This window comes from Cervus elaphus, chromosome 16 (genome assembly GCF_910594005.1).
Source record: "Cervus elaphus chromosome 16, mCerEla1.1, whole genome shotgun sequence".
NCBI classification, from domain to species: Eukaryota; Metazoa; Chordata; class Mammalia; order Artiodactyla; family Cervidae; genus Cervus; species Cervus elaphus.
In genome coordinates this window covers 31446726-31590904 of record NC_057830.1, presented here as the reverse complement: position 1 = coordinate 31590904, position 144179 = coordinate 31446726, and the positions used below count along the sequence as shown (strand labels likewise).

The 144179-nt window shown below is 40.1% G+C and overlaps 2 protein-coding genes across 9 annotated transcripts; both read right to left on the bottom strand.

Annotated features, from left to right (window-relative positions):
* Positions 1-52964: 52964 nt before the first annotated feature.
* ISCA1 (iron-sulfur cluster assembly 1) lies at positions 52965-65425 on the bottom strand. 2 transcript variants are annotated; one of them, XM_043927812.1, is made up of 5 exons: positions 65221-65353; positions 61652-61756; positions 58614-58667; positions 55907-56012; positions 52965-54801 (listed from the first exon to the last, which is right to left on the bottom strand). In XM_043927812.1, exons 2-5 carry the CDS (start codon positions 61670-61672, stop codon positions 54653-54655), a joined length of 330 nt encoding a protein of 109 aa, XP_043783747.1. In that variant the 5' UTR covers positions 61673-61756; positions 65221-65353; the 3' UTR covers positions 52965-54652. The 2 variants fall into 2 exon arrangements, with proteins under 2 accessions (XP_043783747.1, XP_043783746.1); XM_043927811.1 differs by lacking the exon at positions 61652-61756 and having other exon boundaries at positions 65221-65425.
* A 5619-nt stretch (positions 65426-71044) lies between these two features.
* TUT7 (terminal uridylyl transferase 7) lies at positions 71045-129175 on the bottom strand. 7 transcript variants are annotated; one of them, XM_043927291.1, is made up of 29 exons: positions 129052-129175; positions 127341-127891; positions 123227-123408; positions 122744-122860; positions 122075-122252; positions 120266-120354; positions 118454-118505; positions 117406-117475; positions 116491-116617; positions 115058-115177; positions 108009-108161; positions 105087-105267; positions 102579-103675; positions 102080-102230; positions 100790-100876; positions 100091-100191; positions 98274-98331; positions 94002-94105; positions 93285-93374; positions 92374-92487; positions 92121-92198; positions 91332-91509; positions 88761-88808; positions 88584-88675; positions 87267-87382; positions 85685-86010; positions 82430-82506; positions 82026-82089; positions 71045-72052 (listed from the first exon to the last, which is right to left on the bottom strand). In XM_043927291.1, the coding sequence occupies exons 2-29, from the start codon at positions 127858-127860 to the stop codon at positions 71985-71987; spliced, it is 4638 nt and encodes a 1545-aa protein (XP_043783226.1). In that variant the 5' UTR covers positions 127861-127891; positions 129052-129175; the 3' UTR covers positions 71045-71984. The 7 variants fall into 7 exon arrangements, with proteins under 7 accessions (XP_043783226.1, XP_043783229.1, XP_043783227.1 ...); XM_043927294.1 differs by having other exon boundaries at positions 82430-82491; XM_043927292.1 differs by having other exon boundaries at positions 128941-129083.
* Positions 129176-144179: the final 15004 nt, after the last annotated feature.

Sequence of the window (144179 nt, the reverse complement as noted above, 5' to 3'; positions counted from 1 at the left end):
CTTTTGATGATAGCCATTCTGACTGGTGTGAGATGATATCTCAATGTGGTTTTGATTTGCAATTCTCTAATAACTAGCAATGTTGAGCATCTTTTTATGTCCCTGGTGGCCATTTGAATGACTTTTTGGGAAGAATGTGTATTTAGATCCTCTGCCCACTTTTTGGTTGGTTGCTTGTTTTTTCAATATTGAATGTATGAACTCTTTGGGTTTTTATGTGGTAAATCCTTGGTTAGGTATAGGGTTATTTCATATAGTTATTTTAAATTAACTTTTAATTTTGGAGTAGTTTTAGATTTATTGAAAAGTTGTAAGGATAGCACAAAGTGTTCTCATAAGCGCCTCATCTCCTTTCCCCTGTTATTAGCATCTTATGTTCCTGTGGTGCATTTATCAAAACTAAATAGCCAATGTTGATATATTATTATAACTAGACTGCACACTTTATTTAGATTTCATTACATACTTATAGCATTCTTTTTCTGTTCTAGGATCACATTTAGTATACATTACTTTTGGTCATCATGACTCCCTAGGCTCCTCTTGGCTGTGACAGTTTCTCAGACTTTTCCTGTTCTAATGACCTTGACAGTTTTGTGGGGGATTGGTCAGGTGTTTTGTAGAATATCTCTCCATTTGAGTTTGTTGATGCTTTTCTCATGGTTATACGATGGTTATAACTTTTTGGAAAGAACACCACAGAGGCGAAATGCCCTTCTCATGGCCAATCCTACCGAGGGCATGTGCTCCCAATATAATGCATCACTTGATCACCTACCTGGCTGAGGTCATGTTTTCAAGTCTTTCCATAGCAAAGTTACTCTTTGTTCTCTCCCCTTTTCCAAAGTGTATCCTTTGGAAATGAGTCATTAAGGGGAGCCCACACTCAAGGGACAGGGCTTCCCTGATAACTCAACCGGTAAAGAAACACCTGCAATTCGGGAGACCTCGGTTCGATTCCTGGGTCAGGAAGATCCTCTGGAGAAGGAACAGGCTACCCACTCCAGTATTCTTGGGCTTCCCTCGTGGCTCAGCCGGTAAATAATCCGCCTGCAATGTGGGAGACCTGGGTTTGATCCCTGTGTTGGGAAAAATCCCCTGGAGGGGGGCAACCCACTCCAGTATTCTCGCCTGGAGAATCCCCATGGACAGAGGAGCCTGGAGGGCTTCCGTCCATAGGGTCGCAAAGAGTCGGACACGACTGAGCGACTAAGCACCGTGCAGCACACTCAAGGGGCAGAGACGTGAGCCCTACCACTGTGAGGGCAGAATTTCCTTTTTAAAAAAATAGGTTTTATTTTTAAGATTTATTTACTTATTTATATTTTTGGCTGTGATGGGTCTTCATTGCTGCTTGTGGGCTTTCTATGGTTGTTGCAAGCGAGGGCTACTCTCTAGTTGTAGTGCTCCGGCTTCTCACTGTGGTAACTTCTCTTATTTCAGAGCACGGGCGCTAGAGCCTGCGGGCTTCAGTAGTTGTGGTGCGGGCTTAGTGGCTCCATGGCATGTGGGATTCTCCCAGACCGGGAATGGAACCCATGTCCCTTGACAGGTGGATTCTTAACCACTCTTTCACCAGGGAAGCCCCAAGGACAGGGTTTCTACAAAAATTATTTGGAGTTTTGCTGCACAGGGGATTTGTCTACCCTCCCATTTATTTATTCAATCACCTATCTATGCCAATATGGATTCAAGGACATTTGTTTTGTACTTTGGGTTTTAATCCATACTATGTTGCTTTTTTTTTTTTTTTAAGCTTTGGCCATTGGGAGCTCTTTCTGTTGGTTCCTATGTCTCTTTGACATGCCCACATTGGTTTGATTTTTGAGCACTTTCCTTTTGGCATTGCAAGGTACTCCAGGCTCATCTTCTGTATTTCCTGCCCTGGCCCCAGAACCAGCCATTTCTCAGAGTCTTAGATTCCTTTCATTGGAGAATGGGTTTAGAAACCAAGATTTGTGCACTGGGTGTTCCTGTTGGTACTGAGGTGTCAGGGTCTTAGACCTCTCACTGGACAGAGCTAGGTAATACATGTACAGGTACTAGCCCACATTTTTTGTTGTTGTTCAGTCACTAAGTCTTCTCCGACTCTTTGTGCTGCAGCACACCAGGCTTTCCTGTCCTTCACTATCTCCTGGAGTTTGCTCAGACTCATGTCCATCGAGTCGGTGATGCCATCCAACCATCTCATCCTCTGTCACCCTCTTCTCTTTTTACCTTCAATTTTCCCCAGCATTGGGGTCTTCTCCAATGAGTTGGCTCTTCAGCCCACAGTTACCTAATTATTTCTGTATCTAGCCATTTGTATATACAAGGCTGAATATGAGTTCATAGTGATGTCTGCCTGTAATCCAATACCACATGGTTCATTCTATCTTCATAAGAGTGATTTTTAACAAATGAAAGGATGAAAGTGAGAGGGGAAAACAGAGGCGGTCAGTGCAGACTTAGATAATACTGAACTAGAGAAGAATATATTCAGTTAATCACAGAACTGAAAGTAACCTTGGAGAATATGTCACCCAACTTGTTCACGTAACTATGAGAAAACTGACCCAAAGATGTGAATAGTTCAGGGTCCAGAGCCAGTTAGCAGCAGAGGAAAATCTGTTGACCCTGAAGACAGTCCCTTTTACACTATCTTTTGCTCACTGTCTAATTGGCTAGGCACTTTTCTTTGGAGGGCCAAAGACTGAGGAACTGCAGAAAGGTTTCACACATTGGTGACAACCTCAGTTTTTATCATGTGCAAGGACTGACCCACAAGTGATCCATGTGATGCAGACAGTCTCTTCCCTGGAGAAGTTCTGAGCTTGTGAATTAATACTAAAATAATGAGTTTAAAGAGCTAAAATAATGAGTTTAAAGAGCTCTGGGCACATTGAAGGGTAACGGGTTATTTGTGCTATGCCAGCAGGTTGGGCTGAATTTGACAGGGTAGGATTTTGCAGATAAAATCCAGACCCAGGGAAACTGGGGGATTCCCCGAGGGTAAGTTGTGGAAAAAGCAGATCGCACGTATCTTGTACCTGACATAGCCTCTCTTTCCCTACAAGGTGAGAGCTCGCTGGTGCCCTCAACTAGTGTCTTGGTAATTTTTGCTTTGCCCTGCATTTTGCAAGCAAAAAAAAAAAGCATTTCCATTTTCCTTTTCTCTTTCCAAGATGAGTTCCTTGGCATGATGGCCAAATGAGATGTTTTCGGGGCCTCCTCACTGATTGGGTCCCCAAGCTCTCTTGTCATGCTCCCAACTTAACCTGGGGTTCTGGGAAACGGGAAGTCCTGGGAAAGAAGTCAGGCTTTTGGGAGCAAAATGTTCTAGGAAGATGTGTAGAGTTACTTCTTGGGAGACCCCTTATGGGAGTTGGCTGGTGGGACTTACCGTCTTAGAGTGGGTGGAAGAGCTAAGCTGCCCCAGTCATGCACTGGCTGTTGTTGCTGCTAAGTCGCTTCAGTCGTGTCCGACTCTGTGCGACCCCATAGACGGCAGCCCACCAGGCTCCTCCGTCCCTGGGATTCTCCAGGCAAGAACACTGGAGTGGGTTGCCACTTCCTTCTCCAATGCATGAAAGTGAAAAGTGAAAGTGAAGTTGCTCAGTCATCTCCGACTCTTAGCGACCCCATGGACTGCAGCCCACCAGGCTCCTCCATCCATGGGATTTTCCAGGCAAGAGGACTGGAGTGGGTTGCCACTGCCTTCTCCGGTCACTCACTGGGCCAGTTTCCAACTCAAATTTAGGTTCTCATCATCAGCCACTAGGTGGCAATAGCATGCAGGGGAATGTATCCAACTTCCAACCATCAGATTATTCTTTTCACAGATGTGGAAACTTTAAGCATCTTTTTAAAAATGTTAAAGTTGAACGAACTTGTTTGAAGCAGAGGCATTCATAGCATCATAAAATCATTAAAACATAAGCTCAATATGTGTTAAAAGACCTATTTTTTTCCAAAACATTATTTACTTATAACATCATACATAAATCAGTGAGACAATATTAAACATATGAGATTGATAGCATGAACGCTTTCAATATTCTGATCATTAATTTTTTATTTGTTGGGATTCATTTTCATATTTCTGTACTATTATAAAGAATATAAATGGACAGTTAAAATGTGTCTATTTAAATACCTGAATATATTTTAGGGAAAAATAGATTGTTAGCAATTCCTTAATGCTCTTTTTCCTCTGTACATCTGGTTGAAGATGGCTACTGGAACTTCTCGATTTATTGCTGTTCTGGTCAAAAGAATCATGCAGACTGAACTGGAATGTCAGCCCAGTATGGAAGCTCTGGTGGAGAAAACCTGACTGGCTTGTTACAAATCAGGTGCCTACCCTCAGTCCAAACAACTGAGCCCAGGGCTCCTCCGGTGCAAATATGGCTGCAGTGAGAGGGTTGATGGGAACCGAGCAAATATCTACAATTGGATCATCATGGATATACATTTATATTTATTTAACCGGTCTCCTACTAAAGATTGATTTTAACTTTCTGATTTTGTTCAACAGCAATCATTCTATTATCACATTGTCTTTGTTACTCTTCCTAAAATTCTGTTGAAAAACATTCCTAGAAGTAAGATTTCTGGGATAACAAGAATTTTCATTCTTTTGCTTTTAAAACTTTCACTTGGAAATAATTTCAAACTTACATAAAAGTTGCATGAATAAAAAGGACAAAGGAAAAGTTGCATGAATAAGAAGAGTATGAAGAACACTTGTATACTCTTCATTCAGATGCACCTAATGTTAACATTTTACTCTTAAATATTCAGTGTATATTTTCTAAAAATGCAGAGACTCTCTTATATAACTACAGTAAATTTACCTTTGGTAAAATACTTTCATTGAATCTCTTGCCTATATTCCAGTCTCCGATATTAACTCACTTGTAGACTCACTTATTGCATCAATAACTCAGATGTTGACTCATTTATGCCTATAAAGTTTTAAAAGCATTTTCTCCAGTACAGGATCTGTGTTAGGATCATGCATTATATTTAGTTGTCATATCTCTTTAGCCCCCTTTAGTCTGAAACATTTCCACAGTCTTTCAGTGTATTTACAACCTTAACATTTCAAAAGAATAGAAGTTATCCTAACCCTTTAAGAGAGCAGCATGCTTCTCATGGATCTGTTTGGTGTTTCTTCATGATTAGATTTAGATTATGCATTCTTGTGTCCTTTTCAGGGCATCACATCTAGAGGCACACCATGTCCATCTGTCCTTCACTGTGATGCTAATTTTGATCATCTGGTGAAAGTCTTCTCTTATTTCTCCATTGTGTAGTGACTACTACTATTTTCCCTTGTAATTACTGAGCAAATTGTGTGGAGACATTCAAATATCCAGCTCCTCATCAAAATTTCTCCCTCAATGTAGTGTTAATATGATTCTTACCCAAACCAGTGATTATAATGATGGCTGCAGAATGATAATTCAGCACCAGCACTATGTCCCCATTGTTCAGTTGGCAACCAGCATTCTACTGTAAGGAAGAGCTCCCTTTTTTGTCATTTGTTAATAATGGATACAGATTCCTCAGTTTCTATTTTTTCCCCTAATGGTTTGTGATTCATTACCGTACTCAATTATTTGAGTCCTCAGGTTGTCCCAGACTTGGCCAGTGAAAGACGCTTTGAGTAGGCTGCCTCCATCATTTTTTAGGGTGCTTTCCTACTTTCTGGCATGATAAGATATTCCAGACTCATCATGTATCCATCCATCCACCCTACCCCAGACCTGGAATTTGTTATTTTACCAAGGAGCCCTGCTCCTTTTTTTTTGTTTATATTACAGAATATCTGAGTGCTAGGTATACTCACTGATACTGGGATGTTTTTATTGCTTGGCTCTGCAAGAGTCAGAACCAGGAAATATATGTGTGTATGGTATATATACATATAATATACATGCAAACATACTTACCTACATGACTATGCACATGTGCGAGTGTCATGCATATGGTCACTTCTCCTTATTTTCCATAGTTATGTTCTATACAGTTGCCACAAACATTGAATTAGAAAATACTAAACCATTGCTAAGAGGGCAAATACAGGGTTGTGCTAAGTTGTGCTTAGTCACTCAGTCGTGTCCAACTCTTTGCGACCCCACGGACTGTAGCCCATCAGGCTCCTCCGTCCATGGGGATTTTCCAGGCAAGAATACTAAAGTGGCTTGCCATGCCCTCCTCTAGGGGATCTTCCCAACCCAGGGATCGAACCCAGGCAAATTCTTTACTGTCTGAGCTACCAGTGACTACAGCTTGTTGAAATCGCACCGAGAGCCTAACCACACGCTTCAGATGACAGTATCCACAATAAGTGAACTCTAACTGTGCAAAGTACAAAATCGGCTGCTGCTTGTTCAGTCTGCAGTGACTCTGCAAACAACAGACCTGCCCTGTTTCATGATCGATCCCCTTTTAGAACCAGCCTGGTATGTATCTATTTTCCAGGCCACATGTACTGCACTGTGTAAGTGTGTTCCTGCAAGCCTCTGGTCACATTTTTGTCAACTGATCAATACATAACTTTGTTTTATATGTGTTTATTTAAAGACACCTTATTTAGTATATATTGTTGACTCATTGACATCAAATTCATGGCCAATAGCATGGTATTTCCATGCCTCAGCTAGGTTTGTCTTATAAATATATTTCTCCATAAATCATGTCACAGCTTCCTTGTGCTTGGGAACATTAAACAGCTCTTCAGCACTGCACTTGGGGGCCGTGTTAACAGCAACATCACCAACAGAAAGCATCAAAAATGGGGAAGATGTGGCACTGAATAGACTGCAAAACGGGCATTTGCTTGCAGAATGAGAGCTGCAACAGGAACAAGCATGAGAACGCTGCTTCCTCCTACCTCAGGTGGGAACGTGAGTGTCAGGTGACTCAAATTTTTTGCCACTCTGCACATGTCTGCGAATGACCCCAGACTGGCACATGTATTGACTTTAGTGAGTAGAAGAACCCTCCAGTAATGAGGATTAACAACATAGTTTGGAAATCATGAGACCCCATAGATACTTCCGATTCCAGTCTGTACCCCTAAGATTCTTTCTGACCCTCCAGAAGCCCCCTTTGTATCCGTAGGTCCTCCCTTCCACAGCAGGAATCCTGGCTGCCAAAGTATTAACACATTTGCAACTTTACTCAACCTTAAAATATATCTAAAATAGTTTTAGGACTCCCCTGGAGGCTCACTGGTGAAGAATCCAACTGCTAATGCAAGAGACACAGCTTTGATGACTGGTCCAGGGAGATCCCACATGTTATGGAGCAACCAAGCCCATGTGCCAAAACTACTGAGCCTGTGCTCTGGAGCTGGAATCTGCAGCTACTCAGCGCATACCCCTAGAGCCTGTGCTCCGCAACAAGAGAACTCACTGCAATGAGAAGCCCAAATACTGCAACGAAGAGTATCCCCGGCTCGGCGCAACTGGAGAAAAGCCCAGAAGCAATGAAGACCAAGCACAGCCAATAAATAAATAAAATTATATATATGTGTATATGTATATATAATAGCTTCAGAATTGTTTCTAATATACCACTGCAAAAACAGATCTACTCAGAAGAACCACTCTGCCAACTCTGTCTTTCTATGTTGGGTTACTTCTTTCTCTTTCTCTCCTTCAGGAGTTACGTTCATTTGATAAACTATTGGGTTTATTTTTTTCCCCCAGGTTCCTTTAGTTTATACATTTTCCTCTCTCATCTTTGTTAATTTTGTTTCGTGAACACAAGGAACATTAATATGTTTCTGAAAGTCAGAACTATACAAAGAAGGAGAGAGTGCTGTTACTCCCCTTCATATCCCTCAGCTCTTACCTCTTGAAGGCAATCAACTTTATTATTAGTGACTGAACAACAGCAGCAAAATGCCTGGGTGCTATGTTTTTGGCAGGGTGGTAGGAGGCAGCGTCTAAATAAGGTCACCACATCTTAAGTCTAAAGCCTCCTGAATGACGTTGTTCTAACAGCCCTGAGGCTGTTTAGCACAATAGGTTTTGTTGTCTTCCTTTTCTTCCTTTCTGGTTTCTATTCACGTGTGTTCCAAATGCTTTCATCAATGTCACCAGAAGGCCTGGTTCATTACCATTCTATGCCTCTAAGACATGATGAATAGTTTGCTTTTCCAAGATCACAATGTCTATTTCCATTTTCAGAGACAGTAACCTGATTATTTGTTTTGTTTTTGGACCTGATGAGAGACCCCACTTCCTTTTAAAGTGACCTTTTTTTCCTTAGTAATCATTTCTTAATAGAAGGCACATGAATTCAAAACTATTATGCTTACTTTCATCATCAGATTGTATCATTTGACAATAATTTCCCCTTGATATTTGCAGATTATTACATTTTGATTATCTCACAATCCTGATTGTGTTACATATTCTTTTAATGAAACTCCATGTGTATCTGCAGCCCCTAATCTTATTTTGTCATATGATTCAGGCTGATGTTATTACCATTCTAGAAGCAGATACAAATTAGAGGGAAATTAGGAACAAAATTGGTACAACAGGTTCTCAGTTTCATGATGCATTAAATTCAGAGGCAATTGATCACTAGTGGGAGAAGATCAAGGGAGGGCAATTATAAGTGAGGGCCCTGGAAGAGATAGGATTTTATCTTTAATGTCCAGAATAAAGGAAAGCATTTGTTCACTACTCTGAATAAGGATTGACTTCATGGGCCTCATTTTCACTAGTGAAGTTTATTGACTATTCGTGAATTGATTTTAAAGAGTTTACTTTTAAAGTAGTCTGGCACATAGGACCTAGTATTTGACACTACAGAGTTAGTGGTCACATTTGAAACTTCCTAGGGGAGGTCTAGTTCCATACAGATACTTTCATTTATTCAACAAAATAGCTAGGATTATTTTATTCATCCCACAAATACTGAGTATTTATCATGTGTCAACAAGTGTTCTAGGCACTGGAGACATGAGAGTAAACGGAATGACAAGATTCCTGCTGGGAAATACAGACTAATAAGTATCAAAATGTGAAAAAACATTATATAAAGTTGTAGTAATCATATAGTTGTATGATTATACATAATATACTAAGCAGAGATGGTGTGTGAGTGAGGGATAGGGTGGAGAGTCCTAAGTTGGGGCTTTGGAAACGAAGAGGAAGCAGCCATGTAAAATTCAGGGGGATGCATTCTGGGCAGAGAGGGCTCAGTATCAACATTCGAAGGCAGGAAGGGGCTTAGTGAGTTGGAAGGACTAAATGAAGGCAATGTGGCTAGATGGCAGTGGCTGAGGGGCGCTGGGCCTGAGACGAGGTCACAGGGTGTGGAGGCATCAGAAAACTAGAGCTCTGTGGGCTCTTAGCTAGACCCCTCTCACCAACTTGATGGACATGTGTTTGAGTAAACTCGGGAGTTTGTGATGGACAGAGAGGCCTGGCGTGCTGCGATTCATGGGCTTGCAAAGAGTCAGACACGACTGAGCGACTGAACCGAACTGAACCGAACTGCGCTATACCCCTCACTGTTGACGCCGCCGAGCACTTGCCCTGTAACCATCCATCCCCACTTCTTCCATTTCCAACAGAACTACAATTTTGTTTGGGGCTGCATTGTATCCAATTAAAAATGTTTCATTTCCAAGAATCCCTTGCAGCTAGAGGTGGTCACATTACATGGTTCTGATTAATAGTCTGTATCTAGGATTCTTATAGAAACAGCTTCCCTTCCTGTGCAAAGAAGGAAACTTCTAGAAGATAGTTTTAATTTTTTCCTGTTCTTCTGCTTGAAACATTGATGCAACGCCCATGGGTATAGCAGCCCTCTTGAAACCACCTGAATGAAAACCACAGTTAAAGATTGAGATAAGGGAAGCACAGGAGTCTAAGAGACTGATGATATCTTAGTTCTGCTGACCTCTGTCCATCTCATCAGATGCGATGAACAAAACTTTATTCTTTTAGGGTGCTGGCATGTAAGCATTCTCTTACTTGTAGCCAAACACAATCCTCAATCAAAAAATACAGCATAGGAAAAAACAATGGTCTAGGGAAATAGGAGAAATTTTGGCAAAAATAAATCCAGTGATGATGGTAACCCCAAAAAGAAGGCAAGCTAGTCTTCCACAATTGCTACATGCCATCCTGAACTTTGCTCCCAAATATGACAGAAGCCAAAACCAAGAGGAAATTTCTCAATACGACTGCTACTATTAATACTATTGTTAACACTATTCACAACACAGAGCAAAGGTACACACTCACGGCATAGCTAGCTCACGTTTCCTAAGTGTTGACTGTATGCCAGGCCCTCCTGTAAGCACTTTACGTTGAACTGAACATTTAAGCTTCAGAATGGCCTTTATGATTATTATCTGTATTTCACAAATGAAGACATTAATATCTAGAGAGCTTACGTGGCTCACCAAAGTTCAAAGAGCCAGTATTTCAACCTGAGCGGTCTTAGCACAGAACTGCGTATTAATTACATTTTACAGAAATCTTACAAGTCTGATGTATTACCTTTTTTTTTAACTTTGGTAAAGGGTCTGCTCAAATCTTTTCTTATTTCTAAAAATTGGGTTGCTCATCTACTTAATTATTGCCTATGTGCTCTTCAAAGTTAAGGCACTGACAGCTGAACACCCCAGAGAGACAGAATCGAAGGTAACAATGGATTGGCATCTTCAAAGACCAGAAAGAGAATCACTTCTAACCTAGAAGTCTACATTCAGGGAAAATATCCTTTAAATGTAAAAGGAAAGTAGAGATTTTTTGGACAAACAAAAAAAAAAAAAAAGAGAAAATGCACAGCTAGCATACCCACTTTATTTTTTATTTTTTTCAATTATTTTTATTAGTTGGAGGCTAATTACTTCGCAACATTGCAGTGGGTTTTGTCATACATTGACATGAATCAGCCATGGAGTTACATGTATTCCCCATCCCGATCCCCCCTCCCACCTCCCCCCCAACCCGATTCCTCTGGGTCCTCCCAGTGCACCAGGCCTGAGCACTTGTCTCATGCATCCCACCTGGGCCTGTGGTCTGTTTCACCATAGATAATATACATGCTGTTCTCTCGAAACATCCCACCCTCGCCTTCTCCCACAGAGTCCAAAAGTCTGTTCTGTACATCTGTGTCTCTTTTTCTGTTTGGCATATAGGGTTATCATTACCATCTTTCTAAATTCCATATACATGTGTTAGTATGCTGTAATGATCTTTATCTTTCTGGCTTACTTCACTCTGTATAATGGGCTCCAGTTTCATCCATCTCATTAGAACTGATTCAAATGAATTCTTTTTAATGGCTGAGTAATATTCCATGGTGTATATGTACCACAGCTTCCTTATCCATTCGTCTGCTAGCATACCCTCTTTAAAGAAAATATTAGATTGTCCTCAAGGCACAAGGAAAATTAAACAAGATGGAAGGCTGGAGATGCAGAAAGAAATGAAGAACAATATGAAAGGTGAATATGTAGGTAAATCTAAATGCACATTAGCTGTACAAAACTTTGTAAAATAAAATCTTGTAGAGATGGACACATGTGTGACACACACACGTGTGTGTGTATAGTCACCAAGATCTGGGCCAGAGGCACTCTTCCATGGGCCTTGCACTCTGGTCTTCTTCCTGCCATGCCTTAAGGTAAGGAATCCATAGGGTACATGCCCACCTGGAGCTTATGTCTCTCTACTTAGAGCACAGTTTGGGTGCCCGGGACCTCAAAATTCCCCCCACACATGGATCTGATCCTCCTTCCAGGTGTGTGTGGTGTGGGCCCTATTCTCCCTGGCTCCATCCTCCCAGGAACAGACCACATTTCCAGTGCACACCTGAGGACCTAGGAGTGAATACGCGGAGGCTGTTTGTAGCAGGAAGTCACAGAGCTGATAGTCCGTACACACACGTGTGAGGCCTCCCAGTGTTGGAGGTAGAAGTGGGACGAGGAGCTGGGGGTGGGAGGAGGAGGAGTGTAACTGTGGACCAGGAACCAGAAGCTAGCTCCTCTGTGCCATAATATTCTAGCAGGGAACGCTGAGGAGTCCTGAATTCGAATTCAGAATTATGAATTCCATCTGGTTTTCTAGATTGGCATTACTGATAAATGTAGGAAAATAGCATATATTTTGCTCAACAATTTGTTGACATGATTTATTTTTTAAATGATCTAGATACATAGGGTATGGGTTTCCATGTGTACTCATTCAAATCTTAAAAATGTTATGGAGTGGGCATTTCCCTACAGAATTAAAATACATGAAAACAAAAGCACATAAGTTGGGATGGAGGTAAACGGAGTTAGAGGATCCTAAAGTGATAACATGTGTGAGACATGAAAGAAGTAATGTTCATTAGTTCTAAGTTAAAGATGTTTGCTGTCATATCTAGGATATCCACTGAAAAAAATAGGAAGATACTATATCATAAAAGGAAATAGAGGAAGAGAAACGAGTAATAAAAAATATTTACCCAACCCAAAAGTAGACAAGAAAGTCAAGAAAAAGTCATATAGTTTAGGTGGGAAAAGTGGAGGGCAAATAATAAGATGTAAAACTGTGTATGTTGTTGTTGATTAGTTGATAAGTCGTGTCCAACTCCTTGTGACACCATGGACTGCAGCAGGCCAGGCTCCTCTGTTACATTGTTCATGGGGTTCTCGTGGCAAGAATATGGGAGTGGATTGCATTTTCTCCTCCAGTGGACCACATTTTGTCAGAACTCTTCACTGTGACCCGTCTGCTTGGGTGGCCCTGCATAGTATGGTTCATGGCTTGAGTTACTCAAGTCCCTACACCACGACAAAGCTGGAATCCATGAAGCGAAAACTGTGTATATCAACACTTAAATAGATGTGAATTGAATAACTACCTCAATTAAAAGCCAGAGATTGTCAGTCTGGATAAAAAAATTCAGCAGTGACCTGCTGCTTACAAGAGACATAATCTAATTTTGAGAATACACAAAGGTTAACTGTAAAAGGATGGGAAGAGATATACCATTGAAACATTTAGTAATAGAAAGTTGTTATAGCTATCACAATATCAGACAAAGTCAATTTTATTTATTTATTTTATCATTTCATTTTTATTTTTAAATTTAAATTTTTTTTTAAGTATTCTGAATGTTGAGCTTTTTTTTTTTTTTTTTTTATTATTTTTTTTTTCCAGTGGGTTTTGTCATACATTGATATGAATCAGCCATGGTAAAATTTATTTTTATTGGAGTATGGTTGATTTACAGTGTTTTGTTACTTTCAGACAACATAAATTTTAAGGTAAGAAGCATGATTAAAGATAAAGAGTATTATTTGTCATTAAAGTTTGGTTTATCAAGAAGATAAAACATTTATACATTATATGCCCTGAATAGCACAGTCTTACATATGAAGAAAAAATTTAATAGAACTAAAAATAAAAGCAAAATCCTATTTAATCAAAATGGAAAACTTAAGTGTATCCCTCCTCTCAGTAACTGATAAGCAATATCAGTAGACCTACTGAATGACATGATTAACAAATTTGACATAACTGATATAAATAAAAACCTATACCCAACAATTATGGGATATACATTCTGCTCAAGTACACATGAAACCTTATCAAAATTAACTATGTGCTAGCCCATAAAGCACATTTCACAACAAGCAAATCATACAAATCATGTTCTCTGACTGCAGTGGAGTTAAGCTAGAAATCAATAACAAAATGATAATGGAAAATATCCATATATTTAAGGACTAAAATTATAATTCTGAATAGTTATTTAAAAGCAATACACTTAAAAAAAATAAACGAAAGCCATACACATGAATAACCTTAAATAATTCAAAGATATCATATTGGAAATTAGAAACTATCCTTTTTTTTTCTAACTTATGCTTAAATAGTTGATTTTCAGCTTTTCTTCTTTTCTAATGTGTGCATTTAGGTCTATAATTTTCCCTCTAAGCATACCTTTCAGCTGCTGTACAACTTTTTTGGATATCTTATCAAACGTAAATAGCAATCCTAGTGGATTGTTGACTTAAATATGAAAGATAAAAACATAAAGTTTTGACAAAATAACATAGCTGCATGATCTTTGTATAAGCAAAGAATTCTTCAATAGGATTAGCTGCAGAGGAAAAGATTAATCAACTGAATATATTAGAATTAGGAAATTATTTATCAAAAGGTATCATTAAGAAAATCAAAAAGCAATCCACCTAATTGGTGAAGATATTTGAAATACATATAACAAAGAACTCATAATCAGAATATATAAAGATTTCCTACAAATCAATTAGGAATAAAGGACAACACAGTCATGAAACAGACATGAAATTTGAACAGCAACTTACAGAAGAACATATCTAACTGGCCAAAAAACATATGAAAAGATGTTCACAGAGTATACTAATATAATGAAAATACAATAATAAAAATACAATGAGCTATCACTGTATCTACTTGAATGACTAAAGTTTAAAGGATCAACAATAAAGTTGTATAGAGCAATGAGAATCCTCATAATCTGCTGGTAGAACAGTAAATTGATACAACCAGTTTGCAGAAATGTTTGGCATTATCTACTGAACTTGAATGTATTCAGGCCCTGTAATTCAGCAATATGCATACAATATGCACCCAAGAGAAATACAGGCACATTCATATCAAAAGGTAGGAATATGACTGTTGATAGCAAGTTTTGCATGACAAATTTCCCACATCACAATGACCTCTGATCAAGGCACGAAATCTGTCAATTTATAGTGTTGCTTTGTACCCCTCTGCCCGCAATGTGGGAGACCTGAGTTCGGTCCCTGGGTTGGGAAGATCCCCTGGAGAAGGGAAAGGCTACCCACTCCAGTATTCTGGCCTGGAGAATTCCATGGACTATGGCCGTTCAGTTCAGTTCAGTCACTCAGTTGTGTCTGGTTCTTTGCGACCCCATGAACCACAGCACGCCAGGCCTCCCTGTCTATCACCAACTCCCAGAGTTCACCCAAACCCAAGTCCATTGAGTCGGTGATGCCATCCAACCATCTCATCCTCTGCTGTCCCCTTCTCCTCCTGCCCTCAATCTTTCCTAGCATCAGGGTCTTTTCAAATAAGTCAGTTCTTCGCATCAGGTGGCCAAAGTATTGGAGTTTCAGCTTCAACATCAGTCCTATCAGTGAACAGGACTGATCTCCTTTAGGATGGACTGGTTGGATCTCCTTGCAGTCCAAGACTCTCAAGAGTCTTCTCCAACACCACAGTTCGAAAGCATCAATTCTTCGGTGCCCAGTTTTCTTTATAGTCCAACTCTCATATCGGCTGTTCATGGGGGAGCAAAGAGTTGGACACTACTAAGCGATTTTCACTTTCAATTTTGTACCCATAGTTCCAAGAACTTTCAGGGTAATTTGTACCAGCTTATCAGCATTGTTTTTTCATAAGAGTGTTCTTGATGATTGACACCTGTTTTGATGAGACTACCAGAATCTGCTTACAGAAGAGGGATATGTCTACCTGACCAACAAAATGCAAACAGGAATGTCTGAGACTCCATTTCGCCCTCACTGACTGTAGTGTTCCAGCACACATTGCTTCTAGATAGCAGAGAAACAGTGTGCCCAGTATAGTCCTTATAGAGGCAGGCAAAAAAAAAAAAAAAAAAAAAAAGCAAAAAACAGAGAAGATGGCTAGAGCCTGGGTCTGCTCTCTCTGGACCCCTTGCTGTTGTCCGTGATGCTTTTGCTATATTGAATCCCTTTCCTGCGATAAACTCTAGACTGGCAAAAATTCTCATTTTGGGTCCTGTGCATTTTCTCTAACAATCAAAACCTGTTTAAATGCCACTATTATTGCAACCCACTCCAGTATTCTTGCCTGGAGAATCCCACGGACAGAGGAGCCTAGAATGTTACAGTCCATGGGGTCACAAAACGTTGGACACAACTGAGCAACTAAGCACATTATTGCAATAGCATTTTTGTCAGAGCCCCAAACTGCAAATGACCCAGCATGGATAAAGAAGTTAGGCTATATTCATCCAACTGAGCACTAAACAACAAAAAATATTAATAAATCCTGTTACATACAAAACATGTAAGAAGCTGTTCCCTTCTCCAGGGGAACCTCCCAACCCAGGGATCGAACCCAGGTCTCCCACATTGCAAGTGGATTCTTTACCAGCTGAGCCTCAGGGAAGCCCAAGAATACTGGAGTGGGTAACCTATCCCTTCTCCAGTGGATCTTCCCCATCCAGGATTTGAACTGGGGTCTTCTGCATTGCAGGTGGATTCTTTACCTGCTGAGCTACCAGGGAAGCCCATTACACACACAACATGGGTGAACCTTACAAGCATAATACTAAAAGAAGCCAGATACAAGAAAATCCATAACGTATGTTTACCTTTGTATAAACTAGCGCAAAAACAAGCAAAGCTAATCCACGGTAAATATTGGTTGACTTTGGAGGGAAGGAGTGGGATAATGATAAGAAGAGAGCAAGAGACGGCTTGCTGACAGTGTTCTATAACCTAGGTGGTGTTTGCATGGGTGTGTTCAGTTTGTTATTATTCATCAAGGTTTGGATTTTCTGTGTGATAGTATACTTCAGAAAACACATTTGTTGAAAAACAAAACAAACATTGATAAGTCTACATTGCTATTTAAAAAGGGAGAAAAAGACGGGGAATTCTCTTGTGGTCAGTGATTGGGACTCTGCACCTTAACTGCCAAGGACGCAGGTTCGATTCCTGGTTGGGGAACTAAGATCCCATAAGCCATGCAGTGTGACCAAAAAAGAAAAAGAGAGAGAGAAACATTTCTTTGGTCAACTTAGGAGGTAACTAGAACATCATCTCTTTAATCCGGATATCGGCAGCTAAAGGGGAAATCTTAAGCAATGAATCACCTCTCGTGCAATTTTTCAGTGTAACTAAATAGCCCTAATTGATGGGGGGGAAAGTTTTTCTTACAAATTATTCCCAATTAATAAATTTAGAATAAATGATAGAATTAGAAAATCAGCAAATGAGTAAACTGTAATGACATAATCTAGTCAAAGATTTTTGTATTAGTTATCTCTTGTTGTGTAACACATTACCCCCAAAATGTAGCAACTTAATACAACCATTTTTTTATGTCACAGTTTCCATGGGTCCGGAATCTGAGTGTGGTTTAACTGGATGCCCCTGACTCAGGCTTTCCCATGAGGCTGCAGTCAAGGATTCAGCTGGGACTGCAGTAGTCTCAACCCTTGGTAAGCGGAGGATGTGCTTCCAAGCTCACTCTTGCGGCTGTTGGCACAGCTCAGGTCCCTGCTGGCAGATGTCCGGAGATGTCAGTTATTTGCCACAGGGACCTCTTCATAAAGCATCTCAGAATATAACAGCTGGTTTTCCCAGGAGCTAGCAAGTGAGTGAGAGCAAGAGAGAGAATTCAAGATAATGTGCACAGTTTCTTGAAACAATGTCAAAGTGACATACCATCACCTCTGCTGGGTTCTGTTAATAGAAACAGTCATAAGTCCAGCCTACACTCAAGGCGAGGGTGTAAATTTACGCAAGGATGTAAATACCAAAGAGCTGGGGATCACTGGGAGCCTCATAGAGGATGCCTACCATTGTCATCAGTGGATGGAAACCACTGGATGAAAGGCTGATGGGGAACTTCATCATCAGAGGCACCACCACCTGAATTCACTCCTCAATCTATTATAAAGGGGACAATCAGCTATTGTTTGCCTTCTGTTGTGAAGCAATCTGAAGTACACAACATCATCTCATGAAGTATCCTTTGCAAAAAGAGTTGAGTCTAAATCTAATCAAGCCTTCAGCAAACATTCAATTTGCAACAAATATGGATGACAGAAGAAAAAGTAGATAACATCATGAGGATAAAAATCTAGATTAAGGGACCTTCTATAGGAGAATGGATCTATTTATTCAGTAAGTCAACTGCATGGGGGAAAAAATGAAATCCTCTATATTAAAAGAACCTTAAGAGAAGTAACGGAGAATGCAATGGCAACCCATTCCAGTACTCTCGCCTGGAAAATCCCATGGACGGAGGGGCCTGGTGGGCTGCAGTCCATGGGGTCGCTAAGAGTCGGACACGACTGAGCAACTTCACTTTCACTTTTCACTTTCATGCATTGGAGAAGGAAATGGCAACCCACTCCAGTGTTCTTGCCTGGAGAATCCCAGGGACGGGGGAGCCTGGTGGTCTGCTATCTATGGGGTCGCACAGAGTCAGACGCAACTGAAGCGACTTAGCAGCAGCAGCAGCAGCAAAGAAATAAAAACCGGTCTTCTCTTGTGGCTCAGCTGGTAAAGAGAAGCAAAAACCAAATGCGATATTTAACCTTGCTTGGATACTGATCGAAACAAGTCGACTAGAAAGTATTAAGTTTGTGACAATAGGGGGACATTGAACATAGACAGGATCAAGGAATTTTTGTTCATTTTTGGGAATGATAATGGCATTGTGACTGTGAAAGAAAATGTCTACATTTTTTCTGAGTTGCAAGCCAGAAGGTATAAGGATGAGGCCATAAAACATGAGGCCTAAGGTTTGCTTCAAAATAGTTCAGTAGACACAGCAAACACAACAGAAGGAATAGATGAGACAAGTGTGATAAAATCTTGATGAATATTGAATCTCATAAATAATGGGTGTATACAGGTTCATTATATAATTTTATTTATTTTTATGAATGTTTAAACACTTTCATAATAAATGTGGGAAGAAAAGATGTCAGGAATAGATGGTTTTATAGTTGAACTCTAGTTAGATTTTAAAGAATAAATTTCTATTATTATTTAGGTATCTATGACCTCAAAAAAAGGATGAAAATTCCCTAATTCATATTGTGAAGGTAGCATAACTTAAAAAATATCTTTGGAACTGTTAGGGGAAGCACACTGACTAAAACCCCCCACCCTGGCCAGGCACCATAGTAACCATTTGCATGAGTTGTTTTACGACAGGAGGTTCTGGTAAAGAAGGAACTAATAAGCCTTCACCAGGGAAGAGTTCGGGAAAGGTCAAAATGAGACACCACATGTCCGACCACCTCCCAGAATCCTCTCTGGCATCCATCTTGGCTGAACAAGGTGTGCACCACCAGGAAGGGCTCTGAGTAAGAATGATTGGCTAAAGACAACCTGGAAACTAATCCCATCACCATAAAACCGAGACTTCGAGCCACGTGACAGAGCAGTTCTCCTGGGTTCCCTTACCCCGCTGCTCTCTGCCCGGGCACCCTTTCCCAATAAAATCTCTTGCTTTGTCAGCAGATGTGTCTCCTTGGACAATTCATTTCCGAGTGTTAGACAAGAGCCCAGTTTCGGACCCTGGAAGGGGTCTCCCTTGCTGCAACAGAACTGTCACATGCATGAAGAAAAGTTTACAGTTATAGTGTACAGCTTGAGGAATTTTTGCACACTGAACTTAGTCACAAAGGAAAAAACAAAATATTATGGGTAGCCCAGAAACCAGACAGTACTCCTGATGAAGACCCCCTCTATTTTGAACTTAGGTTAACTAATAAGAACCTACCGTATAGCACAGGGAACTTAGTACTCCGTAAAGGTGTACATGAGAAAAGAACCTTAAAAAAGAGTGAATATATGTATATGTATAAACGGATTCACTTTGCTCTACACCTGAAACTAACACAACATTGTCAATCAACTAAACTCCAACAAATTTATTTAAATAGTGTAAAAATGAAAACTATAGAATAATTTTGTCTTCCCCGATGACTCAGCAGTAAAGAATCTGCCTGCCAATGCAGGAGGTGCAGGTTCAACCTGTGGGTCAGGAAGATCCCCTGGAGAAGGAAATGGCAATCCAGTCCAGTATTCTTGCCTGGGAAATCCCATGGATGGGGGAGCCTGGTGGGCTACAGTCAGTGGTGTCACAAAAAAAGAATTGGACTTAGTGACCAAACAACAATACAAATTTCACCTACATACAGGCACATTTTCTAAGTAATACAATAGGAAATAGAATCCAAAAGTATATTTTAATATCCATATACTCATATACAAATATCATTAAAAATTGCTCACTATTATTTCTTATACTCCCCTCTGAGTTCTTGCTAAAGTACATATTCTACTAGTAGTTTTTCAGTAAGAGATTGGGGATAGTAAGTGATCTTAGCTCTCATACGTATTAAAATGTATTTATTTTTATCCCTACTCTTTAAAAAGAGTGTATCTGGTTAGATAATTCCAGATTTACTGTTTTTCCTCAGGATTCTGTGTATATGACACCATCACCTTCTGACATCTTCTATTAATGAAAGTTCCACTATTGATCTGTCATTTCTTTGTATGTTATCCCTCTTCTCTCTTTTGCAGATAATATTTTCCTTTCTGGATTAATGCTCTAATTTTGCTACAGTGTTTCTAGTATAGATTTATTTTTATTTTCTTGCTAATCACTCAGTGAGATTTTTCAATTCAAAATTTCACATGCTTCTTCATTTCTGGAAAATGATGTCATTTATTTTCAAGCATCATTTCTTTTCAAGCAACATCTCCCTATGTTCTTCTGCAACTTACATTGGATATATTTCTGAACTTCTAACTCTACACTCTATTACTTTTAACTTCTTTCATAGCCTTCTCCTTTATCTTACTGTGCCATGAAGCTTCTCTCTAGGGCTATCTTCCAACTCATTAATCCTCTCTCTTTAAATTATCTAGTATGCCACTGAGATAATTTATTGAGGGTTATCACTATTATGATTTTATTTTCAAAGACAATATTTTTTCCCAAGATTTCCAATTTGTTCTTTTTCAAATTTTGTTCTTGCTTCATAAATGCTAGGTCCTTCCTCATGTTTTCGAGCAGTTAGCGTGTTATTTTTTAAGTCTTCAGAATGATCTCTATAACTTCAGTTGTCAGTTCTTCTATTTGCTGAATTTACTATTTTTATGATAATGGACTTCTTCATATGCCTAAAATATTTTAAGAGCTATTCTTGCTTGGGAGTTTACCTTCATATGCACTCTTCTTTTCATACGATTTAAATTACCTCAGCCCTGGTCCAGATGGGTTTCACCAGTCCAAACCAGGCATTATATTAGCAGACCAGTTTAGATCTTTTACTCCATAATAATGGTTTAATATTGAACCTTACATGCATATTTTATAGACTCAGTTCCCATTTTCCATGGGGCTGCTGCTTCTTTGCTTTTCATGTATAAATTCACTGCTCTCAAAAGGAAGATCTCTATCCAAGATGTTTTAATGAACTACATATTTCATTTAAGGAGGCGATAGTGTTTTTGGGTAATCAACTTGAGGATAAATGACCAGAGACTTATGAACTAGAGGTGGGGAAAGAGGATGCGGCAGCTGCTGGCTCCCCACAAATCTCTTCTCGCTGTCATTCTTAATGTCTACAAGCTCATTCAAAACGCAGCGCTTCCACTTCACAAGCCCCTTGTAAAATTTCCATTCCAGATCCCTTAGATCCATGAATTGTTTTGCTGAAAAGAATCATATTTTCAAAGAATCACACAATGGTCTTATTTAACCCTCAGTTACTTAGAGATACTTCATGAACAGAATGAACCTCTGATGAATTCAAGTCCCCGTCTCCCTTGTGTTTCTGAACTTTCTGAAGAAAGCTGTTTCTGAAGTTTTGTAAACTAAGGGGGAACCTATACTGTTCATCTCATCTAAAGCCGTCCTCCACGTGGGGAATAGAGAGGGCCTGGCTAGGGCTGGAGTGGACCCTGCGGGGCCGTCACAGGTAGAGCTGTCTCCTCTGGTGTGAATCGAGAGACCAGAGTACAGAGGTCTACAGGGCATAGAAAAGGACCCTAATGTGTGGTTAAGGTGAGTGGAAAGACTGATCGAAGTACACTTGTTAGTATCATTTCTCCCAAGACACTAGTGTGAGCCCTGAATGTAAAAGGGCAGTGGTTTAGATAGAATCTGGTTGTTTTCCCTTTACTTTCGGGACCTGCCAGCTTAGGGCATCATTAGTAGTTTCAGCCTCTTCATGGAGGCAATGAACCAGGGAAAACTCAAGCCAACATCTACTACGCAGTCCCCTCCTCAGCAGCCATTGCCCTTTCCCTTCCCTTCAATTCTTTCCATGGCTAGTAAGGATGTGTTCATGGCTAAAAACAAAAAGAACAATAAAAAAGCAAGATCTTAGGCAGGGGCTTGGGTGTAAAACCTGAGGCCAAAGAGCAAATAAGAGTGTAAGGAATATCAGGAGAACAGGAGAAAACGGGTCAAGCAAACAAGCAGGCAGGCTGGTCTGTTTCTCATGGGTGACTCTAGCATCTTCCCTGTGTGGTGATATTTGAGCAGGTCACCTATGGCCGAGATACTGCCCCTGCCCCAGTCAGGCCCCCATCCCTGGGAAAGGTTTGAGTTTCCCCAGGTCTGCGAGATAGGAAGTCTGTATAAAAAAAAAAAAAAAAAAAAAAAGGACGTCTGTATAAATATTCTACACATGCCTGAAGTAGGAGACAGGGGCCAGGGGCTGTTCTTTGATTCAGATCTGGCCATAGTGTTCAATAGCCTGTCCTAGGGCCCAGTTGCCAAGGTTGAGGGAATTTGACAAGATCTAAGCAGGCCTTTAATAGCAGGAAGGGCAGGGATATTTGGTGAGGTCATTCAGTTCAGTTCAGTCACTCAGTCGTGTCTGACTCTTTGCGACCCCATGAACCGCAGCACACCAGGCCTCTCTGTCCATCACCAGTTCCTGGAGTCCACCCAAAACTCATGTCCATTGAGTTGGTGATGCCATCCAACCATCTCATCCTCTGTCATCCCCTTCTCCTCCTGCCCTCAATCTTTCTTAGCATCGGGGTCTTTTCAAATGAGTCAGCTCTTCGTATCAGGTGGCCAGTGTATTGGAGTTTCAGCTTCAACATCAGTCCTTCCAATGAACACCCAGGACTGATCTCCTTTAGGATGGACTGGTTGGATCTCCTTGCAGTCCAAGGGTCTCTCAAGAGGTGAGGTTATAGAATGCATGATATTGATTAGTGAAGAGCTTTATGTCGTGATCTATGGTAGACACTATGGGTTGGTTCACTCTATACCGAGTATAATCCTTTTCAACCTTCCTCTCCTCAGAAAGTGGGAAGCTAGGATCTCTATTGACCAGCTTTCCTTGCAGTAATGGGTGGCTATTGGACACAATTCTGGCCAAGAATATGTGGGGAGAGGTCACCTGAGAAGGGATGTTCTGAGGAAGCATTGCTTTCCTATTAAAAGAGGACAGAAGCAGCCAGTGTGGCTCTTTCTCTTAGCTCCGTTTCCTCCCTGAAATGTATCCATAGCACCTGGAGGTATATACAATTTTAGCCATGAAGACAAAAAGCACACACAAAAAGATGGGGAGTGTGGGTTCTTGACAACACCAGAAAGCATTGCTCTTGCCCTTGTCTGCCTCCAGATGGAAAAATAAAAAAAAACTCATTTGATTTTTTTGTTATTTTTCATAAAACACATGTCCAGTCTACATAGTCCTATAGGATTTATCCAGAGCCAGAGCAAGAGAAGCTCCTGTGATAAGAGAAGAAGAAAATGTCAGCTCCCACACCCTTTTCCTCCCCCGGTTCTTGGAGCTAGTAAGGATGTGTTCTATAATATTCATTGGTATATGAGGAGTCCTAAAGCTCTCCTGGACTGAGAAAGATTTAGGGACTGGCTGACTGATACAATAATAGCAATACCAAGCAATATAGAACAGCAAAAGATGAACTGTTACAATTAAACCTAAGTAATTACCGGATATTCCTCATATGGATGCCTACTTGGCTTCATGTGTATTCCTTGAATAGACAGGCCATGTCTCAGAGATTCTGCCTCCAAGATCTCAGGAAATGAATTCATGGAGGCAGAAGAGAGATTTTAACATAGAGTCTGAAAGGGCAGATGAGAGAACTCCAGAGGAAAAGACAACTAGGCCCCTATGGGTGGCAAAGCTGTAAATGTTTCAGACCTATCAAACATTCAAAGCCTTCAGCACTTCTTTAGTAGGCATTTTGCAAATTCTTCTTATTGATTCTCAACACTTTCTATGCTTTTTAGTCTCTGGGCATACCTCACTTATGTACTTTTGTGGACTATCTACATTCCTACAGTTTTCCTAATTCCTACTCTGCCTGGTCTCCATAGCATACTAAGTGTGACTCTGCAAAGGAATTTGAGACCTGAATTAGGCTCTGTCAAGACATCAATGCAGGGAATTACAGCGAAGATTCTTCCAGCATCTTGGACCACACATGATCAGAGTACTCAATACATTTCTTTAAATATATTCCTTCAGACACTACTTTTAATAGAACAATGGAAGTGCCAAAATATTTGCTGGTTTTCAGTCAAGAACTTACTTCAGAGGGTCTCAAATATTTTATCATTGATTTAACATATTTTTATAGCTACAGAGAATAATAAGATATTACTTTCTTTGCTTACATAACGAAAATGGAAATCTTCAGAAGACACCCTATCCTTGCTAAAAGTAACCATTGTATGTTTTATAACATTTTAAACTTTCTCTGTGTGGTCTTTGGCTTTATATGGGTACATCCCTATTCAAAACTCAGATACGGCTCACTTAGAGTTCATTCACTCAGAGCTCCCTCACACTCTCCACTAAAAAAAAAGGAGGAAAGGAAGGAAGGAAGAAAAAGAAGAAGGAAGAAAGAAAAAAGAAAGAAGAAAAAAAATCAGATATGAAGTTTCTTTCTGTTGTTTGTGTCCTGTTGATAGCCCTGATAGAGATACAATAATAACGAAAGGATAAACATTTGTGAAAAAAATATTTTTAAAACCCTCCAATTGCAGTTGAGGTAAAATACTTAAGAAACAAAAGCCATTGCTCCATAGATACTTGACTTATTCCTCAACCTGGAAATGATGGAGTCCAGGTTTAACTGGCTCACTTTATAAATGTTTAAATGCTGAGCCTCAGTAGTGTTAGGGGAAGCACACTGATTGAAACCGCCCACCCTGGCCAGGCACCGTAGTAACCAATTGCATGAGTTGTTCTATGGCAGGAGATCCTGATAAGGAATACGGAACTAATAGGCCACCACCAGCCGGAAGAGTTCGGGAAAGATCGAGAGGAGACACTACCTGTCCGTCCACTTCCCAGAATCCCTCTTGCTAGCATCCATCTTGGCTGAGCGATGCGTGCGCCACCAGGAAAGACTCTGAATTAAAATGATTGGCCAAAGACTACCCGGAAACAAATCCCATCACCATAAAACCCAAGACTGCGAGCCACGTGGCAGAGCAGTTCTCCTGGGTTCCCTTACCTACTGCTCTCCACCCTGGTGCCCTTTCCCAATAAAATCTCTTGCTTTGTCAGCATGTGTCTCCTCGGACAATTCATTTCCGAGTGTTAGACAAGAGCCCAGTTTCGGGCCCTGGAAGGGGTCCCCCTTCCTGCAACAGTAGGGGGTCTGTCAGGGGTGAATCTGAGACATGGCCCTCAGAGTTTGATTCCCTGCTATTTCCCCCATCCCTGTGGGCAGCGGGTGCATCAACCCTGAACCTCAGAACTGCGTGACTCCCTTGGATCAAGGACTCTAGGAACCAAGGTGCAATTTGCAGTCAGAGTCCACTCATTTTCTTCCACATGGCTTCATCTGTTTAGATTACCTGGATCGATGAGGAAGTATGTAGGGGCTTTATCTTCAAAGATAAACTTCTCTGGCGAGACACAGGGAATGCCCAGTCTGCACAGTATCTTGGTGCTCTGAATCTTCTTCCGTATGGTGACCACTGACACGGATTTGGACTGATTGATGAGAATCTCGTAAGGAAAAGTGTGCACGGGAGGAGGGATCCCATACTCAGAGATTCTCTGCTGGGATTTGGAGAGTCTCTCCAAGGGGGAGAGGGACCTGGGAAGCAAGCTGCGGTGCAGAAGCTCAGTCATAGACTCTGGCCGCTCTTCTCTTTTCACCACCTTGCACGTGAAAACAGGTAAGGAGTCATCTGCTCTCCCGTCAGTCCCCCCGGTTCCATTCAGGAAATGCTTTTGACTGAGCATTCTCTGTGCTTCACCAGGTGAAATACAGTGTATTTTCAGGAGATTCAATTTCTTGTTCTCCTTATTAAAATTCTCAACAAATGCATATAATTCTGGCAGCTGTAGAAAAAAAAAGTGGGGAACCAGGAGATTTGATCAAAATGTCATTGTCTGGTAGACTCAAAAATCCTAGAACAAATAGGGCAACAATCCTACAAACAGAAACATCTATCTTTGAAAGATAACTTTGCCTAACCAACTAAACAAAATCAATCGTGGGTCGAATTTGTTGAATTCAGAAGATTGACAGAGGGTCGAATCATAGATCGAGTCCCAAAAGGGTATTATTTTGACACATTGTTAAATCCTATGAACTCAAACGAGCCCATTAGACGTGGATTCTAATGTCTTTAAGATCTTTCCTACTTTAAAATTCTATGAGTGATTAGGGAGAGAGACTGCTGTGGGCGTTGGTGACCTCTGTTTTGAGTAAGGCTATATTTCTTTCTCTTTCCTGCCAGCTCAACAGTAAAGAATCTGGCTGTAATGAAGAAGATGGGGTTTGATCCCCGGGTTGGGAAGATCCCCTGGAGAGGGAAATGGCAACCCATTCCAGTTTTCTTGCCTGAGAAATCCCATGGACAGAGGAGCTTGGCGGGCTACATTCCATGGATTCGCAAAACAGTCAGACACGACTGAGCAACTCAAGAACAACAACATATTTCTTTTGAAGGAAGAAAGGGAGCCGAGCTAATCTAAATATCAAAACCTCACCCTGGTGTCCCAAGGGCTCGAATGTTCAGGAATGCCAAGCAAAGGAAGCTGTAATTGTCCTTATTCACTGAATATTTTACCAAAGCACATGGGTTTGTGGAGTGTTTGACAATGGTTGTTGGCAGAAAAGACAGTAAGAGTTCTTTCAGAGTACCCTTCTTCATCTAAAATCCTGTATTGAAAAAATAAAGTTCCTAGAGTATCCTGCCTACTAATCCTGTTATTCCTAACAGGCTTCTGAGGCCTTTGGAAGGCCAGCAAGGCTGAAGTGAGAGCCTGCTCTTGGGCAGCCGAGTTTCTCTCCAGTCCTGGTCGACTCTCTTGCAAGAGCAGCAGATGGGAAGGAGGCTAAAGCTGGCACAGGGCTGTTTCATAGGCATTGCCATCACCGTGAAGACGCGTGAGCACCCCTGCAGGCAAGCGCCGCATGCTGCTGTGACAATAAAGCGTAAGTCACTGGAGTGAGATTTTTGTGTTCTCGGTGGCCCATCGCTGGGAAAACAGGAGTTGGGATTTGAACAATTCTTGAATGTCAAGTGTCCTGTACTCTCAAGTACTTACCGAGCATGTCAGAGAGTCATCTTCCTCACCATCTTTACTCAGATCCATGTCTCTATTGAAGGACATTGTTCCTCGACTTGAATCTCTGATTCCTAAAAGATCAAAATAATGGAAGACCAAAAGAAAGATGAAAAATCAGATAAACTACAAAGAGAGAAAGGTAACACTTTTAAGTCTTCAGAAGTTTGTAAGACACCTTTAAATTTTATACCATTTACATATTTCTTTTGTTGTCTCCTTACTCTGTCAGTCAAATTAATGATGTTTCAGCCAAATCTTTTTTATGAAACACCTCAAATTTTTATGTGACATGTATTTTTAGGCATTTAATACTAGTTCAAAGAATTCTATATGGATTGTTTGATTTTCTTAGGTCTATATTTTTTTTTTATCAACTTCAGTTCCTCTGAATATTAACTCACCTACCTCCTTATTCAGAAAAAGTATTTTTTATTCAGGAAAAAAAGGCTAACAATAATGAAAACAGCAATAATTAATGTTTTGAAATAATTTGCTTTGGGCCCCATATAGAGGAGGCACTTTACAGATGGGATTTTGTTTAACCCCTTCTTGAGAGACTAAAAATGGCCACAGAACATTTACAGTTAGCCTCATGGATAAGAGGTGTGGTGCCTAAGTATGCTCAGGGCTTCTCTAGTGGCTCAGACAGTAAAGAAGCTGCCTGCAGTGTGGGAGACCTGGGTTCAATCCCTGAGTTGGGAAGGTCCCCTGGAGGAGGGCATGGCAACCCATTCCAGTATTCTTGCCTGTAGTTTCCCCATGAACAAGGAGCTTGGTGGGCTATAGGCCATGGGGTCGCGAAGAGTCAGACATCATTGAGTGACTAAGGACAGCACAACTCTGCTCAACATTTGACTGTGGGCTGGCCTTATGCTTGGCTCTGACTGGAACACAAGCCAAGGCACTGAGGAGCTTTGCAGTTTCATTGCACACTCTGGGAGGCCTGAGCCACCCCGTAAGGGGATACAGCTACCCTTCTGGAGAAACCGTGTGGAGTCAAGACCCAGCACCAGCCCCTGGACATGTAAATGGGGCCATCTTGAATCATGATGGCCCCAGATGACCTCAGCTGTACCAGAAACTCGAGATGAATTCAGATGGAGAAGAACCATCAGCTGAGTCAGCCAACTCCAGAATCATGGCACGTAATCAATTACAGTTGTTTCTAGATGCTGCGTTTTGAGTGGATTGTTACAAAGCAATAAATACGAGATAAACTCCATGGTAGTTAAATTCTTGGTTTGAATTATTCCAGTGAACCTCAGTTGGTAGGTAGGGTATGTGAGAAAACATCTTCTTGGGCACACTTGTATGCTAACCTGTGGGTACGATAACTGGGAGGAGTGTCAGAGACGAGTCCAGAATGCTCATTTGGTATTTGGGGATGAAGTAAAAACAGTTAGGTGCTTCCTCCTTCCCAAGCAAAGTGGGAAAATTCAGGATGAAGGTATATACTTGAATATACATTTATTTGAATATATACTCATTTTGGGATATTTATTATTTGAAGATATCTACGTATATCTATTGGAAAAGACCCTGATGCTGGGAGGGATTGGGGGCAGGAGGAGAAGGGGACGACAGAGGATGAGATGGCTGGATGGCATCACCGACTCGATTGACATGAGTTTGAGTAAACTCCGGGAGTTTGTGATGGACAGGGAGGTCTGGCATGCTGCGATTCATGGGGTTGCAAAGAGTCGGACACGACTGAGCGACTGAACTGAACTGAACTGAACTGCATGTATATCGAAGATATAGATTTATATCTTAATATATTATTGTCACTACTAAGTCCACTATATTTATAACTATATCTATACCTAAAGATATATATGAAGTGAAGTGAAGTCGCTCAGTCATGTCTGACTCTTTGCGACCCCATGGACTGTAGCCTACCAGGATCCTCAGTCCATGGGATTTTCCAGGCAAGAATACTGGAGTGGGGTGCCATTTCCTTCTCCAGGGGATCTTCCTGACCCAGGGATCGAACCTGGGTCTCCCTCATTGTAGGCAGACACTTTACCATCTGAGCTACCAGGGAAGTCCCAGATATATATATATGTAAAACATAGGAAACACCAGGGAATCCATGGCAGTCCGGCGGTCAGGATTCCTTACCTTCACTGCTGACGCCCCAGGTTCAATCCCTGGTCAGGAAACTAAGATCCTGCAAGATGTACAGCAGGGCCAGATAGAATGCCTCCCCGCCCCCAAACAAGAAACAAAGCTGATGTAACACAACATGCCTACCCACTTTCCTACCTTTGGGACCCACTTTCCTACCTTTGGGCAGAGGCTTCACATACTTGTCAAACCCCAACCTGCTGAAATAAGCCTTGATCGTGCTTTCCTTTTGATAGGGAAAGCTAAGAAAACTATTTCTGGAAAGAAAACTATTTCTCAAACTTGCTTCACCTGAAACCTCTGGAGTTTCGTGGTCAGCCATGACTTGCCTTTCAGGGCAGTCGTCCACCATGGGAGGGCTGCCTTCTCCCATTACCAATAGGCAAAACATTCTCTCTCTCTCTTTTTTTAAATTTTATTTTTAATTGGAAGATGGTTACTTTACAATATTATGATGGCTTCTGCCATATATCAACATGAATCAGTCATAGGTATACATATGCCCCCTCCCTCTTAAACCTCCCTCCCATCTCATTCTTCATCCCATCCCTCTGGGTTATCGCAGAGTACCAGCTTTGGATTCCCGGCATCACACAGCAAATTCCCACTGGCTATCTATTTTACGTATGGTAATGTATATGTCTTAATACTACTCTCTCAAGTCATTCATTCCCACCTCAGCCTCCCCCACTGTGGCTGTGTCTGTTCTTTACATCTGTGTCTCTTTTGCTGCCTGCAAATATGATCGTCAGTACCATGGTTCTAGACTCCATATATACGTGTTAGTATTCGATATTTGTCTTTCTCTTTCTGACTTACTTCAGTCTGTATGATAGGCTCTAGGTTCATCTGCCTCATTAGAACGAACTCAAATGCATTCTTTTTTTTATAGCTGAGTAATATTTCACTGTGCATATGTACCACAGCTTCGTTACCCACTCACCTGCAGATGGACATCTACATTACTGCCACATCCTTGTTGTTGTTCAGTCATCAGTTGTGTCCAGCTCTTTGTGACCCCACGGACTGCAGCACTCCAGGCTTCCCTGTCCTCCACCATCTCCTGGAATTTATTCAAACTCATGTCCATTGAGCTGGTGATGCCATCCAACCATCTCACCCTCTGTCGTCCCCTTCTCCTCCTGCCTTCAATCTTTCCCAGCATGGGTGTCTTTTCCAATGAGTTGGCTTGTCCCTTCAGGTGGCCAAACTATTGGTGCTTCAGCTTCAGCATCAGTCCTTCCAATGAACATTCAGGGTTGATTTCTGTTAAGATTGACTGGTTTGACCTCCTTGCTGTCCCAGGGACTCTCAAGAGTCTTCTCCAACACCACAGTTCAAAAGCATCAGTTTTTTGGCACTCAGCCTTATTTATGGCCCAACTCTCACATCCGTACATAACTACTGGAAAAACCAAAGCTTTAACTATACGGACCTTTGTCAGCAAAGTAATGTCTCTGTTTTTTAATATGCTAAGCTCATCATAGCTTATCTTCTTCTTTTCTTTTATTTCATGGCTGCAGCTACCATCCACAGTGATTTTGGAGCCCCTCAAAATAAAGTCTGTCATTGTTTCCATTGTTTCCCCATCTATTTGCCAAGAATGATGGGACCAGGATATTAGTTTTTTGAATGTTGAGTTTCAAGCCAGCTTTTTCACTCTCCTGTTTTACCTTCATCAAGAGGCTCTTTAGTTCTTCACTTTCTGCCATTAGGGTGCTGTCACCTACATATCTGAGGCTATTGATATTTCTCCTGGCAATCTTGATTCCAGCCTGAAATTCATCCAGCCCAGCATTTAGCATGTTGTATTCTGCATGTAAGTTAAATAAGCAGGGTGACAATATACAGCCTTGATGCACTCCTTTTCTGATTTTGAACCATTTTATTGTTTCCTGTATGGTTCTAACTATTGCTTCTTGATCTGCATACAGATTTCTCAGGAGACAGGTAAGGTAGTCTGGTATTCCCATCTCTTTAAGGATTTTCCACAGTTTGTTGTGATCCACACAGTCAGAGGCTTTAGCATAGTCAATGAAGAAAGTAGACGTTTTTCTGGAACTCTGTTGCTTTTTCTATGATCCAACGAATGTTGGCAATTTGATCTCTGGCTTCTTTGCCTTTTCTAAATCTGGCTTGTATGTCTGGAAGTTCTTGGTTCACATACTGTTGAAGCCTAGCTCGGAGAATTTTGAGCATTACTTTGCTAGCATGTGAAAAATTGGAATTGTGCTGCAGTTTGAACATTCTTTGGCATTGCCCTTCTTTGGGATTGAAATGAAAATTGACCTTTTCCAGTCCTGTGGCCACTGCTGAGTCTTCCAAATTTGCTGACATATTGAATGCAGCACTTTCACAGCATCATCTTGTAGGGTTTGAAATAGCTTGGCTAGAATTTCATCACCTCCACTAGTTTTGTTCATAGTGATGCTTCCTAAGGCCCACTTGACTTCACACTCCAGGATGTCTGGCTATAGGTGAGTGATCACACCATCGTGGTTATCTGGGTCATTAAGATCTTTTTTGTATAGTTCTTCTGTGTATTCTTGCCATCTCTTCTTAATACCTTCTGCTTCTGCTAGGTTCATACCATTTCTGTCCTTTATTGTGCCCATCTTTGCATGAAATATTCCCTTGGTATCTCTAATTTTCTTGAAAAGGTATCTAGTCTTTCCCATTCTATTGTTTTCCTCTGTTTCTTTGCATTGATTGCTGAGGAAGGCTTTATCTCTCCTTGCTCTTCTTTGGAACTCTGCATTCAAATGGGTTTATCTTTGCTTTTCTCCTTTGCCTTTCACTTCTCTTCTTTTCTATTTGTAAGGCCTCCTCAGACAACCATTTTGCTATTTTGTATTTCTTTTTCTGGGGTGGTCTGGAACACCTCCTCCTGTATGATGTTACAAACCTCCATCCATAGTTCTTCAGGCACTCTATCAGAACTAAAGCCTTGAATGTATTTGTCATTTCCACTGTATAATCATTAGGGATTTGATTTAGTCATACTTGAATGGTCTAGTGGTTTTCCCTATGTTCTTCCATTTAAGTCCTAATTTTGCAACAAGGAGTTCATGATCTGAGCTAGTCAGCTCTCGTTCTTATTTTTTCTGACTGTATAGATCTTCTTCATCTTCAGCTACAAAGAATATAATCAATCTGATTTTGGTATTGACCATCTGGTGATGTCCATGAGCAGAGTTGTCTCTTGTGTTGTTGGAAGAGGGTGTTTGCTATGACCAACACAATGTTCTAGCTATTGTAAATAGCTAGCCATGTCCTAGCTATTTTAAATAGTTCTGCGATGAACACTGGGGTACATGTGTCTTTTTCAATTATGATTTCCTCAGGGTATGTGCCCAGTAATGGGATTTCTGGATCGTATGGTAGTTTATTCCTAGGTTTTTGAGAAATCTCCATAATGGTCTCCATAGTTGCTGTATCAATTTTCATTCCCACCAACAGTGCAAGAGAATTCCCTTTTAATCATACCCTCTCCAGCATTTATTGCTTGTAGAGTTTTTGATGATGGCCATTCTGATGGATGTGAGATGATACCTCCTTGTGATTTTTTTTAATTAATTTTTTTTATTGAAGGATAATTGCTTTACAGAATTTTGCTGTTTTCTGTCAAACCTCAACATGAATCAGCAATAGGTATGCATATATCCCCTCCCCTCATTGTGATTTTTATTTCATTTCTCTAATGATGAGCAATATTGAACATCTTTTCCTGTGTTTATTAGCCATCTGTATGTCTTCTTTGGAGAAATGTCTATTTAGGTCTTCTGCCCACTTTTTGATTGCGTCGTTTGTTTTTCTGGTATTGAGCTGCATGAGCTGTTTGTGTATTTTGTAGATTAATCCTTTGTCTGTGGTTTCATTTGCTATTATTTTCTCCCATTCTGTGGGTTGTCTTTTCACCTTGCTTATAATTTTCTTCTTTGTGCAAAAGTTTTTAAGTTTAATTAGGTTTCATTTGTTTTTTTTTGCTTATATTTCTATTACTCTAGGAGGTGGGTCATAGAGGATCTTGCTGTGATTTATGTCAAAGAGTGTTCTGCCTATGTTTTCCTTTAAGAGTTTTATAGTTTCTGGCCTTACACTTAGGCCTTTAATCCATTTTGAGTTTTTTTTGTGTATGTTGTTAAGAAGTGTTCTAATATCATTCCTTTACACATAGTTGCCCAATTTTCCCAGTACCACTTACTGAAGACTGTCTTTTTTTTTTTTTTTTTTTGTCTCTTCTCCATTGTATATTTTTGCCTCCTCTGTCAAAGATAAGGTGCCCATAGGTCCGTGGATTTATCTCCAGGCTTCTTGGATTGGAAGAATCAATGCTGTGAAAATGACTATTTTACCCAAAGCAATCTATAGGTTCAGTACAATTCCTATTAAACTATGAATGGTATTTTTCGTGGAATTAGAACAAATAGTTTGACAGCTTGTATGGAAACACAAAAGACCCTACATAGCTAAAGCAATCTTATGAAGACTGGAGAAGGAGGAATCAACCATCCTGACTTCAGGATATACTACAAAGCTATAGTCACCAAGACAGTGTGGTACTGGCACAAAGACAGAAACATAGACCAGTGGAACAAGAAATTCTCTTGCTGAACCTACTGTTGAGGATCTTGCTCTCTCATTGTAGGGTCAGGACTCAGAACACTAGAACAGAATATTAGCCAATGATGCTTTTATCTAGTTTAATGCTGACTTCATAACATACTCAGACTATGAGCCAAGTCAGTGCATACACTTGGGTTAGCCCTGTAATGTAACCCCCCTGGACTGAATTCCTAGAAAAGCCATGAAAATATAGGCAATGCCCTGTTACAGATTCATGCAACTGGAGGGAGCCCTTGTCAGGATTCTCTAGCACTTCTATTTATCATCTGTTATTCCCAGAAATTCCTATAGTTGATTCTGATTTTACCAAGATCAAGGGCATCTCACACGAATTCCTCTCCATCTGCCATCATACCCAACTTCTCTCTGCTCATCTAATGGTAACTTTATCCATTCCACATTGGTATATTTTATCCTCCCCATAACTCTTGAGCTCTTTCCCCTTCTTCCCTCCCCTTCAAAGGGGAAATAACTTCTCTTTCTCCTTCTTGTTTCTCTACTGTTCTCTTATCTTCAATCTCATTAACCCCAAGGGGTCCTTTCTTTTTTTTTACAGACATGTAAAATCTCTTCCATTTGGGAAAAAATACAATTTCTCTTGACTCTGATCCTACCTCCAACCTTTAAATTTTCTCTCTCCTTTGCCTCTCTGTACTTGCTATTTATAATATTCTCATTATCTAATCTTCAGAATTTAGCTTTCACCCTGACTAATGAAACCAAATTGAATTCTTGAAGGCAGTAGTGACTTCCTCATCATCAGTGTTAATGTTGTTTTTAAAGTCCTCATTTCATACATCTCAACTCTTAACTACCCCTTTGCTCTGAAATTGATTTTTAAAACTCTCCTGGTGATCCAGTGGCTAAGACTCTATGCTCCCAATGCAGGGAACCCGGGTTTAATCCCTGATCAGGGAAGTAGATCTCACATGCCGCAACTAAATATCCTGCATGTTGCAACTAAGGGCCATTACAGCCAAATAAATAAATTAATTAAAATCTTCCCTATTTTTCCTAAACTCATTTTAATGATCTCAGTGTAAAATTTCTAATAAGAAACCTGACTGATTTCAGATTTGGACTATTGCAGTCATCTTCTGGTTTCCTTGCCCTTATTTTTTATTTTTACTTTTTTATAACCTATCCTAAATTTACTATTTGCATGTAATCTCTTTATAATGACCATGTTAATGTGTGTCTTTAACAATATTACTTCACCATATTCACACAATTAAGCATTCCTTTTTGCGCAGGGATCCTGACTGTACTATTGTGCCACCAGGTGGCGTTTATTGGAAGTTTGCCTCTAATACTCCTTACAACTTTTTCTTTCAATCTCTCTCTCTCCTCCCCTCTTTCCTTCCTTCCTTCCCTCCTCTCTTGACTGATTTTTTTTGGCTTTAATTTATGGTATGCCTTAATTCAGCAAATACTTTACAATGTATCAGGTACTGGACTAGGCCTTAGGAAAGACAAATGAAGGACTGTGTGTGCAAATAATAAGGAAAGATTTCTAAGACATTTACAAATATTTATTAATTACCGTTATGCCCCAGGCACTGTTTAAGTCCTTGATATACATTGGCAAACAAACAAACAAAAAGTTTCTGCTTTTGTGAGCTTTACATACAGGGGAGACACACAGAAAATCGTATATATAATAAATGAATTAATAAATGGGAAAGCCATAAGTGCTACAAAGGAAACAAAATAGATCAGGGTCAAGGGGATTGGGAGTGCCACGGGCTGGGTGTAACTTTAATAGGGTCATCAAGGGAGATAATTGAGGTACCATTTGAGCAAAGACTTGTAGGGGGTGTGAATCCTTAGGGTAACTGTGGGGAGAAACTTCCAGACAGAGCAACCAGGGCAGAGGCCATATGCTTCTGCCTGGAAAAAGAGCAGGTTGCAAGACAAACAGGAGAGTGAGGAAGTGAGGGGAAGAAGGCAGAGAGGAGACCATGTGTCCTCATGGTCTTGGAAGCTGGCTTTTCTCAGAGGGAAGCCAGGAGCCATTGCAGGTTCTGTGACAGCTTCTGACTTACATTTTTTAAAGAACACTCTGGCAGTCATGCGGAGAGACAAACTGTTAAAATGTTTTATCCATATAACGCTAATTGTCCAATGTGATTCTACACATTTAAAAAAGCTGGATGTGAGTTTTATGTAGGAGAGAAAATATATTTGTATATTAAGTGAATATATCAACACACACATAGATGTCAGTTCATAGCAAATCATCTGGAAGGACAAAATTTCAACAGAAGGAAGTGAGTAGGAAGGGGATGAAAGGCAAGCTTTTGCTCTTATTATCATCTTGCATTTTGCTTGAATTTCTTTTTTTAATTGTAAGCACGTGTCTCTCTTGTAATGTCAAAATAATACCGTTAGAGATGTGACTGACTTCCTGTTTGAGGAGAAAGTGATATAATGGGAAAGATCACCCCATGACTGTCTTCTTGTATATAGTTACTTATGTACCCAGTCATGTGACAGGCCATTGAGAGCAATGAAGCACTGAAGCAATATCTGAAACAATTCCTACTCTAAGAATATTTTTTGAGGAACTTCTCTGGTGGTCCAGTGGCTAAGAATTGCCTTGCAGTGCAGATGACATGGTTTTGATTCTTGGTCGGGGATCTAAGATCCCATATGCCACAGGACAACTAAGTCTGCCTGTGGCAACTACTGAGTCTGCACAATGAAGATCTTGCTGACACAGCTAAGATCTGACACAGCTGAGACCTCACACAACTAAGACCAGAGGCAAATAAGACCTTATGCAATTAAGATGCAACATGGCCCAGTGGCTGTCAAGACTAGCCTCATGGCCTGTGTTTGCAGGAAACTGGACATGGCTGTTGCCGTTGCCATCTATTCTCCTAGGTACATGTATTATGAGTAGTACTGGTGAGTTTAGTTGCTTATGAAGTATTTTCTAACTCTGCACCTCTCCAATAGAGTAGCCGACAGCTCTGGGTGTGAGTGCTTGAAATGTAACTAGTCCAAACTGAGATGTTCTCTTGTATGAACAAAAGAACCAAAAAACCTCACTCATGAGTCGTATGTTGGTCACATGCTGAAAGTACATTATTTTAGATGTACTGGGTTAAATAAAATATGCTAAAATTAATTTTGGTTGTATCTTTAAAAAAAAATTTCCCTGGCCACGCCACATAGCATGTGGGCTCTTAGTATCCCAACCAGGAATTGAACCCATGCACCCTGCATTGGAAGCCTGAAGTCTTAACCATTTGATCACCAGGGATTTCCAATCTTGGCTGCTTCTCTCACTTTTTCTAATGTGGCTACTAGAAAATTTAAGCTCACAAAAGTGACTGTCATTCTTATTCTATCGGTACTGATCTAAAACATGATGTTGATCTGGCAATGAGCACAGGCAGGTGCTGTCAGGCAAACTAAAATGGAGGTAGTCTTGTTCAGGCTTCAGAAGTAGGATAGCTGGCCTCTGACCGACTTCTGACCTTGCCGGGATCCTGCCTGGACTACATGCCTGGCTGCAAGCACACCAATTGTTACCAGCAAGTTAAGTGGCATTTAAGAAAAGAAAGGGAGTGGGTCTTGGCGTTTCTTAAGCCACTGGGTACCTGGCCCGTTCCCCAGGGTCTAAGGAATCTTATGATTCACAAGCAGAAACAAACAGCATTGTAAATTTAAAGAAAAACCAGAGCGGCCTGTTTGCAGTCTGGGATTATAAATGGGAGCCCCCAAAGCTGCAATCTGAAGTCTTACTCATGGGGTTGCCACACAGCCTGGGACCCTTTCCCAGTTGGGACTCCAGATTGCTGTCCTTCGGGACTTCCCAGCGCTGCGAAATGTGAATACCTGGGTGTCTATTTTAGTCAATAGCCCACTCCCTGAAATGGCTTTTCACGGAGTTTTCAGTGACAAAGAGAACAAAGAATTGCTGTAGCCTTGTTCTTGGTGTATACGTACAACATATATATCAACACTTCACAGTTGCAGCTGGAAATGCTTTGTCACATGGTATAGTGTTAATATTTGTATAGTAAGATCTTGGATAAAACTTTTGTCAATAGTTCATTTTGTTTCTTTCTGAGCATAACATGGGATTAACTTGTAAGTTTATAAATTCTCAACAGAAATGTAAGAAGGTACTCTGTGTTTACCAATGAAATTAATCAATTTTGTCCTGAAAGCATTGTTTGTACTTGTTCTGGGGAAAACTCCATTGGTTGATTAGAATAGTGTCATTGTGTTTGCTTGTTGAATGACTCACAAACTTCAGTGGTATCCTCCAAGTGGGAATTATAACTGCATGGAGGGCTTGTAGAGTGAATTTTGATCTAATCAAATTCAGTTTTCAGGTATTTATTGTGGCACCTCTTATTCAGTTTCAGTTTCAACCACTTTGGTAAAATCATCACACCTGCAGATTTGCTTGACTCAGTAAATCCTGACTGACACTCCACATTACCTGTGTGTTTGTAAGATTATTCTGATCTATAGGACAGATGCTACTGTTTCCATCACTATTTTATGCTTCAGTGAACACTTTTGAGGCACTGCTCCTTTTAAAAGAATGAATTGGAGTGGAATATAACCCAATAGCAATAACAAAGGTTGCAAATTTGCTAAAGATAAACAAGCCAATGGTGTGAAACCAGGATGAATCTTGATAACTGAATGTTATGTGACAAGCTGGTTAATGGAGTCCTTGTGAGAAATGCTTCACATTGAAAGAAGCAATGATTACTGAGAACAAAATGGATTTCTGTGAAATCATGACAATCTTACTTCTCCAGTTCATGAGGTGTGATGATGACTGTTTCACTGCTTTTTCCTCTGAAGCCCCCAAAGGCCCTGTGGTCTGCGGAGAGATCTCTGTGTTCCCTGCTGTGGGGACACTTCAAGCAAGGGAGCCTCCCTGGAGGCAGGCAAGAGCCCACAGAGACCTGAGGATTCTTTAGACACATCGGCTCCGACCTGATCTCTCATCAAGATGCCTAACCGACCTTCCTGTGTGCTTTCTTTGGATTCCTCAGCCCTGGAGTCTGTCTGTCCGTCTGTCCCCAGGAACGACTTTCCTGGTGTAGTGACTGGCCCAGGGTCAGTGCTCAATAATCATAGGTCTTCTGCTCGGGTTATCTGGAGACTTGATTGATGAGGTAATCAGCACGCTTGCTTGATGACGGAACACACTTTGCTCCTCTGGGTTATGTTACACAACCAGAGTAGGGAGTGTGGCGCAACCAGATTCTGCACCTCTGAGGAGGAAGTGAGTCTGCAGCATCAGTCAAGAGCAGAGCGTGGGGTGAGGACGGTGACCTCATGGAAGGCATTTTGCAGCCCTGGCTGGTGCTGATGCTGAGACAGTGCATCAGTCTTGAGAAGATATTAGACGCTTTCTGATGGGTAGATTTTATGACTGTAAAATGACCTTATTATTGAAATTCTTGCACTTCCCTCATAGCTCAGTCAGTAAAGAATCTGTCTGCAATGCAGGAGACCCGGGTTCGATTCCTGGGTTGGGAAGATCCCCAGGAGAAAGAAATGGCAACCCACTCCCATATTCTTGCCTGGAGAATCCCACAGACAGAGGAGCCTGGCAGGCTACAATCCATGCGGTCACAAGGGTCCGACACGACTTAGGAACTAAACCACCACCACCATTGAAATTCTTGTAGGAAAAAGAAACATTATAGTAGAGAATGAAAGTCAGTTCCCCCAATGGAATAACAACTAATTAATTTTTAAAAATGAAACGAAAGATTATTTAGATTCTATAATGCTTTACAATTTTCAAAAGTTTCACATAAATGATTTCATGTAATTCCATAATAACCCTTTTATTTTCCTTCTTACCCCACCTTGTCTGTCCCCTCTTGCCTCTCCCCATTGGTAATTACTAGTTCATTCTCTGAATCTATGAGTCTGTTTCTTGTTTTATTTACTTTTTATTTACTGTTTTTTTTTTGCCACTTGGCATGCGAGATCTTAGTTTCCAGGCCAGGGATTGAACCCGTGCCTGCTGCAGTGAAAAAAGCACAGAATCTTAACACCTGGATCACCAGGGAATTCTCTGACTGGTTTGTTGTATTTTTTTTAGCGAAATAACTGCTTTTTAAAAACTTGAATTTTTGGGGGGAATGCAATTATATTGCTAATTTAATACAAAGCTTCTTTTTTCCTTTAAGATTTTTTACGTGGATCATTTTAAAGCCTTTATTGAATTTTTACAATATGAATTCTTTTTACTGTTTTGGTTTCTAACTGTGAGACATGTGGGATCTTAGCTTCCCGACCAGGGATCGAACCCACACCCCCTGCATTGAAAAGCGAAATCTCAACCACTGGACCGCCACGGAAGTCCCAAGTCTTCTTTATCTTGTCTATAATCAATAAGCCTGGTGTTTTATGAGCAGTTTTAGTTTACAATGGATTGGACAGTCCAGAGTATTCACACATGCCTCTCTCCATCATACAGTTTCTCCTATCATTGACACCTTGCGTTAGTGGGATGCATTCATTGAAACTGATGAACCAATAGTATACATTATTATTACTTCAGTTCATAATTTCCATCAGCGTTCATTCTGTGCTGACTGTATCCTACGGGTGTTGACAAATGTATGAAGACACGAACCCACTATTGTGTATCATACAGAACAGTTTCCCTGCCCTAAAAACCCCATGCTTCATCTTTTTAACCTTCTAAAAGCCACGCTGGGTTAGCCTTCCTGAAAGAGAACTGTGATGCAGACTTGCTCTTGCTGCAATCAGCGCTGTCAGCGGCTTCCCTGTGACCCGCAAAGTACAAGCTTGCAGCGCTCGGACATCTCACCCTCCAGCCTCACTTGCATCCGCCACTGCTCCTCTCTCAGGGCCTTCGACTCCTGCCGCTGCTCTTTGACCTTCCCCACACGCGCCCCTCACCTCCCCACTCCCTGCCTGTTTATGTCGTTTTTCTCTCCACATGAAGGCCCGGGCCTTTCCCTCAGAGCTGCCTTCTCTCAAAGCCCAGCGCAGGAGCCCTCCCGCGATAGACTCTGTTCCCTTGAGAGAGCCATCTCCCGCTTCTCAGAGCCTCCCTGACGCCGTCCCTGTCTCCTCAATGGCATTTACAGGTTGACCTCACATTACTGCACTTGCCAGATCCTGCATTTTTTACAAATTGAAGGTTTGTGGCAACCTTGCGTTGTCAGATGATGGCTAGTATTAATATTTTAGCAATAAGTTAGTTTTTAATGAAGGTATGTACATTTGTTTACATATAATGCTATTGCACACCTAATAGACTACAGTATATTGTAAGCATAACTTTCATAGGCACTAGGAAACCAAAAACATGTGTCTCTCTTCATTGCAAGATTCGATTTCTTGCTGGAATCCAGAACCCAACCCAGCACGTCTCCGAGGTCTGCCTGCATCATTTTCCATCTCGTTTAGTTGGACTTGTTTTATTTCCCCCAGTGCAGCATGGTGGGTAAGAGAATGTGCTCTGAAACCGAGACCTTTCTTGCTGGCCTCTGACCTCAGTATTGGGTGTACACATACATAATGTGGGGACAGTTTGCATGGTGTGAACCACCTGGAGTTATGTGAGGATAGAATGAGTTCATCCACGTGGCGTTGACAAGACAGCCTGGCCCCCAGGAAGAGCTTGCAGATCATTAGCTGTTTGTTACTCCTCCGGTCTTCCTCCCACCACCCTCCGCCTGGAGGGCAAGCTCCTGGGGAGCCCAGGGCCTGTCACATTCATCTCTGTGTCCTCCACGTGGCAAGACTCAGGAAAGCCTGAGAACAAGGGCTCAGTAGAAGCTTAATGGTTACATAGCCGAAGCCCTGACGTCCCACACCAAAACAAGTGTAAAAAACAAACCGACAAGACAGACTCTGATGCTTAAAGCATCAGAACCAGCCCTGCCCTGCCCGAGCCCATTAGAGAGAACGTGGCCATGAACATCTTTGCTGTGATGCTTACAGTTGAGTTTGTTGTGGCCCTGGGTCTCAGGGGATGGGGCGGGAGGCAGCTTCAGTGCTTCAGGAAAGGGCGATGGATGATGCCAGTGTTTTCAGAAATGGGAAATAATCAGTACCTGGTGTAGGCTCCAGGGGAAACCTCTGCGTGCTTCTGGTCCCCTTGGTGGAGGCGGCAGCTCTTGACCAAAGGCTGGAATCCCAAAGGCAGGAGCTGGGCTCCCAAAGATGGAAACGCAAAGAAGAGAGACACCGTTCTACTTGGCAACCTAAAGGAGGAGGGACAGCTTCTTTGGTGTATCTTGTAATTGCATCCATCATTGCACCTACAAATGTTTCTATTCTGCTTCCTCTGATACCAAAGAACAGCCAGGCAGCAATAGTGGGGCTTCCTGCCCCACCTCTTCTTCAGGGAACTGGCAAAGAGACTAAACAGGATTTGGGGCCAGTCTGGAAAGACTGCCCCGGGGTCAGCACCCTTAACCTGTGTGCTATTCACAATAGCACGGTGCACTTGCGGGTGCTCCGACACTGAGACATTAAAGCAGCACATAGGAAGGAAGGAAGGATGCTGGGGTAGGGGAGAGTGGGGTGGATCAGAGGGGACAATTCCATCCGAGGGAATGGCTGAGGAGAGCCGCCTGTGCTGACTGTTTCCAGCGCTGCGGGCGGTCCCCAGGGAACTGGGCCTGCTCGGGACCTTCACTGGCTGGCTGAACATTGGCCTTGAGGACTGACAGGCCTGTTGGGGCAGGGGGAGGAGGTGACATCTGGCAGCTTCGGATGGGAGCCCGCATGACTGGTTCATTTATTCCCATCATTCAGTTTGGGCCCAAGAGACAGCTTGTCCCTGTGAGCTGGTTCTGGAAAACAGGAGAGACATTTCCCTGCCTTTTTTTTTTTTTTTTTTTTTGATCTCTTCGTTCAGATTTTCATCTCTACTGAGGCTGTAATGCTCAAGGCTGCATTTGGGGAGAGGGAGGAGGAGGGATGCCAAGCATGGTCAGAGCAGAGCAGTCTGAGGGCATGGGTGGGGAAGGCAGGGTGTGCAGAGATCGAGAGAGGGCTCCAAGGGAGGAGGGAGACGGTGTGGGCTCAGGCCTCACCCCTGGGGCCGGCTTCCCACGACCTCCTGGAGGCCTGAAAGTCCTGACCTGACTCGTAGCCATGGACGCAGCTGCCATCTGTCCCCAGTCCTGCTCTTTTCCGCCCCTCTCTCCACCTCCCACTTCACCCACCCCCTCCTTGACAAGCCCAGACTGGCTTCATGTTCCTTCCTCTGTGTTCTCACTTACCACTTGCTTTACAGTTCTCTGTTTAGGTGGCCAACTCAATCATGAATCTGTGTGCCTGGGGCCAGGGGCAGGGCCTCATTCACCCTGTGACCCCATGCCCAGCCCTGCACCTGGCACATGCCAGAGCCGAGGAAGTGCTGAGCAGATGAGTGTGGCCGCCCATTGTGACATATGGACAGCCTCAAGGTCACAGAAACAGCTGTGTGACACTGTCAGGGGATCATCTTCTTGCTTGAGGGTAATGGGTGGAGGATGGAAAGCTTGTTTTTTTAAAGTGAGCTTTAAATAACTGAATTGTGAATATAATTTCTAGTTGGTCAAGTTTTTCCTTCTGTAGATATAGGCAAAGTGCAAACGAGGTGTCAAAACAGTTAAATAATAGGAGACAGACCCTTGCTCCCTGCATCTGCCTAGATGGTTGGGTTGGTTGTACTAGCTGAAGATGTGAGCCAAGATGCTGTGCCCTGGACTCTGCTCTCGCCCTGACATGGCTCCTTGCTCAGGAGATGGTTACAGTCATCACCAAAAACTCCCCAAAGACCATTTCCTTAGAAAGGAACCTAATGGAGTATGATCAGTGTTTTCCCCCAGACACAGAATCGGTAGAATAAGGACTTCCCTGGTGGTCCATTGGTTAAGCATCTGCCTCGCAATGCAGGGGACTCAGGTTCAATTCCTGGTCCGGGAACTAATAGCCCACATGTCGCAGGGTAACTAAGCCTCTGTGCCACGACTAAAGAGAAGACTGCGCATTGTAACAAAATGCTCATGTGCTGCAATGAAGGATCCCGTGTGCCGCAACTAAGCCGACACAGCCGAAAAAGAAAAACAGAACCAGTAGGATACACACACATGCAGGGTTGGCTCTTATTATGCTTGGGCTTTGTGTCCACAGATTCAACCAACAGCAGATCAAAAATATTAGAAAAAAATTCCAGAAAGTTTCAAAATGCAAAACTTGAATATGATCTGTGCTGACATCTATTTACATAGTCTCTACATTGTATTTACAACTATTCACATAATATTTATACTGTGCTAGATATTACAAGTAATCTCCAGATGATTTAAAATATACAGGAGGGTGCAAGTAGGTTTTCTATATGGAACTTGAACATTTGAGGATTTTTGTATACGCGGAGGGTCCTGGAATCAACTCCCCACTGATACAGACAGAGGTGTATAGAAAAGATGATTTATTATGCAGAATTGCCTCACACAGTCATGGAGGCCAAGAATCTTTGATCTGCAAGTTAGAGATTCGGGAAACCTAGTGGTGTGATTCAGTCTGAGGCCAAGGGCCTGAGAACTAGAGGAGCTGATGGTGTAAATCCCCGTCCCAGAACAGGAGATGAAGTGAGATATCCCAGCTCAACAGTGAGGCAGGAAAAAAGGTGGACAAAATGTTCCTTCTGGTGTCTTTTATTTTATTTGGGCCCTCACTGGATTGGGCGATGCCCACCCACATTGGGGAGGCAGATCTATTGATTCTGAAACACCCTACCAGACATGTCCAGAAAAGATGTTTAATCTCAGCACCTCCTGGCCAGTCAATTTGACACAAAGAACTGTCCATCACCATTGGGTAATTAAGTAGTCTGGCTAATTGGGAGTCATCAGCTTTTAAAAATTGTGGTGAAATAAATATAAAATTTACTATTTTAACCATTTTTTAAGTCTAGTGGCATTTAAGTACATTCATATTGTGCAGCCATCATGATTATCCACCTCCAGAACTTTTTCATCTTCCCAAACTGAAACGGACCCCAATAAACAGTAATTCCCTGTTCTTCACTCCCCTAGCCTCTACTTTCTGCTCCTATGAGTTTAATTCCTCTAGGTACCTCATACAAGTAAACCATACAATATTTACTCTTTTGTGACAGGTTTATTTTGCTTAGCATGGGGTCTTCAAGGTTCATCCATGTTGTAGCGTGAATCAGAAGTTCCTTACTTTTTAAGGCTGAATAATATTCCATTGTTACTGAATTCGGATTTGGCTAATTCTAGGTACCAGTCAGGGCAATCAGGCTTCAGGTTCATTTTTACCTGTGGGGATGCAGAGGTAGCATTGTTGGTGGTGTTAATGGTGACCAGGAATGACAGCAGATGAGGTGCAGTGAGACAGGCGTGGTCTCTACAGCGACTCCAGTGGATTTTATGTGCCTAAACTTACTGACTTTTTCTAATACAGACTTGATATTGTGGAGGCTGTCTTCCCCTAAGAGGAAAAATATCTGAATTTTTGTGGTATTTTTAAGATACAGAGAAGTTTGCTATATTGAGAGTAAAAGATAACTCCCTAAAATAATCTAGGTTTTATCTCCTATAATGCCAAGTTGTGTTGTTCAGTTGCCAAGTCGAGTCTGACTCTTTGTGACCCAGTGGGCTGCAGCACACCAGGCTACCCTGTCCCTCACCATCTCCTGGAGTTTGCCCGAGTTCATGTCCATTGAGTCAGTGCGTTGTCCTCCAGTCTTCCCCAGTGGCATATTGGATACCTTCTGACCTGGGGCGCTCATATCGGTGTCATATCTTTTTGCCTTTTGATACATTTCATGGGGTTCTCAAGGCTAGTACACTGGAGTGGCTTCCATCCCTTCCTCCAGTGGATCACGTTTTGTCAGAACTCTCCACTGTGACCATTCTGTCTTGGGTGGCCCCACACGGCATGGCTCATAGCTTCTTTGAGTTACACAAGCCCCTTCATGAAAAGGCCTGATCCATGACGGGGAATGCCAAGCTGCTTTGTTTTAAATAAATGCTTGGACGTGGGCTATCTCCTCTCCGCCGCTCGCCGCATCAGCACCACGCAGCCACCCCTCATCGCTTTCACGGTAATCCAAGTCTATGCCCCACCAGTGCTGAAGAAGCTGAAGTTGAACAGTTCTATGAAGACCTACAAGACCTTTTACAACTAACACCCAAAAAAGATGTCCTTTTCATTATAGGGGACTGGAATGTAAAAGTAGAAAGTCAAGAAAAACCTGGAGTAACAGGCAAATTTGTCCTTGGAGTACGGAATGAAGCAGAGCAAAGGCTAATAGAGTTTTGCGAAGAGAACACCCTGGTCATTGCAAACACCCTCTTTCAACAACACAAGAGAAGACTCTCCACATGGACATCACCAGATGGTCAACACTGAAATCAGACTGATCATATTCTTTGCAGCCAAAGATGCAGAAGCTCTATACAGTCAGCAAAAACAAGACAGGAGCTGACTGTGGCTCAGATCATGAATTCCTTATTGCCAAATTCAGACTTAAACTGAAGAAAGTAGGGAAAACCTCTAGACCATTCAGGTATGACCTAAATCAAATCCCTTATGATTATACAGTGGAAGTGAGAAATAGATTCAAGGGATTAGATCTGATAGAGTGCTTGATGAACTATGGATGGAGGTTTGTGACATTGTATAGGAGACAGGGAGCAATACCATCCCCAAGAAAAAAGAAATGCAAAGAAGCAAAATGGCTGTCTGAGGAGGCCTTACAAATAGTTGTGAAAAGAAGAGAAGCAAAAAGCAAAGGAGAAAAGCAAAGATATACCCATTTGAACGCAGAGTTCCAAAGAATAGCAAGGAGAGATACGAAAGCCTTCCTCAGCGATCAATGCAAAGAAATAGAGGAACACAATAGAATGGGAAAGACTAGAGATCTCTTCAAGAAAATCAGAGATACCAAGGGCACATTTCATGCAAAGATGGGCACAATAAAGGACAGAAACGGTATGGACCTAGCAGAAGCAGAAGATATTAAGAAGAGGTGGCAAGAATACACAAGAACTATACAAAAAAAGATCTTCATGACCCAGATAATCATGACGGTGTGATCACTCACCTAGAGCCAGACTTCCTGGAATGTGAAGTCAAGTGGGCCTTAGGAAGCATCACTACAAACAAAGCTAGTGGAGGTGATGGAATTCCAGTTGAGCTATTTCAGATCCTAAGATGATGCTGTGAAAGTGCTGCACTCAATATGCCAGCAAATATGGAAAACTCAGCAGTGGCCACAGGACTGGAAAAGGTCAGTGTTCATTCCAATTCCAAAGAAAGGCAATGCCAAAGAATGCTCAAACTGCCGCACAATTGCACTCATCTCACACACTAACAAAGTAATGCTCAAAATTCTCCAAGCCAGGCTTCAACAGTAGGTGAATCGTGAGCTTCCAGATGTTCAAGCTGGATTTAGAAAAAGCAGAGGAACCAGAGATCAGATTGCCAACATCTGTTGGATCATCAAAAAAGCGAGATTTCCAGAAAGACATCTACTTTTGCTTTATTGACTATGTCAAAGCCTTTGACTGTGTGGATCACCATAAACTGTGGAAAATTCTGAAAGAGATGGGAATAGCAGACCATCTCACCTGCCTCCTGAGAAGTCTGTGTGCAGGTCAAGAAGCAACAATTAGAACTAGACATGGAACAACAGACTGGTTCCAAATCGCAAAAGGAGTACAAGGCTGTATGTTGTCACGCTGCTTATTTACTTATATGCAGAATACATCATGAGAAATGCTGGACTGGATGAAGCACTAGTTGGAATCAAGATTGCCGGGAGAAACATCAGTAACCTCAGATATGCAGATGATACCACACTTATGGCAGAAAGTGAAGAACTAAAGAGCCTCTTGATGAAAGTGAAAGAGGAGAGTGAAAAAGTTGACTTAAAGCTCAACATTCAGAAAACTGAGATCATGACACCTGGTCCCATCACTTCATGGCAAATAGATGGGGAGACAGTGGAAACAGTGGCTGACTTTATTTGTTTGGGCTCCAAAATCACTGTGGATTGTGACTGCAGCCATGAAATTAAAAGATGCTAACTCCATGGAAGAAAAGCTATGACCAACCTAGACAGCATATTAAAAAGCAGAGACATTACTTTGCCAACAAATATCTGTCTAGTCAAGGCTATGGTTTTTCCAGTAGTCATGTATGGATGGGAGAGTTGGACTCTAAAGAAGCTGAGCACTGAAGAACTGATGAAGTGTGGTGTTGGAGAAGACTCTTGAGAGTCTTGTGGACAGCAAGGAGATCAAACCAGTCCAACCTAAAGGAGCTCAGTCCTGAATATTCATTGGAAGGACTGATGCTGAAGCTGAAACTCCAATACTTTGGCTATATGATGCAAAGAACTGACTCATTGGAAAAGTCAGTCAATCTTTCCCTGATGCCGGGAAAGATTGAAGGCAGAGGAGAAGGGGATGAGAGGGGATGACAGAGGATGAGATGGTTGGATGGCATAATCGACTCAATGGACAGGAGCATGAGCAAGCTCTAGGAGTTGGTGATGAACACGGAGACCTGGTGTGCTGCAGTGCATGGGGTCGCAGAGTTGGACACTACTGAGTGACTGAACTGAACTGATAACCCCCTAATTGGAGGTTATAGTTCCATAAACTCTTTCTTTGACTGATAATCCATGGGCTTACCTTGTGGCTCTGTTGGTAAAGAATATGCCTGCACAAAAATATACAATGGAAAAAAGACAATTTCTTTAACAAGTGGTGCTGGGAAAACTGGTCAACCACTTGTAAATGAATGAAACTAGAACACTTTCTAACAGCATACACAAAAACAAACTCAAAATGGATTAAAGATCTAAATTAAGACCAGAAACTATAAACTCCTAGAGGAAAACATAGGCAAAACACTGACATAAATCACAGCAAGATCCTCTATGCCTCACCTCCCAGAGTAAAGGAAATAAAAGCAAAAATAAACAAATGGGACTTAATTAAATTTAAAGCTTTTGCACAATGAAGGAAACTATAAACAAGGTGAAAAGTCAGCCTTCAGAATGGGAGAAAATATAATAGCAAATGAAGCAAGAGACAAAGAATTAATCTCAAAAATATACAAGCAGCTCATACAGCTCAATACCAGAAAAATAAAGGACCCAATCAAAAAATGGGCCAAAGAACTAAACAGACGTTTCTCCAAAGACATACAGATGGCTAACAAACACATGAAAAGATGCTCAACATCACTCATTATCAGAGAAATGCAAATGAAAACCACAATGAGGTACCATTACATGCCAGTCAGAATGGCTGCTATCCAAAAGTCTACAAGCAAAAAATGCTGGAGAGGGTGTGGAGAAAAGGGAACCCTCTTACACTGTTGGTGGGAATGCAAACTAGTACAACCATTATGGAGAGTAGTATGGAGATTCCTTAAAAAACTGGAAATAGAACTGCCATGTGACCCAGCAATCCCACTCCTGGGCATACACACCGAGGAAACCAGAATTGAAAGAGACACATGTACCCCAATGTTCATCCCAGCACTGTTTACAATAGCCAGGACACGGAAGCAACCTAGATGTCCATCAGCAGACGAATGGATAAGCAAATTGTGGTACATATACACCATGGAATATTACTCAGCCATTAAAAAGAACACATTTGAATTAGTTCTAGTGAGGTGGATGAAACTGGAGCCCATTATACAGAGTGAAGTAAGTCAGAAAGAAAAACACCAATACAGTATATTAATGTATATATATGGAATTTAGAAAGATGGTAATGATGACCCTACATGTGATGGAAGAGACACAGATAAAAAGAACAGAATTTTGGACTCTGTGGGAGAAGGCAAGGGTAGGATGATTTGAGAGAATAGCATTGAAACATGTATATTACCATATGTGAAATAGATGGTTTGATGCATGTTCAATGTATCCATTGAACAGTCCAAGTCCAATGCATGAAACAGGGCACTCAGGGATGAGATGGGAAAGGAGGTGGGAGGGGGGTTCGGGCTGGGGGACACATGTACACCTATGACTGATTCATGTCAATGTATGGCAAAAACCAGTACAGTATTGTAAAGTAATTAGCCTCCAATTAAATAAATAAATGGAAAAAAAAAAGAATCCACCTGCAATGCAGAAGACCTGGGTCTGATCCCTGGGTTGGGAAAATCCCCTGGAGAAGGGAAAGGCTACCCACTCCAGTATTCTGGCCTGGAGAATTCCATGGACTGTATAGTACATGGGGTCACTAAGAGTTGGGCATGACTGAGCCAATTTCAGTTTTTCACTTTTCCATGGGTGAGAGGGGCTAGGACTGTAATGCACTGAGCATGCACTCTAAGCTGATGCTGCTTGCCTGCAGTTAGCTCAGCAACTCACCCCAATTCTGAGCTTGTTCTAGAGAAGAGAAACGGCTGAGAGAAGTCCCTTAACCTGTGCTAGGTCTGAAAACTACAAAATGACAGACCCCAGGATCCAATCTAGGTGTATCTCACCCCTGACCTATGTGCACACCAGCCTCCCACAAATAGCACAAACTAAGCGTATCGCGTTTGTGTTGATTCCCCCTAGAAGCCGTCTCTCTGGCCCGAGGTGTATCTGTTTGAGGCACAAATGTGATGCTGGTAGTTAAAGATGATAAAGAGCTTTGCAGGCAGTGAGTGTCCTTACAGCTGTTAGATGGCAGGGGAATTACCAGGCGCTTAACATCACAGGCTTCTGCGTTTCTAGATCTCAGCCTCCAAAACAAGAAAGCCTGGTTTTTCAAGATATGTCTTGCTGAGTGAAATCTAGGAAGTCCTGGAAACTTAAGGGACATCTGATCTTGCAGGGATTTTTCCAACCCTATTCTACCCTTTCCTCTTCGAGGGGGAAAAAAAAAACGCCATTCTTATGGGTTCAGAGACAGAAGGCAGGGCCCACCCATCATTTCTTCAATGAAATTCCTCAAGGGGTATTTTAGTCACAGTGGCCTGAGCCCCACAGTTAACCTCCTGTTAGGGAAGACTGACTGGGCTTCTAAACCTGATCTTCTAACCATGATCATCCATCGGCTCTGCCTCCCCGTGAATCTCCCTCCATAGCAGCTGACGGCCTATGTGTCACACAGGGTGCTACCAAGTGACCACACAGGACGCCCGGGGGCTGAAGCAGAGCTGGGATGAACAGGATGCAGAACAGACCGGACATGATATGGCTATGAGTTATTCTGCCAAATAACCATGTGCTTGGTGCTAAGTGAGTATCAAAGAAAATGACAGTGCTCCTGTCTTCAAGAACCTTTCACTATCGTGCAAGCAACAAACCAAAACCCAGACACCAGCACAAACATTGCTAATGTGATTGGCCAAAAGTCACAAAACAATAGCCTGTTGGGGTTGGTGTTAGTGGAGTCCCTCCCATTTCACCTAAGCCTTCTCATGCTGGCCCCGCCCTCAGATCCCCTTTGGGGTTTTGCAGTAGCTTCCTCCTGTCTGCCCTCCTCTTGTAGCCTTCTCCAGCTCCACGGGGCAGCCAGGCGGACACTTCACAATGTAGTCGTTTTCATGACCCCCTTGGGAAAGCCTACGCAGCTCCTGACACCCAGAGAATCTAGAGCCAGTCCCAGTTCCTGGGCCCACCTGCCGTCTCTGCACCTCGTGCCTGTCTTCTAAGTGCTCAGTTTCCTCGCGTGCTTTTAACCCTCCTTACTTTTGTTCATTCTCTTCCCTCTTTCCCCTCTAAGCTCAGCTCAGGTGTCATAACCTCTTAGATACCTTTTTAGAAGTGCACCCGCAATCTCGGTTCTTATCACGTGTGAAAAAGTGGAAGTGTTAGTTGCTCTGTCATGTCTTTGCGACCCCATGGACGACAGCCTGCCAGGCTCCTCTGTCCATGGAATTCTACAGCAATACTGGAGTGGAAAAAAAAATTACTGGAGTGGGCTGCTATTCCCTTCTCTAGGGATCTTCCTGACCTCGAACCCAGGTCACCTGCATTGCGGACAGATTCTTTACTGTCTGAGCCATCCTTAGATACCTTTTTAGAAGTGCATCTGCAATCTCAGTTATCATGTGTAGCGTGACCTAACGGTGGGGATCATGGGGTTGGAGTCAGATGCTGTGGCTCGTTGTCCTGACTCGACTACTTACCCTGTGACCTCAGGTCAACTGTCAATATTTTATCCATGCTACACTTCAGTTTCTCATTTATGAAAAAGACAGTCATCAGACTTACTTTACTGGGCTGCTGTGAAGAGTATGCTAATCAGAACAGTTCCTGGCATGAAGCAAGTATGGAATATCAGCCTTTACCTACTATTTTACTTACTTATTCATTGGTGTCTGCCACATTTGTCAGTGCTGAGATCTTTGAGGTCAGAGCCTGTCTCTGGTTATCTGTGAAGTTTCAGGGATGGGAGAGACCAGGTGCTTACAAATATGCCTGAAGGTATAGTAGAAGATGAACATAAAGCTCAAGTGACAGAGCTGGAAAAAGCATTCCCTATCAGGATAATGCCACCTGAGAAAGTAAAGAACAAATCTGCGTGGGAGGCTGTAGGCCGCAGTTTGGATGAAGCGAATGACCATAACTTATAATGAGAAGGGGAGAAAGGCAATGCAGAAGAGAGAGGATGAGGATGAGGACTCTGGAGCCCAGAGCAATCTGAAATGGTCTGTCAGTAGGCTGCACAGGGAACCCAGCTACTGAAAGAGTGGATGCAACAGAGTTGGGTGGGGAAAATCCTGGCAGCGGGGAGACTGGTTAGAAAAATATGGCATTACTTACTAGTGGCAACAATGGCTCTACTCCCAAATCCTGCTGTCTTAAAAGAAAAGGCAACTTTATGATCAAAAGAGGCTACTTTTCGTTTTTTTTTATTGGCAATTCAATCTCTACATATATACAGTATTGCATAAATTATAAGTGGGTTGACAATTATAGTAACAATACAAATTCATAAGCATTTACATAAAGCGGCTGCTCTAGGTTTTGGTGCATTTTGTGCCAGGTACCTTAGTAAATATAACAAACATACAGGAACGCAGCTACTTCAATTCATAAGAACAGGCTTTCAAAAGCAGCAAATATGTCATCTCATAGAACACTTAAGTCAAATCCAGGAAAATCAATAACTAAAGGACAAAAGGAACACTGTTTAAGAAAGGGTGGCGATAAAAATGTTAGGTTAAAATATTAGGCTTAAACTTTTAGCAACTGGACTTAGGATCCAGAAAGTGTACACATGCCGGGAATCATAAGAAAAGATCCCCGTGTTCTGCTTCACAATCACTACCTCATTCCAAAAGAACAACTCTGGGTTGCTACGGTGCCCACTTCCCTGCTAATACAAACTCCTGTTCCAAGTCCTAGTGAAACAAGATGGTAATTCACATACGGGTTTTAAAATAAGACTCTTCTCACCCCAAATAAAATAAAGCTAATTAGGCTGTCCAAATTACAAGAAAATCTAATCAAAATGCTGACCAGAAGAAGCCAGATCACCCAGTTACCTCCACTGGCTGCCTCAGAGCACACAGCTGGTGAGGCACCTCCGAGAGGAGATGTGGGTGGTCCCCCCTCTGCCCCGATCCAGCCTGCAGCGTCGGGGGACAAAAGCCCATCAGCATCCCTGGGGTTTTATTCCCCAGGTAAAGAATTGAGTGAGTGGGTTAGACGGCTTTTAAGAGAACTTCCTGCTATTTTTCGTTTGGCCTTGCCACGCAGCATTTTGGGGTCTTAGATCCCTGATCAGGGGTGGAACCCACGCCCCCTGCAGTGGAAGCATCAAATCTTAACCACTGGACCACCAGGGAAGTCCCTTAAAGAGACTTTAAGAGCAAGGATCTAAGTCAGCTTGAGGTCTCACCTCTGGGCAGACACTTAAAGAGTGGCAAAAGAAATGGACTTAAAAACAGGTGGGTGAAGTATTTACCTTCTGATCTCATCACTGGGAACTGTTCGGCACTGTAGTTCAAGGAAAGCTTTGTCCAGTATTTTAATCTAATGGCTGGGGATGCTACAGGGTAATAAGCAAATGAGGCATCTGACACTGAAATTCTGGATAAAAAATGTAGGAACACTATGCCAAGTCTGGGTAGGAAAACAGTGCGCCATCACACGACACCAGCAGTCTAGACGTCTTGCCTCTGAATTTCAAGTCATCAATCTTGTTGGGAAGAGAAAAGATCTACCAAAGCACAGCAGTTAAGAATACATTTTCTGAAATCCTCCCAGGAAGGCCACTTCCATGGAACCAGTTCTAACAGAAAGGATGCAGGAAGGAGAATTTAACTTTTTCTTTACAGATCAGAAAGAAGACCCAAAGAGAGCAATGGATTCTCATTTTCTGTCCCGTATAAAGAACAAAAGTATCAGTTCTTCTGGAATCTAACACACTGGCTTCATTTTCAAATGCATCACTTTATTTTCCTTGGAAGGCAGTCATACGTTACACACCTTAAGCATGTGACAGTCACATGGTTTCCTCAATAAGCCCTAGAGCTTCCACAGCTCTCTGGGGCCTGCAGCCAGAGCAGTCCTGAGGAGTCAAATGTTAAAGCTTTCTCCACAGCCACATGTTCCTTTGATGTTTGGGTTATTGAACACAAACTCACTGGATAATTTGTCTTCAATATAGTCCATTTCTGTCCCCAACAGTGTTAGCTGTGCTTTCTTCTCGATGAACACTCTGACTCCTGAGGGAGAAGAAAACGTGAGTCACAGAACATGAGTCATGCCCACCCTGGAACCTGCTGATTCAAAGCACAACCGAACTTTAAATAGTAACCGCTAACAGAAGTCAAACAAGACGCTTTTGAATCTGTCTCATTTCCTTTAAGGAATGCAGCGCTCAGTTTCCTGTCAGTCCCCTTTCCTACACAATAATTCATGTCAAAGACAACTGCATTAGGCTAGACAGCTGTACACAAGCAAATTCCATGACAATTCTGTGTAAAACTGGAATTTGCCACATGATGAAAATCTGTATGTTCTCAGTAAGAGTTCTGTAAAGATGCAGTCAATAAAATTAATGAAAATCCTGAAATGACATCTGTGCACACAAAAAACTGCCAAGCCTTGGGAAACACAAAGGGCTACGATACAATGGACGGATTTAACAGGACTAAGTCAGAGTGATCAGGACAAGTGTTCTGTTTTTCTACTTATGGACTGGAAAACTGGTAATAACATAACTTCCTAGTTACTATGTAGGTGGAAGTGGGTATCCTCATAAATACAAATGGATTAAGAAAGATTTCTTCCTCACAAGAAACTGAGTCAGATAAGAGAGTACAGGATTAAGATACTTTTATGCATTGATTTTAAAAATAATATTTACTTATCTGACATAGATGCTTCACACCAAAGTGGTTGGTTCATTCAAGTGGTTGAAGTCTTATCATCTTAAAATCTTTAGGCACACAATGATAACCTTTCATAACTGAAACAAGTAAGTTTATCCAATAATCTATCAACTGGTTACTAAGAGCACAGCTCTGGGGTAAACTTGATTGGGTTCAAATGTTCACAAGGCCATTTCCTAACTGTGTGACCTTTCGCAAACATATTTAACCTTAGTACCTCAGTTTCTTCATCTGCCAAATGGGGGCAATATAGAACTATTCTCATTTGGTTGCTGTGTATAAAACAGTTAACATATGAAAGCCTGTCAAACCACGTCTCCCTCATAGTGAGCATTAGACACCATTCTTACTATTATCATCATTACTCTTCAGGCTTCAGAAGGCTAAACATTTCAGGTAGAACAAAGTGCCCAGAAAAAGTTTGTTTAAAACTCACCATCTTGAATAACTTCTTCATCAGAGTCTCCTTTTGTCTTTGTATATTCTAAAGTGTAGGAAAGGCCATTACAACCCCTGGTTCGGACACCAACTTTCACACCAACCTGCAAAGGCATTGTAAAAGTAAACTTGGTTTTGAAGTAGCACAGATTAAACAATTATATTAATAAAAGCCCTATTTGACATTCATTTCTTCAAAAGCGAAAGGTAAATATTAGATTTCTGTTATAAAATGTCCCTTTAGGAAGCAGAATGAGAAACTAGCATATAAAAATCTCAGCTATCTACACATATCACTACAATGATGGCAGGGATCTGAAAAAGAATAAAACCAATTATATACAAAGAAAGAATACAAAGGGAAAACTGCTCCCCAAAACTACAGTCATCACCACCATAAAAATGAGCTGTGTGTTTCTTCCTGTTTTCTTTCAGTCTATTTCATATAAAATCTAAACTTTTTTTTTGGGCTACACCACACAGCTTGTATGATCTTACTTCCTGGACCAGGGACTGAACCTGCACCCTTGGCAGTGAAAGCCCAGGGTCCTAATCAATGGACTTCCAGGGAATTCCCTAAGCATAGCTTTATTAGGAGTAGAAACAAAAAAGTTTATTCTCTGTTTTTTCCCACTTCCCCATGTAATTAACTTGTATAATTATCATTTGCAATTAATGCCTTTGTAATATTCCACTATACCTAAACCCAAGTTTACTACTTAACGATTACTATTAGCCGTTTAGTCTGGGAATAACCATTTTTAAGAGAAGAATTTTAATTTCAAAAAGGAATAATCACCTTTGCTTTTTTAAAGGAAAAAAATATCCAAAGGCAGGTATGACTATCTATGAAAACCGGACTTTCTCAAAAATGTTTTTGCTCTGCCTCATCACATGAGCCGCTCCCTGAAGTCTCCCTGTGGTTAGGTTCACCAAGGTTCATACGCCGTCACCTGGCAACCTCATTTTGCCTCTACGTGACATGGAGCAGTAATTCTGCAAACATTCTCGACTACCAGAAAGCAAAAGATTGCAGTCAACACAGACACAAGAAATTTAATAAGTGGTCAAAGAGCACTTTTAAAATACTAATATCAAAATAAATAAAATAAAATAAAATACTAATATCTTCTTCTATGTAATTTTCTAACATTTCCCCAACTTCTATTCTGGGGTCCCATCTTTTTCATGTGTGTATACAGCATTATTATAAGAAATATCATTTCAGTAAGCTGATCTTGTTTCCCTGAAAAGCAGTAACATGTGCTTGCTCCAGTAAAGTAACTATAACGTGGGAAGACATCTGGTGAAGAGCGTGAGTTAGATGCTAAGCCATCTGGGGGTTCTGATGAACCAAAGCATTCAGAGCACTCTCTTCTGTCTTCAAACAAGGAGACAGTAGTCTTATTCACACCTTCAGAGTGACAGCTTTGAGAATATGCGAGGAAATTTCACATACTCAACAAGGTAAATAGTAAACTCCCTGACTGAAATTCTGGAGCACATGTCATAAATATTTAACTTAGCTTTGATCTTTACAACAGGAAGACTCAAAGTAGCAGGAAGTTCAACTATCAGGAAAAGATTCAGGCACTTTAGGTAACTGGAGTTTGGAAAAGGAGCTGCTTACGCCACAAATAACACCTGATGAAGTGTCTGCTCCACCCTTTTCACGTCACGAACAAACTTTCCTCAACACCACAAAGCAAAATTGTGTCAACTGGTCAATTTATGCTCTGGTCTTTAGTCTACCCAAATTGAGTTGGAACACTGATACACTTTATATTTAATAATTCTTAGGATGAACATGCTAGAACTCCCATTACACTGTAACACAGATTGTGCAAAGGAACCCAGAAATTACTCTGTTGTCTAATCACCAAATATTCATTGTCTTGGAAGTCATTTACATATCCCTTAGATAATTAACGATGCACTAAGATGATATGCATACCCCTTGTTGAACAATTCTATACTGAAGAGTATCGTCTACATAGATGAACTAAGCTATGCCTACAGGTCTAGAGCAATGGGCATGCTACAGACAGTAAATATATGCTGAATAGTATTTGTGGCAGCACTGAAAAAGGACAACCCCAAAGACCTTTAATATGAGAGCCTGGCTAAATAAACTTGTTCAGTGGAATATACTCCTCTATGCAGCCATGAAAAAGAATGAGGACCTTTACATAAGGACAGGGAAGGATCTTCAAGCCATATTATCAGGGCAAAGCAAAGTGTTACCACAGCCTGCATGGCCTGCTTTCACCTAGGTAGGAAAAAAGACACATGCAAATGGAACAAGCAAGGCCTAGGCTGGCGGTCAGGGAATTACTCTGCAGAAGCCAGAGATGCTGCCTAACATCCTGCAATCCACTCTCAACAAAGAACTACCCAGTCCAAAACATCATCGGTGCCGAGGCTGAGAAACCCTGGTCGAGGTATAAATAAAATACAGATGTCTCTGCAAGGACATGAGGAGACTGCCTCTTAGAGGGGAGAGTGAACAAAGGATGTGGGGTGAGAGAGTGACTTCCTTTTCATAACGATCTGTGTTATCTGCATTTAACAATCATGAGTGTATTTTACTTTTTAAAATAAAAACCCCTAATTAATCAAAGTATACTGTTTATCACAAGATAAACTTCTTGTGAAAACACAACTTCAATTTGTTTGTAAATATTTGTCTGATCGGTTTTACTTACATGTTCAGGCTTATCTTTAAGAAGTTGTTTTATCTTGTTTACTGCTGAAGGTGTCTGAAAAAAGAAAAGGTTATTAAGTTGTTAGTTACAAATTTTACGTTCTTAAAGCCTTGTATTTCCTAGGCTTTAAGAATTCAGGACTAATCTTTAACAAATTCATGTGATGAATTTATGTTCCATTCTTGCCAAGTACCTTTTGGATTTTATATAGGCATATGAACTCTACTCAATTAAAAGCATTTAAAAAATTAAAAAAAAAAAAACATCTACTAGCAACATCCTCCTCATCCCTCCGTCCTCTACTCCAGTCCAGGAGGGCTCCCTGTCGTAATCTCTATGGTACCATCTCCTCACAGCACAAGCTTTTCCGGTCAGCATCTACCTTGTATTCCTACTCTATGCTCAGCACGCTGCCTGAGACACGGAAGGTGCTCCACACTCAATGAGTGACATCAAGTGCCGCGCTGGGAGAGACAACTTTCAGGCACTTTTCCTGTTGCTCATTCTGCTTACCCTAAACCTCTTCAGAGCCAAACAAATGCATGCCTAGACGAAAAAGTAAGATAGGGTAATAACACATCAAATAACACCGAGTGTGCCTCTCATGCCAGTCCCACCAAATGTTTACAGAGATTCTTAAATCAGCATCTCGGGTATCTAAATGAAAAGGCAGAGGAACCAGAGATCAAATTGCCAACATCCGCTGGATCATCGAAAAAGCAAGAGAGTTCCAGAAAAACATCTATTTCTGCTTTATTGACTATGCCAAAGCCTTTGACTCTGTGGATCACAATAAACTGTGGAAAATTCTGAAAGAGATGGGAATACCAGACCACCTGACCTGCCTCTTGAGAAACCTATATGCAGGTCAGGAAGCAACAGTTAGAACTGGACATGGAACTGAACTGAAGCTAGTCAATGATACAAACAAGGACACACAAAACTTTTCAGGGGAAATGCTGTTTAACTGAGCCTAGTTGTTCTCAAAATAAGAAAATGTCTCGATGTACTACATGTGTATAGATAAACTTCCTTGAGGAAAAAGCCTTTCCAGGGAGAAAGCCTATCCCAGGGCATTCTAGGCCTACGTCTTAGCTGTGTCTTAGCCCATTACTTGGCTTAAACAGGGATAAAAGTCCCTCTTCCTCAGGATTCTTGTGAAGAGCAAATGAGCAAATTAATGAAGAGCATCTAGAACAGTACCAGGAACAAAGAGCCCAACATAAGCCAGCTGTTACTACAACGATGCGAGTATGTCATCACGAAAAGACATGTCTTTCCTACTTTCTGTTTTACTAGCTCCTCTAGCTGGCAATGCTATGCAGCTTCTCTAATTTTCTATACAGGCATTTTCCTGGTTTATGAAATTGAGTGGACATTATGACCATCACTGGGGCCAGAGCTCAAGCCTGTGCTGGGGGAGCAGCCTGGATGGATGGCTCGGGGGTGCCCTTTCACTCCGCCTGGTGGGGGCCTGGCCAGATGAAGATGCCGAAGCAGAATCTGGACCCAAGAAAACTCATGAAACAAATTTAGAAGGTTGAGACTAGCATTAAAAAAGCAACTCCCTCCCCCCACCCCCAAATAGAAGATAAACCAATGCCCTGCACTTGATAAACAGTTTGTGAAACTTTGATTTCAGTTATTAATATATGCTGTGGACATATTTCTTACTGTGTGTCACTGAAAAAAAAAAGTTAAATTAATCACAGTGGGTTAAGGTTTAAAAAGGCCATTTCCCACGGTTCTACCAGAACAGGAGCCAACACAGCAACAACTTGGAATGGGATGGGGGTGGGGGAAAGGAGGAAATGCTGAAGAATTATGGATTTTTTTTTTTTTTGAGATTACAATTATGTCAGCTTCAAATAGTTACAGAAATTTTAGTGAAAAAAATTTTTAGGTGCTTATTTACCTTTCGAAATGACTGCCAGTAAAAACTAGCTTTCCAAAATTTCCCGGTCAAATTTCCCATGTGAGAGAAATTAACCTAAATGCTATCAAATTACAATCAACAGATTTTCAGTAAATTAAAAAAAAAAAATGGCGCAGCCATGGGAAAATATTCACCGCAAGTCCAACCTGATGTGGAACCTTGGTTTAAGGCTGGTGGCTTGGAGGTGTGCCGCTGCGTGATGTAAGATCAGGGCAGGCGTGCTACGCTGCCCCTACGCCCCCTGGTGTTTCTTTTCATCCCAACCAGAGCCTGGACCTGGGTCAATCTGGCAGTGAAAGCACCAAACCCTGACCACTGGACAACCAGGGAACTCCTGAGCCCTATGCCTAACTTTCTAACTTGTCTAATCTGGCTTTACAAAAGTAACCCGTTTCCTTTTTTTCCCAACTCCTGGTAGAAAACACTTAAGCAGCAAACAAAAACAATTCAGAGAGAGTGGTTCACTTATCACAAAGCGGTTGATGTTCAACATCTCATACTGAAAGGAGCTTGAGGGAAAAATAACCTGTGTGTTGGGGAACTGTTGTTACAGGAACCAAAACGTGTCTTAACTGTCTAGTCAGGCAGAAACCAAACATACCCCATTGGGAGGAGTGTTACTAATGAGGATGGATAACCTTGCTGAGTACTCATTTCAGGGGAAAGAATCTTCCAAGTGATAGATGTTCAGAACAAGTCAGAACGACTGAACAAGAAACATTTGGGACCTAAGATCCTTCCAGGAAATAATATAAAAACTTCAAAACAACATGCTGCATGCCTAATGGCTCCCCAATTTCAACATACTCCCCAAACAACTAAGAAACCCACATCTGTCCAAGAAATTTATGGATAATTAATGAGTCTAATTCACCTGAGATTTGGTCAGTGAATTAAAATTTAAGCAGCCCGTGAAACTCAATGAAATATAATGATGTCTTTCATACATGTATCACAGAACAACATTCTTTCATGAGTATCTTTGAGTGAGATATTTTGGCCTTAAAAAAATAAAAGAGTTCCAGTCTGTCTTTGTTGCCGAAATTACAGGAAAAAGCACTGTAGATGAAAAAACTTTTTTAACTACTTCATAGCAACATACTTTTACTTTATCCAATGCCATAGGGTTTCTATTCCTTGTAGCAGAAACTTTCCATCCTCAATACTGTATTTCCTTAGTCATTCCCCAGGCAATTTTCATTTTTTGCTGTTTAAGGAAACAAGATTAAAACCCAAAGTTAACTCCATGATTATGTATACTAAATATGAGCCAACAACTACAACCTATTTTATTTTCATAATAAATCTGACATTTTACAGTTTAAAAGATGGCAGATAAGGAGTAGCCAATGAATATATTACAGTATACTGTTTAATTCATTCTTTAATAACTATGGCATTATGGTGCTGTTTCCCTTTTGCCTTTTACTATTCCTGTGTCTGCAGGTAATCATTGTATCTATTCACAATTTGTAGCCTACTTTTGAAAGTTTAACATGCTTCTTATTTGACACATAGTATAATAACATACATATATTCACTGTTTGCTGAGTACTTTCCAGATGCTTAATGGTTTATATGCACCATTGTTTTATTAGATTCTGTGATTTAGGTATTAAACATTCAAAAAGTTGCACAGGACTACCAAGTCAAAGAATGAAGAATTATCACTCCCAAACCTTTAAAAAAAAGTCATGATTTACAAATCTCACCAACAGGATTTACTCTAATGTAACTGACCTTTCATTGTTAGATATTCAGGCTACTTCCAATTGTTTCCTGTGTAATGCCCCCTAAACTATCTCCATATACAAATCCCACAGCTTGGTCACTGTTCCAAAGGACTTCTGGGCTAGTCCTTCAGTGAACATTTCCTTGAGCCTCAGTGTCCTTAACATTATATTGTTTCCATACGCTTCTCAACCAGGTGCAGCTAAAAATTAAGCCTTGAGACACTCACTGTATATAATAAATTAACTTCTCTCTGGTGCATCTAGAATGATGCTGGCTATGTGGCATTAATCTTTACAGCTTTCGCTGGGCTTTAGGCCAGCTGTGGGTATATCTCTAACAGTAAATTACAGCGGCAATGATTCTCATTTGTGTAACAATGGAAATAAAGGGCTCTGCCAGCAGTGGGGGTTTCCCAGGTGGCACTAGTGGTGAAGAACCTGCCTGCCAACGGAGGAGACATGGGTTCGATCCCTGGGTTGGGAAGATCCCCTGGAGGAGGGCATGGCAACCTGCTCTAGTATTCTTGCCTGGAGAATCCCAAGGACACAGGAGCCGGAAGGGCTACAGTTCATAGGGTCACAAAGAGTCAATCACGACCGAAGCGACTGAGCATGTACGCGTGCCAACAGTGGAATGTTAAATCTTCAAATTCTTTGGTTAGCTAAAGTAAAATTGCTCTTGCTCCTGGATGTTCAATACCATTCATCAATTTGTGGGTCTGCCGGGAAGTAGGGGAAAGGGGACGTCATCCTCCCGGGATGTTCTCTGCAGGTGTGAAGGGTACTGCCCTTGACGTGGTGAGTTGAAATCTTAAGGTATTCTATCAAGGGCCTATCCTGGGCTGCATAAAAGTGCCTGGGACTAATCTTTTAAGTCTTTCTTTCCAGCAAACGGCCAACGTCCCCTGGATTAACATCAGTTACTCCTGATAATTTGGTGCTGAAAACATGGAATCACACTTCTTGCTGACAAGTATAGCACTTCTCCAAGGTTGCAACACATCTAATTCTTGTCAAAATACATCTATGTCAAAACTTACATATTTAGCTAACATTTCTCTCTTCTTACCAGTTTTATTATCTCATTAAATTTGCTCTCATCTCTCTTCACTCATTAGTCCTTTGATGATTTCACCCCTTTTGCACTTAAATGAACATGGTGGTGTTAAATGTTTGCAAAAACACTTGAAAGTTAGGCAGACATCAATACACGTGTTAAGGCCAGTGTGTTAAGACTAGGCAACACATGCCGGGATTAAAATGACTGCAAGCCTGCTACCACAGACCTCTGGTGGAAGCAACAGGGGTGTGCCCTGGCACCAGCTAAGATCACAGGGAAAGGGACTGAAGTCTGCTGGAGAGTTAAGTCGGATAAATTCACACAACAGACTCCTGCATGCTAACTGGAAATGTTGATATAAGGCAACACAGAGTCCGTGTGAACCGAGCACTGATATGATAGTATATGTGCTGCCGAAGCGAGCACAGAGCACTGAAATGATAAAGCAGTGCTGGCGACAGAACTGGCCTGGTAAGCTAGAACAAGTAATCGGGTATAAAGGAGCAAGCATGGATTGAGAGCTCAGGTCTGAGAAAGGGAGCTAGGTTATCATTCCCAGTCAATTCTAGAGGTGCCAAAGGCCTGGCCCACGACTGTGTCCCAGGAGGGCGGGAAATGTAGGTGTTAGACTTAATGGTGTATCCTTCAGAAATGAAAATGGGCTTGGTGGCACAGAAAAAAGGAATGCAGAATACAGGATCATGTCCTTATGGACCCAAAACAGTGACCCATTATGAAAACAAATTCTCCCACCTGATCGTGACTTTATTCTGTTTCGCTAAATCCTAATTTTCCGGCAGCAATTTGCCATAAGCCTTCTTATGGCATTAGATTGAACGAAATCCATGATTCATTCTCATCTTTTTTCCCAGTCTTCAGGAAGTGCTTGCGCAAAGGTTTCTTAATCAAGAGTAGTGTGTGTGTGTGTGTGTGAGAATACTGATTATAAGTTTTCTTATGAAATTAATCTTTTAAAACCGCAAATAGTGACTACTTAATGGTTAGGGGGTTTTCCTTTGGGGCCAAGTGTGTGTAAGAACTACGGTTCCATAAATACTGTGAATGTATTAAACGTCACCGAATCGAACGCTTAAGAATGGTTAATTTTCTGTGAATTTTCCCTCAGTTAAAAGCAAAACAAAACTGGGCAGTACGTCGAGGAACCAGTATGCACAGTTAATTCTGTTAAAGAGCTACAGCACGTACTCCGGTCCCCTTTGAGTGTGTTTGACCTTTCACCCTGAGTACGTTGTAAACTCACTCAGGGCAGAAATGTATCCTTCTTTGTTAGAGTCACCAGGGCCTAGGACTACTGGAGGCACAGAGTATCTCAAAGCCTCTTCCACCCCAGACATCAGGAAGCAACCCTTTGTGAGCTGCAGCCTTGATCTCCGCAAGGGGGGTGGGCTTTGTTGTCTGCGTTCTCACCGGCGCTCTCGCACACTGCTGAGGTCCTCCGGCTGGGCTCGACTCGGCTCCTCCATAAGGGCCTCAAGCTGGTTCATTCACCCGTTACGCCATCAACCTCTAAACCACCCGCGATCCCCAGCACTGCAGCCCCTGCAAAACCCTGCGCGGCCCCAGGGTCCCGGAAAGCCGCGCTGGACTGCCGGGGGTCACGCTCACACCACCCCTCCCCCCTCCGCACGCGGCGGCGCGCGGCCTGCTGGGAAACGTAGTTCCCGGAGCCGCGCCCGCCCGCGCTTGTTTATCTCAGCAGCAGGGGCGAGTAGGCAGTGAGGGCGATGCGGCGGCTGCGGCCCGGGTCTAGGGCGCAGTCGTCGTGCCGTGCAGTGCCCCGCCACCCTGACCTCCCACCTTGCGGGGGGCAGAGGTGAGCCAATGTCACCGGCCCAGCCACGCGCCCCAGCCACTCACCAGGGTGAGGGCGGCCCGGGTGGGCTGCAGCTTCCTCTTGCTCACAGCCCGGACAGTGGCCCGGACTAACGAAGCCGACATCCTCGCCGTCCTGCCGCCCCGGTGTCTAGGGCTGGAGGTCGGCCATCTCAACCTCTCTCCATGGACACCGCGGGCACTCTGACGCCACAAGCTCCGGCGCACGGAGCCCTAGGCTCCGCCCCTCGAGGGCCCGCCCTCGCGACCGCTATTGGGCGGGCCGTGTGAGTGACGGGCGGGGGGGCGGGGCGCGGCGCTAGGGCATCGGTCACGTGACGCGGGGCGCAGGGGTCAAAAGAAAGGTCGTCACTTTGCCTGCTGTCTTGGCCCGCGGTCTCTAGCAGCACTGGGGCACGTGGAAAGAGCTCCGCCTTGTGGACTCTGGAGGCGCGCGGTACCTCGCCCTGCCCTCTGGACTAGGTGCGGCGCCGCCGATTAAGAGGTCAGAGTCCACAGGCCGAGGAGCTGCAGCTTTCAAGGACAGACTGGATCCGAGGCCCAGGCAGCTCCCCACATTCCCGTCTTCCTTTTTGATTCAGCGAGGCAGTTTTTAGGAGCGTAGGATTACCGCAGATCAATAAACAACTTGCTCCCTTCCGCCTTCCCCAAGCTGCTCCGGAGGTTGAAAGACGGTACTAATGCAAAGTTCGCATTAGGTTGGAATCCAATCTTACTGTAAGATGTGACTAGGCAGCTCGGGGGATACTCACTTTTATAGCGAGTATCAGTCGATAACTTTATTGAATACCTGTTGCTTGTCAAATTTTGTGACTCCCTTTTAATCCACAAATATTTTCCGAGCCCCAGGCACTATACCCGGGCATTATTAACAGGAAGCCCGGTAAACAGGAGAGAGATCGTGGTAGGAAGTGCAGCAGCGGTTGCAGATGGGAGGAAGACACCAGGAAAGGAGGCATTTCTCGTGAAAGTGCTAGAGGTAAAGGGGAAAAGGAGGGGTTCTGTGGACTGGTGCTGGGAAGGATGGATTCTTGAGCAGTGTTTTGATGTGGAAAGAACTATTCAGGTGATTTTTTTTTTTTTTTTTAAATTTTAAAATGCCGGGCCAGGGCTGGAGTGACGAGTTTGGGCTAGGAGAGGGCTCCCGCTCGTCCCTCGCTGTGCGCACCACCGCGAGTGGAGTGTGAAGTGTTTATTAGAGCCCAGTTATATTTCATCCCTCAGATCCTACAGAATTGGCTAGTTAATTCATTAAGTGATTGTCTCTCTGCTAATAAGATGCAGTCGCACTGACAGTAAGAGGATGGTTATTTTTCCAAGCCCCGCTATACACAGAAGAAACTGGGATTAAGCGATGGTAGCGTGGAATTTTGGAGAAGGAAATGGCAGCCCACTCCAGTGTTCTTGCCTGGAGAATCCCAGGGACGAGGGAACCTGGTGGGCTGCCATCTATGGGGTCGCACAGAGTCGGACACGACTGAAGTGACTTAGCAGCAGCAGCGTGTAATTTTGGCTCATGTTTGACTAGGTGGGTGATCTAGGTCAAGGCATGTCCCGTCTCATCCCCTTTCTCCTACAGGTATGGTGAAAATTAAACGAAAAGCTCTTGGAAGAGTACAGGAGATACAGCAGCACTCCATAAACTGTGCTAATGGGTAATGGATACCAGAAGATGCCATAAATTGTGAAAATACTTTATATGGTACAATACCATTATACATTTGTCCAAACCCACAGAATGTGCTATGCCAAGAATGAATCTTAAACAATGGACTCTGGGTGATAATGATGTGCCCCTGTGGGTTCGTGGATTGTAACAAATGTCCCACTCTGGTACGGCGTGTGGACAGTGGTGGAGGTTGGGGCACTGCACCACACTTAAGGGAACTCTGCGTTCTGCTCAGTTTTACCTTGAACCTAAGCCTGCTCTAAAAAGTAAAGTTGGTTAATAAAAAAAGCCTTGCCATGCTCTCCTCCAGGGGATCTTCCTGGAGGGAAGCCCCAGGGATCAAAGCCCCATCTCTTCTGTCTTCTCCTGTATTTGCAAGCGGTTCTTTACCATTAGTGCCAACTGGGAAGCTTTCTTTTAGGTTGGTGCAAAAGTGTTTGCGGTTTTATATTATTGAAATCTGCCATTTGATATTGGGATACATTCTTAAATAAATGTGGTTATGTTATATACCATTTTAATGTGCATTTCTCACTTTATGTTTTTTGCTAATGACTTAACTACATGCTGATTTTAGACTATGAAAATGATGTTAGGCAAAAAGCAAATTTGAGCGACTTTCTTATTTGAGTTTAAAATGGGTCATAAAGCACCAGAGACAGCTCTCAACACCACCACCTTTTTGGCTCAGGAACTGCTAACAAACATACAGGGCAGTGGTGAGTCAAGAAGTTTTGCAAAGGAGACCAGAGCCTTGAAGATGAGGAATGCAGTGGCCAGCAATCAGAAGCTGACAATGACCAATTGAGAGCATTATCGAAGCTGATCCTCTTAAAATTACATGAAATGTTGCCCAAGAACTCAACATCAATCATTCTATGGTTGTTTTGCATTGAAACAAATTGGAAAGGTGAAAAAGCTCGGTAAGTGGGTGCCATAGGAGCTGACTGCAAATAAAAAAAAAAATCGTCGTTTTGAAGTGTCGTCCTCTCTTATTCGATGCAACTGTACTGAACCATTCCTGGATCAGATTGTGAGGTGCGATGAAAAGTGGATTTTATACAACCAGCGGTTGACTAGCTCAGTGGTTTGACCTAGAAGCTCCAAAGCAAACTTGCACCAAAAAAAGGGTCATGGTCAGTTTGGTGGTCTGCTGTCAGTCTAATCCACTACAGCTTTCTGAATCCTGGTGAAACCATTACATCTGAGAAGTATACTCAGCAAATGACGAGAGGCACTGAAAACTGCGACATCTACAGCCACTTGCAGTCAGCACTGGTCAACAGGAAAGCACCCAGTTCTTCCCCATGCCAATGTGTGTCACACAACCAGTACTTCAAAAGTTGAACAAATTGGGCTATGAAGTTTTGCCTCATCCACCACATTCACCTGACCTCTCAGCAACCAACTACTTCTTCAAGCATCTTGACAACTTTTTGCAGGGAAAACACTTACACAACCTGTAGGATGCAGAAAATGCTTTGCAAGAGTTCATCAAAGCCCAAAGGATGGATTTTTATGCTACAGGAGTAAACAAACTTATTTCTTGTTGGCAAAACTGCATTGATTTTAATGGTTTCTACTCTGATTAATAAAGATGTTTGAGCCTAGTTATAATAATTTAAAATTCAAGGTCCAACATCACAAGTACTTTTTCACCAACCTAATATTTAGTACACACTACTTAGTTTTTAGATACTATCACCAACTCAGTGGACATGAATTTGTGCAAACTCTGGGAGGCAGTGAAGGACAGGGGAGCCTGGTGTGCTGCAGTTCATGGGGTCAAAAAGTGAGACACGACTTGGCAACTGGACTAAACAACTCAGTTTTTAACTTGTTGGCTGTTTTGCATGTACATGCTCAATCACATAATCTGCTTGTCAGTGGATGAGGTATACCTCGTTATCTGAAGCTGGTACAGATCCCTGAAAGAAACTGACTTAGAAGAGTGTCTTCATGACTATGTAAAAACCGAGTGCTTATCTCAGAGCAGCAGCTGTTCTGTGGGGTCAAGATGAGGCATGTGTGGGAACTGCTGGAAGTGGTTGCAAGGTATAACCACGTCTAGATTTCCAGTAATAGGTTAAAACCTTACAACGGGGAAATGTTCAACACTGCACTTCAGGATTTCATTTCAGGGTTCTATACATTAAAGTGTCCTCTGGGTAAGACCACACTGGATCCTCACTATTGTGGAAGGGCAGCTATGATTTCCATTTTGCAGGCAAGGAAAATGAACTGCTTAGAGGTCAGGGGGATTTGCTACACTCTTCAGCTGGAAAAATGGCAGAGCCAGAACCTAATTAAGCCGAGAATTCCAGTCAGTGCAAAGCGTGCTAAATTCTTGACTGCAGCTATCCAAATAAGTCTTTCGAAGAAAAAATAAGTACTGAGCACATCTTTGTAGTTTTAGAGAGGTTTGTTAAATTCTGTTAGCTTTTTCAACGATTTTCTGCCTGTAACATGAACCCTACTGACTTACCTACACAGGATTTTTTCCACTAGGGTTATATATATATATATATATTTTTTTTTTTTTTTAAATAAATTGAAGTATCTCAGAACACTTTAATAGTACCTCTGACTCTGCATACTGCTATTACTGTAAACACTCAGCAAGAGATTTTAAAAAGTGTAGACTGGGAGTATGAAAATGTATTTCGATATTTTTGTTTGTTTTTGAGAGGAAGAGGAAGGGAGAACCCTGGTAGCGGGGCACTTTTCAAGCTTGTAAGAGATAGGCCAGCTGCATTTGCAAGATAGCCACGCCCTGGAATCTGGACTCAGCACGGAACAGATGTACCTGTCCCCTGGCTGGGGTGCTAAGAGCGGGCTGCGACCAGCACCCAAGCAGAGGGAGTGAAGAACCAAGGGCAGCACATTGTCCAGGTCTGCAGGCAAGCACTCGTCACTGCCCCACGGAGTCAGTGTGATGAGTTGAAAAACCGAACCCGAAGCTATCAAATTCACTGGACACAATCTACTCTAGGAATCAGAATAAAATGTAAGAAACTTTTTAACATTCTTAAAAGGATATATGAAAATATGGCATCCTGAGAAGGAAGATAATAAGAAAAAACTAAGACAGGAACAGGAAGGTGATGGGTGGTAGGTTAGGTAAGTTCAAGAAAATTAAAAGTACAGTAACAAAAAATTGATGTGAGAAATGAATGGCAGAATGACACTAAAAATCAAGCCAGTCATGTGGAGATCAAGCTTGACAAGTTTTCCCAACAGAAAGGGAAGAGATGACTGGGAGAGTCATTTGAGAAAAAACATATTTCTGAGAAATAAAATTATGAAAAAGATATATTCTAAAACAAACAAAACTTAGGTGGGAAGAGACACTGGATTTTTTGTTTCAGACAAAAGTTAATGTCAAACCTTTGTTTGATACAAAAGGTATAAGGAGAAATAAACACAGAAGCATCCACACAGAAAAATAAAACCTATAAGGGAACAAAAATAAGGTTGGCTGTAGTCTTCTGTGACTACAGCCAGAAGACAACAGAATGGTATCAAATCTTTTCAAAGAAAGTGAAGAGAATTTTATGTCCAGTTGACTTTGCAGAGCCTTGCAGCCAAAAAAAATAAATGGGCGTGCGTGTGTAGGCTCAGTGGCTTCAGTCGTGTCAGACTTTGTGACCCCATGGACCGTAGCCCACCAGGCTCCTCTGTCCATGGGATTCTCCAGGCAAGATTACTGGAGTGGGGTGCCATGCCCTCCTCCAGGGGATCTTCCTGACCCAGGGATCAAACCCGTGTCTCCTGCACTGCAGGCTGATTCTTTACCCACTGAGTCCTCTGGGAAGACCCCCAACCCAAATAAATAAAGTTAATTTTGATATGATTCTTCTTTAGGTGGAAAATGTCTTCAAGGAATTTGTTTAAAAGAAAAGCATACAGGTGTGCTACTTTCGAGCCCTCTTCTATCTGGGAACGCTTGCCCAGCAAGCACCCCCAGCAGCCCTCCCTAGCATTCCTGCCCTTAAGTCTGTGCGGCTCCTCTGCACACTCCCAGGGCTTGGCAGGCGTTGGCTGTCAGTGACCACCAGACAGACGAGCACGTGGAGATGCAGCGTGGGATAAAGGGGCGCAGAGCTGTACCGCCCTTAATCCTTCACCTGGTTTCCTCACAAAACCTAGGACTCTCATTGGAAAGTAAGGTGGATAAAATTACAGGTTGAAATCTTGATTTTATTTCAAAATGATAATCCGAGGCATGGTTCTGACCACTTCTGAAGGGCTCGTGAATTAGAGAAACAGTTCTGTGAAGGCTCCGGTCAGATCTAAATGATACCAATCAAACTTGTGATTGGCAGAGACAGCCTCTTTAATCATCAGGGATTTTAAAAGTCATCCACCCTGATTTCGGAGTATCATAAAAAGTAAAAATTACTTTTGTCATTTTTCCTTTGCAAATGTTTCTAGCAGCAAACAGGACTCTTGTTTTCCTTACTTCATTTTTACGATCATAGTAGTTATATGTCAATTTAAAATTAGAGAGGGAAAAAAACTAAAAGCCCTTCAGTGGCACTGCTCATCCGTAGGAGGCTCACATAATAGGTGGTAATTCATGTCCATGTTATCAATTCTACAAATATCAATAAAATAAGGTTTGTAAATCGTAAATACAGCAGTAGCAGTTCACACGTTTGACACGCTTTCACACAAGGATTCAGTTGACAACAATAAATATAATTTCCCCTCTTCAAAACAAACAAAAAGGATTTATAAAGGAAAAAAAGGATTCATTTACTTGGAGTTTATCAGCCCACTATTTTTAGTGTGCTTTGAAATAATTAAAAAGCTTGAAATTGTATTCAATGAATACTGGCCCATAGTTACATTTTTTTTTTTTTAAAACCTGTCTTAAATACATACATCATGGCTTTCTATTGAAATCCTTAAATCTATAGGGATCTGTAGTAGGTAAGACTGTATTAAACATTTTTTTCCTCATTAACAATTTCATTAAGTTAAAAAAAATCTGACATTTCCCTTAAATGTTAAGTTGAAGCCTGATCTATGCTGCTGTGTCCTGTAAAATGAACCTAATTTTCAAAGTGAATAGGAACGCCTGAGTGGCCATTTAGAATGCGGCATTTTCCTTCCCTCATGATTCCTGCTGGGTCCTCTTCGCTGAGGCTTTTCCCTGAGTCATATATTTACTGGAAAGGCTACCTAGAGGAGGGGAAAAAACAAAACCCAACATAAATGAAACAGGCCTCACTTCATCGTAAACGCTATACAACTACTTCTTACGGTTAGTATTTACAGAAACTTCATACTCGGCACTTGTTTTGAATCAAGTCATCTGGCTAGATATGAAAAGGTATAACAGAAGCCTCGTCATATTCTTTCTAAATGCAGATGAGCTGCTAGAGTGACGTCACGTTATGACATGCACGCTCACCTCATACTGGCACAGAGGCCAGGAGAACTTTTTAAAGCTCTGCTTTGCATCTGCAACCAAACAGAATAAACTCCAAAGAATTCTTTGGTCAGAAATAAATATCTCGTGTCATTACTCTGCAGACATGAAGCTGTGAGTGGTGACATGGTAGCCATAACTTATTGATTTAAAAGAAAAAAAAAAAAGGAAATTTATTGTATTTACAGCTGAAGGACAGAAACGAGGACTGCTAATTACATGCACACCACAGAACAGTTAATAGATTTTGTTCTGAAGTCAAAACAAGCAGTTCAATGAAACAAGGAAATTGACAAATTCTTAAGTGATCACTTACAAGAAAGTAGTATCTAGCAAAGGATATACACACATTGATTATACACATTTCAAACCAATGGTGGAAAGTATGGATTGTTCACTAACTGGTATTGTGTCAAACAAGTAATTTTGGAAGGAAAGGGATAGATAAGTTTCCTTCCTCACATCATACCTTTCCTCCTTACCTAATTTCAAATGAATTATAGAATTAAATATGAGAGAGTCAAAGTGTAAGAAGTAGTGAATATTTTGGAGTGGGGAAAGAGTTTCCTAAGTATACCGCATTATGCTTTACTTATTAAAAGGGCTTTCTATTCTTAGCACTAAAGAAATTACAAATTCATAGAAAAAAGACAAACACTAATAGACAGCTGGTGAAAGAAAAAGCAACATATGAAAGAGAAAAAAAAGTATGTAAGTAGATAAAAATTAATCAATATCAGTGGGTAATCAAAGAAATGCAAAGTAAAACAAGGTATCAATTCTTAACCACTAACTGCTGAAGGAAGAGCAGAAGGACAGCTAGGTGTGCAGAAATTTTGCTAACGGAATATTCATATAAACCACAGAAACCTTGTAAAGTATGCAAATAACACAAATGTCCAGAACTTGTGATATGCCTAATTATAAACACAATAACATATTAGGTATGCAGAGAAGGATAATTAATAACATGAAAAATGAAGGTTATAAATCCTCATGAATAGTATTTTCATTAAAACTAAAAATTAATAAAAAAACACATTTGAAAAACACCACTAATCAAATATGTATTGCCTCATTTTGGTTATCTGTAAAATGAAGACAATAATACCTATCCCCTTGGAGTTACTGTGAAGATTAAATAAATTAATATAGGTAAAACAACTGAACAGTACCTGGCACACAGAAAGTGCTCAATCAATGCTAACTATTATCATTACATTGATGTAAAAAGATGAGAAGATTTTATCTCCAAAACTGAAATAATAGTTAATGCTTTAAAATGGGACAAGTATAAATGGCTTTTACTTTCAATTTGTCTAAACTATACTTTCTAAAATGTCCAAAGTCAACTTATTAAGTATGCAAACAAACTTATGCCCCCTCAAAAGCAAACTTTCCAAAGCAAGATATCCTGAGAGTCAACTCACAGTGAAAAATCAGTGATATGGCAGGAAGAATCAAAGCACTCTATGAGTATAAATACTATATTCATACCACGGATTGTCTATTGGTCAAAAATTGTCTATTGGTCAATGTCTTTGACATTCTAAACTTCATGAAATACTGAGGAAAGGCTTTTCACTTAAGGGACAAAAATTTACATCAGTACCTCATATTCTACATACAACCAGATAGAATAAAGATCTAAATAAGAAAAATAAAGCTTTAAAGCTATTAGAAAAAAAATATAGATGGATATCTTTACAACTTCAGGTGAGGGAAAAATTTCTGAAAGACAACCCTAAAATCATGAATCACATATCCATGAAAACTAATCACAGAAAACCAATCATCTAATTATCTCAAAATTAAAAACTAAAGTGGTACAAGGCAAGATATACTGGAAGAAAACATTTAGAATGTATGTAATAATAAATACATGGTATTCACAGCCAGTAAGCACATAAAAAGGTGCTTAGCATCACCAGAGTAAAAAAAAAAAAATATCCATTAGAACACCACAGTATTTTTTCACTCATCATATTTGTATGAATAAACACTGTTGATGTAAGTGGTAACTGTTTCAGCCAATTAGGGGGTATGTGACAGTATTTAAGTTGAAAAGGCACATATGCACATATGAAAATGCTCAAATACTCAGATCCTATAGAATCTCTCAAATATGCTCAAGAAGACACACACAAGAGTGTTCACTACAACACTGCTTATAACAGCAAAACACCAGACATAATCTAAATGCTCATGTACTAGGTGATGTTTACATAAAATATTCTGTATTCATACGATGCAATACTGTAAAGAGACTAAATCCATATACAACATATATAAATTTCAAAATCATTGTTAGATATAAAAGGCAAGTTGTAAAACATTCATATTACACAGTGTGAGTCATTTAAATTTAAAAATTCACCAAGGATACGTATATTAAAGTATATACATGTTAAAGGATACATATTAAGAGTTTAAAAAAGAACGGGTACCTGAATTCTTATTAATAATAAATGACTGAAAAGAAAATATGAAAAAATAAGGCCAATTCTCTAGTAGATGAGTAGTTGTTATATTATTTAGATCTTTAAAAAATTTTTTGCCCAAATGTTAAGAAACAGTTCTAAGAATACTTTTAGTTTTATTACTTATCACTTAAACATGTAGTCCCCTGTATACACACATACATATATATATATATATATATGGGTGTGTGTGTATCTATGTATATAAAAATCTCAACATACCTGAAGAAGCTTCATGTAAAAAAATTCACACACAAAAAGATAAAACTATGGGACTTCCCTGCTTCAGTGGTTGGGACTCTGTGCTTCCACTGCAGGGTTTGATCCCCTGGTTGGGAACTAAGAACTTGCATGCTGCACGGTTCGGTCAAGAAAAAAAGATAAAACTACTATAAATAAAATATGAATTTTTATGTAATCTGGGGGAAGAACATGAAATTCTTAAAAATGTGTAAGCATGACTTGAAACTACCATACAGTTGGCTAGCTCAAACTACTAAAACAAATGTATCCATGGCAAAATAAATCATAAATGAGGTTGAAAATAATAAACTGGTGATGACGATGGATACTATAACATATTTGACAAAGCATGAATAAATTTCTAAGTAGAAAGAACTAAAGACAAAAATGAATACTCAAAAATACCAAGATGTAACATGAAGAAATACAAATGAAAATGTGGAAAATTGTTAGAATTCAATGGCAAGAACAGAACTTCAAGCAGACTGGCAAAAAAGACTATCCTAAATGAAGCAAGGGTATGGGAAAATTGTGACTGACTCTCTGAAACTGTCCACAATCACAATGTGGCATTATTGGTATCGCTGTCAAAATATGGTTACTTTTAAACCTATTATTCTCCTAAGTGGGAATTTATCCTGAGGAAATAACTAGACAAATATGCAAACTGACATTGCAGTGTTTTATATAGACAGTGGTCTTCAACCTTGGGTACATGGTATTAAGCTATTCCTGAATAGCTTAAGAGGACAAGTGAGTAGAGTTTTGAGAGAGTTGACCACAGTGCTTCAATTTTTATCTGAGTTCTTTTTGAGAATGTCTTTGTCGCCCAGGTTTTGGGGTGGTTCTCAGGAATCATACCACTTTCTCTTTACCCTTTCACAAGACAGAGAGAGACACGTGTGTTATAACCATTCACCTCTTAATGTGGCACATTACCCTAAGTGAAAAAGAAAAAGCCTTGGGAGGCAGAGAAGCACACAAAATGCTGGGATCTGTAGCAACATGTGAATACATCTAATAAAAACCCAAATTTTTAGCTTTCATAAAATTAACTGGTAGTTGATAACCATCAGAATAAGTTCTGATGATACGATTTATGTGATTTTTTGGTGATTTGATTAAAAAGGAATGAAAACAACTGAGTGGCACTGTTGTATCTTCCCTTCCCAGACTCCAAGACTTATTTCTATTCCTTGTAATTTGCTATTATAAAGACTAATGAGGTTTCACAATGTTTATGAAGTATAAAACAAAAGATTAGGAAGAGAAATGATTCACTGTTTCATTTGTACATTAAGTAGTACTACTCTGAAAATAAATGAATGCATGGGATAAAAGTCTCATCTAATTAAATGAAAGTCATTTTCAGTAAGTAAACATAGGAAGCAATTTTTAATCAAAATTTGTAACATTGGTTTTGGTCAATTATATTCTTCTAATAACTATAAACAATTTAGAAGACATTTTTACACTTTGAGATTTAACAAAAAGCTGAAAAATTCAATTTATATGAACACTTTTGCGGCCAGTCAATAAAATGCTTGAAATATATATGATAAAAATATATCATCTTAAGATAAAATTCCATGGAAGTGAAACAAAAGAATTCAAGGAGAAAAAAAAAGATGTAAAATTTCTGCAATAATATTTATATTTCATTTGATACATTTAAAAAGACTGATTTAAAAGTTTTGTTTTTAAAATGCCAATATTTTCCAAAAAACCTCCAGAAATTACATGTTTTGCAACTATGACAAAAAACTAAGATGTCAACTTAAACACATACAAGGAGATATATGGGTGGTTCAACATTTTGGGAGCGAGTATGCAAGCAAAAAAGTTTTGAAGACACTGATATAACAAATATTTGAAAAGCACTAGTTCCATTAATAAAGAATGGTTAAATACATAATGTATGTTCATATATTGGAATATCAAGAAGGGTATGAAAAACAATAATCTATATATTCACTGATAATAAGATCTTCCCATATGGTTTTCAAAAAGTGCTTCTATTATTTTAAATTTACTATCATAAAGACCACTGTGCTTTTGTTTTTTAATAAGTAAGCTTTAACATCCTGGTCAAGGAAAAAAGTATACATTATCATAAAGGAGAAAAGATATTCACCAATCTCTTATAGCATCTCCAATATTTAAGATTTCAAACCCTTGGATTAAAATGGAATAAACAAAGACACAGAGGTAGTTTCTTTTGAAAAGTAATTTTCTTTCCAAAAACAGTAGAGGATTAAGAAATAGACAAATGTTAGTTTCTTGAGATTCTCATACTGAACAGTTTGTGACTATGGTTCTTCAATCTCCACATACTCTTTTGTTAGAAACTTCTGTTATATATTTGTCCTAGAAGTCAGACAGTCAGAGCATAGTTGGAGACTTTCTGTTAACTACAGCAGTAAGAGTAGTATTAATTTATCAAGTGATGTGTGCCAGATACGGTGTTAGGGCTTTACATACATGAAACTAATCCTTACAGTTGCCCTGTGAGATATTAGCCCCAATTTATGGACAAGGAAACTGAGGCAGAGAGGCTCACTAACTGGACAGAGGTAATGGAGCTAGTAAATGACTGGGTTGGATGTCAAGCCAGAGTAAGTTTGACTTTAAAGCTCATGTTCTTGATCACTCTCCCACTTTTCTTTACTCTGTCAAAATGAGTCCACCTCTCATCAATGAAACTTACTGAACATCGAAGGCACTGTCAGCTGTGTGTATGTGAGGGAGGGAGGAATCGAGAGCAAGGAAACTCGTGGGATTTCCCATCTACTGCTGTCTCATTTGAGAGTCAAGAACTGTATGTAGCTTAGTGGAATGGAGGAAGTATCAGGAGAGGAAAGAGAACTTGGATGAGAACTCGGATGTGGGTGGCTGCTTTAACCTCAGCAGCACAAGACAGATGGTGCTATTGCCAATTTTATAAACGGGACACCCGGAGCTCAGAGGAGCTCACCTCTTTCTTCTAAGGTCAATTCAGCTATTGCCGAAGAGCAGGGGCTGTACACACTAGCAGGTTCTCCTTAGGAAACCACCCACGCATCACAGATAAAGTCTGTGAAAAGGAAGAGCTTTCTGGAAACTTAATCCTACTTAATGTTGAGACATTTCACATAACAACATACATAACTTGCGTAAATTTTTCATGGATAAATTTGACAGTATTAATAGTTGTCATTAACTTCAAGAGTTTATTAGAAAAGATAAGTTTTAACCACCTATAAATTTTTTTTTTCTGGTAGAAAGCAAACTTCATTTATTGCAATAACTTTTTTTTTCTGTAGTAAGCTTAAGTTTTATGGTTATTAAAAAGATTTATAAATATGTAAATCTTTCACTCAGAAGATAATTTACTGAAATCCTAACCTACTGTCAATTGGTATTGCCATTTCTAGGTATATGTCTAACATCTGTACTTTTCCCCCACTTAAAAATTTTACTTTCAAGATGCATAAAATCTTTAGCAGAAGCAATGCTGACAGATGTCCTGCAGGACACCAAATGCCATTGGCGCCCACCAGCAGAGGCTCTCACAGCATCAGGTACTGTTTTAAGTGCTTTTGCATAGATTTTGCAACCGTCCTACAAGGTAAGTATTATTACTATCCCATTTAACAGATGAGGAAACTGAAGCAATGTAGGATAAGATCACAAAGCTACAAATCACACCATGCAATCTGACGGCAAAGCTGGTATTCATAAACATCTTACCTTTGACAAAACAAATCTCAACTAAGCAAGGACCAGTATTTTCTTAAGTAAAGTGTTCTGGAAATGCCTATTCAAGGCTGAAGCTTGTAAAGGCAACAGTCTTTTCGCTTCTTTACATCTGGTAACTATGTGACCTTCAAACTGCCCCACACTCTCCCATCCACTCTCATTTGCTGAAGGAGTCTGTCTCCCATCCACTCTCATTTGCTGAAGGAGCTTCCAGAGCAGCTTGTCAATCTCCTCATCCATGTTTCATGGCCACTCCCACTATCAAATCCTCTCAGAACAGACCCCATTCTCATTTCGCTCCATTTCATTTTGAGGGTTTTCCCAGTAGAACTTTTCTTATTTTTAAGTCCATGCATTCCACTGAGAACAATTACAAAACCTTCCCAGGAAAGAGCTGCTCTTGCCTGTTCTTACAGAATCTCCTATGTCTTCACCTTTCATGGATACCATGATCCCCTTTTGGGTAAGGGTGGTAATTCTTTGAAGATTTCTGTTTCTCTTTGCGACATTCTACCTCAGTCTGATTGTAGAGAAACTTGATGCCATTTCAAATGGTTTTCCCAATCATTAAAAAAACACAACTGTAAAGTATTCACATATTATAAAAATAAAGGCCTATTTCTAAGTAGATCATTTTATATACTTGAGATAATTCATCTTGGTACTAATAGAAACAGAAGTACTTAAATAATTTAATAATTCAATTTATTTTCCTTGTTAACATTCGAAGTAGAGACAGCCAAATGCCCTTCACCTGGAGCTTCGTTAGCTTTCCCAGGGTGAGACCACTGCGCCCTGGCTTGTTACAGCCTGGGCTGGGACAGCAGGGAAGAGGTCTATCTGCTGCGGGGCTGGGGAGGCTGCCAAGGTTCTGGGAGTGCTCTCTCTCAGAAACTGACACCTGATGGGACAGACGGCTTGGCCTCTTCATTCTCTATAGCTAACACAGGCATAGCTCCAATCTACAAGCAAACACTGTTTGCACCTTAGCAATAACATACAACACGTAAAAGCTGACCACAAAATCGGCGGTTTGTTTTACAATATATATGAAACTGTCAGGTTTTATCAATGAAGCTTTAAAATGTCAAAAACTTAACTTTTCTCATCAACTATACAATCAAGTTAAAAAGAGTACACAAGCTCTATTTCTTAAACAATTTCCCTTCTTTAATCCTACTTTATTGAAAATTAGAGCAGAGAAGAGAAAGAGATATTAAACAAAACTAGTTAAGTGTCTAAAGGCCAGCTGTTTGCATCATGTATTATAGTTTCATCCCCTTAAAAAAAAAAAAAAAAGCTGAAAAAGTGATCCATTATATGTTAGTTACTTTGATTTTTCTTTTACCCCTCAAATTTCTCCCTTCTATTTCAGGATTAAAACACCAAGAAAGGCCTTCATAGCATCCTATTTTCCCCTCCCTTTTAGCATCTATCCTTGGGCCTGGGGGGACTGGGTAGGGATGGGGGCCCTGGCACAGAGCCATAGCTGAGGTCAGGTACCCTACAATTCTTTCAGCACTTCTCAGTACAACTCCCTACAAGCAGATTTTTTGGCCCCCTATTTCAAAGAAATGACTCTTTTCAAAGTCACAGTGAGGGACTTCTGTGTTGCCAAATAAAATGCTGCATTCTCAGTCCTCGTTGAACAGACCTATCAGAAGCAATTTGCACAAAGCCAACTGCCCCCTCTTTGAGGCACTTTCTCCACTAAAGCTCCATTAAAAGATCAAACTTGCTGCTTCTCCATCCCTACTGTTAAACATTTTTTTTCTGAGGGTGTGTGTCTGTCTCCTTGGTTTATTTTGCCTAAGCCTCTACATGCTTTTCTCTTTTCTATCTGCATGTATTTCCTAAGTGATTGCAGTCAGATCCAGGGCTTAACTACCATCAATTACATACTGATCATCCTCAAATTTTTATCTGCAGACTGGACTTCTGCTCTAAATGCCAGGCTCCTTCCTATATCTACTTGGCTATTCAACACCTCTACCACAGTATCTAGCAGGTCTCTTAAAACTTATACATTTAAAGCTGAACTCTACTTCTCCCCATAATCTGTTCTTCCTGATGGTTCCCCAGCACAGGAAATTCAAACTTCACTCTTCTAGCTGCTCAGAACAAAAAAATCAGTGTCATCTCTGAGTCTCAAAATCTCAGCATTTTCTGTCATGCCTTATCATCCAACTTCATCAATGATCATGTCAGTGCGACCTTTAAAGTCTCCAGAACATGAGGAGGCCTCACTTCCTCCATCCCTTCCATCCATGTCCAAGCTGTCCTCATCTCTTCCCTAACTATAGAAGGAGCCTCCTTGTTGGGTTTTCACCCTTGCCTCCTCAGCAGCCATAGTGAACCTTTTAAGGCAATTCAGATGACACCATTCCTTTGCCTCCAACAGCTGCCCATCTCACGTAGAGAAAAAAACCCATCCCTCCCACTGCTGAAGGGGTTGTGTGACCCACCGCCGTGTACCCTGACCTCACCCCCAGTCACCCTCTTCTCCCTCATCCGGCTTAGTGTCGCCACTCGGGACAAAACTGTTTTCAGCTCTGTTGTAAGAGTCTAAATCCAAGTTCTTCTCGACTTGCTTCTCCCTTTCACTTTGATTCTTTGCTGAAATATTACTTTATCAGAGGCTGCCTCCTTCCCAACATTCTCTTTTCCTTTTCCTTCTTTATATTTCTTAACATCTATCGTCGCATGAAATATGTCTGTCTCTTTTCTGACAAGAAGGCAGAGTAAATGAGAGAAGGGGCTTTTATCTTCAGTATTTAGGCCCACACACCGCACTTGGAGGGGGTGGGTGGGTGGGAGGTGTGGCTTAATATTTGTTGAAGGAACCAGTAAATGACATAGTTGAGAGAGAGTGTTCAGGCACACGATTACTTTCTTTCTTTGGTGGCAAATAATCTCCATGAGAAGAATATACTGCTGACAAGACAGTGGCAATTTCAAAGCAGAAACAAAAAGTGTAGAAGAGGAACAAATAATTAGAGACTATGGTTCCTATTCAAGGATGGTGTAAGAATCACCTAGAACATTAAAAAAAAAAAAACAGGCCTAAGCCTAACCCTCGAAGAATCTGATTTAGGAAAGGAAGCTAGGGGCAGGGCAAGTCTATTTTTAAAAGCTCCCCAAGTTATTCTGATGTCCAATCTCTGTTAAAACCACTTATTTAAAGGAAGTGCCTCAAAAGGCATGTGGTACGCTATGCAGTAAATAAAATAACACACATTTGTTTTTTTAAAAACCCACATACCTGACTGGGGACTCAAAAATATAGATGTTTTTTGTTTCTTTTGGTCTTCATGTAAAAGCACTGCCTAAAAAACGAAATAGACTGGTTTACAAAGTCGAAAGAACAGCATCCGAAACAGTCTGAAAACTGTAACCAAATCCAAGGAGAGCTGAAATTAGGCATGTGGGTGGCAGAACTTTGCAAGTTAATCGACAAGCAAGACACACCTGCAGGACCCCGAAAGGCACGCCCGGCAGCTGGCGCACAGCAAGCTCCCCGCACACGGCACCTCGGGCGGGCAGAGGAGCCGCAGGACCTGCCCGGGCCCTCCCGAGCACCTGGCCCAGAGCTGCTCGCACTCACGGAGTGTTTGCGGGAGAGGCAGAGATGGGAGGGTTTCCTGCTCGGGTCTGAGCTAGGTTTACCTGAACAAATGTGCCAGCTGGTCTCAAAGGGTTTTGTGAAGAAGGGGATCCAAATACACAATCTGATTTAGACAGACCTGAGAAAGAAATGAGCACTTTTTGTTCCTACTTTAAATTGAAAACAGTGGCCCTGTTTCAAATTTTCACAGAAAGATTTTCTGTTGAGGTGACAGAGCTCTACTCAAAATATTATGTGGACAAAATTCTAATGTATTAGAAGAAATGGGACGGAAGAACATAATCTTTAGACAGAAGCTGATTATTTTTAATTGCTATTGGAGGAAATTCACCATACTTTAGCCCCCACTCCTCTTTTACTTCAATTTAGTGTGTGTGTCAGTCACTCAGTCGTGTCTGACTGTTTGCGACCCTATAGACTGGAATTCTGTGTGTGTGTGTTAGTCACTCAGTCGTGTCTGACTCTTTGCGACCCTATGGAATTCTCCTGGTGTGTGTGTGTGTGTGTTAGTCACTCAGTCGTGTCTGACTCTTTGCAACCCTATGGACTGGAATTGTGTGTGTGTGTGTGTGTGTGTGTGTGGTAGTCACTCAGTCGTGTCTGACTCTTTGCGACCCTATGGACTGGAATTCTGTGTGTGGAATTGTGTGTGGTGTGTGTGTGTGTGTGTGTGTGTGTGTGGTAGTCACTCAGTCGTGTCTGACTCTTTGCAACCCTATGGACTGGAATTGTGTGTGTGTGTGTGTGGTAGTCACTCAGTCGTGTCTGACTCTTTGCGACCCTATGGACTGGAGTGTGTGTGTGTGTGTGTGTGTGGTAGTCACTCAGTCGTGTCTGACTCTTTGCGACCCTATGGACTGGAATTCTGTGTGTGTGGGTGTGGGTGGTAGTCACTCAGTCGTGTCTGAGTCTTTGCGACCCTATGGACTGTAGCCTGCCACGCTGTTCTGGAATTCTCCTGGCAAGAATACTGAAGTGAGATCCCTTCTCCAGGGAATCTTCTTGACCCAGGAAATGAACCAAGGTCTCCCGCATTGCAGGCAGAATCTTTATAGTCTGAGATACCAGGGAAGCCCCTCCTCTCTTTGTTTTACACTATGACTACTTGATTTAATACAAAAACATGGCAGTCTGGAGGAACCAAGATTCTAGTATTTTCTGTATGCTTGATAATACCTCATCCCTGTTCCAGGACAGCCCCTGTCCCTCTTGATTGGCTGCTACCCTCTAGATGGCCAGGATTATGGCTCTATGTTTTAAAAATTTTGGTAGGATCTTAGTTCTCTGACCAGTGATTGAACCCGGGCCCACGGCAGTAAAAGTGCCAAATTCAAACCACTTGACAGCCAGGGAATTCCCTACTTTCACTATTTTGAGAGCTTCACTTATTTTGTTTACTCCACTTACTACTGGCAACTTAAAACTTGCTACTAGCTAGAAAGAGAGATCCATCCAAGCTGGGGGAGTGCAGGGGCATCCCTGCACCACTTTGTTGTACCAAAGAAGAAGGCAATGCCCATGTACTTCCTGCTCTGAGTAAAAGCAGACAGTGAGCTGTTCTGAAGGGTAGCCTACAAAAGGAATTTTGATGAGACTGTATTACATCTTATGTATATATACTGTTTACAGTTTCCTCATCTGTAACTGAGGATATCAAAATAATACCACAGTTAACGGGGCTCTGGTGAAAATTAGATGAATTTACCCATGTAAAGTACTTAAATAGTGCCTGACCCACCGAAAGTGCTCAATGCCTGTTAGCTATTGCTTTTATTTTAATTTCTTTTAAACATTTTACCCTTATAATTATAAAACATCATTTTATTCTGCTATATGTCCCTTGTGAGGGCAATAAAAGTTTGAATTCCTTAGAAGTAGGACAAGCTGAAGCAGTATAAACATTTCATAAACATTTACATTCTATTTTAAAATTAATAATAAAACAATTTATGAACTTACTTTTCATATAAAGCTTATTTAAAAAAATAAGGATGGCTGATCTAAAACTTTCCTATCTTAAAAAAAGAGATACTATATTGCTGATATGGTATCATAAAGTGGAAGAGAGGTATCAGTGTTCCAGGAACGACAAGGACTAGAGTGAGTATTTTAAGGAAACTTTCAGTGCTGACGTTTTTTATGCTGTCCATAAACACTTAACAGTTGAGGACATGAACAGGGGCACTACTTTAATCAAAAACACTATTTCTCAGGTTTTCATTTTTATGATAAATTTCATCCACTTTCACAGGTTTGTTCTGAGAAAAAAAGTGAGAGTGTATAAACTGCCTTGTAAACGTAACTTACCCTCCCCGCTCCAAGGTACCCTTACTTTTAATAGTCTGTTAAAAATATGCCCCAAACGGATGCTTCACCCATTTCATAGAAAAAGCAAATTAAGATCCGACAAATCACAGGGGCAAGATCTATGGATGACATTCAACTATGGACAGAAACTACATTTTCCCTCATTGTAAGAATAAGCATGCTCACTGAAGAAAATGATGCAATGCAAAGGTAATTCTCTGCAGGCAGAGGCACCGCTAACGGTGTCACCCTTCTTCTACTCCGCTTTTTAGGCCTGTGAGCACATGTGTTTAAACAACAATAGAAGTGGCTCCTGCACACAAAGTGTGGTGTCCTGAGATCACTTCAGCTAAGCCTACCCACGGCTCTTCCATTTCAAAAGTGCACATACTGAGTTGGGAAAGCTCAAGTAAGTGGTAGCTTGTTTTCTGGTCAATTAGGTCAGCGCTAGTCCCTAACCTTTCCGGTACCAGGGACCATTTCATGGAAGACATTTTTTCCATGGACTGGGTGCTGGGGGCAGGGCGGTGGTAGTTCAGGAGGTGATGCAAGCCATGGGGAGTGATGGAGAGCAGCACATGAAGCTTCTCTTGCTCACCCACTGCTCACTTCCCACTGTGCAGCCCGGCTCCTAACAGGTCACAGACCAGGGCTGGTCCATGGCCTGGGGGGTGTTGGGGACCCCTTTCTTAACTTTTTAAGTACTGGGGATTACTAGGTCTTCAATTCATTGATAATCTTATCTGAAAAGTCAACCAAACTTATAAGAGTCAACCAGACTGATAAGCCTCTTAAAAAACCAGGAGTAAGTGTTTAAAAACACATAGAGAATTAGAAGTAAAGGTGGGGGAGGTGGGTTTACTTTCTGAAAAACAAAATCTTATCCAGTAAATAGATCTGTACATATAACTAAAATAGTTAAGAACTCTAAAAAAGAGATTTCCCTTGAGATGTGAGTGCAAACATCAAGGCATGATGGGCATCCATACCTGAAGAGCCTTTAAACTGAGGGCATTCCTTTTTAATGTGCCCTTCTCGTCCACAAATAAAACAACGTTTTTCTCTTAAGTCTTTGTCCTCTGGTCTCTTCCACTTCTCCACTGGTGGCCTGAGGATTTTCTCTCTCCCTGGCTCAGTGGCTGCCCTCGCTGGCTTGGCTTTCTGAGGTGTGCACTGCATGGGTTTATCTTCTTTTGTTGACACCTCTCTCTCTGTGTACTTGTTTTGAATTTCTTTATCTTCTTTGCTTTTTTTGTCTCTGTTCTCAGGGTATCTTTGGTTCAGGGTATCTTCCTGATCTCGCCGTCGCCTCACTCTGTAGAAGATATAATACTAGTAGGAAAAATCTGAACAGAAACCTAACAAACTATTAAGACCCCTCCAGGTTTAGGAGACAACTAGATACAGAAGGCATCAGAGGGAAAAATAAGAATTTAAGTCCATCTTCTCTGTTAACATATTTTTGACTGGGGGATTTCTGCAGAAACTATCATCTGTGGCATTAATATATCTCTGGTCAATAATGTGTTAAGAAACACCCTCAGAGCTTAAGGGTGTAGTTGTTCATTTTCACAATTATTCTAATGCTGTGAAACCAGTTTTTGCAATTAGTGGAACTTCTTAATTTAATACCTACTCTGGTACTGATGTAATAAAACTCAAATTACCTTTGGACTGATTTCTTAAAACTTTCTGGCCCACTAGCATTCTTTACTAGCACTGGAAACTTGAGATATAAAACTTTAGGTTCACAATGGAACAATGGTTACAAGGAGCTTTGTGCTCTTAAACTGTCAAAATTATTTCTTCCTTGCCCTATAGGATCAGTGGCTACTATCTGAATAAAAAATAAAGTAAGAAATAAGAGCCTTGAATTCCAGATGGTGATTTAAGTACCATGTTTTTAAATGAGAATATTATCGTCCACTTAAAAATACCACCACCACAAAACAAGAATATGTCCCAAGCAAGCAACCAAAAACATCTCCCTCTGCCCTCCTGAAAACATTATCAGAAGAAAGCATGATGACCAAATCAAGTAGGTCACCCCAACACACAATAATTATTAAGAATTAAAATGCATACAAGTGAAGGGTCCTATAGTGCAGTATAGTATTACTGAGTCTCAATTCCCACACAGTACACCCCAGTTATTGTACATCAAAAGTATAACTGAGATCCTTAAAAAAACCCCATTTTACTTTTCAATGACTGAAATGATTCTGGACTTCTCATTGCTGTAAAATGGAGGAATTTCAGTTTCCTCTTCTGCTCTTCCAGCCTTGTTGGAAAGCGTAATAACCAAATGGTCACGGGGTGATGAGGGACGTGCCCAAAGTTAGGAAAAGGGACGAGGCCTGGAAGACTGTCTCCTGTACACTCAAGTTAATCCTAGCCATCTGACTTAAAGGCAGGTTTTAAATCACTTCATTTTCCTTGTAAAAAATCTCCAAGTTATCTGAGAACTTCTGGGTTTAATATAAGTTTATTTCCTGGTACAAGAGAATCTCATTTGAAAACTGGTGCAGTAAGAAAATAAAAACAAAACCACCCTTTTGAATGTTCACTTACTTTCTCCTCATAGGACAGTCCTTCATGAAGTGTCCGATTTTCCCACAAATGCGGCAACATCTATCATTTGGGGCCAGCTGTCCTTCAGTTAGCACATCTGGATCAAAAAAGTACTCCTAGCAGAATATAAATACATAAAAACCTAAACTACTAATAACAGATCCAAACACAAAAACTAACCAGTATCAATCAGGGATCTTATATCTCAACATTGATAAATCATTATTTTTAATAATTATTATTTTATTGTTTAAATAAAAAAATCTAAAACCATTAAGAGGTGTAATTCAGGATAGGTTTACCTGAATTCATTTTGGTTCATTTCTTTTCACCGTGCAGAACACTTTAACCCTACCTTTTTCCCCAGCACAACTCTAAATAAGAGCATTACATATGCCTGTGAGTCAGCTTCCTAGGATCTGGGGAAAACTGAGGCCAGGTACAAAAACTTCATTTTCTCATAAAAACAAAAGGCTAAAACCTAAAAAGAAAGAAGCTATGTGTTGTTGCTTTGTTGTGGCTTCTGAAGGAAGTATCAGAGGAAAGGAAAGACAATGCCTGGATTCTAGCCTCCTTACCACTGACACGAAGCTGGGTGCCAGCAGAGGCGGCATCACCTGGGGGTTTGCACGACATGCAGTCTTGGGCCCCACCCCAGACCTCCTGCATTAGAATCTGCATTTTAACAAAATCCCCAGGTGATCTGTTAGAACAAGTTTCAGAAGCAGGGTGTAGAAGACTGCCACAGCAATATCTAGCAAAAACTAGATGCAGAGATGTAATCAAATGCTGAACATGCTTACACACCTGATAACTTAAAGTTCATTTAAAAAGCCTTAATTAGGAAAATTAATGCAGGAGAAAAACCCCTTTATTTTTAACACACAACACTCTAGTTCCTAGCCCTTTCCCCTTTTTTCTCACTAAAATGAATTTTTATAATGTAATTTTGTTTTGCTTTTATTGAGTGTGGTTCCATAAAAACCTGAGTATCAGGTTATATGAGGACAGATTTTTAGCACAGGGAGCACTGTGTCTCTCCTAGCTTCATTAAGGTATTTATTATTCTTTGCAAGCAGACTGGAAAATTTAGATTTTCCTAAATCTAGGAAAATCCACCCAAAGTTCACTTCTGGCTATCTCTCCCCATGCTGCTGACAAATGACTTCAAAATAGCTATGTTTATGAAAAGGCTTTAATTGTGGCTAGACTCACCAAACTTTGGAGTATTTAGGTTATTATTGAAGTAATGTATACAAATTAGGTGCTTAAAAGGCTTTTGGAACTAGTTTTTTGGTATTTCCAACAGACACTTACCATTTTTGAGGGGTAGTCCTTTGGAAATCCTTTGACTGGAATCCCAAATACTCTTCTCCCATTAATAAATGCTTTCATTATAAAATTTGTCACTTAGAAAAAAAGAGTAAAGTTTCAATTAAATGGATTAACAGGAAAAGAGAAGGCATTATTATTTATAAACAAAGCAAAACTTACTTTTCCTTGATAATCCGGCTCCAAGATTATGATTCAAATCAAACGGATCTAAGTAAAGAAAATTAATGAAAACAAAAAAAATATAAATAGGAAATACCACTATTTATACATTAAGTGAAGTCTATATAACAAAAAGAAAGTGTTACATACTTAAAAGTATTAAAATAAGTGCGTTTTTAATGAGCTTCAAGTCTATAATACAGCTAAGTACTATATATTTCTAAATATATGGAAAGTTTTTCCCAAGAAGTATCCATCAAAAATGAGGATACTGCTTTATATCTGAATTCTTAGAGTCCTTCATATTATGAGAAGGTGCTTTATTTTCGACAACAAAATACTATTTGGAAAAGACATATTAGTCTGATATCACCAAATCATACTAGTTTTAGAGGCATATAGAAGCCACAAATATATTTAAAACATTTTACCACTGAATGTTCCTGCTAATTAACAGCCTTACAAAAAATCATTTTGGAAAATAAATTTATTGGGACCTCCCTGTTGGTCCAGTGGTTATTAAGAATCTGCCTTCCAATGCAGGGGACTAAGATTAGATCCCTGGTTGGGGAAGTAAGATTCCACATGTTGCAGGGCAACTAAGCCTGTGTGCCACAACTATTGGGCCCACACGCTGCAACTACTGAAGCCCTGGCGCCTGTGCTCCGCAACAAGAGAAGCCACCACAATGAGAAGGCCTTGCGCTCTCTGCAACTCCGGAACTAGAAAAAGCCTGTGCATGGCAACAAGACCCATGCAGCCAAAAATAAATGAATAAATAAATCTTAAAAACAAAACAAACAAACAAAACCAAACCAAAAACAAGCAAAGGGCAAACAAAACAGAACCTTTTTCGAGGCTCATCTACTACTTAGGAAAATGGAGGAGGTATACGGTACACGTAAGTGGAGTAAAGAAGTAAAAAGAGGCACCCTTCTGGTTGTCTTGTTACGCTTCTCATGTACAGTAACTGGGGTATACCATTTGGGATTCGGACCCACTATGAGTTTACTGGAGAGAAGCGCCCTTCACTCAGTTTGACCTGCACTAACACTTGCTGTAAGGTTGCCTTTCTAGAAGGTTTGGTCACGCTGTCCCCTGGTGACTTCTGTGTGTGCTGTGTGGAAGTATTTCTGGTGCTTGCTTGCTGTAGCAGAGATACTACAGTATTAGTTACTGTACAAACACTGCAAACTACCACCACTGAAATTTCTCGATTCTAGAATAACTAGTCAGAAGTCTTCCTTCTAAGAGAGCCTACTACTAATGGCTCATTTATAAATAATGTAAAGTTAAAAGCAAAAGGTAATGAGACTTCAAAAATTCAAAAACAAATTAATAATTGGCAGACCATAAGAATCCACTGTAATAATGGAAAGGTTTAAGACAAAGTTCTGTTTTTAGCTATGGGATACTAAAAAGCTACAACCATATCCATAATCCATGGTCATCTGAATTTAATTTTGTGGTCATCATATTTTAATAATGTAAATTAGCAGAAGTAATGACAATAGCACAACCTAAAGTAACACGTTTTTCAGGTGATTATAGTTAAAAAAATTATAGAAGACTAAAATCAACAAAATATTTCTTAAGCATTTTCAATTGCATTTTTGAGCATTTAAACTCTATTTTGTCTTTAAAATTAAAATCTCACAAATTGATCATTTACAGGTGGAATCTAAAAAAGAAAACAAACAAATGAATATAACAAAACAGAACAGACTCACAGACATAGAGAACAAACTAGTGGTTTCCAGGAGGGAAAGGGAAGTGTGGAGGGGCGAGACGAGCTATGGGATTCAGAGACACAAACTACCATGTATAAAACAAATAAGCAACAAGAATATACTGTACAGCACAAGGGATACAGCCAATGTTTTATAATAACTTTAAATGGAATATAATCTATAAAACACTGAAACACTATTTTGTACACAGGAAACTAATATAACATTGTAAATCAACTATACAAATCAATACTGAGCAACCACTGAAAATAATCTGGTGTACAGACAGAATAGAGGATCACAGTAAAACCATTCAGTGTAAAAAGCAAGTCTCAGAATAATGACCACAAATATCTAAAAGAAAAAAGTGTATGTATATATATAAATTTATCTGGGTACATACAAATATATATAAAGTTAATACAAAAAATCTACAATTATAAAAATTAAAATCCCCCAAATTGGAAATAAATAATCAAATACAAACACAAATGGCCCATGAATCCTAGCATTCAGCATGGGCGAACTAAATGACAAATTTTTGAAGCTGGCTTATCTCTATAGCAACCTTATTCTCCAGAACTTGTTGAACAAAGATAAAGGACTTATTATGGTGAACAAAGATTTTTGGATTTGTAAGAAACCCCACATGAGGGCATCAGTCATTAAAAAAAAAGCAAACAGATCAGTCTGCCTGACATGGACAGTAACAGGGCAACTGCTAGGTGCATCCTGATCGGTGGCTCAGGGCGGCTTGGGAAGATCTCTGCAAGGACCAAGAATACCCTCATCAGTTCAATCTCTATATTCTATTCAGTTTTAAGTTCGATTTTATTAGTACCTTCAATAACAATGTATTTTGATGTCCACTGTTTCTTAAAAGTTGTAAGCAGACTTTTTCTCCTGATGCTAATTACATGTTCTTTAAAATCAAATTCCTCTGTGTAGAAACGAAGAAGTCCCAACCACAGCTGCCCAACAGATTCTGTATTTTTTCCATATTCTGGCCAATAGTTGGGCTAGAAATAGAAGGAACAAGAGATATCATGCTCTATAGTAAAGTGTTAATATCAATAGTCATTTGTATCTTAGGGAATAAATCTGGATTTATTTTAATTAACTAGAGTTTAAATATATAAAAACAATTATAAAACTTTTCTATTTTAAAGTATCATTTACATGAGTTTATTAATCTCTACCCTATGACCCAGAGACAGAAAGTGCTCTGGGTTTTAAATGTCAAACCTCAGAATGCATGTTTGTGGAAGAATCTAGAAATAAATTTTAGAGCCTTGGTGACACCTAGTTATTATACCTCTGTACCTCAAGAGTTTTTCTAAATTCTGTAGGAAATCACAGAGCAAATTATTTGTTCATTTGGAGTAAAGCTACTTAACCATTTTGAATTATTAGTCAGTAAAGAAATCCTGCATACAGTTCCTAGAAACTCACCTGGCTTAAAAAATATTTTCAACTTCAAAGGAATCATCTGTATATGCTATTTTTCTTTTTTACTATCGCAATATAAATATAACAACTGATAATATAATCATTGACCATCTACACTACAGCACAGTATAGCTAACTTTCAGTCAAGGATGTAAAAAATCTTTACTATTAAAATACGTACCAGTTCATCTATTTGATCAAAAAAATAAATATTCCAGCCATCAACAAATATTTCAGGTTTCTTTTCACCTTTGTATATCTGAAATTAATTTTTAAACTATTAGTATGGATTACAAACTTAGCGCATTGATACAAAAACTTGTAGGAAAATAGTAAAAATTTTAACTACAGAATCACAGAATTTTAGAGAAGGAATAGGGCTCAAAAATCATCCAGCTCTACAGATGACAAAAATCAATTTCCTTTACTAGTACCTCCTGAAGGACAGGAATAACTGGTGGATTCCTCTGCTGAAGAAAATATAGCACCATGAGCGTATATGCGTATGACGATAAGCTGCCTCTAGAAGCATCACCAATATCGCACATCTGGGGGTAAGGAAAAGGAGGAACAAAGGAAAGATCACTAATGTCTCCTGCTACACTTGCAGCTATTCTATTGTCACTAAAAGTAAGGTGCTTCTAGACAGCACTAATATAAAAATCACACTTTTCAAATGCTAAAATATGTCAACAAAACCAAATAAGACCAACCAAAAAAAAAAAAAATCAAAAAGTAAAACAAACCCCAACAAAGTTGTGGAACTATCAGCCACAAGCAGTATTAGATTATCATGTAAAATTAAGGTAACATTTAGTTTGTTCAGTAGAGCTTCTCAAATAGTTGCCTATGGTTCTTTAAAAATATAGGTGTATGTTTTCTTTTTTTTTTTTAATTGAAGTATAGTTGGCTTACAATATTAGTTTCACGTGTATAACACAGTAATGCAATTTATTTTTATAGATGTATACTCCATTTAAAGTTATTATAAAACAGGGAACTGTCTGGTGGTCCAGTGTTTAGGACTTTCTGCTCTCACTGTGGAGGGCCCAGGTTCTATTCTTAGTCAGTAAGCTAAAATCCCAGAAGCTCTGCGGCGTGGCCAAAGAAAAAAAAAGTTATTACAAAACAATGGCTACATCCTCTGCGCTGCACAACATACCCTTGTTGCTAATTTACTTCACATATAGTAGTTTGTGTCTCTTAATCCCATAACATCCCTGTCTTCCCCACTGGTAACCACTAGTTTGTTTTCTACATGACTGGGTTTGTTTCTTACTTTTTCAACAAGATTTAAAGATGTAAAGAAATTTCCTGCGGAAATCTCAGGAGGAAGCATACTTACCTTTGTAAATACTTTCATAGTATAGCACAAATATTTCACTCTGGGATCAATGGCTGAGTAAGCAGATAAGAGTCTTGTGTTATGAAGGGCCTATTAAAAGGGAAATTATATAACCTTAAAAAAAAGTTTTAAGGTGAAATATTCTGAATAGGTTTACAGTGTAATTCATTTTTAAGATGAAGACATTTAGACTGAAACTAATATTTTTCCCCTACAGAGAAGCTTTACTAACTTACTAGATGAGAATTATAAGAGACATCTAATCTCAGGCCACCTTAGTCTAAACATTCCTAGAAAATACGGGCTATAAAAATAATCAGTTCCCTTTAATTCAACCTAAGATCTGCATCCCTGCCTATTATTCATATTAAACATCCTTAGGGGCCGGAGAGGTTTCAGAGAGCCTTGAAAACAAACCAGGTCTGAGACCAAAGACACACACACATACACCAAAATGAAACAAAGTTCAAGCCAAAAAAACCCAAAACAAAAAAGCACTTGCCACTCTGACCTCATTTTTAATGAATACTAATGTTTACTCAATTCTGTTATATCCCCAGTCTCAGAACACTGCCAGACACTTAGTAAGCACTAGTAACTACTAAAAGAATGAACAGGATGAAATGAATGGCTTAATTTTACTTAAAGACTGAGTAAATTAAGAGATACTTCTTCCCCTTAATCTCCATAAAGAAAAAGTCTAGGGAAAAATCTTACCAATGTGTTATACAAACTGATGTCCACTTCCAGACCGCTTCTCAAATGGAAGAACTTCACAATTGGCACCTTTGCTGTTGTAATAGGCAAGATGTTTCTCAGTCCTAGGTTGGGAAACAAGATAGTGTCATTAAACCCAGCAGCAGAGGGTATAAGTTGCTCTCATGTTAATGTTCCAACATAGAATGAAGTAAACCTGGCCTTGGCTTGTCTCAGTGAGTCACCAAGACTAGTCAAAGAACTGTTACTAACAAACATGATTCTTCTGGCAAAGTTTACATTTGTTGAACACATGAATATCTGAAGTACAAGAATCAACAAGGCAGCCACAGTGCTTCAGGAACACACTGGATCCTGTGTATGTGTGTAGAGCTGCCAGTCTGATACACCTCAAAACAGGAAACTACTACAGAATCTGGACTAGGTGCGCCCTCCCTGTTTTCTCTGTATGACCACACACATTATATGAAGAAAAGCCGTACATCGTATGTGTCATCATCTGAATGCCCATCATGCAGCTAGAAGCTATGTCAGTATAAGAAAAGAATCAGTGTCAACAGGAGAGGAGGATATTGCCTCATCTAGGTTCTGAAAAACTACAGGCAGAAAAGAGCAGGCTGAGGGAACTTAGCAGGCAAGGAGAACTGCACAGGGAAGGGGAGCTGCCTGAAACAGAACGACAAGCTCGGGGAACTTCCATGGAATTGTGCAAGCGTCAGAGTGGACTTGAGGGAAAGAAATAACGAGTAACAGGAGAAGTGGCAAAAACTGAGAAGAGCCCAAATATGGAAGAAATATATCCTTGGAGGCAAAGATGCCAATCAACTGGCAAAATCTGGGAAGAATCACTGACCACTGGAGGTACCCGGAAGAGAGACAGGATGACCATTATAAAAATTGACCTGGGCCTGAACTATAATGGTGGCATGGGAATGAAGAGAAGCAGCAAGACATGTTTGAGAGCACCTCTGACTGGACGGGTTGGGGAAGAAGAAGTAGGGGAAAGGAAGGCTATAAGAGAAAGAACATTCCCTGAACACCCATATTCCTTTACAAACATTACCTCCTAAGACCATTCACCCTTACCCAAAAGATGACACAGACCCAGAGAAATGAACATGCTTAGGAATATGCAGTTGGTGAACTGTGGAGTGGGAATTCAAATCTAGGTATGTCTGACTCTATTGAACCTAGTCTGCTGCTGCTGCTAAGTCGCTTCAGTCGTGTATGACTTTGTGCGACCCCATGGACTGCAGCCCACCAGGCTCCTCCATCCATGGGATTTTCCAGGCAAGAGTACTGGAGTGGGGTGCCATTGCCTTCTCTGTGAACCTAGTCTAGGACAGGCTAATTATCACTTCATTCATTTCGGTGATTCCAAGGATGTCAATGTCAATAACCAAGAGAGAGGATGTAGAAGGAAGAACAGCTAGTGGCGGTTGTAGCAGAAGGGAAGTGGAAGAGAGAAAGATGTGTTTATTCTGGGTGCTGAGGTCCGAGTTCCTTTTGAGAGAGTTAAATGGTGGCATCTAGAAGGACAGATGACTAGTGATCTGGAAATTAGAAAAAAAAAGTATGCAGATGAAAGGAATTTCAGCAGAAAAGGTCTGCATGGGAGACAGAAGTCGTCTAACTTATACTGATGGGGAGAAGGGGCAAGGGAGCTCTACTTACTGAACACTCAGCAAGTCAGGCCTTGTACTGTAATATATTATTTTTCTTAATCTTAAATCCTATTATTGTTTTTTCTGCTTTACAGATGAGAAACTGAGTGCTTATGATGAAGGTGAGTGACTTTTTGGAATCACACAGCCAGCAAGCAAGGACCCAAGATTTAAAACTAGGGAGTCTGATTTTAGAAGCCACCATTAATTACTTTGCTATGGTGGCTTTAAATTAAGTTTCCTTTTTTTCCCCATCTCCTTCCTAGATGGAGAAATTCTAGAATTTGACACTGTTAAGTCACCATTATGACATTTATAAACCTGTCCTCTAGGATTTATTCACAGTACATCATTCTGGCTCCTATTTTACCTTTCCAATAGCTCCTTTTTCAGTGCCCTTAATTTCTACACTTATAAATTAAAGCTTGGTCCTCAACCTCTCTCATAATCCCACAGAACTGTTTTATTCTTGGCCTCTTCCTTCAAGGTTTTCAATACAAAACTGCTTCATTTTGTTCTTCAATCTTAACTGGCAACTCTATGTTCTAACTGCTTGCTGGACTGTTAACTCTTAGAGATTATAGCTTCATGGCAAACTATCACTCCACACTGCAAACATTCCCATTCCCATTTCTTAATTCAGATATCAGCCTGAACCCATACTTCCTACTTGCAGGTTCTGATTCTAGGAAATCTCCCTTTGGAATCTCTCATATTCTTTTCCTTTTAGGATCACTGGCATCTGGTTAAGATCCTTCTGCCCTATCCCTTAGACTGTATCTTCCCTAAGAGCATATAAGCTGCCTAAAAAGTTCTGCTTTTATTGGGTTTCTTCTCTCAAACACAGTTCACATTTTCCTACTAGTTCCCACTTGAAACTCCTCTCAAAATGTATCAATCTTCTCATTGTCCTACAAAATGAATTACAGTGATTCTCATAGTCACATCCATGCATCTTTGGAATGACTTCTCATCTTATCCTTTTCAAATCATGTTCATCAATATCATGAGATCAGAACAAGCCCATCTCTTCCATGAACCTCCCCTACCCAACTCTTTCCCCAAATCTCTCTCTCCTCAGAAGTTATTAATACTTACTGTAGGCTCTACAAGTCATTTTAATAAATGAATACCACCATACATTGTTCCATACACTGTGAGAGTATCTTACCTTTGAGATCTGAAAGTTGTCAAAGGAAAGACCTGTAGACTTATTTTTCTATCCTACCTACATGCCCAACACAGGAGCACATAACAAGCACCCAATAAAATATGTGGGAAAACTGCTTTCTTAATCATCACTTTCTAGCTATTATTCAATTTTTGCTCCATGCAATCTGTATTAATTATAATCTGTTTATAAAAGTCATTTTTAGTCTAAAAATGACCTATTTTTAACATGGTTCATTCTTAGAAAGTATAGGTTTTTTAGGAGAAAGTGAAGTGATGTCTGCAGCTTAATCTCAAATGGTCCAGAAAAAAATTATGAGGAAGCAAGAGATAGGATGATAAATCAAATGTGGTAAAATGTTAACAACTGGTGGATCTGAACGAAGGGCAGACAGAATTCTTTGTACAATTTTTGCTGATTTCCTTTACATTTGAAATTATTTCAAAATCAAAAGTCAAAACCTACCTCACTATGAAATACCTAATAGTCATGGCAATGTAGCAATCTAGTTTCTTTGCATAATCTTCAATAACAAAAATAAAAGAGCATACAGTTTTGAGAGGTAAAATTCCCAAAATGTTTATTTCAATGACCATAAAAATTGTATCAAAGCACATTAAAAAAATACTGATGCTCTAGGTTACTTTTCACTAGGAATAAAACAAAATTAAGATTTTTTTCCCCCTGTTGTTTAAAATCACATGGTATCCTCTTTAAACTCTTGGAAATCAAAAACGCAAATAAAAGGGGTACTCCAGGTGCATACTTTGTGTGTGCATGCCCATGCTGTGGATTTAAATCTGCTCTTGACTAAGATATAAGAAAGAGTTTTATGGATGGTTCATAGATTTTAAGTTTCACAAAGGCAAGGACCACATCTTGTTCACTTTCAACTCTTAGCACAGACGTTTGATGTACCACATTTTAGAAGACTCTCACTGTTAACAGCATCCACAGCTACCTCTGACAAAGAGAGGCAGAGAATATGTTAATGGCATTTCAGCTCTGTGCACAATTACAGAACCTGTACATTTTGCAGCTGCAAATACTTGTCTAGGGTCATGCACAACTTGCTGAACAGCTCCAAGTACAATCCATCACCCCAGTCCACAGCGCTTTCCACTATACTTCACATAACAGCCAGCAACCTTTACCTACACTTTGATTTACACTCTGTTGATAAGGCAAAATGATTCCCAAAGTTTCCTGTGTGGAGAGTATACATTTTGTCATGAAATAAAACCAAGGCAACAATACGCATACAAATTATAACCAATTCCTCAGTTTTTCATACTTAACCACACTGATGTTTTTCAGACACCAATGCTATAAATGTTATATGAGCCACTACACTATTTCAATCATTTGTAAATTTTAAGTATGCAAAACACTAATAAAAAAGATGAGAATATTTTTTAGATAAAGCTTATAAGGTACCTGAATGCTTTTTGAGGACTCTTGCCAATTCTTCAATAGTTCTTACACAGTCCAACCCCTGTAGCAAAAATAGCACAGATTGACTCAAAAACAGAAGACAGGTTCCTAACCCTGTTTTGGTTTCATTTCCTCCAGAAATAACAAAATTAAATTCAAATTGTTCTACATTCATTTTTCTTTTTTAGGTGAGCATTAATCCCTACACATAGGAATATCCTAAGGATATGGAAACCCTCATGCACCCTACTTACTAACTGCTCTTAGAGCAGCAAGAAAGGCTGAAATCAGTGTCCCTGGAAAAGTCTCTGAACCACCGAGAACCTCCAATTTTTCTCCTTTATGTGACAGAATTAATAAGAGAGCTTCTGTGGCCTATCTTATTCATTCTGGGTAGGTCTTCATTATAGCTTAATTAAGAGCTGATGAACTGCTGTGGGGAGTGATTAAGCTCAGATTATTTCTCCATAGGACTGGTCGAACATATAATGCACAAAAAGTTATACAGCAAATATGAGTAACATTTCAAATATTTAAAAACATTTGGGCTGACCTTTTAAACATTAAGTCCTTTTGTTGGTTAGTTGGTTATATACTTCCCAAAATTTGGAATTTAACTTAGAAATGCCCTCACAACTAGTTTATTAATCATGTAAAAATTCAATCTCAATGATGTATAATCAGGTCATTCACATATTGGACCCAATTGTCCTTATCCACCTTATTCACCAAAGTCACGCCAGATAACTTGTGGCTATTTTCTCAAATCAGATGCATCCTCAAGGGACAAAACCCTGAAACTCAGAAAAGGCATAAGAAGATCCAGAGCAACAGCAGCACCACTCATTTGGATGTGCAGTATTTGGACTACTGTTGTAAATAAGAAAGGGGATGGATTTAGTACTTCTTAAACTTTATACCTTTTCACAGTATTTTATATTTGACAAATACCATCAAGGTTGGCAAACCTTTTCTGCCTTGTGGGCCACATGGCCTGTTGCAAGGACTCAACCCTGGAGTTCGAGTGAAAGCACATGCAGACCACACATAAACGAAAGGGTGTAGCTGAATGCCAAAAAACTGACATTAAAAAAAAACAAACAGGCAGTAGGCCGTAGTTCACTGACTCCTGACATACACTGATCCAAGCTGAGGTGCACAACAATCTCCTGAGGCAAGGCAAATCTCATTTCTGTATTAGAGATAAGCAACCAAAGACGGACAAGTCTGTCTTGAATCCAGTTTAGCACCCTTTTATCCCTGTGCCATGGGCTTCCCTGGTGGCTCAGCTGGTAAAGAATCCGCCTGCAATGCGGGAGACCTGGGTTCGATCCCTGGGTTGGGAAGATCCCCTGGAGAAGGTAAAGGCTACCCCACTCCAGTATTATGGCCTGGAGAATTCCCTGGAGTGTATAGTCCATGGGGTCGCAAGAGTCAAGACACGACTGAGTGACTTTCCCTTTCATCACTGTATCACACTGGCTGCCTGCTAAAACTTCAGAGGAAACCTTATGTGGGTGTATTTATGCACCTGTGTCAGCCTAGTGGCTATGCCAAAGGGACACTGGAAAGGCTAGTTTGGCTTTCTAGAATTCCCAGATGTCACTTTCATATCCAGTTTGTATGACAGGTTGGAAGCACAAGCCTCCTCACATTCACCTCTAAACTTCTAATGTATTTATTTGGCCAGACAGATTGTGCCAAATGGCATACTCCATATGACACACCCTGATAAATTCAGAAAATACCATGCTGAATTGTGAATCAAGACTGTCAAAACACATGCGACAGCAAATGCAAGTTTTATGTGGTCACTGTACCTCAGCAGTTTCAAGTCCGTTAATTGTCATGCAGACATCAAGGTCACTCTGTTTGAACCCAAATCCATTTTTGGAGGAGCCAAACAAGCTTAATTTAGTTCCTGTTAGAGATATATGAAAAGTAACAACCAACCTGAGTACATTTAATTTTCTGACCAAAGCAACTCTCTTATGAATCAAAAATACTCAGTTATTAAGTGTTTTATAATAACCTCATAATAATTATTTTTTTATTAGCTAGTCTTTTATTATAGATTACTTCCTCTCAAAATTTACTATAAATAAATACAAGCTATAAAAGACACGAAAGATTATCAAATGTCACTTTATTCTTAGATGCAAGGACATTTCAAGGAAAATGTGGATCACCTAAGCACACTTAATAATGTAAGCTTACTACTTTCTAAATAAATTCACTTTTTAGAGGTCTGAACCTTGACTCTCAACTAATAAATGAAGTTCACATGTATCTGCTAAGTGAAATACTACTACACTGCAACTGTCTTCTCTGTTGTCATAACTAGGACTGGATAGACCTAAAACCATCCTAGGAGTATCATAAAACAAAGAAGCCCTGTCCCCACCATCACTTGCAAGACTGCTTTCTTATGCTCAAAATTAATGTTCTTGTAACACATGCACTCGTTCTGAAGCAAAGCAACTCTATCTTTCTTTTCTTAAAGCTAAACAATTATTTACCTGGAAACTCCTGCCTTATGAAATTTTCTAGGTTTTGCCGAATATGTTCACGTGCCTGATCTTCTAGAACAGTTGGAGAAAAATCCTCTGTTTAAGACAAACAGATACATTCAGAAACAAAGATTGTTCACATTCTCTGAAAAATATTTTTCAATAAACCTAATTAGCTAAAAAAACACAAAAACCAACCAAACCCTAAATTTTGTGTCTTCTCAGTAGACAGTATTAAGCAATGTATAATAAAGATGCCTTTTTCAATGAGTCTATCACTAAGAACTATTCCTGAGATGGAAACCAGTCTGCACAAGGGTTCTGTTCCTGGGTTTCACAGAGGCTCAGAGCCTGAAAAGGCAGAGGGTGAACACAACAGTTTGTGAGTATATATTTATACATATATATAAAACACATTTTATATGTGTGTATATATATATATTTTCACATATTCCCCCCTAAGGAGAATAGTTTTCTTTCGTCACTTACACCCTCCAGAGATTTAAAGAACAAAACCCTGATTAAGAACAAGTGACTTATGACACAGACAGACATCTTAACATGCAGCAGTGTGATGTGTCATAATCCTCTCCTCTTAGCAGCTGCATGCCTCTCCATCAAATGGTTTTCCTTGTAGAACTTAAACCTCTGCACACCAACACTTCCCCAAAGTGATGTTCCTTAAAGGTTATTGAAGTGAAGTCACTCAGTCGTGTCCGACTCTTTGTGACCCCGTGGACTGTAGCCCACCAGGCTCCTCCGTCCATGGGATTCTCCAGGCAAGAATACTGGAGTGGGTTGCCATTTCCTTCTCCAAAAAGGTTATTAATTAGCATTAATTAAAAAGTATTCTAAGTTCAAATTTTGGAAATATTAGATAAAAGAGTTAGTAAATAAGCTTTTAACCTAAACATTTCCAGGAGCCTTTACTGTGCTAATAATATGCCCTGAGAATCTCTAAGGGAGGAGGCAGGATATACAGTTATTCCCCCTTGACCTTTGGAATACTTCTTGTTACTAAATACTATTAATGGCAGGTACCTAGAAAAGCATTTCAGGGAACACCAGTCGGGAAATGATGGTACTCCAATCGTAAGACTTAAAAGATTCTCCTTCCCTGTCTTTCTTTAACAAGTATTTATTGCATGTCCCAAGTGGATACACAGAGTACCACGGATACAACAGAAAATGCAAAAGACAGCCTGGATAATGTAGCTAATGGGTTAGTGAGTCAGATTAACTCTTGAGAAAACATCAATTTAATATTTTGACGAATAAAAAGAAATGTTAATAACTTACTGTAACACTGAATGCAAACTTGATCTAAGATATTTGAAAATTTGGGTGTTAATGGAGGCAAAGGTTCCAGCTGGATTCTTTTGAAGTCTTCAGGACAGTCCTTCTTTAGATGACCCTCTCGTTTGCATAAACTGCAAACCACTGTAGGAGACTGCAGGAAGATGGCAAAGCAAAACAAGACTTAAATAAAGGAGCCTTGAATCTTTTTTCCAAAGTACACATTCTCCACCTCACATTCCAAAGGAATGAAAATATAGTGGCATGGCCACTCCAAACTCACTCAGGAGAAAAAGGCAGTTATTTTGACTACCAACAGCATTTCTTTTCTCCTCTGCAAATTCCCAAGAGATTAATGACAGCAGCAGACCTAGTGGCTGCTCGGGAGTGACCCACTACTGAGACGGGCGGGAGCCCTGTTTGAGTACATGAAACTCCAAAGTACATGCATTAAAGCTCTTTCAAATCTCCCAGTTCCATGTATAGGAGTGGCACTGATTACCTTGCCTTTGGTGAAGGTGAGTTTACTAAATTCATAGAAGAAATCAGACTGGTCCACAGTTGAATTTTCCTCACACATACTTTCTTCTTTAAGGCTGATTTTATTAAGTTCCATTAGAAGATTTCCATCTACATGGTGTTTTCCACATTCTTTCAAGTCATCATACTTAGTAGATCCATCTAATTCCACATCCTCTTCAGACAGGGCATCCTCATCCCCTGATCCAGTGAAGGTGTTGTCTAATTCGTCTCCATTAGCAATGTCATCCTCATCTTCCCTTCGGGAAATGGAGAGCCTTGGTTCTTCTTCCTCCTCCTCATCCTCCTCTTCCTCATCAGAGTGAAGGATTCCTGATATCTGGCTCTGTCTTGAAGGGGTAAAGTGGCTTACAGCATCTCCGAGTTCACTGGTACCTTCTATGCTTTCTTCATCAATATCAGCCTTGGCATATGAAGTAGGAAATTCATCATACTCTTTAGCTATAGGATTTCTGAAGCCTTTTAGATCCAAATTGGCATCTTTCTCCTTATTTCCTGGGCTGCCACAGGTGACAAGCGTGCCACACTTGCTACTACTTAAAGCTTGATCATCAGCAGTCAAAGGATGCTTGCCTTCCTTTCCACTTTTTTCTTTCTTATTTTTACTTCCTGTTTCTTGATGATGTACTTCAATGTCCTTAGAGTCACTAGAACTGACTCTTGCCTTAATATAGTCAGAGTTTTCCAGGTGGACACTGATGTGTGAGTTTTCCATTTTCTCTGCTGATGGGCTTTCAAAGTTTTTAGCAGTCTCTTTAAGAGTAAGTGGCTGTGCCTTGCAGGTGTTTGCAGTTGAACTGGCAGCACCAGAACCTTGAGCCAAAACTGAGTTTTTGAGTTTATCACCTTTCGCTTGTACCTCTGGATCATGTTTTGCTATTTCTTTAGAACGTTCAGAAGTACAGCTGACAGTACTCAGAGGCTTTGGAAGGCTGGATTTCATAACTTTGTGTGGAAGAGCAAAATATTTATACGTTGTCCTTAAACAATGAAGTATATATTCAAACACAGGTTGATTATTTAGGGTCCTTGCCACATTTCTTTTTACAGAGTAGGGATCTGTAATAAAAAAAAAAAATCCACTACTTCACACATTTCTATTTTATGTTTTAAAAACCAGCCTGCTACACAGATAAAGACAACAAATAAGTAACAGTACAACTTATCATTTATCTTATGTGCTTTTTTAAAAAACTGGGGATGGGGAATAAGAAGATACAGTTTTAAAAACAAAAAGAAATGCTTTCTTAAACATCTGCTCTATGAAGAGAACCCATTCTATTCAGAACCATTACCCCTTCCCTACTCTGTGCTGTGACTGTGGAGGTTAAAAAAAAAAAAGTCATCAGTGTGGCTCTCATGCCCTCGGGAAGCGGGGTCTTCCCTCTGGGCGCTGCTGAGTGCTCTGCCTCCCCGCTCAGCCAGGCCCTGCGGTTTGTAGAGCTTACCTCCACTCTTCTGCCCTGGGAAGCCCCATCACTGAACTGGCTGGACTGAATTCAGGGGCGAGAGGGAGGCACCAGGAGGAGACACCACTTCTCTCAATCTTTTCTCCTCCCCTAGAACTCCAGCAGGTTAGGCAATTGGCCAGAAGAGCTGAGCCAGAGAAACTGCAGGGGAGGGTTTAAAAATGTGAGATCCCCATGACTGCACACAGAATTTATGCAAAATGCAAAAACCCTCTTATGCAATATAAGGCTTGAAAAAAATCAAGCAAAAATAAGAGAATTCCATTTAGGAGGTTCTTTAAATTATTTGAAGGAGGAGAATTAAGATTTCTAGAGGGGTTTCCATCTCCTGACTTTGTAAAGCTGATAAGAGCTCGTCCATTTAGAGGAGTCTACAGGGCACACCGGTATGTCTTTCATATAATGGTTTCAGCTAAATAAGACTTAACTCATTTAAGAGCTAAGTGTTTTTAAAGAGAAAAGGTGTTTTTATGAATAAGTTCTAAATATTACTGCAGGTATTCCAAAAATAAACTCTCCATGGAGAGAAATTTAATGAAGAATGCTGTTTTTCATGAGAAAAGGTATTTTCCTCAACCTCTGTAAAACTAAACAACATCAGTAACAATTCATGAAAGGACTGAATCTAAAGATCCAGAAATGAGAAGAGCGAAGAGGAAAGGGGGATTTACATGTCACTTGGAAAAGACTTTTTAAGCATTTAAAGTTATTAAGCAATTTACAAAGAAAATAAGGACACAGACAGCTATGCCTTTTAGTTGCATAAGTAACTAAAATTTTTTATCACAGCACTTAAAAAACTCAGGATGAACAATTTGGTCCCTTGGAAAGATCTATTGTAACACATGCAAGATTCTCGCTATCTACTTCACCTTTGGGGTCAGGCCTACCTTACATGTAGAAGCTGAAAAAAGACTGAAATAAAAAGCATGCTGTTAGACTGATACCTTAAAAAAAGGGGGGGGTGGGGTTGGGACTTAAAGATAAATATTTTGAGATACCTTCAATGGCAATGCGTTTTTTGGGCCAATCCTTTGATTCACGAGATATCGATTCTTTGACACGGATACTTATCACTAAATCAGCCAAATTAAATTCTAAAGCGTAGAATCGGAGCAATTCCACCCAGAGCTGCCCAACTGGTACTGAAGGCTGCTGTTTTGAATCAAATATTAATGATACCTATTAACAGCAAAGAGAAAATACACAGGTTATTTCAGATGGCAGTACAATCTGAAAAATTAGAGATCTTCAAGCATCAAATTAAATAAATCTGAAAAACCTTAGCAAAGATATGAATCGGCAGTCTATCTTGATAAATCACATTCTAGGTTCTATTTTGATTGTGAGAAAACAGCATTCCTTCAGTGAATTCTGGGGTTAAAGTTATGTGAAAATCTCGTCGGTATCACAGGAATAGGCAGGCAGCACACAAGCAAGCGGCATTTCTAAATCTGACATCTTAAGGGCAGGTGGAGAGAACCGTGCTGCCCTGCTACTCCTCTCAGCTCTGAGTTCTCCCTGCTCCTGCCGCCGGAGGGCGCCTTTACACCGTTAGACACAGAAGCGACTGCAGCCGTGAGCAAAGAGTAGAGGAAAAACGCTCCTCTCACGTGCTCTGAGAAGTTACATTAAGTTCATTGGTTCTTCCAGAAGCAACTGATTTTAAAGTCGAATAAATAACCCTTGATATCAGAAATACAAGTTTTCCACTCACAGACTCATGATGTGACATACTGTGATGTAATACAGTGGAAAGTTCAAAGGACTTAGAAAAAAAGAGGGTCCAAATACTGACTTTGTCACTTCACAGGTTTTGACTGCTTCGTGACTTAACTTCTTCATTCTTGGACTGGCAGTATAGCTCAGAAGCGAGAGAACTGGCTTTCGAATGGGACATGCTAAGCTTTCAAATCCAGCTCTTCCATTTACTAGCTGTGTCTGATCCTGGTGAAGGTATATAAGCTGTCTAAGCCTCAGTTTCCTCATCTGAACAATGGGGATCATAGTACCCACCTCATAGGGCTGTTGGGAGGACTGAGTGAGAGAGAGTCTGTTAAGAGCTTAGCACAGTGCCTGGCACACATGTTCAAAAAATGGTCGCTATCATTATCTGCAGAGTAGGGATGATACCACCTATAACACAGGATAGTTATGAGGATTAAATCAGAAACAAGGGAAAGCATCTGGCAGACTGGTTGCTGTCTGTATTTTTTCATTTAGGTATAGTCTTTTTAAATACAAGAAATCCATATATCATTGAAACCATGTCACAACTGTAAGATGCTCTTAAGAGGTAATTTAGTTCAACTCCCATATGCTATAAGAGAAGGAACTGAAAACCAAAGAGCTTATGTGGCTTGCATGGCAGAAGAACAACGTCTCCTGATCCCAGGCCAGTGCTCTTTCACCAGACTATGCAATGGCAACACTGTCCAGACCTCACTTAATTTTAGAAGTGGCAGCATGATTAATCTCTCCAATTAGCATTCAAATGCAAAGATAAAAGTATTTAACTGGTCTTTCAGCAGTAGCCTTTCCTTCTAGGGTATACAAATTTGCTTCCAATTGCACTTTATTATATCAAGCTTCAAAATAAGTGGTGTGGTCACAGATTTATTCAGTAAATCTCAACACAAACATTCTGTGAAATAAGCTAAGAGTCATCAGGTGGATTTACAAACCAAACCTGATTAAAAATGTAGTTGTTTTGGTCCCACGAACAACAGTTGAGGACACAAAGAAAACTCCAGAAATGGAAGGTTCCATTAGATTTCACTTCTTTATCCATATATTCAACATCTCACTGAAATGACTTCACAATATCATAACATGGAACTTAAGAGACCTCTGACATACATAGACTAGCAGTACTTACACTGTTGTTATTTTTTTTAAAAACATAGAGAACACTGTGTTTTTCAAATAAAGTAAGAGTACTAGCTAGCATTTACTGAGTGCTTACCATATGCTCGGCACTGAGTTAAGCATTCTATAAATCAATGACCCTATGAGTAGGTACCAATATCATCTCCATTTACAGGTGAGGAAACTGGGGCACAGAAAGATTAAAGTCACCTGCCCAGACACACAGCTAGAAGTGGGTGAGCTGGGATACAAATTCAAATATTCTGGTTCCATAGTCTGTGCTCTTAGCCACCACTGGAACCCCAAATAGACAAATGACACAAGGGGTGTGTTCTGGTGGCAGCTCAGGTAGGGTGCCAGCACCATTCTCTTCCCCTCAACAAAACCAGGAATATGTGATTCACCAACATCTCCCCAATTTTAGGCCAGAGTAAACACGGACTACAGGAGTGACATGACCTGTTTGTGAAGAGCTGGGATTAGAATCCCAGTCTCAGAGGTATTTTGTGGATATTATTGTCATTTTACCCCAAAGGGATATGGGAAAGCTCATGGAGTCAAGGACTGTTTACCAATTTGGGTTAGAATCCTACTGTTACATTGCTTAGATTTTTGTTTGAAATTCTAATGGCAGCTCATTTCTAGTGCATAAATTCTCCTTCCCAATACTAACGGTATGAATAAGGACAAGTATACTACCATAGGCTTATTCAATGTTATTTTAGCAATATGAGGTTAGTTAACTTTTCTTATATTTAAACCTCATAATACCACTTAAGACCTAAGCTCTTGGAGGATAGATAGGAACTTATTTTTGAATTCTCAGCCTCTTTCACAGCACCTTACACAGAGAAGAAATCATGTAACTGTGGATTCAATGATTTCAATTTTACCTTTTATTCCTTGTCTATTCAAACTGAACACACTAGAAATTAAACAGTTATGAAACAGTTAAAGATAGCTGATGAAAGAAGAGAGGAAGACTAACTCATAAACTCCACAATTAACACTGAATTAAAAATAAATTATAAGACCAGGCATGAGAGAGAACAGACCTGTCCCCTTTTAATGGCCATTTCCTTTGGTGCCTCCTCTTTTGTTGAGTCCACATCCCCTGCAACATTATCACTGTATTCCCAGACCACAGAGTTGTTCTCAATTTCTTTAAGGTTGAAGTTTCCTAATTTGTTTAGTGAGAATCCTTCAATCTAGGAAAAATTAGACACATGTTATAAGGCAGAAATGATTTTAAAACAATCAGAGCGTATTAATCCTGGAAGAAATGAAAAGTAACAGTTCACTGAAAATATGAAAGGCATCTTTTATCAAAAGATTATCTTTGAGACATCTGTAAATTTAAAGAGAAAAAACTCAAGGTTTTGATTTGCAAAAGAAATGGTGATTTTTGGAAATAGTGAAGTTAAAGTCGCTCAATCGTGTCCAACTCTTTGTGACCCCATGGACTATACAGTCCATGGAATTCTCTAGGCCAGAACACTGGAGTGGGTAGCATTTCCCTTCTCCAGGGGATCTTCCCAACCCAGGTCTCCGGCATTGCAGGTGGACTCTTTACCAGCTGAGCCACAAGGGAAGCACTTTTGGAAATAATTTTTTATAGATAGTCTAACAGATCATGGCCTAGGCCTAAGGCCATGGTTCTGGTGTAAAACCATGTAGGCCCAAATCTCACTCTCTTCGGCACTAGCTGTGAGACCTTCAGTAAGATCCTTGTTTTCTTCAGGTCTCAGGTTCTTGTAAAAAGGGGTAACACTAGCAACTCCTTAATGGGATAGTTATGGAAAAAATAATGGACATAAAGCATTCAGATACAGGGCATGGTATATAGTAAGTGCTCAATAAACATAAAGTGTTTCTTTGGACATGGTTAAGATGCTAAAGAAAAGCATAGGCTCAAAAGGTCTAAGAAATGTGGAACAAACTTGAACAGACTTCTTTACTGTAGGTATAGTGGGATTTTTCACAGCCTTTAAACATGCTAACATACATAATGAATTGTGGGCTAGGGTATGACTGTGGTAGCCTGATTCTCCAATGTATTTTCACATTAAATGGACAACTTCTGTGGTTTACCTGACAGCAATCCTAAACCGTAAGACATCATGTTGCTCCCCTGCTCATCAAAGTTTCCTTCTAATGCAGGATGAAATGTGGTCTTTTCTAGGGCCTAGGTGGGGCTTCCCAGGTGGCTCAGTAGTAAAAAAAAAAAGAGTTCATCTGAAATGTAGATGTGCGTTCAATTCCTGGGCTGGGAAGGTCCCTGGAGGGAGGAAATGGCAACCCACTCCAGCATTCTTCCCTAGGAAATCCCACAGACTGTAGAGCCTATAACCCTTAGTAATTGTTCTGCAATTCTTAGATATTCTGTTCCATTTCTTATTCATTCTTTTCTTCCTCCTTGCTTTTCAGTTTAAGAAGTTTCTATTGAGTAAAGCTTACTGATTTTTTTCCTTTAGAGTCCTAAGCATATTAAGTCATATTGTTAAAACTCCTGGTGAGATAATTCCAATGCGCGCTCTGTTTCTTCAAACTATGACTTTGCCTTTCAGTATGCCTTATAATTTTTTTGTTGAAAGCTAGGTAAAACCCTGTGGTGTGGGGTTTTTTCCCTCTATCTGCCTGGAGTCAGGCAACGTACTGTTTGTTCTAGCTGTAGATGTCAGCGGGCTATAACTTCTGTTGGTATCCTTGTTTTTGTCTCTTCTACTGTTTTTGGGTTTCCCAAGACACTTCTTAAATGAAATCTTTCTACTGTAACCCCATTATTACACAGGAGGCTGAATGATGTTGCAGTAAGCTGTGGAGAGAAGGGAGACATCCTATGGTCCTATGAGGTCTCAGTCTTTTAGTGAGACTGTGATCCTGGGCTGTAACCTTCGTGTTTCTCAATCCTGTCAATCTGAGGTGAGACAGGGAACAATAGAACATTGGAGTCGGCTATTTTCCCTTGCCCCAGGTCAGTCAGACCCTGAAAAAACTCAAGGTGGTTCAGTTCAGTTTAGTTGCTTAGTTGTGTCCGACTCTTTGTGATCCCATGGACTGCAGCACATCAGGCTTCCCTATCCATCACTAACTCCCAGAGCTTGCTCAAATGCATGTCCATTGAGTCGGTAATGCTATCCAACCATTACATCCTCTGTCATCCCCTTCTCCTCCCACCTTCAATCTTTCCCAGCATCAGGGTCTTTTCCAATGAGTCAGTTCTTCGTATCAGGTGGCCAAAGTATTGGAGTTTCAGTTTCAGCATCAGTCCTTCCAATGAATATTCAGGAGTGATTTCCTTTAGGATCTCCTTGCAGTTCAAGGAACTCTTAAGTCTTCTCCAACACCACAGTTCAAAGCATTAATTCGGCGGCGCTCAGCTTTCTTTATAGTCCAACTCTCACATCCATACATGACTACTGGAAAAACCACAGCTTTGACTAGATGGATCTTTGTTGGCAAACTAATGTCTCTGCTTTTTAATATGCTGTCTAGGTTGGTCATAGCTTTTCTTCCATGGAGTTAGCATCTTTTAATTTCATGGCTGCGGTCACCATTGGTAGTGATTTTGGAGCCCCTCAAAAATAGTCTCTTACTGTTTCATTTCCCCATCTATTTGCCATGAAGTAACGGGACTGGATGCCATGATCTTAGTTTTCTGAATGTTGAGCTTTAAACCAACTTTTTCACTCTCCTCTTTCACTTTCATCAAGAGGCTCTTTAGTTCTTTGCTTTCTGCCATAAGGGTGGTGTCATCTGCATATTTGAGGTTATTGATATTTCTCCCAGCAATCTTGATGGGAGAAGCACTTTGTGCTTCATCCAGTCCGGCATTTCACATGATATACTCTGCATCTAAGTTAAATAAGCAGGGTGACAATATACATCCTTGATGTACTCCTTTCCCAATTCGGAACCAGTCCGTTGTTCCATATCTGGTTCTAACTGTTGTTTCTTGACCTGCAACAGATTTCTCAGGAGGCAGGTAAGGTGGTCTGGTTTTCCCAATCTCTTTAAGAATTTTCCAGTTTGTTGTGATCCACACAAAGGCTCTGGCATAGTCAATAAAGCAGTATATGTTTTTCTAGAACTCTTGCTGTTTTGATGATCCAACAGATGTTGGCCAATTTGATCTCTGGTTCCTCTGCCTTTTCTAAATCCAGCTCGAACATATGGACGTTCATAGTTCACATACTGTTTAAGCCTGGCTTAGAGAATTTTGAGCATTACTTTGTTAGCGTGTGAGATGAGTCCAATTGTGGGGTTGTTTGAACATTCTTTGGCATTGTCTTTCTTTGGGACTGGTATAAAAACTGACCTTTTCCAGTCCTGTGACCACTGCTGAGTTTTCCAAATTTGCTGGCATATTGAGTTCTGCACTTTAACAAGGAGGTTCAGTTCAGCTGCTCAGTCGTGTCTGACTCTGTGACCCCATGAACCGCAGCACGCCAGGCCTCCCTGTCCATCACCAACTCCCGGGGTTTACCCAAACTCATGTCCATTGAGTTGGTGATGCCATCCAACCATCTCATACTCTGTCATCCCCTTCTCCTCCTGCCCTCAATCTTTCCCAGCATCAGGGTCTTTTCAAATGAGTCAGCTCTTTGCAACAGGTCGCCAAAGTACTGGAGCTTCAGCTTCAGCATCAGTCCTTCCAATGAACACCCAGGACTTATCTCCTTTAGGATGGACTGGCTGGATCTCCTTGCAGTCCAAGGGATTCTCAAGAGTCTTCTCCAACACCACAGTTCAAAAGCATCAATTCTTTGGTGCTCAGCTTTCTTTATAGTCCAACTTGGCTCTGGTAATACTGTTTCCCTTGAGGGCAGGCTTTTACTTTAGACAGCAGAACGTTCTAGGCAATGTCAAATTGACCACTTTTTTCCTGGATAGAGGATTTTTCTTGGATCTTTACCCTGAGGAACCTGGTGGGCATTTCTGGAGATAAAACTCATGAAATGAGCACCCTATGAATGGGCCCCCTGCTGTTTTTCACCTTCATGCTTATCCAAACAAAACTTCAAGAATCACGGTTTTCTTAGCCTGGTAGTGGTTCCAGTGGCAGGATTCTGTTCCTGGGTTTCTGCTCTGACAAGTTACATATCTGCCTGTCTCTCCAATTGGGGGCCAGTGGTTTTCTCCATGACCCCACTTCTGAAGGATCTAATAAGAGTTGTTGATTTTCAGCATGCTCAGCTTTTTTCTTTTTGTGAAGATGGAGCGATGACTTCCAAGATCCTTATATGGTGCACTGAAGTGGTCAACAGTCAGTCAGAGATGTGCTGAGTTGCCAGAATTAAGGGTTACACTTCTCTGTATTTTCCTTCTTTGTTTTTTTCCCCCTTATTATTTGGTGGCCCTAGTTCCTCTGCCCAGAAAGAGGAGTGGCTTTTCTACTAGTAAAGCCACTGAAAAACAGGAACTCACTCTGTGTTGGGTCACTTGCTTAATTTTTGGCTTCTCTCTAAAGTCTGTCTGAGTTTGTTCAGTCTCCGGAGCCTTCAGGTTGTTATTTTATGTGTTTTTTTGAGAATTTACAGCTGTTATTTCCAGAAGGATCACTTGTTTACAAGTTCAAGCTTCCATACCGTAAGTGGAACTTGACTTTCTATTGAAGGGGAAAAGGACTACATCTGTTCTCCTGCCTTGTTCTAGAAGTTACACATGATCTCATTTCAAAATTTCTCAGATGAGTCTTTCCCCAAAGCTCAGAGATTAAACAACTTGCTCAAGGTTACAAGGATTTGAGTGGCAAACCCTGGGTGACTCTCAGGGCTGCCAAACTTTTAACACTTGACACTACTCTTCTTTATACTGTATTATCTGGCATTCTTAAAGTGAAAATAATTGTTTCCTAAAGGTTAAGTTTATATAATCTAAAATAAAAATGATTCAAGAAAATATTTACTAGGAGACTAGTAAAACATTGTTGTAGGGGATAAAAGAGGCTAAGAAGACAGGGTTACATCTATTCATCATTCACAACTCACATATCAGTATTAAAAGAAAATAAAACAAAAATTTTAATTGGGAGTAAAAGGTCAGAAAGACAGTCTCCAACATGAAAGAGATCTAAGTAGGTTGGGAGAGAATGACCAAAAGATTTTTGAAAACACAGATCAGAGCACAGAAATATGATAGTCTAAACTTCTCGACAAAGAATCTAATCTTATTCACCCATGTATTACTTTCAGTGCTTAGTACAATGACTAACATACAGAGTGATTTAAAGATTTTGAAGAAGTTAATGGTTTGGATACTTTCATACACATCATTTTGAAGTTTTCAATAATTTTCTACAGAAACAGTGATATAAAATATCTGGCATGAACAAGGCACTGAACTTCTTTTCTGTCACTTGTTGTATATTTTTGATTAATACTCTAGCGGAAACCAGCACACCGATACCTGACTAGTTTAAAAAGGTGAAAACTAAGATCACTTTGGGTCAGGCAGTAGTCTACCTTATTTGATATATACAGTTCAACCCAGTGTTTGACCACTATATACTTGTTTTTGTCATTAAAATTTTCAATAAATAAAAGGCATAATCAAAACCAAATTCTGTCATCTTAGAGAACTTCTAGTATCACTGCCAAGGAAATAATACACTTGGCTATAGGCAAAGGTATTTATGCTTCTCTTAAGCAAATCCTGAGGAGACTCCATCACCAGAAAAGAAGCACTTTTTTTCCTGCATCTTCACATCAGTGACAGATGCCCACTTCAGAGATGATGAAGACACAAGAAAAGGCAGATTTTACTAAGACAGCAGTGATATGGCAACACAGCCAACCTCTTCTCAGACATTTTTTGGCCCAGGAGTCCAACTGGTTTGGTTGTATCTTACAGTCCTATCTCTCTTGGATCAAAGTGAAAAGAAAACTTCAAAGACTTTTTCAAAGACTTTCACATCAGACTTAGGTCTGATGAAAAGGGTTATTTGTCAACTAAGGGTTGACTTTGTTCTCTCACCCTTTTTTTTTTTTCATGAGGAGAACAGACTGGCAAGGATACCCTGAATTTTTTAACTTCAGTACCACAAGCACAAAGAGAACTCCCTTTAGGCAACTGGGTCGCAGCACAGCAGACTGCAATTCCTAAAGCCAGGACAGTGTTTCTGCTTCAGCCTTTTTCATCTCAGGGCCTGCCTGATAAAGGTCCTTGCTTAATTCTCAACACATTTAGTATAAAGAAAAAAATTCCCTAAGATCTTATTTAATATACATATATATATATATGTATCTCCATAGTTAAGAACTATGGCTCTGGAACATCTCCTCCTTAAATGATGAGAATCCTGCATATGGTAAGAAGACACGTAGTTAAAATACTGGATGTATCACAGGAAGTTTTACTAAGTGACACTTTTTATAAAATAAGGATACACATAAGACTTTTATCAAGGAATTTTACCTAGGGATTAAAAGTGAGGATTTCAAGAGAATGAAAATAACCTCATTTTGACTTTGAGATGGCTCCTTCTTAAATCTTATTATTTAAATAAATCAGCTCAACTTTAATTTATCCAGAAAGAAAGAGTGGTCACCTTACTGAAGTCTTATTCATCTTAAAGATTACAGCAAAATATTATTTAAGAGGTGACTTCTAAGTTCTGCATCTTGTGGTATGAGTAGCAATCTAAGCACTTATATTTTCCTTTGTTTCACAGGGAAAAGGGTAGAAAGAGAACAAAAAGACCAGTAAAAGAAAGTGATAGTGAACTGAATGCTTCCTATAGTCTGTCTGGAGGTGATACATAAATTCAAAGTATCAAATTAAAAAACTGTACCCAAAGAAAGTGTGTAGCAAATGATAATGTAGGTTCACATTCTCTTGTCTTACAAACCTCAAGATCATGTGTTCCATAAATTATGTTTCTTCGATTTAGAAAAGTAACAGTCTCCCTAGCAGAGTATATGGCAGCATCTTGTAGCCAAATACATTAATATTGCAGCAGTGAGAGGTATGAATTTTCATAATAATATGATAAATAAATTCATGTCAGTTCTGGTTAGGTTTTTAGACTTTGAAATTATGCACAAGGGATTGCGGCCCCATAATAAAATCAATATCAGATATATAAGCAAAAAATGTTTTATACCCATGATCCTAGATAAACAGGCAGAAGGGGTTCTTTCCTCTGTTGAAGAAAGAAAACGGCCATCAGAGCAAACACATAAGGTGGCAAACCTCCTTCTTCAGGGCGATCTATACTGCAAAGCTATAAATAAGAGAAAAGAGGATAAGCATTCTTTTGTACCAACTTGTCATTTATGCAATTTGGTCTAAAATCTTTTAATTCATTTCCATTTATCACGTGATTTAGTCTTCAAAATGAAACTCCATAATGACAAAATACCCAACTTCCTTATACTTATGTTGTAAACACATATTGTGGTTTTCAGTGACAGTTTCCACTTCCACTTTTTCATTTTGTTAACTAAACTCACTTGTGAGAGGCTCTAAAAATCTATTCTTTGACATCCATGGTAAATCTATTCACTTGGTTCAAAAACTTGTTAATAAAGTCAAAATAATGATTCAATCCCAAATGTAAGCCAAACCTGGAAAATGCATGCTTTGGTCAGAAACATAATTAGAGGAAAGAAAGCAGGCAAACCAATTAGCACTGGCAGAAAATAACAACTTAGTGATGAAGTAGGAGGCTGCTTTCAAAGCACAGCATATTGTGATTACCAATTCACTCAATTAAGAGTGGGGCATCCTCTGTCTCTGTTGCATCTTCGGACTCAAGCAACAGGAATTGTCACTGCCACGTCCTAATCCATAAAGCTTTTGGCTTTTTTCTATACAGAATCTCAAGTTTATAATTGTGATGAGACCTTACATTTTGGAGAAATGTTAGATGCTCTCATGTTCATCTGAGCATTTCATTAGGATACCATGTTTAAAATACTGTAGAAATGTAAAGCAAGATCAGACAGTGGCTTTCATTTTCTGGGAGTCTTTGGGTATATTACTGGGGCTTCCCAGGTGGCTCAGTGGTAAAGAATCCACCTGCCAATACAGGAGATGCAGGTTCGATCCCTGGGTTGGGAAGATACTTGGGAGGGGGAAACGGCAACCCACCCCAGTATTCTTGTCAAAATTCCATGGACTGAAGAGCCTGGAGGGTTGCAGTCCATGGGGTAGCAAAGAGTCAACATGACTGACTAAGCATGGGTTTATTATTGGATGGTATAAGAGGCTTTATCTCAACTCTCCTGTATCTAAGACTTACTTCAGGAAACCAGTTAAAGTGTAAACTCATAAGCCATAACTCAGATTTGACCTATAAATCTAATTTTTAGTAAGTATCATAAATCAATGATCTTTTGAATAATATGCTATAGTCAAACAGAAACAGTTTTTCTTTCTATATACATTAGAATTTCTAATACTCAGATGCCAACTCTCTTGATGTCTGTAAATACGCATCCAAACATTCAAGATTAAATGAACCATGTAAAAATCAAAGTGTACTGCTTATGCATATTTAGAATGTATTCATTCATTTAAAGAACTCAAACCTACCTTTGCCCAGTACCTAAATGCAATCACCAGAGGAACCAGCTTTGATTCTAGTTTTCCAAGGGCAGTTAAATGATTTGTTGTCAGACAAGCATTTTCATTTCCTGCACTCACTTTACAAAGAAGACCACTGGTTGGGGGTAGAGGGTGACAATGGGAAGAAAAAACAGAAAGATAAAGTGTTATACAGATATCAGGTTTCTTTTACACCACCACCAACTAATTTACACTGATAATAAACACCTTAAAAATGAAAATAAAAAACTCATTAAACTTTTATGGGTCATTTAAATAACTGGCTTAAAAAAAAGATGACGCAGCTATTTTCTGGGTAAACTTTATTTTGTAAGAGCTAAAACTGTCACGTTTTCTTATATTAAAACAGCTTTTTAGGGGAAAATGCAAAGAAGTGTAAAATGTTTCAAATGGGAGTATGAATTCATCTTAGTAGGAGCAAAAGTGTTTTCCCTAGCTGGAGGAATCTGCTTGATGGTGAATCATTACAGCCTGCACACCATCCATCTACAGTGGGAATGGGAGTGTTTCCAGATGGAGAGAGAAAGCTGGGTGAAGTCATACCGACTGTTTTCAGTACTGTTTAAATTGCTGCTAAAAAGAAGGGCAAATAAAGGTGATCAGAGCAAGTAACTATTTGACAGTTTTTGTTTTTTTTTACTGAAATGGATCAAAATGCTTCCTTTCTATATTTTCTCCTTTTAAGTAATTTTCTTCTTTTTAAAATAAAACACCTTTTCCTCTTGGGTTAAACACCAACAGTAGAGGGAGAAAGCTAATAGTAAGCTTATGAAATTAACCACTTAGGAGCTTGTAATTCTAGAAACTGGACATTAAGATGTAGTAAAGTACAAATGCTTTTGGCAAGCTGATACTTAATAAACAGCTTAAAAAAACAGAGACCTCTGCTTTTCTTTGCACACCACCACTGGCACTCGAGCATGGAAATCTGCATCAACATCAATAAAAGAGTCTGGAAAAAGAAAAGAATATGACACAGATTAGTTAATTAAGCCTTTGTTCAAAAGCACAATTAGATAAAGTACCAGTACCAGCTGCGCATCATCTGTTGGGTCTTTCGAAAGACCATTATGAAATAAAGCTCTTAAAAGATGATTATGAAATAAAAATGACTTGAAAAGGAAAAAGTATTACATTCAAGAATCAAGTAATCACATTAATTTAAAACCCTTATTTAAAAAAAAAAAGCCCTTATCTTACAAAATTAATGTCTGATTAGAAATGGCTACATTATTGAACTAAAACATTTAAATGTTAGGTCAGTAACAATTATAAATACGGATAGGACAATAAAAAATAAAATTGCTGCAAAAGCTACTAAAACATGTGGGGTCAAAATACATACTGAATGAAGTGAGAAGAAAAGTTTAAACATTTCATTCAGTCAGAACAAAAAGGATGGGAAAGACTAATTCAGGGATGAGACAATTGAACCAGGCCTATGGAAAGCACACAAGCTGTCAAGTCCCAGCTGGACATTATCTGGACATATGATAACATACCTGGGAACAATTATTTGTTGATTCATTAATCTGAATTGAGTCACACTATTATTCATAAAGTATCAATTTGAGCCATGGAATACAGATTTACATCCTTTAGTTTCAACCTCAAGAGTAAATTTTACATATTTTGACTCTTATCAGTCTTAGGCTAGGGCCTGTATAATCTTTACAAATTGTGATGTTATCACAAAGCAAAAAGCTTTACTTACAAAATAGTTATTCTGCATAGTAGAACAACTAACAAGACTCCAATTAACCTGCTAATAATTCATGGGCATTTGCTTTAGTTATTTGTTTGGCTATTACTCATATAAGTAAATCAAAAAACATGACTTCCTATTTTCAAAGCTTGAGAAATAAGATATATTCAAATTATAGACAAAAGAAAAATTTAACAACAAAATGTGGAAAGAATTTGGCCTTACCATTGTTCTTTAAACATTCTTGGACAAGTAAGAGAACATCTGGCTGAGACATCTAGGAAATAAATCAATGAATACATCAAATAATTTATAAGTACTTTGGCTTCACTGAGATAATACACAATCATCTGAAGTTACTCAAATGCCTTTCCAAACCAGAAAGCACCTTACTACCTGAGTAAAGGAACTAATCATTGTGCTATGTGCACACAGTCAGACACAGAGAGATGAGCACTGAAAGATGACGACTGTGGGCAAAAAGAGACTGACTACTCAGTTAACTCCTGATTCACTAATTCATGAGTTAATTAGCCTCTCAGCAAATCTCCGAGTTGTGGCTAGAAGCTGTCAACCTGTTAATACTATACTACTGTTCTGTGAAACTACTTCAACAGATTGCTTACTGGTGTCCACTTGTCTTGCCTTTCTTTAATCCCTGCTACACAGGGAACCAAAACCACTCAAAACCATGTATTAGATCCAGTCCTGACCCTCCTTAAAACTCTGTCTGGCTACTTAATGTCCTTAGGTCAAAATGAAATTCCAGCTTCCTGTATTTTGGGATCCAGGCTACATCTCTATCCTGATCTTATGCTCCACTTTCTCTAGGTCCCTTCACAGCCCTAACAATTTTCCCTTTAGCTCCTTGAACAGGCCACCCTCAATGCTTGCAAATGATGTGCCTTCAAGCCAAAACACTCCTTCACTCTCCATCCATTTTCATCTTTTAGAGTTCAGCTTAAATGTTATCCATTCAAAGGGGCTTCAGGACTGCTTGTTTTCTGTCACAGAACCTTGTTTTTCTGAATTGCTCTTATTATAATTAATTATCTATACATAATTACTTATCTCCTTCACTAGGTATGAATTTCATGAAGAAGTAATCATATTTTTTTTGTCCTCTAGAACCTAGTGTAGTGCTTGGCATATCACACCAACTCGAATGAATGACATGAAATCAAAATAACTGCCGTGCTGGTAAGATATTAGAATTTAAGGTTAAAAGAAAAGTAAAATCTTGGTCAACTGACCAGGTAGCTATAGCAATTGGGGATAGCAAGGAATGAGAGAGTGTGAAACAGAACATCTGGGGGAGGAGGTCAGAAATCTTTACTTCTATTTTTAAGCAGTAACCCAAGTAAATGGGCATAAACCATTTGCAAACTGGCCTGCAGGAACCACCAGTAAGGAAATGAATAACCTACTAAAGTGCCTTCCAGTTTTAAAGTTCTGACTCATCAACATCTTTCTGAACCATGTTTAAGCCAGAAATCTAGGCTAGGTGCAGTTCTTCAAAAGTGTAATTATTTTTACAAGGTGGGTGTATGTAAGAGGAAACTCAGAAACAAATGGAGCTTGCAGGTCTTAAATGTTTATATGTATGTATATGTGTATATATATATATATACACACACACACCCATTTGAAATCTGAAATCCTTTGCTGCCACTGCAAAGCTGAATTGTCAAGATAATTTAATCTTTTCAAGTTAATAGAGCTAAGTAATGCCATCAGATTCACATGGTTTAAAAACCAGTGTTTTAAAAAAAAAAAAACACCAGTGTTTGAAGAAAGCATGAGAGGTATGTAGAACAAGAAGAAATACTCTTTAAAATTGAAGGCACACAGAACATTAAAAAAAATTTTCAGGAAAAAATAATACTTTTAAAAACAAAGTAGTTTTAGGGGAAAAAAAATTACACTTAAACTGTCCTTAAACATCTAAAATATAACCACATATAGCTCACAAATAGAGAAAAAAAAAATAGAACTTCCATACCACTCTGAAAATTCTACCATTTATTTTGTACTTACAATGGCTGGAAATTGAATGTCAATGTTTATATCCGAATTTTTGAAACCAAATCTGCTACAGGATGACCCATATAATCTCAGAGAGCAATCTAAAAAAAATTTTTTTAAATAAATAGAAGTCATTTATAAAGTAAAATTTCTCAATAGTTAATGCAAGACACTGCTACTTCAGAAATGGAACCGTCAATTAAAACTACACACAAAAGAAAAACAGTGTTCAAGTCTGGCACAATGAAAGGACAAGAATGGGTGACTCTTGGCTCTTGCTTTCACTGTATTTTATTTAAAAGGGAAGACTGCATTGAATGTAGTTTACTTTAATAGCCACTCTTTTCATACAAGTTGTAAAATACATTAATACTTCCTTTATTACTTCACATTTTGCAGAGAAAATACTAGCTGAAATGATTTTTAAAATATGGAAGTCAAAAAGAGATGTCTAACTTTGTCATGTTTATAAACTTTGGAGTACACAGAGGAGTTAATGCAAATACTTCATTCAGCTTTTTGAAAGCATACATAGGTGGAATTTACTATAAAGATCATGGTTCAGTAAAACAATAATAAAAATCAGCATTACATTACTTTCAATATGAATACTCGTTATATTATGAACAAAAAGTTTAATTTAACATAATATAATCCTTTCAGGAAAACTTTAGAAAGTGATTATAATATCACTGATATAACTTAAAATGTTAGGCAAAAAGTGAGTCACTCTTTAGAGGAAGATGGGTGTATGGGTACTACCTATATTTATTTTATGGCATTTTCCCCCCAATGTTTTACTACTGTTGGGCCAAAAAAGGGAACTTTGTATCTTTTTTCTTTCCCAGGTTAAGTCAAGTAATTTCTTTGGGTTTTAACAATTTTTCCAAGACAAAGTACACTCAATTTTACAATGGAAATCTATGACAAAAATCAAAATTACAAATGACATCTCAGGAACTTGTCTACATCAAAGATGAGATACCTCATATAAGGAAATGAACAGATTCTTGTTCTTTATTTTTCTGAACACAAATATATGAATATGAATCATATACTATATGAATATTTCAGTAAAATGAATAGTTTGATGGGTAATACAATGATAAATTCAAGTAGTGATTTGATTTCAACCCTGGCTGTGGATCAGAATCACCTGTGGAGCTTTCTATAAAAAAATAGTTTTTCATGGCTCCATAGACATAACTTGGAAACATCAATTCAACAGTACACAAAATTTATTATAAAATAGTTTTCAAAGCTCATTTTAGATGGTGCAATTCTTTTAAGCTTGGTTAAACAGAACTTTTTCTGAACAGAGATAACTTGAAAATGACTCCAGGACACTTTAACTCAAAATATTCTGTCAATGTACATAGGTAGAAAGGTGTGGTGATCATTTTGTAATGTATAAAAAATATTGTTATCACTATGCTGTACACCTAAAACTGATATACTGTAAGCCAATTATACCTCAACTAAAAAAGGAACTGAACTTAGAGATGGAAAATAAATAGAAAGGTAAACAAAACATATACACAAAAGTCCCATGGTGCTCTAATTAATATGGGACATGTAGACGAACACAATGAAACTCACAATGAAGACAGGTTAATAACAACGTATGTAAAAGTCTTTGCTACCCTAGGGTAAGCCAGGAAAAACAAAAACATAAAGAGCTTCAGTACAAAAACATAAACGAAAAATTGAGAGCTTCAGAACATGGCAAATTGATTTCTATTAGGCAAAAATTAACTAATGGTAAGAAAAATGAATGGGGTATTTTAGGTAGCTAAAAAGAAAAACAAATCTAGAAAATACCTGGTAACTTGTGTTGGAACACACTTTCCATGATACGTTTAATTTCTAGTCTCTGTTCCAAGTTCTCATTGTGTAAGCCAAACTCCTGTACCACTCTGTCAATGGCAATACCAATTGCATTTATCTGGGAGGGTGTAGGCGGGGGTAACGTGGTGAGCAACTCTTCCTCTTGCTTCTCCTTTTAAGATCAATGTTGAGATTAAAAATGACTCACACCATTTTTACCTTCTACCAGTCACTGAGACAACACCCTGTACAGTACTCTCGAATATTTTTCTCAGCCCTCCTTCTCCCTTTAGCTGTGTTAGTCTTCATCTTATCAAACATGCACACACTTCTTTATGCACATAAAATGATAATAGAGGGAAGGGAGGAATAAGGAAAAAGTGTAAGGAAAGAACATTAGAAACAGCAATGAAAATTATTTGCTATTACTAGCATAAGGACACATATCTAGGTCCTAGCATTGGCTACATCTGTCCTGATACTGTCCTAAGGAAATTCACAAGACTACCCAGCAAAACCTATCTGACCAGTATAAAGTATTCTGGTTAACATAAATTCAGCAATATAAATAACCAAATTATTAGTATCACAGTCTTAAGAAAAGTCATAAAGATGACAAGTAATAACAGACAAACATATGTGTTTAGGTTACATTACACTTACCTTAATGTTTTTCTTGTGCCTCTTCTCTTTGATATGTTTATGAGCAAATGCAATGGATTCAATTAAAACATCACAAAGTTTGCAGGTGTACTTTGCTGAAGGGTAGTTTCTTGGTCGCTACAATTTGAAGAGATTTACAGACATGTATATATTTGCATATAAATACGTTATTTATAGAGACATGTAGAGAGCAAGATGTACAGAGACAAAATACAGGTAAACAAAAGCTGGCCAAAAGATGATTTCCTATACACTTATTAAATTGTTAATAAATTACTGTCACTATCATTACGCTAATGATTGTTTTTTACAAGAAATTCTGAAAAAAAAAAAGGAAACTTTATTAAATCAAACTGAATATCACTTTTGCCCTATAGTGCTTAAATACCAAAGTAGGATATATAATTCATTAAAGCACATGTTCCAATTACTAACATAGTTTAAACCAAAACAAGGATTTTAACTAACAAATAAAGCAGTTACCCTTTTCAGCCTGTCGATACAGTCTCTTTTCAGCCGCTCCTCAGCCTGCTGTAAGCCCAGCAGCTCCTTCGTTGAAAGCACAGACTCATCGATCACAGGGCCTTCCAAGTCTCCATCCTGTTCATTTTCGTCATTTCTAGTTCTCCGTGGCTTCCGAGGTCTGGACCTCGGCTTCTTGTTTTCTTAAGTTAGGGGGAAAATATTATTGGCGATACAGAATAACACCACTCCCAAGTCCAAAGCAGAGCTTACATATTTATTCATGAAATCACGTGATAGCTGAATGACACCTGAACGCAGAGCAAAAGGGAAGGTACACCTCTCCCATGGATAAAATGCTTAACTGCTCACTAAGCACCTCAACATGTGGATACACTAATCCACAGAAGCCATCTTTTTGGAAAACAAAAAGACTTCTACTTCAACCATATAATCTGATTCTATCATTTCTTCCTGGTATACTGCTGAGCTTTTTCAAGCAATAGTAAAAATTATGACTTGAAAGCAAGTACATCAGTAATTCTATATTTAATAATTTCTAATATACCTGTAAGGATACTTGGTATTCTAAAGAAAACTGTCCACATTTGCTTTCATTTTTTGTAAGTATACAACCCCAATGGAGTAAAGATGGACAGTATATCTCCAAAGAACTCAGAAATCAACTTCATTCTTTATCTGGAGTGAAAATCCATTACTAAACTGTAAATCGGGCAATCATAGAATTGGGCCCTCCCCCACATTAAACTCAAGAAATTGAAGCCAAAATTTTATTTACTGAAGACAACTATTAACCATTTTATCTTTACTTTCATTTTAGCTTCTTTGATGAGCCTGCACAGAGAACATTTCAAATGAAAAAACAAAAACAAATTAGCAATGGAAATAAAAGCTTTCTGCAAGTACAGACTAATTCATCTGCTTATAAATTCTGCTGTTAGTTCTACAGTCCTTATAACTGATAAATGAATCTGTTCCTTTTTTAAGACTCAGGACTTTTCAACTTCAGTAAAACTGAAGACGTTTGTGCAATTCATCTACAAAAAAAAAAAAAAAAACTGTTCTAAATAGCTTTGGTAATTTCCATCAAGTTCTGAAAATGAAGTTGCTAGTACCATATAAAAGTAAAATGAAATTCATTTCCTCAATTAAAATTGTGATTAAGTGGACTGAATAGTTTTTAAATGGCTTACCAAAAATTATTCTCTGAAAATATAAACAAACTGAAATGCTCTGCATGAAGCAGCTGCCATGACAGGTTTTCAGTGGAACTCATTACTTGTACAGCAGGTACAATGAATCAGTTGATTGAAAAGAAATTATGTCAGGAAAGGGAGGTATGGGATCCTTAATTTAAAAAAAAAAAAAACAGCTCTGAAGGAAAAGCAGCACGCAATGTACTCAAATACCCTGAGATGAATATAATTAAATTCTGCAAACAGCTTCAATACTACGATAAAGCAGCAATTAAAAGAATAAAGAAGTATTAGGACAAACTTTTTTTTTTAATAGGAATCAAAATGGACCAAACAAAATAGTAAAAGACAAATAGTTAAAATCAGTCTATTGCTTTTTAACACTTCCTCTATTCCCAACTAAATTAGCACAATCTTTTAAAACTTCACTGTTGGTTCACCAAAACAAAAATTGATATGGAACCAAATTCCTTTTTTCACTTCTCTCTCTCGATCACAAAGGCTTCTCGATATATTTGCTATATAATTTTTCCAGAAAGAGTGACTTTAATTTCTCCCCAAAAGTACAGTTAACTTTACAAAGAGAAGTGGAGGGCTGCAGAGATTTTGCCTGCTGATGACAACTGCAGCTACCAATATTGACTATTTTTTCATGCAACAGATGCAACATAGGTACCCTAGGTGGCTTCAGATTAATCCCTAAAGTGATCCTATCATGGATGCTAATATTATCCCCAGGATACAGATGCAGAAAATGCTGGTCCAAGAAAGTAAGTACCTTGTCCAGGCACACATGACTAAAGCAAATAAAGGGATTTGAAGCAGAGATTAGAGCATGGATGGATTTCTGAAATTCATCTAACAATACAAGAAAAATCCTTTCTTGTAGGAAAGCTATTCACATCTAAAATAGATTAGAACTCCCTTTTACTTTGTAAAATAAACAAACAAACAAATTAACCAGAACTGACAAGGTATACAAAATCCTAAACTGAATTTCATAGGCCTGCATGGTAAAAACAGTCAAATAAAATCTCATTGGAGGGAATCGAGGAAGGCAAAGCTGGGTATCGCTAAAAAAAATTTCCATAATTACTTAGAGGAAGACTACCTGGCTCCTCCCAGGCTCTAGGTAGTAATATGAATTCTCTACATACAGTATTCCAAGTTTCTCATATTTTATTTGAATATGGTCCATTATTCCACTTACAAAAGATACATGTATTTGAATGGATGTTTCCAGCTAAGATCATTAATGGCACTGTCCCAACTATATTAAATTGGCAATCTAGGATATTTGAGGAATGAAGTAGGTAGGGGCAGTAAAGTGAACTGAAAAATACAAAGTTAGTATCAAAAAGCAAAGCAATGCTATGATAATTTTCATTGTATCTTTTCATATCATTTAATAAGAACCTTTGTTATTAAGGTATAAGTTTAAGAAAATTTCAGTTCCTTTAATGAGAGCCTTTTAAGGATACTCTGAGTATAATGCAAAGCTTATACTATAAACTGAACTTCTTGCTACAGTAAGTAATATTATGCCAAAGCTTAACATTTTCTTTGTGAAGATTTTTAAAGGATAAAAACTGAACAGTCCTTCATTTCCAAACTGAAAGCAAACGCCTGTAATTTCATATAGAGAAAACATCAGCGTTTTGGATTGACTTCAACAAAAAGATAGTGAAACTGCAGGTCCCATTCAATATCACTTAAGGTTTCCTTTTAAGACTAGACAGGAATACAGAAAAACAGCTTTCAGTCTCTTGTAATATCTATCTGGTGGCAAACTTTTGAGCTGTAAACCTTTCCTTTTATAATGCTGCTCAAAATCAACCTTTTCTGAAAGACCAACAATTGATAACTAAATTAAAATGTCCATGTCCCACTTGGACACAGTAATAAAGAACTACTTAAATATACACAAACTTCAAAAGCCCAGAAATTATGAATACGTGTTCATTTCTCTCTGTCAGATTCCAGGTCAGTGAGGCCGAGTTCATGGCCAGAGCAGCACAGTACATGACTTCAGTCCCACTTCCTCATCTACCACTTTGCGTAAACAAGTAGGAACAAATTTAACCTCTCCGGAGACACAGCTACCTGCTCTGTAAAACTGTGATTCTACCTTTGATATATCATGACAGCGCTGCAATTCCTTCAAGTTCTTTTCAGCTTAAAGATTTACAAGGCTGTTTGATCTTCTGTTTCTCTGCTACATGGACAAAATCTATTTGTTTTTTAGAAGAAGGGATAAATAACAACTTTGGGGCAATTATCAAGCATAGGGTGCTTAGAATTGGGTTTTGGTTTTACTGAAACTAAAAGGCAAAGCTTTTAACTGAATTTCCGACTTTTTAACCAATGCTTTTCAACCTGTTTGCTAGGTTCACTTTTGAGAAAAAAAAAATCTTGCACTCTCCTCCTCTAGACATTGATACTTCACACAAAATATGTGTATCCCTCTGTACCAGGAGATACATGCAATCTATACTATGCTTTTATATCAAATACGTTTTTTTTTAAGCTTTACATTCTGTCATTTATATTATGGAGACATACATAATTTCAAGTACAAAATTACAATATATAATTTAGAAAATACATACATACCACTCAGAAATTATGACATATCCCTAGGGGGATAAGATCACCCTCTTCTGTAAAAAGCACCAATGGGAAACATACTTTTACTAAGGTAAAAGGAGCCTTGTGGCAAAGTAAACTTTTAAAGGAATCAATATATGCAGTGTGTTGAAGCTTCCCAAATAACAGGATTATCCTTAAAATAATCACATTAAATAAGCCAAAACTATGGAAAATTGGAACTGCATTGCTGAAAATAATAAAGCTCCTCTGAATGAAAAATAAGACATTGCTGACTTCAGGGTTGTAACTTGACAAGTTGGAAACATTACCAGGGCTTCCCGCTTCCATTTCTGACATGGTGTCCAGGTTTGTCAGCTCTTTATGAAATAGTCGTCTTACAGTTCTGCAGCTTCTTCCATCTTGCCACCTATATCCATCGTCACTTTCCTGAAAAGAGTCTCTTCTTGGTCGGTTTATAACAGGGATTCTAGGTCCGGGTTTGTATTCTCTCCAACTGTCTGAATTACTGGCAAGTTCATCAGAGAGCCATCTCTTACTCTGATCTTTGTGGTTGTCATTGAGCCAAGCGGGTTGACTGTAAATTGGGTTCTTAAATGCATATGGATTGCTAGAAACAGCATACGGTCCTTTTCTGGGGGTATTCCCATAGTTTCCTGGTGTTACTTTTTTTTTGGGAAGGCCTTTTTCCATTTTACTGCTATGGCCTTTAGCATAATCATCCATTATTAAATAATCTTGTTGGGGGTGACCCCTTCTGAAATCCTCATCATCTGTAGTCCCTCGATCTTTAGGACGCCTCACAAAATAAGGTTTTGTGGCATCTCCCATGGTCTTCGACTTCAGTTTTCTTCCTCTTCACCTGAAAGAAGGTGTTTTGGAGAAACATCAAACTATCAATATAACAAGGCATCATATCAAATTCACAAAATATCACACACTTACTGTACAGATGCATAAAAGCCTGCAAGAAACCCTTTTCCTAATTTCCATCACACTCCAATAATCAGTGCATTATGTTAGAACTGGGAGGCTTAGTTTTATAATATCTTCATAGAAATTAGTACTATTTAATATGAAGATGAAAACTAAATCTTTCTTAAAAACTGTAATATTAAAAAATGTCACTCATACCAAGCTGGTTGGCATTTACCTATATAAATAAAGCTCTTTTCTTCAGAACCTTGGCCCCTCCCCCAAAAAACCAAATACCTCACCCCGAGCCTATACTTCAGAGAACTCCCCAGTCTTTTAAAAAACAAGCTGGCAATTACTTTTAAATGTTAATAGAGAGTAACCGAAACTTTGTGGAGGCAGTACATCTCTCGACTGCACTTTTCAGTCCCTTCTCGGTACCCTGGGGCCTCGGCTCCACTCGCCACTATACAGAACGACAGGCTCCGATCGCTTGGGCTACAGAGAGGCTGGGCTTCCGACCAAGGCTCCGCTCGGGTAAGAGGGGCTGGCTTTACGACCAAGGGACAACTCCCGGTATCCACCCCAGTCCTCATTTCCCCACCCCAAACAACTTCGGTTTTGTCATGAAACAGCAATTCTCCCTCCTCGATCCCCAGGTGACCGCCCCACCCCCGATCTGCCTCAGTCTCCATCCTCTGAGTGGGAGACCGAGAAACAGGAGGCGTCTCCGCACTCCTGGCCACGAAACCACCGCGGGGACCAGGAAGCAGGAAGTGACCTGCCTCCTCGATGGGGTTCCGGGGTCTCCCCCGGCCGGACAGGGGCCTGGGGGCGAGTGCCTCCACCCCGATCCCTTTTTCTCCAGTCCCCTAGGGGTTTGATACAAAGTGAAGGTGCGGACTCAAGCCGGAGAGCTCAGTCCTCGCCGGCCTGGGGGATCCCTGGTCCTCGCAACTGAGGCGAGGAGGCCGGCAGAGGATGGAGTCAACGTACCTCTCGGGCCAGGCCCGCCCTCAACTCTGGAGACCGGAGAACCCACAGGAGAGCCACCCCGGACGCGAGTCTGAAAGGGACACAGCGGGAAAGGCGCCCAGGAACACTCACCACCTCCGCCGCGGCCCCCCGCCTCTTCCTGTCCCGGCCGGGCTCCCTCTCCGTGTTTTCCTTCAGCCCCACTTCCGGCGCTCAGCGCTGTCTCATTGTGCGCGATTGGGAGCCGGCGCTGCCCCCGCCCGAGCGCTCCGTCGCGCACGCCGGAAACGCCCGCCTCACCCGGAGCCCCGCCCCTCCCGCTTCCGCCGTCGCAGTGGCTGTTGCGCCCGCGCGTTTTACAGGGTGTCGGGGGTACGGTCGGGTTCGGGGCTTCGGCTATTAGCTCTTGTTCGCTTGGAGGTGTACTTACCTCGCTTTCTCTTTCTCCTGGATCTCGAAAGCACCGGGAAGGCGTGCGGAGGAAGCCTCTGGTTCTCCACGGGGAGACGCGGAGCTCGCGGTCTGGGCGCAGCAATACGCCTGGGTCGGCTCGGAGGCTCGGCTTTATCCCTGGATGCTTGGGGTTGCCTGTGGGCAAGTTCAGCCTGGGTCTGAGGCTTCGTAACGCTTGCTGTTTTTCTGATAATTCGAATGATCGTTTCTGTGAGATCTTAGTTACCGACTCTCTAGAAACACTAACGTTTAAGCGTCTCCTGTTCACCCAGGTCTCCGTGAGGCTCAGGGAAATGCTTCCTCCCCACCCTCCCCCCACACCCCGCCCGCCCCGCCTCCGCCTCTTAGATTGTTTTAGTTTCTCTTAAAAACAAAATCTTGTTTTGAAAAAAATGTATAATCGCACAGAATGACCAAGGAGGGCATTCATACGCGAATTTTTGAACGGAGAATTTTTTAATGCAATTAGCGAACAACCTGTATTCCTTTTTTCCCTCTGTCTCTTCTGTTGAGTTTACCTTCCCTGCTATCTGCTGCGTTATAAATACTTTGAAAGCCCCGAGCAACTAATTAGGGAGTGTCTAGAAAATGCGACAGTTTTGATTTATCGCTTTTTAAGGGCGTTTCAATTTAAACCCATGAGATTCTGTTGGGATTATGGTCTTAATCCCCAAACGTTCTTAGTGGCTGTTGCCAGGCACTGTTCTGAGTGCTTTACAAATAATTACTCATTTAATCCTCATGACAGCTGCACTGGGAAAATATCATTATCCCCATTTTAAAGGTGGGGAAGGGGTACTCTTCTGCCCCCTTCTGATGCCTATGTCAGAAGCTTTCTCTATCTCCTTTACACTTTAATAAAACTTTATTACACAAAAGCTCTGAGCGATCTAGCCTCGTCTCTGGCCCAGGATTGAATTCATCTCCTCCGGAGGCCAAGAATCCCACGTCTCATCGTTCAGCAACAACCTTTCATCTTGGGGGCTCATCCGGGATCCTTCAGGACAAGATGGGCCTGACAATCTATGTGAGCCTACTTCTGCTGACTCCAGAAATCCTGAGTCTGCCGTTTGATCCTCAAGACAATGCCTTCCTGTCCTGGGCTCACTCCTATGCTGCATTCCACAATCGGTCTAACTGCTGGGTCTGCGGAGCACTCCCCTCTTCATCAGTGGAAGTCGTCCCATGGTGGACATCTCCACTTCAAGGAAAGGACTTTCTCCAAGTCTGCAGATACCTTCAACAATCGCATGTGATGCCTCTTCTTAAACTGATGACATCTAACAACCTTAAGATGGACTGATGTAACTATGGACATAATGTGACTTTTCATTTTGATTTTAACTTGGTTTAATGACTATTTTGCCTTACATCTGTAACTGTATAATGGGGTTTTCTAACCGTCTAAAAGCTTTTAATTTACAAATAGTTGTCCGAGCTCCTATGAGTGCCACAGCCTCCTCCAACTATTACTTGGAGCCCCTGGATCAGACATCCTCACTATGAGGATTAGGAGAATATGTTGCCTCACCAATTTAGGGACAACGCCCCTTGTCAGCTCAGAAGCAGTTATGGAATGAGAACGACGCCCCTTTTCCCTAGGCAACATAATTCTCCTAGAAGAAAAGGGGGGAATGAGAGAGTCATTTCCTAGGCAGGTTGATAAGAAGTCTAGGGGTCCCCAAGGAGAGAGAGGTCTGGGATATTCAAGGAGGAAGAAAGGACAAACTTTTTTACTTTTTTTCCTCTACATTCCTTAGGATTATATAACAATAATGTATCCTGCCTGAGGACAGTCTTTGGATTAAACCCTCTGGCTAATTCTGTTATCTTAAAACATAAATTATGGGAGTAGGTCTGGTCTTTACAAGGATGTATCCTGCCTGAGGACAATCTTTGGATTAAACCTTCTGGCCAACTCTGTTATCTTAAAATGTAAATTATGGGAGTGAGTCTGGTGAGGTCTTTGCAGCCTCCAGACATTCTTTGGATTCATTGGAGAGTATATAACTCCATTGCTAATACTAGCAAAGGGGGTACTCTTTTGCCCCCTTCTGATGCCAATGTTAGAAGCTTTCTCTATCTCCTTTATACTTGAATAAAACTTATTTCACACAAAAAAATAAAGGTGGGGAAATCATGTTTATGGTGAAGTAAATAGAGCCACTGGAATCCAGTCACTAATAAGGCAGTGTATTCTTAACCACTGTCTATACTAAAGATGATTTAAAACAGGTAGATACAACTTTCGTATAATGCTTTTTCTAGATGCTTTGGTTCTGAAAATACCTGACATGCCAAGGATCTGACAGGCAGACAGTGACCTTTTATAAAAAGTCCAAAGGGAGTGTTATGATACATGACTGCATTTATTACATGGGCCATCACACCTAGTCGAGTAATTCTGTATGGAAGAACTGGTTTAGGAAAAGTTGGTCTTGACTGTTTCGAGTTCTGGAGGAGTAGTAGAGGATACATCTTTTTAAGGGTCTAAAGTATTTTTTATTTGCATTTTTAAATTTGGTTTAATTACTTTGGGGATGTCTATGGAGGGAATACTGAGTTTCTTTGAATTTTTGAGGGCTTCCCTTGTGGCTCAGCTGGTAAAGAATCCGCCTGCAATGTGGGAGACATGGGTTCTATCCCTGGGTTGGGAAGATCCCTGGAGAAGGGAAAGGCTACCCACTCTAGTATTCTGGCCTGGAGAATTCCATGGACTATATAGTCCATGGGGTCGTAAGGAGTCGCACAGGACTGAGCAACTTTCACTTTAAATCTTTGAGGTGATTGCTTCATGGTCCAGATGTGTTTCCAACAATTTGATTTAGCATTATGGGCGCTATCTGGTTTAGAGGTCATTAACAAATTGCAAAGATCTAACAAAGTCTCCTGCTTCTGCCTGCTGTAGAATCTCTTAGGTAAATTATTCCAGGATCTTTTATTTATGATCTAAGTTGTGTAAAGTGAAAGAATTTTATTTCCAGTATGTGTTTTTAAACCTTGGGAAAATTGGTGAGTTGGTATATGTGAATAATTAAAACCTAGACTGTACTGTTCCAGAATCAGCCATTTATTTAGGGCCATTCATCCTTTTCATTTTTTCAACAAATGTTGAATGCCTGATATGTGAAAATAGTCTCTGTTCTCAAAGTGTTGAAAAATACAGTAAAGGTACAGAATGTCCTGAAATTGAAAATTTAGGACTTTGCTTAGATGAATGTACTCCTCCCACCCCCCCCACCCCAAGACCCCCCAAAACTGAGCTAATCTTACCCTGGGCTCTACTTCACTCTGGGAACTATGGGGAAAAATTTTTAAGTTGTCAGTTAACATTATCTCAAGTCTTTGCTAAGTCACATCTTTGATGATTTGGTTTCTTGGATATATGCCCCATATTTCATTTCTTTCTCCACTCCCTTTGCATGCCATGTGGGTGTGATGATCTGGAGTCAGAATGATTGAAAAGAAGTGTCCCTGGCTACATATCCACAAGCTCTTTCAGGGGTTTTCTTGCTTCTCTGGTCTTTTCAGTCTCTGTTCTTTGCCTTGTTGCTGGGTATCTGATGCTGAGGTGTGATACTCAGGGATGCGTGGTTAGTTCACCCAGCTTCGTCCATCTCCAGTGGTTTGCCAACTTGCACCCATCCTGCACTTGATGGCATCATGCATCTCTCCTGAGATCTAGCTGCAATTTCCAGGAGATATTCAGTGTTTGTGGTCAACTACTTCTTCCTGTTTGGCTGTCTCCTGGCTGCTTTACCATCTGTCTTCCTTGGTATCAAGAAGAATCCAGAAACATTGACTCTTCAGGGATACATGGAATCTCAAGATATGCCTGAAAGTGCCAATTTCAGCTTCCTCTGCTTGACTTTAGGTTCCCCACAGCCCTGCTCTGCCAGGGCTTTTTTTTTGGTTTAACTTCCCAAGAGGCCTCAGCATTTACTGAATCAGGAACCTGAGAATATCCTTGGCCTCATATACTACTCCCTAGAGCCTGCAGCTCTCCCATTGCAACTAAAAATTGGGGGCTATCTGAGGCTGCAGAATTTGTCTCTAGGCCATCTTCGTCTTTACAGACTCAACCCACAAAAGATATCAGGAAGCTGCTGCAGCTCCTTGCCAACCAGCCCAGCACAGGTGAGTTCCTTTGTCCCAGCACTGGACACCAGGCAGTGATGGAGGGAAATTAGCTGTATCTTCAAAAGGAGATAGAGCTGGTTGGTGCGTGGGTCTTTGGCAGTGTTGGTGATAAAAAGATGGGAGAGGAAGAAAGGAAACTGCTACTGACTGACTAACCACTGGGCTAAGCAATCAGTACTGTGTATCTGATTTCTCACAATTCTACAGTTCCTGAATTATGCCAGGAAACAGGTTCAAAGGGTAAAGTCATAGGTGTATAGTAACATGGCTTAACTGGCCTGTTTACAATGTGACCACAACCTTTTAAGACTTTAGCACTTAACTTTTTTTTTTTTTTTTTTTTACTGTACCATGCACGTGTTTCTGAATTCTCCTTCCTTAAGACCACTCTCTGAAACTGCAGTTCAGAGAGTTCATGTCTTGGGCCATGGCTCCAGCTCTGCCTCTACTTTGATTTTTGGTAAATTATCTTCCCTCATGGTCTTCAGGTTCCTTGACTGTAAGCACGAGAAGAAACGTGATGCCAAACATCCAGTCAGTATTCTTGACTAACTGTGAACAGCTCAGTTCTCATTAGTAACTAATTTTGGATTTTATATACATATATATACTGTGCATTTTAGCATAGATAGATAGGTAGATAGATAGATAGATAATGTCTTGTCTTTATTGATTATTTTAAATCTATGAAGATTGCATTTATGTACTTTGAGGTTTATTTTTAGATTATCTTCTATTTATGATATCAAATTTTTCTCTATAGTTGTGATATAAAATCTTTTTTTCAAATACATGAGTTTAAAAAATCTTATCCATTTAAAGAAAACTAGTAATAATTACTGAGGGATGTCAAAAATCATGAAGACGATATACATATGATTGAACTTTGGAAAGCATTGGACCCAGTGATGGAGAGAGAAAATGCCCAGAATTAAACACTGAGGCTGTCCAACATTTAGACATTAAGAAAAATAAGAGAAGCTGATAAGACCGAAGAAGGAAGAGAATCAGTGATAAGAGGGCTTTTAAGAGAGTGTAGTGAGCTGCTCTGGCCTGATGGATGCCGAATGTACCCAAACTGCTACGTCCCCTTGGGAGCGGGGGATCCCTAACCAGCCTAGGTTGAGACATTTCCTAACGTCGGGTGCTGTGCTATGTTGTGCTTAGTTGCTCAGTCCTGTCCGACTCTCTGCGACCCCATGGATGGTCCAGGCTGCTCTGTCCATGAGGATTCTCCAGGCAGTAATACTGGAGTGGGTTGCCATGCTCTCCTCCAGGGAATCTTCTCATCCCAGGGGTTGAACCCAGTTCTCTTGCATTGCAAGCGGATTTGTTACCATCTGAGCCACCAGGGAAGCCCAGTATTGGATGGGGTTAACAAAAATTTCCTGAAGCAGTCCCTGCCAAGTAACATCCACTGCTTTGCAACTGTCCTGTCCTGGACCAAACAGGTGGAAACTGAGAAGGGATGGGAATGAAGGGGATGGGAAAAGTAGTATTTAGAAGTCAAAGTTGGTGGAAGTGTGGGAAAGTTTTGCAATGTAGTGAGAAAAATGAAGCCTAAATTAGGATTGTAGCAACAATAGGTAAGGATAAAGTACGGCTTGAAGAGTAGTCTTCATTAAAGAAAATGGAGTAGAGTTTGATTAAATAAAAATAGTAAACAAAAAATATTAAATGGCTCTAATCTTGAACTGTCTTATTATTCTTTAACTGTTGTACTTTATCCCCTAGGCATGAAACAGTCTGAAGTGATTATCAGGGTGGGGCTGCCAGATAAAATACTTGAGACATACTTATATTAAAACAATTGCTTGTTTAGCTGAAATTCAGACTTTACTGGGTGTCCTGTATTAATTAATTTTTTGTTGCTAACTTTGGCTGTCTCCAATATTTTCAGGAGGCTTTCTGCTAGAGCTTAGACTCTAGGCAGAGATCCACCAAACTGGAGTTACTTGTTGTCACATTTTCTTCCTTTCCTGCTCTTCCTCTCTTCTTCCCTCTGTACATATATATATTCTTTAGCTGAACCATTTGAGAGTTAGTTGCAGCTATCTGGATGCCTTGGCCCCCAGACTCAGCATATATCTTTTAAAAGAGGATATTTTCCTATGTAACCACAATGCAGTTATCACTCTCAGTATTATTGATGTAACACTACTTTTTAAACATGCAGTCCACATTTCAATTTCTGCAATTGTCCTGGTAATGTCCTTCAGTGTTTTTTTTTTTTTTGTATTAAAGATTTGAGAAAGGATCATACATTGTATTGGATTTATTTTCATGTCTCTTTAGTATTCTTTATTGTAGTACAGGTTGACAGTATTTTCTTCTTCTTTTTTTAGTATTTCATTTGTAATATTGATATTTTTGAAGAGTCCAGTCCCATTATTTTACAGATGTCTTAAGTGTTTCCCCGTGCTTAGACTTAACGTTAAACGTTTTTGGCAGGAGTGCTATATAGATGATGTATTACACATCTTGAGTGTCACAACATCTGAGTGATGTATCACACATCTGAGCGTGTCACAACAGAGGACATAAGATGTGAATATGTCCTCTTAATGATAAGTTGGATTATTTGATTAACGTGTTATCTACTGTTTTTCTCCATTATAAAGACTCCTTTTCCCTTTGTCATTAGTAAGTTGGAATGTGATGGAATACTTTGGGCTATGTGAAGATCCTGTTTCACTGTATTTCACCCAATGGTTTTAGTATCCATCGTATATTACTGTGGTGGTTATGAAATAGTGCTTTTCTATTTCTGTCATCTCTTTTATGTTTATTGGCATTCTTCTCTAAAGGAGGACTTTCTCTTCTAGTCGCTTTAAAATTAAAAAACAACAACAACAACAACTGTGGACTCATGGATTCTATTTTATTTAGTGTGTTATAATCCATTCCTGTCCTTATTTACCTTAATGCTCATATTGTCCCAGATTTGGCAAGTGACAGCCCCTTAAATGGGTTCTTATATCTCTGACATATCTTGCTCAGTTTTGGGTACTTCCTTAATTTCTGGTCCAAGAAAAAGCTCCATGCTTACCTTGAAATTAGGAATTTTCCAAAGGGCTTGGAGAATGGTGTTTATTTTTTTATTTTTATCTTTTCTTCTTCTTCTTCTTTTTTTTTCCTTCTTTTGCGGCTGCAAGGCCCGCTGGGCCGCTCTTCCGGAGCAGACAGGCCCCACGCACCCGGAGTGCTCACCCCTCGGGCCTGTGGCCCCCGGACCTCCCGCCGCCAGTTCCCTGGCCGCCAGCTGGCCCCAGACGGCGCCTCCCCTACCTTCGTTCGCCAGGTCCGCCATTTTACTTCCTTAAGCCCTCCCACAAGGCCCCGCGCCGGCCCGGGCTCGTCTGCTTTCTGCCCGAGAATGGTGTTTAGAAAACACGCCGTGGGCCCCCTGTGTGCTCATTGCTCTGGAGTGAGACTGCTTTTAGGTCCTCTCCATGGACAGTACTAGAAACACTTAAAAATCATGAATTCATAATGATGCTGTAATTGATACCCAATCTGATAGAATTCTACCTCCATTTCATATTTTTATCTTTGTTCTCCCACAGTGAACTCCCTGCTTCCTCAGAACATCACTGTTTACTCATTTGCTTATTTCTACAATATACACAAAACAGTTTCAGAACTGCTTCATCAATACCCAAAACAAGCTTACCTAATAAAGGTCAAGGTTTTTTTGTCCTTAGAATATATCCCACTGAAAGTGTTTAGTCAGAATAATTTGTTATGTTCAGATGTTTTTTGCATTCTTTTTTCTTTGCAATTGTCTTATTAACTTGGTTATAATCAAGCTTATTCATTTGTTTCACTTTCAGGTCCTCCTACCCACCCATTCTTGTTTATTTATTTTTTTAATATATAAAATGTTAACATGGTTCAAATTTGAAACTACATAAAAATTATATTTGGACAGGTCCTGTCCTCTTTCCATCTCTTCCATTTCATTTCCCAATCCCCATAGATAATCAGACTTGTTTCCTGTTAATCTTTTCTGTTTATTTTTTGTAAAAAGTAGTGATACATGTACCCTAACATTCATTGTAGCACTATTTACAATAGCCACACATGGGAGCAACCTGAATGTCCATTGACAGATGAATGGATAAAGAATATGTAGCATACACACACACACAAACAGGAATATTACTCAGCCATAAAAAGGAGATAATGCCATTTATAGTAACATGGATCAGCCTAGAGATTACCATACAAATTAATCAGAAATACTTATAGACATAGAAAACAAACTTATGGCTACCAAAGAGGAGAGGGGGAAGTGATAAATCAGGATTTTGGAATCAACATATATAATTGTTTGTTTTGTTCTAATTGCTAAATCATGTCTACCCTGCCAGGCTCCTCTGTCCATGGGACTTTCCAGGTAAGTATACTGGAGTGGGTTGCCATTTCCTTAGGATATCTTCCCAAGCCAGGGATGGAACCTGCGTCCTGCATTGGCAGATGAGTTCTTTACCACTGAGCCACCTTGGAAGGCCAACTACATAAAAAATAACCCAACAGGGTCTTACTATATATTTGAATAGAACTTTGAACAGAACTATGCTACAATCAAATGAAACATAATTTTCAGTCTCTGTAGTTTTATGCAGAGAAGGCAATGGCACCGCACTCCAGTACTCTTGCCTGGAAAATCCCATGGACAGAGGAGCCTGGTGGGCTGCAGTCCATGGGGTCGCTACAAGTTGGATACAACTAAGCGACTTCATTTTCACTTTTCATTTTCATGCATTGGAGGAGGAAATGGCAACCCACTCTAGTATTCTTGCCTGGAGAATCCCAGGGATGGGGGAGCCTAGTGGGCTGCCATCTATGGGGTCGCGCAGAGTCAGACATGACTGAAGCGACTTAGCAGCAGCAGCAGTAGTTTTATGTACAAAAGAGTAAGTTTTATAGGGAGCTTGAGGGCAATGACCTTCAAGATGAAGCTTCATTTTGTAACAGTATTGCAAAACAGTTTGATATGTGAGGTTAAAAATAAAACGTTTTCTGATTTGAGTAAGTTGTGTATTTGCTTTGCAGTTTGGTGAAAGGTTAATAATAATCTACTTGGTGTTACCAAAGGCTCTCACTTTAATTCTGTGAGGTACATTGGGCAAGGGTTATTACCCTGTTATATAGATGAGGAAATTGAAACTGAGTGAGTTTTGGGGACTAATCCAAAGCCATGTGACTAATAAGTGCCAGGGTCAAAACTAAAATCTCAGGTTGTTTTGATTTCTAATTCAGTATTCTTTCAGTAACTGACGACTAAATACTGAATTATGAATTTACATACTTTGAGTTTATGTTTTGATGGTGATTCATAATTGGGAGTTTCTCCTTGTATGTTGATGGAAAGTTCATTTTAAAAATACCAATGATTTAAATGAAATTACTTGGTTAACAAATGTTTACTTTTCTGATTTGGGGTGTGCTGTTACACATTGATTGGTAGTCAGTAGGAATGATGAGAAAACTGGAAATAAAGTATAAACGTGTTTCATTTGCCATTTTCAGAGTTTCCTCGGGATTCCTGTCGATTTCCCTTTGCCCTTAATATAAAGACTGATACCATCACATGACCCACAGGCCCCAAGGAGCCTGGCTGGTCCTTCGCTGCCTTCCAATGCCATGCTGCCCATTTTCCTGGGCTGTCTTTGCCCTGGCCACACTTTGCCTTCTTTCAGTCTTCAAACCTGCCACCCCAGGGCCTGTATATGTACTCATCTTCCCAGGGTGCTTTTGTCTCCTTTCTTCACCCAGTTAATGTCTCATCACTCAATGCTCACATCAGTAAGATCATTTGTTCAGGGAAGCTTCTCTGACTTCTCTGACTGGGCCAGTCTCTCTGTTATCTTCTCTCCTAGTGTCCTGTGCTCCTCCTTTATAGGTCCCCTCGTAGTCACAATGTTACCAAAGTTTGTGCAATTACTTGATCAATGTCCGTCTCTCCCACTCGTGCACAAACACCAGGAGAGCAAGAACTCTGGTTTTGTCTCCATGGTGTTCCACAGCCTGGGGTGGTGCCCAGCACATAATAAAGAGTTCAGCCGGTACTGATGTATCAGTGATGATGTGCATGGTTGCATGCATGCATGAACCCGGACACTTCCCTCGGTTGATGCACCTCTTTCATACCTTCCCATCTTCCCTGGTGGCTCAGATGGTAAAGCGTCTGCTTGCAGTGAAGGAGACCAGAGTTCGATCTCTGGATTGGGAAGATCCTCTGAAGGAAATGGCAACCCACTCCAGTACTCTTGCCTGGAAAATCCCATGGAGAGAGGAGCCTGGTAGGCTACATTCCATGGGGTGGCAAAGAGTTGGACATGATTGAGCGACTTCACTTTCACTTTTCGCTTTCATCTTCTCTAGGTCTTTTTGATTTTTGCATATCTGCTCATGACATTTTGAGTCTTTAGTAGATACATGTTTGTGTAATATTGCCTCTCTAGCTCTTGATTCTGCAGGTATATTCTCTTTTGTAACTTCTCAACTCAGACATAAACCCCACACATACCATAACCCACTCATAAGCTTTCATGGATTTAGCGGCTTTGGTGAGAATCTGAAGAGCTGTCTTCCATTGCTACCCATCCTCGCATCATTTCACTAACTCTTCTTTATTTTCTGTCTATCCCAGTTTCCTCTTCCCTCCTGACTCTTCCTCTTCCACTCCAGCAGTGTAACAGGCATCTCACCCCATGCAGGATCATTTAGCAGAAGCCATGATACCAACCCACATCTGTGACCCCCTAGACCCTTTCTCAACAAAAGTAGACCTTGTGCAAGATGAAGTCTAGTACCAGCTATTAAAAGTAAGTAATAACAAAGAAATGCAATGTTGCTATGCTATATTAGAATATCATTTCTAGTCAAAGTTGAAGACTGTCCAGTGCTCTAGCCCATGGCATCTGGGGAGAGATTGGTGGAAGGGAGGATAAGAGGAAGTGAGGGTAGTGAATAACTCACACTTCCTAAGACATGCTCTTTCTTGTTGTTCAGTCACTAAGTCATGTCTGACTCTTTACAACCCCATGTACTGGAACATGCCAGGCGCCTCTGTATTCCACTAACTCCCAGAGTTTGATGAAATTCATGTCCATTGGGCCAGTGATGGTATCTAACAATCTTATACTCTGCCATTTCCTTCTTCTTTTGCCTTCAATCTTTCCCAGCATCAGGGTCTGTGAGTTGGCTCTTCGCATCAGGTGGCCAAAGTATTGAGCTTCAGCTTCAGCTTCAGCAATAGTCCTTCCAATGAATATTCAGGGTTGGTTTATTTTAGGATTGACTGGTTTGTTCAAGGGACACTCAAGAGTCTTCTCCATCATCACAATTTGAAGCATCAATTCTTTGGAACTCAGCCTTCTTTATGGTCCAACTCACATCTGTACATGACTACTAGAAAAATTATAGCTTTGACTCTATAGACCTTTGTTGGCAAAGTGATGTCTCTCCTTCTTAATATGATGTCTAGGTTTGTCATAGCTTTCTTTCCAGGGAGCGAGCATCTTTTAATTTCATGGCTGCAGTCACTGTCTGCAGTGGTTTTGGAGTCCAAGAAAGTAAAATCTACCACTGTTTCCACTTTTTCTGCTTCTCTTTGCTATGAAGTGATAATTTTTTTAACGTTAAATTTCAAGCCAACTTTTCCACGCTTATCTGTCACCTGCATCAAGAGGCTCTTTAGTTCCTCTTCACTTTCTGTCCTTAGAATGTTACCATCTATATATCTGAGGTTTTTGATATTTTTCCCAGCAATCTTGATTCAGCTTGTGACTCACCCAGCCTGGCGTTTCTTATGATGTGCTCTGCATATAAGTTAAATAAGCCGGGTGACAATACATCGCCTTGTCATACTCCTTTCTTGGTTTTGAGCCAATCCATTGTTCCATGTCTAGTTCTAATTGTTCCTTCTTGACCAGCATACAGGTTTCTCAGGAGACAGGTAACATGGTCTGGTATTCCCATCTGTTTAAGAATTTTCCATGGTTTGTTGTGATCCACACAGTCAAAGGCTTTAGGGTAGTCAATGAAGCAGAAATAGTTGTTTTTCTGGAATTCCCTTGCTTTTGGCATGATACAATGAATGCCAGCAATATGGTCTCTGGTTCTTCTGCCTCTTCAAAACCCAGCTTGTACATCTGGAAATTCTTGGTTCAGGTACTGCTGAGGCAGTAATGTGCCATCTTCCTCTTGCAGTCATTTGAGCCTGCTGGAATTTTCAAAGTGGGTGTTTCTACCACCCTCAGTTCTTTCAGGTTTTGTTGCATTTCTTCATCCAAAGCTATCTTGATAAACACGTCTTGTGTTACTGTCACTTTAGGGTCTGAGGTTTTGGTGCCTACCCCGGAGAGCTTTAGTTTTATTCTGTTCCAGGTACTCATAAGAGTGAGCCTTTATCTAGATAAATCAACAACAGACTGCCATCTCACTCCACTTTCATCCATTATGGAGCCCTTTTTGTGTGCCAGGAGCTGAACTGTGGTGGTTACCTGCGTTATCTCCTTATATCCTTACAACTGCCCTTCAAGACAGACCCGACTATTATCCCCATCATATAGGGGTGGAAACTGGGACTCAGAGGGGATAGTAATCGTGTCCTAAGACACACAACTAGGAATAGCAGAGCCAGGTTATGAACCTCCAACTCACCCCAAAGCCTGTGAGCCTAAATGTCAAGCTATTTACCATGGCTGGGGGAGGAGGGGATGAGGAATGAAAACCAGTATTTTGTTAGGTCAACAGCTATGTTTACACTCTCTGTGTAAACAGTGAAATTTCCCCATAGGAGTCACATCAGAAGAGGCAGTAAGTCCTGAAAGCGCACTGGTGAACTTGGCTGTCTGAACTGCTGTTTGCTTTTTGCTGTGCATCAGTGTCTTTTCTTTGGCTATCATCTTTTTTTGTTTGTTAGTCAGAGTGTCTCAACCAAGCTCTCATTTGGAAAAACTGTCTGTAGTTTTCTAGAGAAAAATCTGCTTCCCTTTTCACTTTTTCCTAAGATCTCTTCCCACAGAAAGGCAATATCCTTGAATTCGTATCATTCCTGGCATTAGTGAACCAGGGTCAGAAACCTGTGTAGGTTTTTAAGGTAATTGACTTCTCCCCGACCCCCCATACATGTGCGTGTGCACACACACGCACATACACACGTATACACACACACTGCCTTTGCATAGTCATTATTTAAAATATAGGCTTAAAAACTCTTGGGTTCAGGTAGTCTATTAAAATGACTTCAAAAGCTGTGGTACATATACACTATGGAATATTACTCAGCCATTAAAAAGAATTCATTTGAATCACTTCTAATGAGATGGATGAAACTGGAGCCCATTATACAGAGTGAAGTAAGCCAGAAAGATAAAGACCAATACAGTATACTAATGCATATATATGAAATTTAAAAAGATGGTAACGATAACCCTATATGCAAAACAGAAAAAGAGACACAGATGTACAGAACAGACTTTTGGACTCTGTGGGAGAAGGCGAGGGTAGGATGTTCTGAGAGAACAGCATTGAAACAAGTATACTATCAAGGGTGAAACAGATCACCAGCCCAGGTTGGATGCATGAGACAAGTGCTCAAGGCTGGTGCACTGGGAAGACCCAGAGGGATGGGATGGGGAGGGAGGCGGGAGGGGGGATTGGGATGGGGAACTGGGATGGGGAACACGTGTAAATCCATGGCTGATTCATGTCAATGTATGGCAAAAACCACTACAATATTGTAAAGTAATTAGCCTCCAACTAATAAAAATAAATGGAAAAAAAATTAAAAAAACAAAATGACTTCAAAATAATGTTGAGTTTGTGTAAGAGTGGAGTGGGGGGTCAGTTGCAGTGTCAAGATCGAGCACACCGTGAAGCAGCTCTGGAGCCCACTTACAGACCACAACGATTTATGCAACAGGACGGCTAATGACAGGCTCCCTTCTTGAAAAATGGAGTGATTCAGAATACAGATTTTTTGCCTACCCTCGCATTTGAAGTTAGGAGCTGGCTGTGGCAATTCCCAGGAAGTCTTTGAATCATCTGTTCTTGTATTTTCTTATGCGATTGCTCTTTTTAGAACAATCTAGTACATGTCAGCTGAAAAAAAAAGTTACTTGCAAAGAGAGAATGAATTTTTATGTGGGGATGGGGACACAGAGTTCACTTTCTTCCTCTCCATGTGGGAACATGGTGAAGAGAATGAGTTAATAATTCTCAGGGAAATAGATGAGTTTTTATGAACCCAGATACCTGGAGAACTTCATGAAACGAAGTCATTGTATTGTAACTTTTAACTTTAGTCCTGGGGTGTATAAAGTGATGAAGACATGGTCATTTCACTTTAACAGATAAATACTAATAAAGGAGATGAATACGAGAGGAACCCGAATTTGCACATAGCCTCATGAAGCAAAAATAAACTGGGTACCTATTGTGAAATCATTTTTGGTGCAGTATGCCCCAGGGCTGTATCACCTCTGGTATTTTTTCCATCTACATAAGAATGTTCCAGTCCAAGCAGATCCTGGATTTAGATAAACAGATGGTTACTTTTTAGATAAATCAGATGAGGTCCTGGATTGTGCTAGCACAGGAGAAAAGCTTATTCTTCTATTTGTCAAGTATTTATCTTTACTAAAGCATTTTGT

Bases quoted from the DNA above. Each gene is read 5' to 3' on its own strand.
- ISCA1 (XM_043927811.1), bottom strand. From the start codon at position 65,301: ATGTCGGCTTCGTTAGTCCGGGCCACTGTCCGGGCTGTGAGCAAGAGG. The intron at 58,668-65,220 runs GTGAGTGGCTGG...TTCTTTTTTCAG, and splicing joins CCCGGGCCGCCCTCACCCTG to ACACCTTCAGCAGTAAACAA. The intron at 56,013-58,613 runs GTAAGTAAAACC...ATGCCTTTGCAG, and splicing joins TTAAAGATAAGCCTGAACAT to GTTGGTGTGAAAGTTGGTGT.
- TUT7 (XM_043927291.1), bottom strand. From the start codon at position 127,860: ATGGGAGATGCCACAAAACCTTATTTTGTGAGGCGTCCTAAAGATCGA. The intron at 123,409-127,340 runs GTAATGTTTCCA...CCCTAACTTAAG, and splicing joins AATGGAAGCGGGAAGCCCTG to AAAACAAGAAGCCGAGGTCC. The intron at 92,488-93,284 runs GTAAGTATGCTT...CCTTACCCCCAG, and splicing joins CTATGAAAGTATTTACAAAG to ATGTGCGATATTGGTGATGC.